Source organism: Nycticebus coucang, chromosome 4, assembly GCF_027406575.1.
Source record: "Nycticebus coucang isolate mNycCou1 chromosome 4, mNycCou1.pri, whole genome shotgun sequence".
NCBI classification, from domain to species: Eukaryota; Metazoa; Chordata; class Mammalia; order Primates; family Lorisidae; genus Nycticebus; species Nycticebus coucang.
Window position 1 is genome coordinate 105316108 of NC_069783.1, and position 142749 is coordinate 105458856.

Sequence of the window (142749 nt, forward strand, 5' to 3'; positions counted from 1 at the left end):
CTACTCATTGAGCCACAGGCGCCGCCCGGGGCTGAGATTCTGAATGTGCAGAGAAAACGAAAAGGTTCCCTTTTACTTAAATGAAGCAAATAAAGAGGAAATGGGGCCGATGCCCACCTGCTGGCATAGTTTACACAAACAAGGCTCATGGACTGCCAGCTTCCATAGTGCTCTGGTATGGGGCTCCCACCTGCTCTGCCCGTCACCCAGTCCCACCTCTGGCATGTGAGGAAGGAGGGACTCTCTCCCTTCCTGACAGGTGTGGGGTCACCTGCCTTTGCTCACGGGCCTGAGGAGCTGGTCCCCAAAAAAGCACACACCATTTGGGGTTATGTTCAGCTGTATCTAATAGAAACCCCATTACAGCAATCTAAACAACAGGGGCACATGAGCAGTGTGGGGCTGCACAACTGCTTGCAAATGTCCATGGGGATTTAGACTTGACTCCAGCTTCATCACAGGCAGCATGTACCTTTAGACCTCATAGCTGCAAAGTGGCTGCTGCACTTCCAAACATCTCATCCACATTCAAAACAGGGAGAAGGAAGAAGGGGTAACATCTAAATTAGACAACAAAGTTGTTGGAGAAATCCTCAGGGGACTTCTCCTTTTGCCTCTTTGGCCAAGACACTGACATGTGGTCATGCCTTGCTGCAAAGCCATATGGGAAAGGTAGTTTTCCAAAGCTGTCCTGTTGCTACCCCAAACCAAATCAAGGTTCTGTAAGGAAGCAAGGGGAGAACTGCCACCACATAGCCATGGGGAGAAACCAAATTGAAGTGGGAAGGCCAGGAATCAGGCTATTCGTGGAGAGGACCAGGTAGGGAGGGGCAAGAGGTGAGACCAGAGGAACAGTGTGTGAATGGTGGCATTTTGGGTTCATCTTAAAAATTAATAAACTTTGTTTTTTAGAGGGGCTCTAAGGGAATCTTGAGGAGAAAGAATGGGGCCTCCTTATATGCCCACCAGTGCCCCTATTGTGGACTGTTAGATTTGTGGTACATTTGTTACAGCTGAGGGGCCAATTTACATGGGGTCTCCCATGCTGCATGTTCTGTGGGTTTGACTGATGGGTGCATGATGGCTGCATTGACCACCATCCTTGTCCAAGTACCAGCTCTGGGTTTCTTTAATTCCCACCTCTCCCCAAGAAGAAAGCTGTAATCTCACACCCACTTTATAAAGGAAACAAGGCCCTGAGATGTTCACTGCATTACCCCAGGGCTGTGCAGATGTCACAGGGTAAAGCCAGAATTGGATCTCATGCTGGACCATTCGAGAGCCTGAACCCCAGGGGGAGCGGGGTTGGGAGGGTTGGTGGGGTGGGTGTGCGGTGGAGGCAGCAGATTGCCAGACCTAGTGTTGGAGGGTGGGGTCCTGACACGTCCTGGCAGCATGTCCCTTGCAGGCAGGCCTGTCACTGCCTGTCATCTCTCCGCAGAGGCAGGCACAGAGGAATATTTTGGATTCAATTTTATTCTTGTTTTTTGCTGTTCTGACATGCCTATTCATTCTTAGAGGCAGGGCAGAGTTTGCTGAGTAAACATCGACCCAATGATTGCATCAACAGTGCTTTGTCTGTAATTATTACACTTAGTCCAGGTGTAATTACCTCTAATTTGAGGAAGAAAGTAATCATGTATTTACCTTGTAATTTGCAGTAGCATCTTAGACTAATGTGCTGCAGCTTGTTGCAGAAAACTCTAGAGCCCTGGAAGAATCTGCCAAATGCAGACTGGCTGGCAGTCAGTGAGCATGTGTGTGAAGGCAGGGGCAGCACTAGGGAGTCCAGCTGTCTGCGGGCAGCCAGACCCTCCAAGACACCACTCTCTCCTCTGTCTCAGGGATGTCCAAGGTCCACACTTTCTGTCCAGCCCTGATTGGAACCCATCTCCAGGGCTATCTGGACAAGCTCCCAGCAGGATCCTGGGCCATGGCTTTCCCCACCTGCACATGGAATAGCAGAAGGTCCCTTGCAGTGAGTGAAGCATGTAGGTCTTCCTGGGGAGATGCACAGAGCAGGCCTCTGTGGGGTCCCCCATCTCTGTGAGGGAAGGCTCTCGGGGAGCCTATGGCTATGGAGGTGCCAAGCCCCAGGAGAAGGTCTGGTGGCACCACCTTTGGCAGTGTGGTCTTTCAGAGGCCCTTGTGGCAAGGTGACATGTGTATCAAGCCTGGGACCCTGGAGGTAGTGGTAAGGCTGGTTGGGGGAGAGGTGGGGCCGGGAGGTCATCTCGGGCCCCTTCCTCAGACTATCTGATATTTCAGCAGACTTGCAAAGGCTGTCTTGGAAACGTGAATGAAAGGCCGTGGGGAATGCAGCATCTAACCAACAGTGGCTTGTGCAGCCTGGACCCCCCGGGCCAGACCTGGCATGGCCTTCGGACCTTCATCCCCCCACCCCATCCCACCTGCCCGGACTCAGGGCTGACGCCAGGGCTGAGTGGTCCCTTTTGACATATTTGTTCCTCCTGCTCTGTCCCACCCCTCCGTGGTGAGGCCCAGTGTCACTGGACAGCTGGTGGCAGAGTACATTTCCCACAGGTGGCTGTAACAGGATCTGCCTGTGTTAATCTCAGCAGACGCCATAACAAATGACCACAGATAGGAAGCTGAAGCTGACCTTTGTTTTTTTACACTTCTGGTATCTGGAAGTCCAAGATTAAGGTGTCTGCATGACTGGTTCCCTCTGAAGTCTGTTCCAGGCTTCTTCCTCTTCATGTGGCTGCTCCCTGTAGGTGTGTCTGTGTCCAAAATCCCCCCTTATATAAAGACAACAGTCACCCTGGCTCAGGCCCAATGACCACATCTGCAAAGACCTCCCCAAATCAGGTCACATGTGAGGCCCTGGTATGGGCTCCAGCACTCCTTTTGGGGACATGATCCTGCCTGGAAAACACAAGTTCCATGTGCTCCTCTTGCCATGCGACATTGGTACACCCCTACACCCCAAGAGGGGGGCCTCTCTTTCCTTGCTGCAACATGACAGGTTTCTGATGATGTGGAAGTGATGCAGTGTGACCTCTGCAGCTGGGTCAGGGTTGATGCAACCTGGAGCCACCACACTGTGAGGAAGCTCAAGCAACTATGGACAGGCTGCAGCTGCACGAGTGCTATGGACAGAATGGGTCCCTGTGTGTGGGATTAGGGCCCTTACAAAAGGGCTTGAAGGAGAGGGTGTCCCCTTCCACCCCACCACCATGTGAGGACTCAGTGTCCTCCTCTCCGAGGATTCAGCAATGCAGCCCTATTTTGGAAGCACAGCAGCCCTTACCAAACACCGAATTTGCTGGTGCCTTGACCTTTCCAGCCTCTAGAACAGTGAGAAGCAAATTCCTATTGTGTATAAATTACCTGGTCTTGGGATTTTGTTACAGTAGGACTAAGGGACAAAGACAATGAACTTTAGTCAACAGCTGGCACCTTTCACAGTGCAGCCCTGGCTGATGGGAGCAGAGCAGACACCCTCCTTAGTGTCCGTGCCCAAATTGCAGCATAAACAAAATCGACTATTGTTGACTTTTCAGCCATTCAGAGGTTTGTTATGTAGCGCAGATACCTGACACAGCCTTGAACAAACCTGCCGACCCCCGAGAGGACTCAGCTGGAGGGTGTTTGGGGGAGACCTGGCATGTGGATCTCAGGGCAGGGGCCTTCCCAGCCATCAGGAATCTCTATCCTCCCTCCAAGCTAGCAGAATGCCATGGTTGGGGGCCAGCTGGCCAGGTGTGAGGACATATGGAAAGAGCAGGATGAGAGTCCCAGGTCACAGCCACTGTCACAGCCACTTAAGGGCCTTCGATCAGTGTGGACTAGTGTCCTTGGGATAATGCAGTGTCAGTGTTCAGTCACCATGGTGTGACACTGAAGAAGCCATGGGGCCAGGAGGGAAAACACCTCCTCATCTCTGCCTACCCAGCAGGTTTGGTTGAGGGAAGATGTCCTGGGGCAGATGAGCTGGACTCACCATGGCCATAGTGAATCCTATTTCAACTTCGCTGACAGAAATTCAGTTCAAATTTGGTCTGGCCAAAAAGAACCCCTGTGACTGAAAATTCAGCGACAGGCAGGGCTTCCGGTGTAGCTTTATCCGAGTGCTGCGGTCACACTGTTAGAGATCTTCCTTCTCTCAGCCCCACTCTCAGGCTCTCTGTGAGGTGGCCCCTGGGCATCTCTCTCAATAGTTGCATCAAAAATCCTGGGATAGAGTCTGGTCTTGCTTGGTTGTGGGTCCCACCCTAGAAGCCACGTGCACCTACCCTGGATGCTGAGAGCTGGGATGGCCCCCCAGGAAAGCCCAGAGTGGGCCACAGCAGCAGGTGTCTCCACACTGCGAGTGAGTCCAGGTGGGAGCCTGCATCCCAGAGCCAGAGAGGATGTTTGGAAACAGAGGGTCTTCCCACCTCCTCTAACCTGGTGCTGGGGTGCAGAAGGCTGTTCCTAGGTATCTCTACCATCTCCTGCTGGCACCGCTGGTGATGCCCTGAGGCCCCTCCACGCCCAGCCTTGTCTTTCCTGCCACCGGGGCACAGAAAGGGTCAAGAGGTGGGGACAGCATTTCTCCTCCCTGGCAGCTGTGCCTGACAACACTTTCATTAAGACCAGCCAGTGTAGCTTGTAGGTTAATTATGGGCTTCATTAAAAGGGAAGCTCCATGTCCAGGATAACAAAGGCCCAAAGATAACAGAAGTGATTAAACTGCTCTGTCCTGCTGACGTTAAGATGTCCCATTTGATGAATTCTTTCTGGAGGCTGTTTCCGGGCTCCATCTGAGTGACTGGGCTGAATTAAAAGCAGCTGTCTCCATCCCCCCTCCATGCCCCACTCTGCGTCAGGCTCCCCAGAAGGGATGTCTCCACTCGGATGGTTCCCTGATCTGGGTGCGGCTTCCTGATTCTGGGTTGGTGTTTGTAGAGGCCACGGGAGCCAATGTCCCTTCCGTGCCTGAGCCGGGCCATGTCTGCACCTTCCCCCTTCATCTACTCGCTCAGCAAACATCTGCATCCAGGGCACTAGCGAGGGGGGTGTCCTTTGGTCCTTGGGGGGCTTCCAGTCTAGCAGGAAAGGCAGATATGAATCAAATGATCCTACCATTTCCTTTCTATCAAGTTGGGTCAGCGTGATGAAAGGATATTGGACCACAGAGAGAAAAACAGGAGACCCTGGGAGGGGTCTGGGAGGTAGGAGGCCCAGGCAGGGACACAGACTGGAGCAAAGGACACCAGGCCCAGGCAACGGCATGTGCAAAAGCCTCAGGTGGGACAGGCTGGCACCATGAGGCATCAGGGGAGCACCCAGTGGTCAGAACTCAGTGGGGAGGAGCAGAAAAGGAAGGCCCAGGGCCATGGAGGAGGCAGGGCTGGGCCCCTTGTGTTTCTGTGGATCCCCCAGCGTCTGTCTTTGTTGTAAGAGCAGTTGGTGACATTGACAGGTCCCCTGGGGATGGAGCAGGTGTCTCAGGGTGAGGTAGCAAGTGTGGGACATGCTGAAAGGTCCCTCTGTCCACAGTGGACCACCTCAGGGTGCTCCTGAGAGTGTTGGGCCCACAGAGGAGCTGCTGCCCCCAGATTTGCAGCGCCAATGCTACTGAGGTTGTGTGGGCAGAACCTCCAATGGGGGCAAGTCTGCTGCTGAAGAGGGGACAGACCGAGACCACAGGCTCAGGGGACACAGTGGGGCTCAGGACGATGCCTCCCTCCATGGCCTCTCTTGGCCGACCACCCACAGGAGACTCCCAAAGACCCAGTGGTTCTGGTTACAGAAGGGTGAGACCAGCCTGGTGGGTTGACCTGGGCCCAAAGTGTCATCTGTGGAGGGCAGGGCCTTGAGTGAGAGTGATCCAGAGGGGACATGGGGCCACAGATGGGGGGAAGGTGGGGTTCATCCATAGGTCTTGGAGTTGGCCGAGCTCTCCCAGCTGTCCTGGACCTGGAGGGTGGATGGATGCTGAGATGGTGGTTGTCTTTGGCTTCTCTCTCTTTTTCCTGTTTATATTTGCTACTTCTTTCTTTTCTTTTTTTTTGAGACAGAGCCTCAAGCTGTCGCCCTGGGTAGAGTGCTGTGGCATCACAGCTCACAGCAACCTCCAACTCCTGGGCTCAAGTGATTCTCCTGCCTCCGCCTCCCAAGTAGCTGGGACTACAGGCGCCCACCACAATGCCTAGATATTTCTTTTTTGGTTGCAGCCGTCATTGTTGTGTGGTGGGCCCGGGCTGGATTCAAACCCGCCAGCTCAGGTGTATGTGGCTGGCGCCTTAGCTGCTTGAGCCACAGGCGCCGAGCCTATGTTTGCTACTTCTTAAAGACTGGCCCCTTTCTTTTTTTTCTTCCTTTTTTTTTTTGAGACAAAGTCTTACTATGTGCCCTCGGTAGAGTGCTGTGACGTCACAGCTCACAGCAACCTCAAACTCTTGGGCTTAAGTGATTCTCTTGCCTCAGCCTCCCAAGTAGCTGGGACCACAGACACCTGCCACAACACCCGGCTATTTTTTTGTTGCAGTTGTCATTGTTGGTTAGCTGGCCCCGGCCGGGTTCGAACCCACCACCTTTGGTGTATATGTCTGGTGTTGTAACCACTGTGCTATGGGCGCCGAGCCGAGAAACATTCTTGATGCTCTATGGGACTTGGTATGTCCACACATGACCTTGGATTCCTGACCATAGCTAGGGCCCTGACTGAGTGAGACCAGTCTTCTGGGGCCCCTCTGTGGACTGCATGGTGGCTCTGCCAGTGGGCCTAGTCCCTGTGTCCACCTTTCTGGGACACCACTTGAGGACACATACTGGATGGCTGTCCAGCTTCCCCTCACCTTCACGTCTGAACAACCTGCCAATGTGGTCACATGGCCACACCCTGCTGGGAGGAAGCTGGGAGTGAGGTCTTCACCCTGTGAGCCCCAAACCCAGGGCTTTGCCACTGTCTGCTGTCCAGAGACGGGGAGAGCAACCTTGGGGTCCATGATGTGGCTGGGGGCTTTTTAAAGTTTCCAGGAGGCAGTTGGGGGGAGGGGGAGGAAGGGAAAGGGGCTGGAGGAGGGAGGGAGAGAAGCAGGTGCGAGATGGAGGGGAAAACTTGGCGGGACTTGCACCGCTGGTTCCTCTGCCATGTCCCTGAGTTTATGCCACTTTTAATCAAGCACGTTCAAGTGGATTCCCAGACTCAATGGCACAGGGGCCCAGAGGGTGCAGTGACCAGAGGTTATTTCCTCTGTGTGGGGCTGAAGACCCCAAATGCCAGTCCACTCATGTTAACTTCCCAGGACTGCATGGCTCTGCAATCTGCAAAAATACACAATTCTCCCCACACGTGCTGCCGGCTATATCCCATCCAGGGAGATGTGGGCTCCTGGCATGCTGAACAGCTAGCCCCTCTGTGGGGTCCGAAGTGTCCCTCATAGGGCCCTGCCCAGTTACCTTGTTCTGCACCAACCTGGCCTCTGCAGAGCCCCACCTTCCTCAGGCCCCTCTGGCACTTTCTGTTCTTCCAGAATCTCTGGGTTTTTCAACTTTGTGGGGAGAGGGCTTGGCAGAAGCGTTTTCTTCTTCTTCTGATTTGTGTTTTTTAGAGAACTAACAGCAAGCTGTTCTGTGTCACCAGAACATACGACAGGAAGCGCTATTTTCTACACATAGTCGCCCCGCCTCTCCAGGTCCCAGGAATGAAGTTTTGGAAAGTAAACACCAGCAGATACAAGTCAGAAGGCACCAGATGGCAGGGCTGAAATGGTGGTGCCGACTCCCTCAGTAGCTGGAACGTTTTTCCCCAAACAGAAGCCTTGGCGAGTCTTCCCGCCAGGCAGGGAAGCCCCTGCTTCCTTCTCCTTTTCCCCACACAGGGGAGGGAGGATCCAAGTCCCTGCCCCTTGCTGGGTGTTAGGCAGTCTGTCCTCCCTGCAGAGAAGAGGTGGAAGGAGGCTGTCCTTCAGGGCCATGGAGAGGTTCCCTACAGGCCCATCCCAGGGCAGAAAATCTCTGAAATAACTTCAGGTAAATATGAAATGTTATCTATCACAACAGAAAAGGAAGACACAGTCCAGAGAACAACTTCGCATTTTTCAGGTTTGTTTTGTTCCAACTGACAAAAAATTGAATCGCACTACTTCTAGAGAAGGGGGCATTTCATGGGAAGGGCCTTGTGCTCTTCAGGGCAGGAAGGAGCAGCCAGCCTCCAGCCTCAGGAGGCCGCAGGGCTCACTACGCCTGTGCCTCACAGGCCAGCTTCCAGGCGGACTGTGCCCAGCTCCAGCAGTCACGGTGGTGATGGAATGTGGTGGCTGCCCTGGACCATGCGGTTGAATGGTGGCAGGAGTTTCCCAAAGCTGGGGTCCCTGGAGAAGAGGATGTATGTGCTGAGCTAATGTCCTAACATCCTAAAAATTGGGCTGCCCACCAGTGTCGACCTCCCTGACTCTGGCACTCTGTGTTCAGGAACTACCAGGGACCCCTGCATCATTTTCTAAAGAGAGACACCCCTGGCCCCCCTGCTTGGCGACCCTCCCCTCTACCCTGTGTGGTTCAGCCTGAACATGCAGCCCCTGCCAAAGGCTCTGAGAACCCTGGTGGAGGGGTGGGATGGGCCCATTGGCTTGGCCAGGTGATCCTTCCAGGGCCTCTCTGGTGGGTGTGGTCACAAGGGGTCCAGCTAGAGGGGTCCATGTGAAGGAGGAAGAGACCAGGCCTCAGCCTTGCTGCCTGTGCTTCCTGGCTGCAGGGCTGCTAAACTAGAGCCACCAGATGCTGAATCAGAGGTCGATGTCAGCACATGTAAGATACATCAATTGGGGCAGACGTGCAACTTGATCTTGGTAGCTCAGTTTCCCAAGTGCCCACTGCTGTCAATGGCTATTGGGTTTGGCAGGCTGGACCCTGGGAGGCCACATGGTCCTTGAGGAGTCCAGGCTCCTCCTCCCATCTGAGGTCTGTCCTCCTCTGACCCTCTGTGAACAGAGACAGGTGGGAAAATTCCAGGGTCCACGCCTGCAGAGAATGCCCACCTCTGCTCATACCCTTGGCAAAGCTTTGCCATGAGGGGCATCATCCAGCTACGTGTCCAGGCGGTGCCAAGACAGGAGCCTCCCCAGGCCTGTGCCATGACTCTCCCTCATAGCTTTGCTATTCCAGCTTCCCCTTCGCAGGATCACTGCCCCTGTTAGTCTCTGCCAGGGCTGCCCCAAACCCTCAGCCCTAGCTGTTGTGCCTCATGTTGGACCCTGGTGCTTACAGCCCTCGCCAGACCGATAGGTGATGGTGGGTGCCAAGCAAACCCTGTCACGTTTTCCATAGGACATTTGAGACAAGCATCAAGGGAAGCTACTCAACTGATGGTGTCCCTGGATGGGGTCAGAGGCACCTGAGTTTCATCAGGGACATGCCTGCTGTGTGGAGTGGAAACAGAGAGCCACTCCCTGACTCCAACGAGAGATCCCTGTGTTCATCATGATGTGTCAGGCAGGGCCCTGGGCATAACCACCCCTCTGGAGTGGGCTGGGTTGAACAGCCAATCCTCAGCAATCCTTCCTCTTTCTCTGGAAAATAGGGAAGGAGAACAGTCAGAATAACGCACGGGAATCCAAGTGAGCCCCAAACCTGGCCCTGACCCTTCACTCCTTTACATGATGTTTATTAGTTTATTAATTCTATTTCTGTCCTCAATTTCCTCTTCCTTCCCCATTTCTACATCAGGGAGAAGGCAGGGAGGAGCATTTGGACCTGCAGCATCGGAAGAGCTGGTGTTGGAACATTGGCAGGAAGGGGGATTTGAATTCATCCACTTGGGAAATGGTTTCCTGGGGAAGGAACATATGGTCCTTGTTCAATCCATAAATTCCAATCTCTCCCTGCATCCCTCCTGCCAGAAACCCAAACAGAGTCTAGTGCTTGGGCCTTGTGAGGAGGAGGAAGGAGAAGGAGAGGGTAGTGGTGGAGGTGACACAGGAAAGTGCCTCCCAGCCACCACTTGACATCCAAGTAGGTCCTTGGCTTCATGCAAGAAGGAATTCAGGAGCCAGAATGAAGTGAGATTCATTCAGAGACTATAGAAAGTTGGAAAGTTGCCTCCATGGACAGAGCAGAGGCAAGTTCTCCCTACAGGGAACCAGCCCCCTGGGTCCTGTTGTTATTCTGTTGAAGCAACCGGCTAAGCAAGGGGAGGAATGTTCATGGCAGGGCGGTGTTCTTCCACCATCCTGGCTCTAATGGGTTAGAACTTGACTGCCCTTCATCCTATTTGATCTGGGCAGTCAGAAACTTGGTTTTGAGACTTCCTGACTCAGCCAATGCTGCAGCAATGCCCATCTCAGAGGGAGGCCCAGTGCTGCAGGGCTGGTTGGCGAGGGCAGGGCATGGGGGGGAGTGCCTGGCTCTGGGCTGGGTGCCTCCTGTGAGAGTTCTGGGGGCTCTGGCCCTGAGGTAGCAGGAAGCTCATTTGGGTTCTTTCAGTTCCAAGTCTAATTATTTGTAGTGTTTATGGGACTATTAGTCTCTTGGTGTCAGCTTTACCTATCAATTACTATAATTTCTGCCTTACTTGTCTGCTGGGGGAATTTAGGCTGAGGTGGGTCTGGGATCCCACTTCAAGTTTCCTGGAGCCAGCAGGAGAGGTTAAGAGGGTCTGACTTCCCATTACATGCAGGTTGTACATTCGGCAGAGATGTACAGGGCTGGTCAGAGTGGCCCTCAGTACGTATTTATTTAATGAGTGGAAGGCGGAAGCATGGTGGGAATGCAAGTGAGGTGAACACATGGATTCACGGGAAGAATCCAGCCCTGAGATCAATTCCAACAACCCAGAAAAGCCACCAAGAAACCACTTCTCCCTTTTGGCCCAGAGTTGCAAAAACACAGCACAGCTTTTGGTTATGGCCCACTTCAACACCAACATGGCCAGAAAACGGGGCTATTATTCCATGAAGATAAAGACCCAAGCCTGACTGTGCGTGTGTGTGTGCATATGAAGGACACTTGTCTCCTTTCTCCCTGCTTGCCTCTGTGTCCCACAGTAACCAAGGAAACACAAAGGTAATTAAGGGGGCTGAGGGTTGATGCCAACAGACTGGGGGAGGGATGTTCAGGCAGAGGGAGTAACAGCTGCAAAAGGGCAGAGAACAGAGGGAACAGGATGGGCCGAGAATGAAAGGAGAGACATCCCATGTCCTCATCTTATCACCTTCAGACTTCTATGTCCATTTCACAGATGCCAAAACCTGACCCCTGTAAAGGTTGCATAGCTAGTGAGGGGTGGATGCCATTGTGGGAGGCCAAGACCCTCTTGAGTTGGTCAAGCTGAGTTGAGGGGAATGTCTGGCAGGGCTCCCTGTGGAGAAGCAGGAAGTGGGAGGGGCCTGAAGACTTACTTGGCCAGGTCAGAGATCCAGGAGCCTTCTGGCCTTTGAGGGAGGTTCTCAGGGGGCCAGGATGGCTCCTAGGTGCCTCCCTTCTGGAGAGGCCACCAAGCTCTGCCAGCCTCAGTTTCCAAGGAACCAGTGCTTGTTCCCAGTCTGTCTCCAGAGGGGCACAGCCATGCATAGCTCGGAATTTGAAAGGATAGATGGCCTGGCAATATGGGCACCTGGACAGGAGATTCTCAACCAGAGGGAACAGCCAGGACAACCCAGATTCTGCACGGCCATTTCTTGCTGGCTCCAAGAAGGTGACTTGACTGACAAGCAGCCTGTGCCTTCTTCTCTAGCTGAAGTGGGTGCACTCATTCTGCTTCTTGGAGAAGACACTAAAGCTGAAGGATTTAGTGACAAGTGAATCCCGCAGGAGCTAGGCAGCTGGACATTTCCAGAAAGGTCATTAGGGAAGGAAATGAATATACCGAAGCTATTTTGCTTATAAGTGATAGAACCCAGCTGAAAGTGACACAGTAGAAAGAGCAAATTGACTGGTTTTGCAGCTGGACACAGGCCCAGGTGGGCACAGGGCTGGTGCTGCCTCCAGCTCTCTGCCATCCTTCCCTGTCTGAGCTCTGCATTCTCAGCCAGGCTCTGAGTTGCTGGCAAAGATGATCTCAAGAGCTACTCATCATATCCCTGCAAACATGCAAATGCGATGGAAAGAGAGCACCATTGACAGTTGTCTATAAAAATGTCCTATGACTGAGTCAGTCCCATTGGCCTGGTTTGGGCCCTGTGTCCACCCCTGAACCAACCCGTGGGCAGAAGGCTTGGAATTTGCTAACATTTCTGCATCTGGGAGTTGGGTCTGTCTCATTTCAACTGATAGATTTAGAGTAAGTGCCTCCTGAAAGGAATTTTGGAGAACAGTTACAAGAGGAGAGAAATGAATGCTGGACAGCCAAATAGCAGAGTTATTATAAAAACCATGGCATGAACACCCTTCCCCAGCTAGACCCAGAGCTAGCTGTTTGGCATGAGCAAGTTTCACCAATGTAGCTTCAGGATTGTGCAAGATGGACATTCTTTTTAGACAAAGCCTCAAGCTTTTGCCCTGGGTAGAATGCTGTGGTATCACAGCTCACAGCAACCTTCAACTCCTGGGCTCAAGCGATTCTCTCGTCTCAGCCTCCCAAGTAGCTGGGACTACAGGCGCCCGCCACAACGCCTGGCTATTTTTCTTTTTTGGTTGTAGTTGTTGTTTGGCGGGCCTGGGCTGGATTCGAACCTGCCAGCTCTGATGTATGTGGCTGGTGCCTTAGCGGCCTAAGCTACAGGAGCCGAGCCAAGGTGGACATTCTTAACAGAGGGTTCCAAAGCCCCACCCCACTCATGCTGGCACCCCACCCCCAACTCTGACTCAATTGTATCAACTTATATTTGTGTAGACTGGCAACACCTGGGTGCATCATAAGTGCCTCACAGGAGTCAGAAGCACAAAAATGAACCTAATGAGACAGAGAGTCTGTGTGTGTGTGTGTGTGTGTGTGTGTAGTGCAGTGATGGCAGCAATGGAGGTGGTCACGGTGATAATGATGGTGAAAGTGATGACGATGACAATGGTGGTGATTGTGATGACGATGACAATGGGGGTGACAATAATGGTAATGGTGGTGGTGAGGATTATGTTGGGGATGATGGTGATAATGATGATAGTGATGGTAATGATGGTGATGATAATGGTGATGGTGATGATGATGAAGGTGATAGTGATGACGATGTCGTGATGGTGAAGACAGCGATGATGATGTTGGTGGTGATGATGGTGATAATGGTGCTGATGGAGTGTGGGGGGCACTTCACAAGCAAAGTGGCAGCACTCTGTTTCTGGGATAGGAAATCTGAAGAGAGGTCAAGTCACAAAAGTGATCTCAAACTTCAAAGTCCATAGACCGGGAAGGTAAATAAATGGCTGGAATGAGTTGAATGGGAATCACAGCAGACTAGGTTTTGCACATTCTTCTAGAACCAACAGTACCTGCTGAAATCCTCCATTTTTTGGCATGAAGAAATACAAGCTCTGGACAGTCACATTTCCCATTACTTCTAGGGACACCAGAAATCCTTCTACATGTAAAATATTCTGAGTAACAAATATTAGCAAATGACTCAAAAAGTTGAAGTGTTGCTGGGCCAAAAAAGACATATCCACTGGGAATACTTCACGTGAAGGAGGGGCAGAATGAAATCAGGGGGCTTCGGGAGCAAGACTTGTGACTGCCCTGCCTGAGCTTCAGAGGTGGACCAAGGTTCCTTCCTGGACCCCAGCCTCTAAGTTCCTCCATTTCTAAGGCCTGGGGAGTTCTGGGCCTCAGAGGAGGCTCTTTAGAGAAGGTGGATGGGAGCTAACTATCGGGGAGGAGGATCCAAGGGCTCCAGAGGACTACCTGGCTCTCTCAGCTTGCTAAGGACCCCAGAAGCCCTGCTGTGTATAGTGCTCGATAGTCAAATTAAAATGGTGCTTGTTTGGGAAAACTCACTTCCATAGAGCCTATAATTGGAGCCTGTGGGAACATTTACATTTATGGAGAATTAACAAAAGCTTTGTTGCTGTGTTTAAAAATAAATCTTGAGAATTTACCCAGAAGGAGCCCTGGGTGCCCCTGCCATCCCCTCAAGGGGATATCCCAGAAGTCAGCAGGGACCAGGAGCCTCTGCTGGCCTGGTCAAGGGGAGATGCACTTTCTCTGGGCCTTGACAGTAACTGAAAGAATTTGGGGGCAGGGGCTGAAGCCAAGAGGGGAAATGGGGGAGGTGACAGGAAAGAGGTAGAAGCTGGAACCCTGGCTTAGTGTGAGGAGCCTGAGTTCTAATTCTGATCAGTAATGATAATGGCTAACCTGCACTGAGATCCTCCCTGCAAGGTATTATTCACCTTTTTACACGTGCTCATTCTCAAACCCAACCTTATGGGTGACAGCAAGCCCATTGTTCAACAAGGAAGGGGTGCCCAGGGAGCTTAAGCAATTTGCCCAAAGTTATGCAAGCTCTTCATTGGTTATTATGGGCTCAATTATATTCCCCTAAAATTTATAGATGGAAGTCCCAACCTCATGGTATCAGTTAATGCGACCTTGTTTGGAAACAGGGTTATTGCAGATGTCATTATTTAAGACAAGGACACACTGGGGCGGGTGGGCCTCTAATTCCATATGACTGTGTCCTTATAATAAAGGGAGATTTGGACACTACTCTCTATGCAGGGAGAGACCGCCATGTGGAGACAAAGGCTGAGATTGGGGTGATATGTTTATTGATTTATTTCTATTTATTTTTTGGGGGGACAAAGTCTCACTTTATTGCCCTCGGTAGAGGGCCATGGCATCATAGCTCATAGCAACTTCCATCTCCTGGGTTTAGGCGATTCTCTTGCCTTAGCCTCCTGAGTAGCTGGGACTACAATCACCCGCCATAATGCTTTTTTTGTTGTTGTTGCAGTTTGGCCGGGGCTGGGTTTGAACCTGCCACCCTCAGTATATGGGGCCGGCGCCCTACCCACTGAGCCATAGGTGCCACCTGGGTGATGTGTTTATGAGCCAAGAAATGCCACAGATCCCTCCAGCAACTGCCAGCAGCTGGAGGGAGCACCACACACAGTGGGGCTGGAACATTGGAAATTCATTCTCTCAGATCCTGGGGACTGGAGACCCAGGATCCAGGTGCCAGCAGGGCTGTTCCTCCGTGGCCTTCCCCTTGGCTTGCAGAGGGCTTCTCCTCTCTGTGTCCTGACGTGGTCATCCCTGTGTGCAGGTCTGCGTCCAAACTTCCTCTTCTTGTGAGGTCATCAGTCATACCACATTAGGGCCCCTTCACTCCAGTGTGGCCTTCTCCTAACTCGTTACCTCTACGATGACCCCATTTCCAGATGGGGCCAAATTCTGAGGTGCTGGGAGTTAGGACTTCAGCATGAACTTTGGGGTCACACAGTTCAACCCACAATACCTGTCAAATGAGAGTGGAGAATGACAATGGAGAGGTGGCAGCCGGAGTGAGCTGTGGCCAGCTGGAGCGCCCACTTGGCCACTGACATCCTCAGAGCCTAAGCTCTGGGGCTTGGTGGTGGGCAAGACCCCCCCAGGGTGCAGCTGCCTCCCATAGGGTGAGGCAGCAGGCCTCATGGTGCACCATGCTGGGAGGAGTTTCTGCATGAGCAGCCATGGTGCAGGGTCCTGTTGGTGCTGAGGGGCCCCGTGAGAGTAAGGATGCAGCACACACCCCCGCTTGGCGAAGTACTCTCTTTCCCCTCAGGCTTCTCCATAGTATGAGTTCCTGGGAGACCTGGGGACACGATGTCCTGGGCCCACTCAGCTAAAGGCTGGCCCTGATTGCTTTGCCCAGCACTCACATTTCCTTAACACTCACTTTTTTCAAGTGTGGTCCTTTGCTTCTCCTTTCATGTAGCTTGTGACCTCCCAGGACATCCTGCCCATTTGACTCTGGATCAGGTTCTGCTGCCGGAAACCCCAGAGCTTTGGGTAAATGATTGCAATTGTGACCCAGTGAACAGCCGTCTGCCGGGCACATTATGGATTCCTTCCACTCTGAGGCAGTGGCTTCCGCTGCTCAAGGGACCGTGGCAGCCTGGATGCACACAGGGACCTAAAGCAGTACTTGTTATTTTCATGTCCTATCTTGCCCAGGATCACTGTAAAAACATGCCCGGCCATCCTGCTGAGGAGAGCAGAGTCACCCCACTGAGGCCCAGACACACAAAGAGCCCAGGCAGGACCAGCAGAGCTGAGGACCAACCCACAGTCAGCCAAGGACCCATGGAAGAGCCCAGCCAAGTCCAGAAGGATCCACCAGCCAAGTCACAGATTCATGAGCAAAAACCAATGTTTATTGCTTGCTTCTGAGGTTGCTTGTTACACAGCATAACCGTGACAATAGATTACTAATACATAATCCGATAGAGTCAAGCTGTTATTTCACACCTTTACCAGATGAGATAAAAAGAACCACAGTATCCCCAAGAACAGAGGGTGGACCTCTCTGTACACTCAGTATTGAGAGGTGGTTCTGGCAGACAAGAGCTGCCTCCCTCTGTCATGAGTCCTGGTCTCCACTAGGCCTTGAGCTCTGAGGACAGGGGCTGTGTCTGTCTGGAACCTCTGAAGGTTATAGTTTCCAAAATGCAGATGACAAATCCCAGTGAGCAATTTCCTTTGATAAAGTTGTTAAGAAAATTATATGTAGCACTGAAATTATATATGTGCTATTACAGCTTCCTTTAAAATTATTTGGATTTAATTGATCAATTAGGTTAAATTATACAGGAGTAGTTGGCAAAGGCCCAGGCCAGAGCAGGCAGGCTCTGAAAAGCCCACAGTCCCAGCCCAGCAGCTTTGAAGTCAGCAGGGAGTGTTTTAAAACGAAGTTGTTACAGGTTATTTTAAACGGGGTTTTGGATATTTTTTTTTTGAAACAGCAAGCCAGGTGAGGTCCTCTGCCTGGTGGCCTTGGGGGCAGCCTTAGGAGCCACCGGTCTCTTTGCTACCTGATCTTCTCCCCACCCTTCCTTCTGTGTCAGCTCTACTGGTGTTGGAGATTTTGGTCAAGCCAAGCTGGCCTTTGTGAGGACCCAGACAGCCCTTCTCCCTTCATGTGGGCTCTGTTTTAGGCCTGGGTTTGCAGTCAGCCGCAGGCCCTTCCAGCAGCCATCCGGGGAGCCTCCCAACCGCTCTCTGAGCCACCCAGTCCTCTGAGGAATCACTGGGTCCTGTTTGGCCTTGAGAAAAGAGGGGTGAGGGTTGCTGTCTCTCTACCCTCCTCCGCCCTGGTCTTGGGACAGGAAGATAAATGTGCTGTGGAATTCACTCCCACACGCAAGTACCCATCATGGTTTCCCTGGTGCCTAGAGCTGAATAAGACAAGGAGGGCCCTGAGTCAGGAGGCTCCAGCCTAACTCTGGGGAGAAACCAAACTAGTCTCATCAGCACACGTATACGGAGATACTTGAGTCCCATAAAGGGTACTGGGACACAGGGACCGTGTGTGCATGTGTGCATATGTGTGCATGTGTATTGTGTATGCATATGTGCACATGCATGTGTGTGCATATACACTCGCATGTGTACATGTGCATATATATGTGTTGGCATGTGCACACGTGTTGTCACATGCACATCTGTGTTTGCACATGTGCACATGCATGTGTGTATATGTGCATGCATATGTGTTGGCATATGCACGTGTGTGCAGTGCCTGCCTTAAACAGACATCAGGGACCTATCCACCCCAGGGAGGTCACGTTGGGTGGGAATGTGAGCAGCTAAAATAAGTGAGTCATGGAAACACTAGGTGAAGATGCCAGCAGGTCAAGGGACTCTGAGGGGCCAAGACTCTGGCTGGACAGTCAGGGAAGCAACTTCAGACTTACAGCTACCACTAACCACTCCTTCTTCCAGACCAGACCCTCCCTTGCACACCTCAGGGATAGCAGGACTGCCTGGCAGGGTGCTGGTGCCCACTGGTCCCACTGGGAAAAAGTGAAGCCAAGGACCTGGTGGTGAGGCCGGAGCCGGGTCCTCTGGAAGATGCCAGCACATGTGACTTATGAGGGATGTGTGCTGTGATTTGGAACAGCTTGCTCCTTCACACTAAATAAAATAGAAAGGTGGCGCAGGAGTGTGCTGTCGGTGAGCACCTCATGTATACAAATGACTGCCATAAATCTTTGCATGAGGGCTTTGCTCTATGGCATATCTTTGGGGAGTTCAGCTGAAAAATCCTAGCTGGAGTGTGTGCCAGGAGGGGAGGGGAAACATTCTGAGAGTCCTCATGCAGAGAGAGGGCGTGTGCTGGAGAAAGGCTCTGCCTCTGTTCCCTCCTGACTCCTGCTGTTGGCAGGGCCCAGCCTCTAGGTGCTGAGCCTTGCCGATCTGCAGAGGAGCTGGCTTGACAAAGCTCCCGTGGAATCCAGTGAAAGTCCTTTTGTGATTCATGGAGAGGCCACATCTTGGAACGAAGAAATCACCCCCCATTGTCCTGGCCAGACTGGATTTTGTGTTAGTTAATAAAGTAGATCTTGTTAGTAAGCAACTGAGGCACAGCTTAATGAAAACAGAAAATATATTGATTTATATTATAACCAGGAATTGTTTAATAAATCAAGGGCTTCAGGCATAGCTGGATCCAGGAGTTTAAACAATGTCATCATATTTCATACCCCTCTGTGTGTGTGCGGGGGGAGGGGGGTCCAACTCCTTCAGCAGAGTGCTCTACAGAGCTGTACCATGCCGGTAGATGCTGAACCATTGCTCCCAGGGAAATAGCATTCAGCCCTATGAGTCTGGTCACATTTTCACTGACACTTCAATGCATAATCTGGGTTTATGTGAGTGTCTGTTTAATGAGACCTTGCTTCATAGATATTGTTGATTCATTCACATTGAGCTCACAGCCAACAGTTCTGCACCTCACAGCTGGGGGAAGCTCCCCTAACACACATCATAGCCTCTTGGCCTTGGGAACACTAGACAGCACATCCGTTCTGTTTTCTATCCTTAGTAGAGATGGGGTCTCGCTCTTGCCAGGCTTCTCTTGACCTTCTGGCCTCCAGCGATTCTCCTGCCTGGGCCTCCCAGAGTGCTGGGGTCATGGGCCTGAGCTGCCATGCCTGGCCTGGCATGGCCCTGAGCCCTTCCCGTATCTGCCTCGTGTGACCTGCTGGCCCTTCCCCGGGTGATAATTCACAGCCTTGATGAGGAGTTAGGGTCTGTACCACTGGCTTCCTCAGGCTTGGGGTCACCCTGTTTCTGAGCTGAATGGGTCCCTTTCCCCCTCCAGGGAGGAGCCTGGAGCTGCCAGACAAGCCCTCATAGGCTCCTGCTTCTGCCACATTCATTCTTCCTGCTCTAGAGCGAGGACCCTTCCTGCAGTGCTTCACCCTACACCTCCCAGGAGTCCCCACCTGCCAGTGTGTGGGCATCAGATTTATCTGCTTCACTGATCCGCATGCTGGGATCACGGTTGCCCATGGGACAGAAAACCAGGCAGGTGTTTCCTTTACCTTATAACACAGCTACAGTGTCTGGAGGGACAAAACTTAGTCTCACTTAGTCCTCGTGGTGCAGTAACCTTTAGAGCTCCAGGACGCCCATCTGGCCTATGCAGTGGCCCTTGGTACACCTAGGTGGGGGCCAGGGGTGCTCAGCAATAAGAGACACATCTGTACATGCTCAGCCTGGAGAGAGGTGAGCTGGCTTTCTGGGGGACTGCCCTGGACGCATCTGCGGCTCAACTATGTCAGGGACTTGTGCTGCAGCCTGGACCCCTGGGAGTCCACTCCTCCCCTGTGGCTGCCCCATGGCTTCTTCTTCCCAGGCCATTGTCTGAGGCCCCATCCTTACCTCCATGATCCCCCATCTTGCTTCCTCCCTCCTCATCCTCCACTTGGAACATCAGTGCTGTCCTGGCCTTCTCTAACCCCGCAAGGGCCCTGACACCATGAGAGCCACATCTGCACATAGAGTGGGGTAAGGGACTATTTCAGATCCAGCATGTCCAAAGGGCCACGAAGCTGGGCAGGAGTGGAGTTAGGGTGTGGGGTGCTGGTGGAGGGAAGATGTGGGCTTGCGGGCAGGCTCTGCATCCAGTGCTACAGCCTATGAGTCAGGAAGGGCTAGAGCATTCTGCCCTGTGGCTGGACCAGGGGCCTAGGAGTGGGAAGCCCAACCCTGCTCAGCTTATTCAAGAAAGGGAGCTTGGAAGGTCAGTATAAATTTGCTCACTCACCTTGGGAGGGTCCCAAGGACATAGCTGTCACTGCAACTGTGAGAAATACACCTGTGAGGAGAGCATAGGCATCTGGGAAGAGCTCTGAGATCATTCTCCGCAGGGCAGACCTTACAGACAGAAGCACTGTCACTGACATGGGAAACCCAAATGCAACAGGACTGACGGGATCCAGAGAGATAGTGGCCTCCAAGGACAAGGGCACAATGGGTGGAACAGCCATGCAGGACCAGGGCAGCATTAGAGAAGACTGACTGCAAGCCGTGGGCACCCTTGGCCACACTGGGGAGACACCCAGTGAATGTCTGGAACCATGGTGGTACTGAGCCCTGGGCACATGGAACTTCTCCTGTGCAGTCATGGAGCCTGAGGCTGGTGGCTTAGGCAGTGTGGGCATGCTGGACATGGAGGTGACTCACTTCCTGGCCAAAGAAGACTGGGGCTTTGGGAGATCTCCTTACACTACTCAGGAGGATATACAATTTATGACTTATGAATCGTTTATTTCTGGAATTTCTCATTTAATATTTTTGGACTGAAGTTGATGGTGGGTAATGGAAACCACAGAAAGTGAAATCAGAATGAGGGGACCTCTGCAGGCCACAGTGCAGGCCAGTGGATCATGGTGGTCGCAGGAGAGAAGTTAGTAAGAAGCTGACCAAATTCTTACTTGGTCTGAATAAACAAAAAGTTCAGGGTTAACAAAATCTAACCCGAACCATAAAAACAGTCAGTCCCCAGATGAGCTTGTGGGCAGCCCCCAGAATGAAGGGGGCCAGCCCTAGGAGGGACCCAGGGTCACTATGTAGCTGCTCTTCAACCTCCCCCAAAAGACCTGCAGCTGTTCCCGGGGTGAGTGTGCATGGGAAGAAGGAAGTGGGAAGGCTTTTTGGGGACTACAGGATCTCAACCAACATTGATTCTGGGAGACCAGGAATATCACTGTGGCCTTGGAGAAGGGTGTTTGGGATGAGACCTGATGTACATTGGGTTCAAGTTTCCTTGGGCTGAGCCATGGTCCCCTCAGTTCCAGGAAGCATCCTGGGCTAGGCCCTTGTTGCAGATGCTGGGATCACTTTCACTCCTTGGCCTGTGGGGTAAGGGCCGTTGTGGCAGGAGAGGCCAGTGGAGCCCTGGAACTGCTCCTCCTGCAAATGCGTAAACCAGAGGCAATGCTGCAGAGGGCCACTGCCAAGGACTTGGGGAAGCTGGATGGCTCTGCTTCTTGGGAGAACCCCATATGGGCCTGAAGCCTGTGGGTGGGGATATGCACGTCCTCTCCAATGCCCCTCACTCCCTCCAGAATGGGAACGACCTGTCCTGGAGATGATGCAGCTCTCTGGGCTGGGTGGGGTGCAGCCCGAGCCCCAGGAGCTGCCTGGAGAACCTGGCTGGTGTGCAGATCTGGCTGGTGTGGAGATCTGGTGAGGGCACTACTCTGCATTTAATGAGGCAGGGGGTCAGCAAACTCAGCTTTTGAGGGAAGGAACTTCCACTCAGCACCTGTCCACACACAGGTTTGCTTTGGCCTGTGGTCAAGTCCAGCCTAACAGGGAAGTGGGTACCATGGTCTCCTGACTGTTAGACTTGTCCCATGCAGTCAGGATCTGCCAGGTGAGGTCCCACTTAGGCAGGTAGTGACTTCGCATGCACAGGTGGGAGGGATGACAGATGGGCCTGGAGCTTGGCTGGCCTGGGGTTGGGGGTAGAGGGGAGGGCAAGCTCAAGATGGTGGCATTGGCAGGAAGCTGACGCATCCACTGAAGGGCCTGACTTCAGCTGTGTGTGGACAGGTGCTGAGTGGAAGCCCGGACAGAGAGAAGCAGGCAGGGCTCAGCTAGGTCCTCAGCTGAGCAGATATGGGTCTGACAGGGAGGGGCTTGAGGCCTTGAGCCTATCTGGGGTACATGCGCCCCTTCTCACCATACAGAGCACTGCTGCTGATGGTGATTGTCTCTGCAAGCAAGGCTGGCCAGTGGCCAAGGACAATCCCTCCTGCCCCCACCATCCTGAGGGGACAAAGCCCTTGTCTTCTCCACAGGAGACCTGCACAAAGTGACAGCTGCCAGCCATGTGGGCTGTGGAGAGAGGCCAGTGCATTCCCACCAGTGCATCCATGTGTAAGTGCCGGACTGGGTGTCAGGGCAGCAAACAGTTTTGCCAGTGACAGTCACTAAAAGCCCTTGCTCAGAAGGCATGAGCAGGAAGATACATCATCCTTGATCTCTGGCTGAGATGACAAAAGCTCACAGGAGCCCAATGACTCAGAGAGCCACAGATGCCGGCTTCTGTGGGTGACTGAGTGGCTCAGACGGCCCTTCTCTGTGGGCAGCTTGTTAGGCTCATTGATTAGGAATGCAGGGCAGACACCTCAGGAGGAGTGGCTCAGGACAGGGGCAGTTCATTTGTCACCCATAACACGATACAGAGGCAGCAGCTGTCAGGGACTCTCCTCCCTCGTTCTGTTCTGCTGTCCTTGCTGGTCAACTTTCATCCACATGCCTGTGGCTTCACAGTCAACAAATGGCTGCTGCCCTTCTGGGCATCACATCTGAACTCCAGAGAGGACAAAGGGAAAGGGCATGGGGGAAACTGGCCAGACTGGGGGAACCAGCCCCTTTTAATCAAGGAGGGAAATTGGTCCTACAAGCCTCACTGTGCAGACCCTTCCCTACGCCCCGTTCCCATCCATGGAACTGCCATAGGCTGAGTTAGACTGATCCAGACTTATTTCTCTATCTGGAGTAGGTGTCTGTGGTCAAGAGGAATTAGTTGTTATTTGAACAAATCGAGGCTGTCATGTCATGGAAGGAAAGGATGTTGTGTAAGCAAGTGGCAGCGTCTGCCCCAAGGGACTCCCATCCAGAGTTTGAGAGGTCAGACTCCTCTGCTCAGGGACACAGTAGTTTAAATGTAAATACAATCAAGATGCCCATAGAAGCAAGAGTCTGGCGCCAGCAGAGGCTAGTCCCCCACACAGCCAGCCTTAAATGATAGTGTCCATGTGCTCTTGATAGCCGAGGGGGTAGAAGGACATTTCTTCTGACTGCCCAGGGAAGATGTCCCCTGGTGGAGGGATTTTAAAACATGTCCAAATTCTTTACACTCTTCCCTTGAAGGGGTGGATTCTGTGTTCCCTCCTTTTGAATGTGAGTGATGGTAGCAACACCACATGCCTTCTGAGGCTTGGTTACAAAAGGTGGTGCAGCTTCCAGCAGCCGTCTCTCTCCAGATGCTTGTGCTGGGAACCTGGCAGCCATGTTGTGAGGAAGCACAGATCACTTGGAGGGAGGAGCTAGTGTCGCACTCTGACTGCACTCTGACATGTGCTCCTGCTTCCTGCTGAGCCCTCCACCAGCCATTAGCAGCAACCTTCAGACATGGGAGTAAGTCACCCTTAGGATGATCAGCACCTACTGCCAATGGGAGCTCCCGACACCCCCACCCCCACATCACAGAATGGAGCTCTCCCCCAGTGGGGCTGTGTAACTGTAGGTCCATGTGTCACATGACTGTTGTTGTTTTAAGCCACTGTTTGGACATAGTCCGAATACTCTAACAGGTTAATGAGATTAACGATTCACCAGCCTTAGCATTTGTGACTAAGGGTCAAATTATTAGCATCATACCGGTAGAAAACAGGAAAAATTAATCATGACTATAGTAAAAGAAAAAAATGTGTTAGGATAGTTCATTGGCAGCAGAGACAGCTCAGAGTTGAGCTTTAAAGCTGAGCTCTGGCCGGGCACAGTGGCTCACGCCTATAATTCTAGCAGTCTGGGAGGCTGAGATGGGTGGACTGCTTGAGCTCAGGAGTTTGAGACCAGCCTGAGCAGGAGCCAGACCCCTGTCTCTAAAAATAATCAGGCATTGTGGCAGGTGCCTGTAGTACCAGCTACTTGGGAGGCTGAGGCAAGGGAGGCACTTGAGCCCAAGAGTTTGAGGTTTCTGTGAGCTGTGATCCCACGACACTCTAACCAGGGCAGCAAAATGAGACCCTGTCTCAAAAACAAAACAAAAACAAAAACAAGAAAGCTGAGCTCTGGAGCCTAACTGGCTAGGTCTAATCCTGCCCCACCTGCTTGACTGTGTGACTGCCAGCATGTTAACAAACTTCTCTGTGCCCCATTTCTTGGTCTATCCAACTGGCACAGTAAGGATGCTCTTGCCTCACAGGTTACCAGGAGGGTTAGGCCAATGCACTTTTGTATTTTAGAGCATACAAAAGGTATTGAGAAATAAATTAAGTCAAAAACTGAAGCCCTACAAGGTGAAGTTTTTGTTCTGCAGAAGAGACCAGTGAGGAAGAGGCCTGTTGATGGTTATGGCCTTGGGACTAGCATTGTGCTGACCCTGAGACTGGGTCAGCTTCAGGACCCATGGGACACATGCAATTTCAGCAGTGAGGAAATCCTTGAATTCTAGAACCCTCTTAGACTGTTTTGAGGAGAAATAATAGTAGAAAATGATACCTAAAGTTTTCCATTTTGATTATAACTCCCTTCTCCTCCCCCAATTGCCTCTTCCTCTGTCTCTCTCTCTCTCCCATCTCTCCCTCCCTGTCTTTCTCCTTCGTCTCTCTCTCCCCCACCTCTCTCTTTCTCTCTACCCTTTGTCTTTCTCCCTCTCCCATCTCTCCCTTCCTGTCTCTGTCTCTTTCCCCATCTCTGTCTCCATCTGTCTCTCCCCCTCTGTGTCTCTCCCTTCCTGTCTCTCCCCATCTCTCTCTGTCTCTTTCCCTCCCCGTCTCTCTTCCTCTCTCTGTTTTTCTCCCCTTCTCTCTCTCCCCCCTCTCTCATCTCTCCCTCCCGGTGTCTCTCCCTGTCTCTGTCTCTCTCTCTCCCTTTTTTTGTCCCTTTCCCTCTCCCATCTCTAGCTCCCTTTCTCCCTCTCTCTCTCGCCTCCTGTCTCTCTCTCCTTCTCTTTCTGTCTCTCTGTGTGTGTCTTTCTCTCTCTCCCTCCCTCTCTCCCCATCTCTGTCCCCCCCCCACACACACACTTTCTGTCTCTGTCTCTCTCACATTTTCACCCCAGCACCATCTCTCCCTTCTTTCTCATAGAGACTTGCCTTTCCTGCCCAGAGAGAGCAGGTGGTGGCCTGGCCTGTCCACGTTGAGTCTCCCTGGGTCTCTAGGGCACTGCAGTGGCCTCACCTGTCTGAGGATGGATGTGCCCGTGTGCAGAGGCAGTGGGCTACGGGGATGCCAGCTGTCACTCAGGTGTCCAACAGTGGAGCTGGTGGCTGGTGAATAAACAGCCACAAATATCTCAGTTGTCTCTTTAAAGCCACGCACAATCAGGCCTGAGGCCTGAGTTCGAGTTGGGTTTTGGGGGTGTAATCTGCCCTTTACTTTGTCTCTCAGCCTGAACGGGACCATCAGTGGGTTTCTGGGGCTCAGCGCCTGAAGGCCAGTTACTGGGTGAGAACAAGGCCTGCACGGCCCCTGCTCATACTCAGTGTCCTGGAGGCCCTGCCTCCCTCCCCACCCAGATCCTGGGAAGGTGGAACAGACACCCAAGATCCAGCCTCATCAATGATTTTGGTTAAAACCAGAATTCATCACTTTTTGCTTTATTCTTTTTTTCTGTAAAGACGTTGCATTAAATTCTAATTTACCAAAACACCAGCATTGCTACTCCAGGGGAGCATGGCATTTGGGGGTGTGGGTGAGTTTGAAATAAAACCCCAATTTGCTGTGCTGGTCAAGAGTGCTGCTCTCCAAAACATCTTAGTTCTTCCTCTTCCAGCACATGGTAGATCCCATCTCCCACCCCACCGTTGTGCTGGGGGCATCCACATGGTATTCTCTGTCCAGTGCACTTTGAGTGGAAACAGTACTTCTGGGCTGGACATCTAATGGCAAGGGGAGACCCCCAGTTCTCTTTTCTCTTTGGCACAGCTGTCGGCCACATTCACTCTGGCTGTGCTCTGAGTGACCGCCGCAGCAGAACACCCCTGTTGACCCACAGCAGACATGTAGCATGTGTGAGAAATAGCTCTGTACTGTTCAGGCCATCAAGATTTGAGTGAGCATCACTTGTTTCTCAGTATAACCCAACCTGTCTGACTGGCCCATGAAGATGTTAGAATACGGCATGCTGTGTGCCCAGGTGGAGCTATGGAAGAGAAAGGCCCTTGTTTCTATGGTACAGAAAAGAAGCACATTAGTGATGTTTGAATTTCAATCTGTGGTTCAAGGAGAGAGCAAGGTCCTACTAGGAGTGAATTCTCCTCAGATTTGTGCAAAATAATCAAGTCTCAGCTCCCAGGAGAGTTGGACTTCATTCACAGTAAAAAATTTAGCACTTCCTTTCACTGAACTCATTTTATATTTCCACAGCTTGGTCTTCCTGTGGCCTCTGTCCACACAAGTGCCTGCCCTTCCAAGGGTGTTACAGTGAATAGGCACTGACTCCCCCAGCTGTCAACTCTCCCCAGGGGATGTCTGCAGTACTAGGAGGGTTCTCCCTGGAGGCCTAGGCTCAACAAGGATGGTGTGTGTGTATGTGGGGGCACCATGGGTCTGTACAACTTCCAGAACACCAGTGCCCAAAACAAGATGTGGCTCTCCCCGTGGGTATGCCTCTCACCTCACAAATCACAGCTGAGCATTCACGACATTAAAAAAAAATCAAACAAATATTAACTTGATGGAATATCAGATGTTTTACTCCCCACATGCAACCCCCCCCCCAATTTTCCCATGTCCCATGTACTTGTTTTTCCAGTGGAATCCACCCAAATCTTGATGTGTGGTTAGGATGCACCATTTCCTAGTAGATTTCAGCATGCAGATAAAATGTATTTACATGAACAAAATAATGTTTTCTCTTGCAATACCACTTTAACATCACTTTCAATAAACATATAATGAAAAGTGCTTGATTTTTTTTTTTTTTTGAGCAACAGTGGCTAATAAATTTGATTCTGGAGCTGAATCATCTGGGCCTGAATCCCAGATTCATGCTTTACCATCAGTGCATCCTTGGGGGATTTGCCATTTTGTGCCTCAGCTTCCTCATATGGGAAATTCAATAATGCCCAGTTTGGACCTTAATATGGTTGCTGTTAGGATTACTCAGCTAATACCCATTGGAGGCCTAGAAGAATGCCTGGAAGTAGCTTAGCACTGCATACATGTGAGATGTCCAAAAACCGTCCTTATAAAACTGGGAGACACCTTACAGCCTGGCATTTTATAAACAGAAAAATAAGTTTTTCTTAAAAAGGGACATGGGAATGGTTATTCATCAAAAACAGACTAGAGTTTATGGAACTTGCTGCATTGTAAGATTCTCCTGGAGTAACAACTAAAATCAGTATTCCCAGGCTCCATCTCAGAACATAATTTATATGGTAAACAGTCTGTGGACAGCTAGCCTCTGTCCCAATGACCGGGTTCTTCCTTGTGGTGGTCCTCTGAATTTCTCAAGACAAATGTCCTGAGAAAGAAAAGAATAGCTTGACGAAGAAAGGAAAAAGGGCCTGCTAGCACTTGCCAGCATCTGCCAAGAGGTAGAAACCCTCCAAGCTGGATATCTGGCATGCCTGAGGTCAGGAAATGTGTTTGGAGAAGAGAGTACTGAACTGCGCACACATATACACACGGACATGTGTACCCACAGACACATCCACATGCATGCACACACAAACACACACCCACAGACTCACACACAGACACGTGCACACACTCATGCACACACAGATACATGTACACAAACATGCACACACCCATGTACACGTGCACACACACGAACAGATACATGTTCACACACAGACACATGGACCCAGACTTACACACAGACACATGCACATGCTTGCACAGACATACACACACTCTTGCACATACAGACACATGTACACACAGACATGCACAGACATTCAGGTACATATGCACACATACACATATGCACAGATATATGTTCACACACAGACAGATGTATCAATTCTATACAGACACAAGCACATGCATGCACAGACACACATACACACACTCATGCACAAGTGCACAGATACATGTTCACACACATGGACACACAAACAGAACTAAGAGCCATGAAGCCCCAGAGAACTTGTCCTACTCATCTCTTGTATACTGAGGACTCGGCACAAAGTTAAGCTCCTAATAAATGTTCTGTCATTTATTCATTTGACAAATATTTATGGCATACCAGCCTTGTGTTTGAACTTGTTTCAGGCACTGGAGATACAGCAGTGAACCAGACAGAAACTGCTGCCTTTTAGTCCTTCATTCTTTGAATCCAAGTTCAGCATCAGCTCTGTGACTTTGCTGGTGTCTGTGTCCACTCTAGACTCAGCTGTCTCTTCTACAAAATGTCACTTTGGGACTAGGTTAGAGAGTGAGGAGGGAGTGAGGCCACCTGTCTTACCTGGCGGGGAGTAGGCCTTGCACAGCCTGGTCCAGGCGGCCTCTGCCTCTTCTGGAGGGTTCCAGGTTGGACCTGGTGGTGCAGCCATGGGCTCGGGGAGTGGGCAGGGCCGGTGGAATCTCAAGCCTGCTCCACTGGCCTTAGACTCAGCTGTTCCCAAATCCTCAGCCCAGAGAGGGGGGGAAAAAGGGAGGCGGGGTTAGGGAGACTTAATGAGGGGTGGGCAGGTGCTCATCTAGGCGGCTCTGACTGGGTCCCCCCCACAAAGACACCCACCCCGCCCATCCATTCAGACACCACAGTCCTGAGAGGGACTCCAGAGGACCCAAGTTGGGGTCTGTTCCGACCGCGCTGGCTGCTGGGAGCCGCGAGCGCCCAGGGGGTCGTGGGGAGCAAGAATCTGAGTGCTCCGCCAAGCCCCGCCCGAAAGCCCTAGGGCTTGGCTCCACAGCTCGCCCGCCACGCCCCCGGCCCTGCCTGGCGGGGACCCCTGGGCGAGCGGACCCGCGGGCGGGGACCGGCAGGGGGGACAGGCGCTGGGCGGTCCCGGCCGGCGGGCGGGGCGGGCGCGGGGCGCCGCGTGCATGCTGATGAGCTGCGAGGCGCGTCACTCCGCACTGGCGCCGTGGCTGCGGGGCGGGCAGCAGCGGGCAGAGCAGCGAGCTCCCGCCGGCCCGCGCCTCCCCGCCGCCGTCTGCGCTCCGGGCCCCTCTTGCCGCTCCCCGGGCGGGCCTCGCCCCTCTGCGGAGGATGCCGGCTGCCCCCCGCGCCCGCGACCCGGGGCAGCCCCTGCGCGCAGGGACTCCGGGCGGCGGCGGCCGGGCGCGCTGAGCGCGGCGCTGGTGCTGAAGGGACAGCTCCCGGCGCGCCCCCGGCCCGCAGCCGCTCCCACCAGTCCCCGCCCGCCCGCGGCCGGCCCGGGGCGGCTCATGGTGCCCGGAGAGGCGGGCCGGGCCGAGGCTCCTGCGGCCGCTGGGCCCACGGGGATGCCCCGCGGGTGAGGCAGCCCCCAGCTTGCAGCCGCGTTCATGGCGGTGGCCAGGAAGATCAAAACTTTGCTGACGGTCAACATTCTGGTTTTCGTGGGCATCGTCGTCTTCTCCGTGTACTGCCGCCTTCGGGGCCGCTCCGAAGAGCTGGTGCAGGTCCTGCGCAGCGCTGACCGCCGGGTGCGCAGCAGACACGCCAAGGTGGGCGCTCTGGCGGACCGCGAGGCCATCCTGCAGCGCCTGGACCACCTGGAGGAGGTGGTCTACAACCAGCTCAATGGTGAGTCGGCAGCATTCTGCCTGGGACCAAGGGGTTAGATAGAGGAACAGCAGCTGGGGCGAGTCCCGGGGCTGGCGATATCCCACTCTGTTCCGGCCACTGGAACCCAAGCCTCCCAGATGGCCTGCTCTGCCTGGTGGAAGGTCGTCTGCACCACCTTGGGAGGGATCAGTCTGGGCAGAGGCATCTTTTCAGCAGAGGGCATTGCCCTGGATTCCCATTCATTCATTCACTCACCCAGTGGACCCTTGAGAACTCCCCCCTACAGCCCATCAATGACTCTGGACTTGTTTCCATGGGGATGTAAGGTTCTCTGCACCTGCTTTAAGGCAGGCAGTGCCCAAGTCCGAAAGTTGTGGGGCATCAGGGCTTAAACAGATTCATTTCCCTTCCCTCCTGGGAGATGGGCAAAGACCGGTTGGGGTGCTGCCCTTAGGAGTAGCTGCTGTGTGTCCTCTGCCTCTGCGGCTCGGAGGGTATTCACTACACTATGTATGACCACTAGCCCTGACAGCCTCCCAATCTGGGGATGCTCATGGCCATGCTGGAAAGTTTTCTTGTGGGAAAAGCTCTGTACCATGACCTTGTGGACAGTGGGGGCTTGGTCACCCAGATGTACCTAGGTCGTAGTGCCCAGGAGCTCCAGGATCCTCGGAAGCTTTGACAGAAAGCCCAGCTCTGGTGGCCTCTTTGTTTCACCATAAGCAGGTGTAGGTCAGCCTGAGAGTCAGCCCTGGGGTCAGGCAGGACAGGACAGGCAGCCGTAGCTGGTGAGAACAAGTACTTTTCCACTTGGGATGCAGCAGAAGAGAACACAGCTGCTGCTCTCGGGCTTGCGATGTGCCAAGTGCCAGGAAGGAGAAAGTTTGTGTGTCTGCATCATTAGCGGGTGTTCTCTGTTCTGTGCTGACGATTCTGGTTTCTGCCTTGGCAGCCCCAGCAAACCTCCTCCAGAAAGTGTCGTAACAGGCACAAGTGGGAGGTGTTCGAGATCTGGGACTACGCAGGTGGCAGCTGCAGCCCTGCCCGCTGCAGGGCTGGCTGTGTGTGGGAATGTGGGGTCATCTATGGTTTCCTTCAGGAGCACACCCTCCCACGCAGAGAGGGTGCAGGCAGACCCTGGGGCAGCAGCTCTCGCCAGGAAGCTGGTGCCAGTCCAGATGAGGAAGTGCTCTGCTGAGGGGCTGCCTGAGCCCTTGCTTGGTCTGCAGCTTGCAGAGCATCCTCCAGCCTCCCCAGTACCTTCTCATCACCCACAGCTTCCTGATACTCCTCTGGGGGTCTTGATGAGCTCTGTAGCTTTTCTGATCTTTGCTATTCAGCTGAAGCTATGAGGGGAGAAAAGTTTAGTCCAAGCCAGCCACTTGGCCACTCCGGCAGTGTGATTCATCTCCTGGCAGGCGGGTGTCCCGACTATAGCACGCAGCTTTACTGAACTGTGTTTGCCAGGGTGTTATGGTCTGTTTTATGGGGAGGACTGGAGGGTTATGTAAAAACATTGGCAGCACACAGAGGTGGTGTGACATCATGAGGGCAGCTTGGCCCTGGGAGTGCTTTTCCTCATCTCACTCTCAAGGTGATAAGAAGCCAGGATTCTCCAAGACAGAAACAAACAGAACCTTTAACTAACTTTCCTGACATTGATGTGAGATAATGACATGTTCCTGGAAGGTGGCATGTGTCCCCCACCCCACCAGACCCGCCCATGGTGCTCTTTTCTTCCATCACCTCCCTCTCTCTGTCCCCCCATCCCCTTCTAAGATGAGGCCATGCCACATCTCTCTCTCTGTGACCCATGTGCTTAGCACAGTGTCTGAACCCAATTGTCAGTCAATATTTCTTCCAGGAAATGATAAGAGATGCTAAAATCTAACACTCATCCCAGGTGGGGCCCTGAGGAGACGATAGTGCAGTTGTGGGGCTGGTGTTTTTTCCCGTGGAACCAGTTGAAAACCCTACTTACCTCCCTTTGAGTTTGAACCAGACTCTCTGGTTGAAAAGTGTGCATGGGGAGCTTCCTGGAGGAGGCAGCTTGCTGTTCCCACCATGGCCTGTTTAAATTTAGATTCCAGAAATGTGGAATTGATTCCTGTGTGCTCCTTCCTGATACCAATTCGGCTGAGTTTAGAAAGGAGAGAAGGAAATCCAAAATGAAATCAATTTATCCTTGTATTTTCTTTGCCTTGGCTGCTTCCTGGAAATCTCTACCCTGGCTTGAAGGAGCTTGTGGGGAGGAAAGTGTGTCCTGAAGATGGTGTGGGTGGGGGTCATCTTCACCTGAGCTGTGGGGCGTAGGGGTGGCTGAGAAGCAGGATGTCCCCCCACCTTTCCTTAGATGCTGGTGACCTTTATTTGGGATGTACTATTGACCTTGGCAGAGAACTCCCACATGGTGTGCGCAGATTCAGAGGACCCAGAAGAAAATATTCATTTAGTGCCCGAGGCCAGAAAAAAAATGTTTACAGACAAAAACCATCCTTCTGAATATCTTAAAAAATTGCACATAAAATACAGCGTCCATGGTTTTGTGCTTGCAACTGAACACTAAATTTGAGAACCTTTAAGCTCTATGAAAAGGAGAAGGGAAGGAAACATCTCCATTCAGTTGTCTGGATTTCAGACCATTGTGCATTTAAGAAAACTTCCAAATCCCCCAGTGAGGAGATGTGGGGACAAGGGGTCCTCCTTGCTGCAGGTGCCTCAGGGCTGCCCCTCCCTGGGGCAATATGCAGCCTCCACAGTTAGTGCACGTTCATCTGTTTTTGTTGTAGGGACTGAAGAGGTGAGGGTACAACCTTGTAACAAAGCCTCACATGGCAGCGGCTGGAGCTCACCCTACAGAGAGGAGCTGCACCCACCGCATGGTGTGGCCCTCACTCTCCTGCCTCAGATATACTCCCAGGGCCCCTCAGGAAGAAAGACACTGAAACCCAAGATGGAGCTGGGATGGGAGGAGAAGTTTTCATTTTAGTTGTTTTTGAGGGAGGTAGTTTCCAAAATTCAGAGCACATATGTGCTGACTCCTTCTAACGTGACCTCTCCCAGCCCTCATCCTATAGCTCTTGTTAGGGTCAGAGAAGGTTGAGGCTGTGGGTGCCTCATTGTGCAGCAGCAAACAGAGAGCCCTAGCAGCAGGGCATGGCCCAGGGTACTGGGAAAGGCATCAGCAGCGGCTGATGGTAGGGGCTTTCACTTCAGGAGGACCTATGTTTCTGCAGTTATTAAAAGTTTAAGTTAAGGGAGGCACCTGTGGCTCAGTGGGTAAGGCGCCGGCCCCATATACTGAGGGCAGCGGGTTCAAACCGGGCCCCAGGCAAACTGCAACCAAAAAATAGCCGGGCGTTGTGGCAGGCGCCTGTAGTCCCAGCTACTCAGGAGGCTGAGGCAGGAGAATTGCCTAAGCCCAGTAGTTAGACATTGCTGTGAGCTGTGTAATGCCACGGCACTCTACCGAGGGCAATAAAGTGAGACTCTGTCTCTATTAAAAAAAAAAAAAAAAGTTTAAGTTAGAAAAATAGAAGATTCCATTGTGGCTGGACAGGCGCTGGTCAGGGACAGTCCTAGGTGGGCAGCTTCCATGAGCTCGGCTGTCATGGTTCAGCCCTTCCCATGCCCCCTGCTCTGGGGACACTGACCCTGCTGTCTCCCAGGCCGCAGGAATTCTCAGACATCACACCTGTGACAGCACCTGGCCTGCTGCTCACTCTCAGGGGTAATTTGTGTCTGTTTGGTTCCGGCTGCAGCGCCCGAGGCCTGTGGCAGTACCACGAATGTTGTTAGTACTCCATGAACATCTGTCAAATGAGCAAGTGAGATTTTTCTCCAAACAATTCAATGTTTTTGTTTAAATAAGTTTATAAGAGACGATTGTGGGCAGCGCCTATGGCTCAAAGGAGTAGGGCGCCGGCCCCATATGCTGGAGGTGGGGGTGGGTGGGTTTGAAACCCAGCTCCAGCCAAAAACTGCAAAAAAAAAAAAAAAAAAGAGAGAGACGATTGTATAGTACCACCACACCTATGAATAAAAAGAAAGATGTGGAAAAAAGATCATGCTCACCATGAGATTTCAGCAAGGTGTAGCCACTAGAAGCCTGTTCTTTCTTTGTTAAAAAGGAAGATTCCTGAGTGAGAGAGACATGCAGTGAATATATTAACATGGAACCAGGAAGAAATCAGGAGGGTGAAACAGGCTTGAGAAGGGGAACCTGTCTCATGGCATCATGGCCTGGTGCCATGTCTTGGTGTTAACTAAATGCAGTGCCCATTTTCTGTCAAAAATCATGTCTGGAAGGCTGGGCCCACCATGTCAGCCGTGGCCCGACAGGAAGCTACTACTGGGTGGAGAGCCTGGGGAAGGGGTTGCCTCCACTAAAATGCCACTGCAGTCTCAGCATGGGGAGTTACTCACAGTGAGCACCTAGTCGGGCCTGGAGCACAGAGGATGAAGGGTGGAGAGAAGGGGGAAGACACGAGATCGTCGCTCACGGTTCACCTTGGATAACCCAGCTGCAGAGTGGCGAGAATCTAGACATAAAGGTGCTCTTGGCCGCCAGCCTCAGTGATGAGGTCTCTGTCAGTGGCAGACAGACACCACAGCTGAGAGGGTGAACTTGGGGAGGTCCATGCAGAGACTCCTCCAAACCTCTGCCATGAATGGCAGGCAGCTGGCCATGCTCCCTCCATCAGTAAGCAACCACTGACTTGGGGTTCAGATGCCATGGCTGGATTGCCACACCCTGCAGGAGGACAGGAAACCTGCCCCTTCTGTCCCCTGCAGGGTGGGTGTCCCTCAGCATTGCCTCAGGGAACGAAGGACAGGGACAGAGACACCCTGCAGAAGCTGCAGCCCAAGGGGCAGAAAGGCTCCGGAAAGCCCTAGCTGCTCCCTGCATCTGCCATGGAACGCCTGCCAGCCCCCCTCTCCTGTTCCTGCACACACCTCCCTCGAGAACCTCCCGGGTGTGGATAAGGTGTTGGTTTCTAAAAAGAGATTTCCAAGCTTCTGCTGTGCATAAGCAATTCCATTTTGGAAATGCTTTAAGATATTCTGCTTGGTAGGGAATGCGATCTCCTATTCATTTGTGAGTTTTAATTCCAAAAATGGCTGGTTCCAGACGGCCTTTCCAGCTTGAGTTCATCAATTTTCATCCTTCCCCAAGTTTGTGTTGTGAGTTACAACATTCTGATGTGGCTAATCCAAACAGTCAATGTTGCCGTGGCTGGAAAAACAGTCATTGTCTGTTCAGGCTGGTCTTGCCTTGAAATGGCAGCAGCATATAATTGGTTGGCCATTTTCCTCTCTGCTAATTAATTGGCTGTCTCCCTGCCCCCCCCACCCGTCTTGCTGAACTACTACAAAAGTGAAAAAATAGTGAACACCCCTGATCAGAGCACCGCGTCTGACTCTGATGACCAAGGCTCAGTCCAGGCCTTTTGTTCTCCAGTGTCCTCTGATTTGCCCAGCACTTGATGAAGCCTGACATTTCTCTCAATCTGAGAACTTTAAGGACATTTCAGTCCTCGGTTTTCTTCTCTTCTTTGTGTGTGTTGCTCAACCTGCAGTGCTGCCCCTGTCTCTGCATGAAGATTCTGGCCCATCCAACCACAGACATGTAGGAACAACTAAGCCCACTTCTCAGGCACCAAGGAGAATCTCTGTGCAGACCATACCTTCAAGTCCTGGGATAGACAAGTTGGATAAACACTTCTCACCTTGTTTCCCCTGGTGGGGGGAGCAGCCCTTAGCAGAGCTGACAGTGTCCGCAGACTGGTGTCTGCAAGCCCAGTGGGCCCTGAGCTTCTAGGAAAAATTCATGCCAGCAGTGATCCCCGACTTTGAAGTATGCTGGGGCTAACTGATTGCATTTACAATTCAGCTCAGCAATCTGCATATTTCATAATCTTGGAACTATTTTCCGAAAGGACAGTTTATCCTTCATTGGCTGGAAACTTGACAAAAATAAGTCTCCATAAATTTACATATCAGATCTTGCTCTGAATACATGCAGTCAGGGTGGGACCTAAGTCTTGGGACCCACTTGGTCAGCATCTTCATTTAGTAGAAGGAGAAGCCGGGCACAAGGGTTGGGGGCCAAGAAGGAACCTCCCTGACTTGGATCTTCCCTTGTGGGGCCTCCATTTAGGATGGCAGCAATTGAGCTGCCTCCCAACCACTCAGCGCAGCGATTGTCTGGTGTCAGTGTGAGTCTGACAATTTCCCCTCTAATTGCCATTCACAGAAAGGAGAAACTCATTTTTCAGGTTGTTTAAAAGGTAGTGAAGAGCTGCATTATCTCACAGCACGGAGGAAAGATCACATGTCTGATGGTAGCTTGGCAAACTCAGCCTCGCTTCCCAGCCTTGGCTGCGGCTTCCTCCGGGAGCACCACCCCTGCAGACCACACCCACATCCCCACTGCCGCTCACATTTGGAAATAGGAGGGGACACCATGTGGAGAAAGGATGACAGGAACTGGAGACCAGGGTGCCCCTTCCTTTTTTTTGAGACAGAGTCTCACTTTGTCACCCTCAGTAGAGTGTTGTGACATCACAGCTCACAGCAACCTCAAACTCTTGGGCTTAAGCGAGATTCTCTTGCCTCAGACTCCCAAGTAGCTGGGACTATAGGCACCCACCACAACGCCCGGCTATTTTTCAATTTTTTTTTTTAATTTGTCATTGTTGTTTGGCAACATGTATGCTGTGTGCTGTGTGCTAGTGCCAGCTCCTGGGCCAGCTGGGATACCAGAAATGTCCCTGGAGTGGGGTCCTGCCCCTCGGACAACCCTGCTGTCTTTGGGTGTAGCCATTCATCAACTCATTCAAGTCTGTCCCCTCCTGTCAGTGACAGAAGGACTGCAGGCAGGCTGTGCCCCTCAGAGCCTCAGTTTCCTCTTCTGTCAAGGTGGACGCTAACAGAACCTTCAGAGGGGTTTTGTGGGTACTGAGGTGTCAGCACTGTGGGGGGCCCTCCCAGGCCAGGGAGCGCCCCACCCTGTCCTCTCCTCCACTGAAATGGTGTCAACCAGACATACTCCCTACACGCTCATGGTGTTGGGCAGGGAGGGGCCTTTGGGTGGCCCAGAGATGAGCTTTGGGAGAATCACATCACATTGCAGGACCCCTCCCCTTTCTGAGTCTCTCTGGCCCCCGAGCATGAAGCACAGGGTCCCTGGCTGGCCAACGTCTAGCTAGACCACAGTTGCTGCATTTTGTTTTCATTCTCTATTTACTAACATTCTGGACAAATGATACATGTTTTCTATTTTTGCTAACAAAGTATCACTTATTTAAGAAACAAATTAATCTAAAAGATGAGTCCATTTAAAAACAATTCAAGTCATATGACCTTGAACATTTGCAAAGACAACAGATTCCCCAGGAAGGGTGGACAGAAGACCCCAGTTTGGGGGCTCTGGGCTGTCTGGTCTCACCAGGATCTCCAATGTGGAATCAGAAGTGACAAGAGTGAAAAACTCCTCTGGTTGCTGATCTAGCACACTCTCCAAGGCTTTGTGTAGCTCTCAATCTGATAAAAGATAAAAACAAAACAAGCCACATGTTTGGAGTACCATGGGGAGACCCTGGGTTTGGGGCAGGTCCTGTCACATTTTAGATATGTAGACTTGTGGATGTTGATGTTTGTCCTCTGTTTCCTCAAGCATGGTGCAAGGTTTACCACTGTTTACAGTTGAGATCTGATTTTCAAGTTACAGAAAACTCAAATCTGACTGAGTTAAAGCTAATGGGATTTGTTGTGCTCATGGGACTGAGCAATCTGATAGTTTTGTTTGTTTGTTTGTTTGTTTGTTTTTGTTTTTTTCTTTTGAGACAGAATCTCAAACTGTCACCCTGGATTGAGTGCCATGGCGTCACAGCTCACAGCAACCTCCAACTCTTGGGCTTAAGCAATTCTTTTGCCTCAGCCTCCCAAGTAGCTGGGACTATAGGCACCCACCACGATGCCCGGCTATTTTGGTGTTGCAGTTGTCATTATTGCTTTAGCTGGCCCAGGTCAGATTTTAACCCACCAGCTTTGGTGTATGTGGCTGGTATCCTGCCGACTGAGCTACAGGCACCGCCAGCAATCCAATAGTTGTCTGGTGTCAGGTGAGGCCTGATCCAATTGTTGGGGTCTCTAGATCTCCCCCTCTTTTTTAGGAGCATCAGTTTTATTTTTGCTCCAAGAGCTTGGGTGGGTTCAACCCATCTGAACTCTGGGATACTGAGAATGGAGAAGAGATAATTTCCATAAGAAATTATGGAGGGTTGGCACCTGTGGCTCAAGCAGTTAAGGCACCAGCCACATACACCTGAGCTGGCAGGTCCGAATCCAGTCTGGACCCACCAAACAACAATGATGGCCACAACCAAAAAATAGCCAGGCGGGTACCTAGGGTCCCAGCTACTTGGGAGGTGGAGGCAGGAGAATTGCTTGAGCCCCGGAGTTGGAGGTTGCTGTGAGCTGTGATGCCACAGCACTCTACCCAAGGAGACAGCTTGAGGCACTCTGTCTCAAAAAAAAAGGAAGAAAGAAAGAAAGAAATTATGGAAGGATACATGGAATCGGAGGAGTCACACACCCCTAGGGTCCACCCAGGAGCCCTGAATCTGCATGAATCTTCATGTTGCCAGCCATGCCATGTCACCGCAGGCTACTTCTTTCACGCCCACCTTGCCTCTCTTTCTGAGTCAGGCCTGCCTGGTGCCTGGCCAATGCCTGCCCAATGCCCATGTAGGAGCCCTCACTGGCACTGCCAGAGGCAGCTGCACTTAGGGTCTGCCCAAGGGGCCTCACCCACCCAGATGCTTCCTGTTTATGTTTAAAGTACAACTGTTCTGTAAATGCTGTCTCAGGTTTCTGCACTGCTCCAAAGAAACATGAGACCCACAAGGTGCCAGGACAGCCACACCCTGGTCCCTGAGCTCCAGCCACACTGTGAAGCCTTGTGGATGCCACCTTCCTGGCATATTTCCCCTGGTTGGGCTGGGGAAGGCTTAGCTGCAGGGCTGAGGTGCCTGCAGGGTGTCTTGCTGAGTGGATCCACCTGCAGGGTTCTTGGAGGCCCAGAGGGCCTCAGGCCACAGAGGCTTTTGGGCTTCCAGGAACATTTAAAAAAGAAATAAATCTCAACACAAGTTTACCAAAATTGTGGTATATTTTAGATGTTTATAGATAATAAATTATTGCTTTTAACAGACACACCATAGTACAAAATAATGGTGCTGTTTACAAGATGATCACGCAATTCACAAATGTTAATTCTTGGAGACAAGGTTGCCCAGGGATGCCTGGCAGGTTCAGGGCAAGATAAGCTCCTTCTTCCAGGCTGGCCAGCATCTGTCTGTCCCTGTGCATGTAGCCATTTCAGGCATAGCTTAATGCCTCTGAGGATGTGGGGCAGGTGCCTCCACTAGCCCTGGGTAAGCACCCTGGGGTCCCCTGGACATGGCAGGTAGCGGTGGCCCCTGAGCCAGCACAGCACTGGGACTGCCCTGGACTTGTGTGGGCATTTTCATCACAGTAGTGCGGGAGCCACAGGGGTCAGCAGTCAGCAGGCTTGTGCCACACACCCAAAATGTGCAGGATGGCCACTCTGTAGTGACTGGCCCAGCACCTGTTCAACTCTCAAAAGGGACGTTCACGAGGTAGAAAGTCTGTGCATAACAATCTGGGCCTGAAACCATGTTCTGTTTTTTATATAAACAAAAATCATCTTTTTTGTGGTGTTAAACTCGAATACCCACTAATACATCCTCAGTGTAAATCCTGGGAATACCACATGTTTTATTCAAAATGTATCAAAAAGCCAGTTCCAGTATGTGTCCCTTAGCCCCCTGTGACAACGCAGTGGTGTCACCTTCACATGGGTGATTCACAGGCCCACACCCCTAGTGTGGTCTTCACTGAAGCGCCCAGCACCTTGCATTTCATTCTCTCGGTGGGAACTCATGGAGCACCTGCTGTGCCCCAGCATTGCCAGAGGCCCTGAGGACTTGGCTCTGCAGAAACTAGGAGCCATGTGTGCACCTGCCATCCCTCCATCTGGAGGACAGACGTCTGGCTGGTCTCTCTGCAGTGAGGACACACAGGCCTGGTCCAAAAGGGTACTGTCCCAGCCTATTCTAGCCTCCCCTGTTCTCCCAGTCCCCTACCTCATACCTCTCCTGGGGGCGGCCCCCATTCGCCTCTCCTGCCCCCCCACCTCCCTCTGTCCTCTGTGACCACACTGGACACTGGACCAACCAGGGCAAAGCTGACTGGCAACCTTGACTCTTGCTGCCTTATGGGCTGTATGGGCATTGCCTTGGACCTAATGCACCCCCTGGTCCTGAACAGGACGCAGCATCTGGGGGAGGCATTGTTGTGCCCAACACAGGGAACAGGAGAAAATAACGTAGTGGTATAGAACATGTGGTGCAGGACGTGTCGCAAGTGGGGGGGGTATCAGCATTTTTCTCTGGGAGAGAGGGAAGTGGCTGGCAGTGCCCAAGGGATAGGCTCAGGCCTACCGAGTGCAAAGGCCCTGAGGCAGGCAGGGCTTGGGGAGTGGATCTGGGGCCACGTGGGACTTTCCACCGTATAACTCAGACTGTCTTCTGAACACGGTGGGAACTGAGCTAGAGGAGTCACTAGAAGGACTGGCATTCTCACAGTCCCTCTGGCTCCTCTGGTGAAAACAGACCAGGGCTCTGCACCAGGCAGGAGGGCAGGGCCACAGTGTGGGCTGAGGCAGAAGGACATGTGAGCCCCATGTGCATGTCTGCGTGTACTTTTAATGCCTTTCTTTCTGGAACATTAAAATAGATGAAAACATATGAAAGCCCGAAAAGTAAAATGATGAAATACTCAGGGGATAATGTACTTAAAATTAAAATAATGTTTTAGGTTTTAATATAACCGCTTTTCAATTTTTCAGTGTTTTCAACTACTTCAGTGTTCTAGAACAATACATAAAGTATGTGAGAGCATGTGCAGAGGGGAGCCGGTTTTCACTTTTGCCAAAGGCTGGCCCCCTCCCCTCTTTATTGAAAATGTTGATCGGCTCAGCACCTGTGGCTCAAGCGGCTAAGGCTCCAGCCACATACACCTGAGCTGGCGAGTTCGAATCCAGCCCGGGCCCGCCAAACAACAATGATGGCTGCAACCAAAAAATAGCTGGGCGTTCTGGCGGGCACCTATAGTCCCAGCTACTTGGGAGGTGGAGACAGGAGACTCACTTGAGCCCAGGAGTTTGAGGTTGCTGTGAGCTATGATGTGATAGCACTCTAACCAGGGTGACAGCTTGAGGCTCTGTCTCAAAAAAAAAAAAAAAAGAAAGAAAATGTTGATCTGTTCATCACAGAATTTTTTGTCTTAATTGAATGTTTTGACATTACATCAAGACATTGTTTCTATTGGTTACTGAGGGTTTAGGCACCCCCTGAAATTTCACCCCAGGCCCCACTGGATGGGAAGGCAGCTGCAACAACAGGTAAGGGGATGGGGCTGACCGAGATGAGCACTGGGGTGGCCTGCTAGTATGGGCTGGGGGAGACGAGGGCATGCTTGGGCCCAGGGAGGACAGCAAGTCTGCAGGACCTGAGGGCACCTGAGATCCAGGGGTGCTGGCCCTGGGCTATGCCATCAGTGTCATGGAGAGCACATCTGGGTGTTGTTGGCCTCTCATGCCCTCAGGTGCCATGAGCCTAGACAAAGGGCCAGTGTAATCTGAGAAGAGACAAGTCCCAGGCCTGAGCCAGGGCACTTGGCAGTGAGGACTCAAGTGGAAGGATCCAGAGCAGGACACACATTGAGAGGGAGCAGCTTGAGGGCAGGCGATGTTGTGTCCTGGAAGTGGTGGAGACTAAACCAGCCTGATGCTCGTGACAGGCCCAGGAGGATGTGGGCAGAGGGCGGACATTGGCTCAGTGTGGAGGTGACCTTGATAAAGTGGGTTGAGGAGAGGGCTGAGAGATGAGAAATTAGAGACAGCTAAAGCGGGCAGCCCTTTGGAGCTGCAGCTGGATGAGTCTTTGCTGGGAGCATCCTGCGCAGCCCCCCTGGCCACCCCCATGGAGTGCTGGTGGCACCCCAACCCTGTGTGATAATGAAAAATGTCCCCATGTCTTGCCAGGTATTGTGTGTGTGGCAGAACAGGTTGAGTGAGCCCATGAGGCTGAGCAGCTGAGGGTAGGCCCAGAGGCGGGTCTTCAGACAGGAGCCACCTGCGAGGTGGAAGGAAGGGGGAGGAGAAAAGGAGCTGTGTCCTGCAGGGGTGGGACAGCTGTGCCCTGGACAGGTCCTGGCCAGCACCTCAGACAGCACCCCTGGGGCAGATGGTACTGGGCAGGGCAGGGACGGGATGCTGAGGGTGGTGTGCGCAGGAGGCTGGGTTCTTTCCTTCTCCCAGGGAGGGAGGAAACAAGGTCATCTGAGGCTGAGAACTGCAAAGTACCTTCCTTTTCTTTTTCTTTTTTTAGTATAGCAATGGCACTAAATAGATTTTTCAAAAGAAAGTAGTTTGGCTATGTATTATCTGTACGTTTCCCTTTAGTACAGGGACACACGACATGCCTCTTATGGAATGGGTCTGTCTGGTGGGAGCCCCATAGGCAAGGTGGGGAGGCAGGGCCAGGTGCTGCCCAGCATGACTTCTCCTTTGCAGGGTCTAGAACCTGAGAGAGGCACTGAGGGTGAGAGCCCACCTCGTTCCTGGCTGAGAGGGGAATGGGCTGGCACCATGTTACACTGGATCCTTCTGTCACCTCCCAGCCCCGTGGAGCCAATCTCCAGCTTCTGCCAGGGTCTTTTCCCAGGTGGTGGCAGGGAGACAGGTGGAACTGAAGTCCAGCAGGTATGAAGGTACTGCCTGGCCCCCTGCACCCTCCCCCACACCTTCACCTTGGATGATGCATAACCACCATCCTGCTCCATCCAGCATTTTGGAGGATGTTCTCAGAGGTTCTTCCTCCTTCCCACACTCTAAATCCCCCCATCACACCTCTGACTGAGATTGAGGACAAAGGGCACCTGTGGGCCTGGTATAAAGGTAGCTTTCTCCTAGAGCCATTTCATGCAGGCTTGAATGGTAAAGGTCATATTCTGAGCACCCAGCTTTGAGCTCACTGGGCCCTCTCTACCACTCACAGAGGCAATCGGCTCTATGCTCATCCCCCCACAAGGAGGCTGGGACCCCGTGGGGGCAGGTCAGGCGAGTTCGAGGTGGGTTTCAAGGGCAGGCACTGCCCAGACTGCCTCCCAGAGACTGGTAGGGAGGATGCACCTGGATGGCCGGGGCTGGGGAGTTGGATCTCCTACCTCTCATGGCAGAGGGGGCTATTTTTATTGTTAACAGACTAGTTCAGTCACGTCACCTGTGTGTATAGTCCCAATCTGAAACCCAGCAAGCTCTGATTTTGTTTCCAAGTCAGAAAATAATAGTGTTGGGATTCTTCAAGGGACTATTTTCACAAAACTGTTGTAAATGCCTGTTAATATTCTGAGTGCTTAAGCACTTAGCAGTGGACAGGGGAAACAGACAAAATTTTCTTTCTTTTTTTTCTTTTTTGAGACAGGAGTCTCACTTTGTCACCCTCGGTAGAGTGCCATGGTATCACAGCTCACAGCAACCTCAAACTCTTGGGCTTAAGCGATTCTCTTGCCTCAGCTTCCCAAGTAGCTGGAACTACAGGCACCTGCCACAATGCCCAGCTATTTTTTGTTGCAATTGTCATTGTTGTTTTAGCTGGCCTGGCTGGGTTCACACCCGCCACCCTTGGTGTATGTGGCTGGCACCGTAACCACTGTGCTACGGGCATCAAGCTACAACGAGATTTTCTTAATTGGTGAGAGCCAAGTGCTGCGGTTAAGACATGGGCCGTACCACCTGGCATCGGGTCCTGGCCCCACTGCCTGCCCCTGGACAGCCTCAAGCAGGTTGTTTAACACCCCTGCTCCTCAGTCTCTCCACCTGTAAGGCAGGACGATATTAGTAGTTATCTCTGGGGCTGTTCTGAGACTGTCAAATGAGGGAAAGCTGGAGATTTTGGAGCAGTGTCTGACATGGCTTGTGCTCTATAGATGATGGGGCTGACCTGGTAAGCTTTGGCTGCTGTTTCTTATTCCCACTATCCACTGTGCACCTGACCTTCCCAGCCCAACTCTGCTGAATCAGCTCTGCAGTTCCTTTTCTGTTTTTTTTTTTTGCAGTTTTTGGCCGGGGCCAGGTTTGAACCCGCCACCTCCAGTATATGGGGCTGGCACCCTACACCTTGAGCCACAGGCAACGCCCCTTTGTTTGTTTGTTTGTTTGTTTGTTTTGAGACAGAGTCTCACTTTGTCACCCTCAGCAGAGTGCCATGATGTCATAGCTCACAGCAACCTCAGACTCTTGGGCTCAAGCGATTCTCTTGCCTCAGCCTCCCGAGTAGATGGACTACAGGCGCCAGGCCACAATGCCCGGCTACTTTTAGAGACGAGGTCTTGCTCTGGCTTAGGCTAGTCTCGAACTTGTGAGCTCAGGCAATCCACCCGCCTCGGCCTCCCAGAATGCTAGGATTATAGGGGCGAGCCACCATACCCGGCCTGCAGTTCCTTTTCTGATACAGCCCTATCCCTGCCAAAAATGAATGAACTCCAGGCTTCCACAGGAAATTAGGGAGGGGAAGTCAGGGTGATGGTTCGATCTGATTCACACCTTTTTAATAGAACGAGTTCTGTGTTGTATAGAGCTCAACAGTGGGACATTTAGAGTGTGTGTCCTCTGGGAGGTTACAGCCAGGTAGAGGGAGGCATAGCCCCTGTTACCTGTTCTCTGCTGTTAGTGATGCAGGAATTCACAGGAGTATGAGAAAGCCTTGCTTTGAAGGGCAAAGTCAAGACAGTTTCATGCAAGAAGCAGTGTTTGAGCCCCATATTTGTAGTTGGACAGATCTGGGTCCAAATCCCAAGTTGGTGACCTTGAGTTAGTCATTACCCCTGTCTGAGCGTTAAGTTCCACATCTGTCAAAAGTAAAAAATGATTTTTGCCTTTGTGATAGGACTGGTGAGATTAAACAAGAGGATACATGCCACTGAGTTCTAGGCCCTCCCTTTCTTTCTCTGGGGGCCCTGCCCACTGCAGGAGTGGCTGGTGTCCCCCCGCCCCAACTTTGTACCCTGGGTGCTGGGCCCTGTGCAGTCAGGACCCAGCCTTGAGTCAGGCGAGTGCCCCTCTGTGTTATCCAGGTCTTTCACCCCACCCCATCCCACTCCTGGAATGGCAGCTCCTCTTGGCTTTCCCAGCTGAGTGCTTTGCTGGGTATGGGATGGGCCCAAGTGGCAAAGAAGTGTGAGCAGTGCCAAGTGCAGAGAAATTCCACTGTGTGGGTTGCTGAGAGGGCAAAGAACCATGGGGCTTGGCCACCTGACTTCCAGGGCTGTGCTGGACACCACCTTTCCTCACAATAGCCCATGAGGGAGGCATGTTGCCATCACTTACCAGGAAAGGAAACCGAGTCACACAGCATTTTGCCTAAAGTCAGGACAGGGGTGAAGGTGAGTTGGGATTTGGTGGCTCCAGCATCCAAGCACTTAAAAAGCCAGGTGGGCGACACTGACTCAAACACTTTCCAGCTTTATTTGCAGGTGGGAGAGACATGTACAGGGCTGGACCCAGAAAGTGAAATAAAAGATTTGATTCTGCCCTTCTCACCTGGCTCTGCCCAGAAGAGGCCCAGCTGCTCCAGGGGAGGGAGTTTGTGGATAGTACCCATGGGGTACTGTCTCCTGGCCAGAGTTCTGGGGGCAGCACCCTGGCCTTGCTTTTGTCCCCTCCCCCTCCCCCTCCCCCTTCCCCTTCCCCTCCCCCTCCTCCTCCTTCTTTTTCTTCTTCTTCTTCTTGTTTGTTTGTTTTTTGAGACAGAGTCTCACTATGTTGCCCTGGGGAGAGTGCTATGGTGTCACAGCTCACAGCAACCTCCAACTCTTAGGCTCAAGCGATTCTCTCGCCTCAGCCTCCCAAGTAGCTGGGACTACAGGTGCCTACCACAACGCCCGGCTATTTAATGGTTATAGTTGTCGTTGTTTGGTAGGCCCATCTGGATTTGAACCCGCTGAGCTACAGGTGCCGAGCCTATCTTCCTTTGTTAATTCAATCATCTGACAAGTGCCTATAGAGCACCTGCTGTGTGCTAGGGATTGGGACCTCAGGGCTCCAGGTGAGCCACCTCTGCTGTCCAGGGGTCAGGTCCCCTGGGCTCTGCTCCATGGGGCTCCCTGTGGGCAGGGCCAGTCTCCACTTCTGTCCACAGGTGTGAGCTCCTGAGATCTCTTGTCTGTGACCCCCAAGTATGGGCTTGGCCCATGGGGACTCTAGAGTCAGAGTTTGAGCAGAGAATGGAGCCTGAGGGAGCAGGAATATGTTTCTAACTGAGAATGAGTGGGCATGGGGAGGGGGCAGATGGGCCTGGACACTCTGGCTCCCTTGGGCTGCTCCACTCTGAGGTCAGCAGCTGGATGACAGGACACACAAATATCCCCTCTGTGCCCCAGCAATCACTACCCCCAGCCCTGGGTGGGCTGGCATTTACCTGTGTGTGGAGCAGCTGTGGGGTGTTTCTGCCTCTCATGTGCCTTACAAAGCTCAGGGAAGGGCCAGGGAATCCACCCTGTTGGATACTTCCCATCACTTCTTATCTCCCTTGCTTTGGCCCCATAAATATTCATATCAGTTGAACATGAGTATTATGTATGAAGATTTATCAAACACTGTATTAGTCTCAGTGAGAATATATTTTATAGGTATTGCCATGTCCTGCAAAATATTCATGACTCCCTAGTTTCAGAAGGGTAGTCAGTCTTCCCACTATTGACACTATGTTATTAGTTTGGGTCCCTGGGGAATCTTAAAAGACCTGTCTGTAATGAAATTAGCTGTTGTATTTGGAAAGAGTGGATAAAATTGAAGCTGGGAGAGAGAGAGAGAGACATTATCTACAAAGGCAAGGCAGGGTCTCTTTTTTTAATCTCCACTTTGTAATCATCAAAATTAACAGCTAGGCATGTTAAATTGGTTTACATTTTTATAGGTGGAATTGAGAAAGCGGGTGAGGGAGCTGAACGGATGTTCTGCCTGCTGCTGTCCCACCCTCTTCACCCACATGCTCACGGCTATCAACAGGCACACCAAGGACATGGGCCTAGAGTCCTGTAGGTGACAGCAGTGATTTCCACCACCATGCTAGGGTGAGGTGCTGGCTGCAGAACTAGGCCAGCGCTGGGAGGGCCCCTGGTGTCCTGGGGCCTGAGGGGAAGACCTGCTCATTGCCCCACGGAAGCTGCCTGGTCTGAGCCACCTCTGTGCTTTCTGTTCTGGTGTTTCTTTTCCTTACGTCCCTGGTTACGCTGGACTGTGTGATGTTCATTGTCATTGAGCATTATTATTTTGTAGCCATAATTTGAGGCTTAGGAGGGGGCACTGTCTTCTGGAGAGGATTTCGTCCACTTCTCGGGAGCTTATCTGTGTAGCCCTCTCAACCTGAGTTCAAGGCTGGAGGGGCACTGGGGCTATGGTGCAGCAGCATGTCCACTGTGGAGGTTGCCCTCCTGTTTCTCTTTGCTTCTGTCTGGGGAGGGAATGTTTTCTATTTGACTCCTCTGATTTCGCCCGTTCTCCCTCTTTGAAATTTCAAGGTTGCAGTATTCAGAGATCCCCCTTGGGAAAAAAAGCAAATTAAAGGCTCATTCTTCTCTCCAGATTCCCATTTCCCCCTCACTTTTGGCCTAGTAATTTCTTGCCATCTAGGGAGATATTTATTGCTCTTTAGAAGCTGATGCTATTGTTCCAATCTAAAATTCACAGTGGTTTTCTGGTTTTCTGTGGGGGGAGGCTGGCCTGACTGACCAAGCCTCTACTGTGGGAAGGTCACTGCCACTGAGCCCCTTCCCTGGGCAGCCAGCACCTTGCATCCCAGGGAGGGTGAAGCCTGAAAGACTGAAGCCTGGGCCAGGCCAAAATTCCGGAATGGGGGCTGCATCCAGTTTTGTTTGGTGGTTGAACAACTTGGGTCACTTTGCTTGGGGGACAGTGTCCCTTGCTTCTTCCCAAAGGTGTCTTTACTTTGCTACCTCCTCTCAGATTGTCTTGTGACCGACAGCCTCTCCATTTGGGCTGTTTCCTCCCAGAATATTGGCTTAAGTCACTGTGACAGATGGAAATCAGTGACTCAAAGAGAAGCTGGGAGCTTGAAAGCTGCACTTCCTTCCAAGTTGAGAAATCAGAGCCACCCACATAGCTCAGGTATTGTGTGCAGGAAGAGGTGGGTTGGCCAAGTGTGAAATGATCTTCTGGGGGCAGGAGAAGCTGGAAAGGACTCAGCAGGTGCTGGCAGCCACGTCTGCCACCCTGCGGAGCTCCTAGCCCAGGGGATAGCCAGTCATGTCCTTCTGGGGAGGGCAGCCTGGCTGTCCTCGTGTGCTATCCTCTCAGTCCTTATGTGCACTCCTTGGCTTTTCTGGGAGAAAGAATCCAGGGTCCCTAAAACCAGGGCCTCTACTGTGACTTGGCTGCCCTTGTCAAATGCCACCCTCCCAGGGGTGATCCCTTTGTTAAACCTGAAGGGCAGTGAAGGAGTCAGGGATGTGTGGCCACCCCCAGGGCTGATGGAGGAGGAAGAACATTCTGGCAACAAAGATCTGCCAGTCCCTTCAGGCTAACCTGAAGGGCAGGTGGGGATCTCATCCTCTGGACTCAGGTCCTTCTCAGCCCCCAAGGCTAGGCCCCACCAAGGGGCACAAGTTTATTCTTTCACCATTCTGAAGACCAGGCACCCAAATGGACTTCACTGCACTGCAGTCAAGGTGTGGGCAGGGTCCAAGACAGGGTCTTTCCTGGTCTCTCCAGTGCTGGGGCTCAGGGCCTCCTTGGCTCGTAACTGCATTGCTCTAGTCCAGTGGTTCCTAACCTTCCTAATGCCGCGACCCTTTAATACAGTTCTTCATGTTGTAGTGACCCCCAATCCACAAAATTATTTTCGTTGCTACTTCATAACTGTAGTTTTGCTACTATTATGAATCGTAATGTAAATATCTGATATGCAGGATGTATTTTCACTGTTCGCAACCCACAGGTTGAGAACCTCTGCTCTAGTCTCTACCCCACCTTCTCACAGCTGTCTCCTTTCCATTCCAACCCCTCTCCTTCTTGCGTGGAGGGGTATTGTCACTGCATTCAGGGTCCACCTTGACCATCCAGGACAGCCTCTCCATTTTAAGGTCCTTAAATGAATCATGTAAAGTGACAAACTCACAGGCCCTAGTATTAGAACCTGAACTCTTTGGGGCCATTATTTATATACCATACCTGTCCTGGCTAGTTAACAGATACAGACCAAGCATATAATCAACTTCAGTCATTTCTTCCAAAATACCAATTCATTGCAGGTACTTAGAGATATAAATCTACATATTGCCACCTTCTCTTGGAGTTTGAGAAGATCTGGCATCCTTGGACCTAATCCCCAGTTGGCAGTAACCTGCTGGGTCCTGATAGCAGTGGACCCACGTGTCCACAATTCTCTATCACCCCAATGCAGACGCCCAGTAACAATCTGTTTATTCTTGGATGTCTGTTTTCACTGTCCTCAGGGTAGACCAAGAGGAAGAGTCTGAGAATTAGGATCTGAATCACTCATTGCTCCCGGCTGGGTCGCCCTTGCCTGACATTCTGCCCCCAAACCCTGAGTCAGGCCTGCCAGAATGTCTCTCACACCCACTCTTGGTGAGGTGTTTCCTCCCTACCAGAGTCTTCCCAATTATCTCTTGTAATTAGAAAAGTACGTTCCCTCAGGTAAGGGAAAGGGACTTCAAATGACTATTCCCCCAAAGCGGAATTACTGTGGGCATTAGTTGGCCACCCACATGAGTGAGCCATCCCTTCCAATCAGAGCAGTGCTGAAGAGTGTTCCAAGGGGCAGGGGCCTAGGGCTCAAGCCTGGGTCTCACAAGTCAGATCACTGCCTCTGAAACCATTATTTCCTCTGCTCTGAGCAAGAGCATCAGAGTGGGTAATGTAGCGCCTGGGTGGGTGCTCCACGCCATTCTTTCCACCCTGACCTGGCAGCTGTTTCCTACAGCCAGGGACCCAATTCTGCTCACACAACAGGCCCAGATGTCCAAACATCTACCTTGGGCAACTTGGCTCATGCCTACTTGTGCTGTGACTTGCCACACCTAAGTGGGTCTCCCTAGCCAAGGCTTAGGAGCAAGGTCACCTCCATGTCAGCCCAGGGCAACAGCTCACAGCAGAGACACCTGACCATCATCCACAAATTATAGTGTCCAGACAACACCCCAGCCCCAGACCAATTAAATTAAACTCACTGGAGGTGAGATCCAGGCATCCGTGGTTTTCAAACTCCTCAGGTGATTCCAAAGTGCAGATAATTAGAACCACTGACCTGAGGTAGCTGTTTTCACCTTCACCAGAGCCCTTGGTTAAACTGCCCAATGTTTCCAATCTGGTTTGGGGAGAGGGTCAAGAACTTGCATCCTAGCACCCCTGGATGCTGCTGACCCAGTGATCTTACTTTTAGAACCACTGTCCCAAGGGATGGACTTCTGCTGGCCCTAACTCAGCTCTTTTAGATCCAGACTCCATCCCATGGCTCCCTGGTCCCCCAGCAACCTGATAGTGTGAGGAACCAGGAGGGGGAAATGCCAAGTCTCAGACATACTTCAGCAATCCAGGTCATTTGTTCTCCACCTGGATGGCCTTTCACTGGCCTCCCCCCTCAGGAGTCCTGCCCAGGTGAGATATGCTATTCCCTTCACCTGTCATTTTCACACATGAGTGTATGCAACACTTAAAATACTGTCCCTCCAACTTTAAGGACAAAGCTCCAGATTTTTCATGATCCCTAAAGAGAAATGTAATTTTAAACTTATTTCCAATTATTCTGTCCTGCAAGATGTGGGCTAGCCCTTCTGAAAGACCTGTGATGAGCTGCTCCTCAATAGAAAGGTGACCGCAAACAACAGAAAAGCTTATCTCTGCCCAGAAAAAAAAGCACCTCCAAGAAACCAAGCAGTCCTAATTTGCATTACAGGCATGGTAATTTCCCTGAGATAATAAATCACCACATAGTTGATGGAGCCTCTGGCAGAAACAAACACAGAACTACACAGGAGAGTTTCCTCTGCAACTTTGGCCATGTGCTACTCTCTCAGATGAAACGATCTCTACTGAGGATGATTTCACAACAAAAATTGCAAAACATGCGCTGATGACCCACCACGAGTGAACAGATAAACTAGAATAAGAATAGCTCCTACAAGGATTAGATGTATAAGCACATTCTGAAAGAGACTACAAACTATTATCTTTAAAATTATTTTAAAATGAAAGACTAGAAATTACAGAAAATAAGATATAGCCAGGTGTAGTGCCTCATTTCTGTAATCCTAGCATCCTAGGAGGTCAAGGCAGGTAGATTGCTTAAGCTCAGGAGTTCAGGAACAAGACTCCTTCTCTACCAAAAATAGAAAAAAAGTAGCCAGGTATTGTGGTGGACACCTGTAGTTCCATCTACTCAGGAATCCAGGGAAAGAGGATCATTTGAACCCAGGAGTTTGAGGTTGCTATGAACTATGACATCATAGCACTCTAGCTTGGGACAACAGAGTGAGACTCTGTCTCAAAAAAAAAAAGAAGGTGGCACCTGTGGCTCAGTAAGTATGGTTATGGCACTGGCCTCATATACCGAGGGTGGTGGGTTCAAACCTGGCCTCAGCTGAACTGCAACAAAAAAATAGCCGGGCGTTGTGGTGGGTGCCTGTAGTCCCAGCTATTCGAGAGGATGAGGCAAGAGAATCGCCAAAGCCCAGGAGTTGGAGATTGCTGTGAGCTGTGTGATGCCACAGCACTCTACCGAGGGCAATAAAGTGAGAGCCTATCTCTACAAAAAAAAAAAAGAAAGAAAGAAAAAGAAAAATGAGAACATAGATTAGAAAAAATATAGAACCTCCAGAGATGAAATGGCTCAAAGGGGTAGGGCACTGGCCCCATATGCCAGAGGTGGCAGTTCAAATCCAGGCCCCACCAAAAACCACACGGACACACACACACACACACACAAATATGAAACCCAACAAATGGGTTAAACAGTGGAGTAGACACAGTTAAAGACAGAATTCGTGACATGGAAGATATACTTGTGGAAATAACTTAGACTACAGTACAGAGAGGAAAAAAAAAGAAGAGTTATGAAAGAGAGGTTAAAGTACATGGAGAATAGAGACACATGTTTCATAGATGCTCCAAAAGCAGAAATACAGAGAACAAGTAGACAACATTCAAAGAGATAGTAGCTAGTAATATCCAAACTAAATGAAAGACATGAAACTGAATGTGCCCACATTAAAATAAATCCATAAACCAAAAAAAGATAGGGTGAAAAAAAAAATCTCAAAATCAATGAAAGAAAACAGAGTGTTTGCAAAGGAGATTATGCAATAATGTTATAAGTCCAGAAAAGACCAAAACCAATATGTTTGAACTGAAAGGGGAATAATGGTCAATCTAGAATTTTAAATTCAGTTAAATCATAATTTAAACGTGGTGGGAAAATAGGAGAGAGAGAGAAGGATGAGAGGTTCTTGTTCACAGGTGTGGCTGACAAAGTCCCTACTCTATAGGATGAAAAAAATACTGAATTCAGAAAAATGTGTGAGCAAAGAGACTCCATGTAAATCCAGACAGACCTTGGCTGCATAAAGCAACATTAATGCATTAATGATAATGACAGGGAAGCACAAAGAAAAGACAGAACTAAAATATGACACAATATACCAATTAACTGTCATAGAGGTAAAGTGCTCTAAGTTTCTTTCATTGTTTTGAAGGAGTGTAGAGATATCAATTGGTTTTAAACTATGCTAAGTCAAACATGCATACTTAAAAAATTTAAGAGTAATGTTCAAAAACCAGAAATGGAATATATGTCTTACAAATTGGCAGTGGGGAGGAGTGGGAAGAAGAAAACTCAGTGAAGTAGAAAGCAGGAAGGCAGAACAGAGCAAAGGACTAAAAAGCATGGGAAAGATGAGGCATAAATTTCTACATAGCAATGATACATGTGAAGGGGCAAAGCCTACAAGATAGGAGAGATTTTCAGATTAACTTTTTTCTTTTTTTTTTTGTAGAGACAGAGTCTCACCCTGTCTCGGTAGAGTGCCGTGGCCTCACACAGCTCACAGCAACCTCCAGCTCCTGGGCTTTGGCAATTCTCTTGCCTCAGCCTCCCGAGTAGCTGGGACTACAGGCGCCCACCACAATGCCCGGCTATTTTTTTTTCTTGGTTGCAGTTTTGGCCGGGGCTGGGCCCGAACCCGCCACCCTCGGTATATGGGGCCGGTGCCCTACAGACTGAGCCACAGGCGCCGCCCAGATTAACTTTTTTCAAGTCCTTGGAGCAGGAGTGTGCCTCTGGGTCTTTTGACCCAGGATTTGGGAGAAACACACCTAAAACAATGATATAAAAGGTTGAAAGCAGAGGCAGAAAAAGACATATGAGGTACACATTAACCCAAAGAACCCAAAGAAATCCGAGCAGCTTTATTAGCATCGGAAGCAAGAGATTTTGAGCCAAAGACATTTTTAACAATAAAAGTGATTATGATAAAAGTAGTGATTCATCAGGAAATATTATAATCCTGAAACAATGTACACTTACCATCATATACTCAAAATGTAAAAAGCAAAGATTGAAAAACTGAAAAGAAGAAACTAAATCCATATTCCTCTCTCTGAAATTGACCAGACAAAAGAAATTAAAGTGATGATAGATTTTACCAAGATTGTTCTAATAATCCATGTAGAACCTTTCATTTAGCAATGAAAGATTCTATAGTCTTCTCTAAAGCATATAGATTATTTTTAAAAATTCAGCATTTGCACGGCAACCCACTCAAAATGCCAAAGAAACAATATAATGTAGTCTATGTTGTCTGACCATATGCAATAAAATAGAAATTGTTAACAGAAAATAGACACAAGTAATTTATATATTTTCAAATAAAATTATAACTTTAAATCTTCCATGGACTAAAAAAGATGTGCTATTGAAAATTAGAAAGTACTTAGAACCTAATAACAATAAAAAAATTACATACAAAAATTGCCGGGGTGACCTAGATTGTATTTAGAGGAAAAAAAATCTATGGTTTAAATTGATATATTGAGGAAAAAAGTAAACTCCACAGAAATTACACACTCTGTACCCTGTGATTCTTTCAGTCACAAATGCATCCCAGTTAAAATTCTCTTATATTCTGAAGAGAGTCCATCTGCTTACATGGTTGAGAAGTCCTGGGCCTGGGTCTCCTGGCTTCGGGAATGGCTGGATCCAGGGACAGAACTGATGTTACTATCAAGACCCTGCTTCTCCTCAGCCCTCCTCTGCTTCCCTTGGTGTTCGCTGGACTCTTGCAAGGCCTCCCTGTGTGCAAGATAAAGATAACCTACAGCAAATCCCTATTCCAGGTGATCAAGACATCAGAGGCAGGAGCACTAATGGTTATTAATCCACTTGGGGTACAAGTTCACCCTTGGCCCCTCACTGTGTCCAGGGGGATGAGGTATCTGATGGGGATCACGGGGAGGGAAGGCAGGCCAGGTGGGTGAGGGTGACACCACATGTGGGAGTGGGCCGGTCCTGGAAGGGAGGAGGAGGTTCTATTCAGAGGGGAGAGAGACAGAGAGAGGGAGAGAGAAGGAGTAAGGAAGAGAGACGGGGGAGGAAGAGAGAAAGAGATGTGGGAGAACTGAGTCTCCAATGTCCTCATAGCAACCTGCCCTAAGTGCCCGTCCAGATGCCTCCATCAGACCACCAGACTCCTCAGACAGGGGTTCCATTCTCATGCCCCTGCCTCCCCCGTCAGTCAATCACATTCAGTGTGTTTATCTGCATGTGGAACCTGACAAATGTGACCTCACCTCCCTGCCCCCTTTAGCAGCCCCCACCTCCTGCAGAAGCCCCATCCCCATTGCTGCTCCCATAGCCCCCCCAGCCCACAAGGTTCCCCTCCACATCACCCACCCATTCACCCACACGTGTGAGCATCTCCCAAACACTGGGAGGGTGAGTGAATACACGGCGCAGCTACAAATCAACATTTTATGTTTGCAGCCATCAAAAGTTATGACTATGAAGAATTTTTAGTGACATAGGAAAATGCTTCAGATACAGTGATAAGAACAGAATGCAGACTTGTACGTACACCATCTATATTGATTGAATGGAGCTGAAGCCATTATATATAATCTTATAAAAATAATATGGAGCACTAAAGTACTGATATTAGTTTTCCCCCTAGAGTGAAACCCCGTGAGATCCTGCATGTGTGTGTTTGCACGCACCCGCGCAGAATTTTCTACACAAGCATTTATGACATTTTCAATCAGATGAAATGTACTTTCTAATTAAAGAAGTGAAAGGATATATTGCTGGCAGCAAATAAAACGAATCCGAACCTTCTGGAAAGTAATTTGGCTCCAATATCCATAAAAATATCAGTATCTTTCACCTAGCGGTTCAATTTCTAAATAAGTAAACAATCCTAAATAACAAGTGAATGGTAAACAAACGCACAAGCACACAAGGACCGTTAAACAAAGGCTTACGGACCTGTCACTTGATGGAATATTACATGGTGGCTTAAGATCTCTGTTGAGGCCACAGCAGACCCTTCCCGAAGTGATTCTAAATGCGGGAAAAAGCAAACCACTCACAGGCTTTCTCGCCCTGAGAGCGGAGCTCAGTCTGCGATGCTCCTCTGGGCCCGCTCGGCCTCAGGGCATCAATGAGCAGCTGGGCTCCGCCTGGGATCGGCCTGGACGCACTGCACCGCGTGCCTTCCGCACTCCCTGTGTCCCTGCGCGTGTCCCTGGGTGACCCGAACTGGACGGGCAGTGGCTGGCGTTGGGGACAACCAGGCGGCGGCGCCCCTGCCCTGTCCCAGAGGAGGTGTCCGCTGAGGCGCTGGTGGGAGCTCCGGCCTTGAGCTGGTCGTGCGCTTCCCAGAGTGTGGGCTCCGGGTGGGGAGGGGCCACTCGACCCTGCCCCTTCCCCTCTTCTCCCCCACCAGCTCCTCCCCTTCCCTTCACCGCCCTTGTCCTTTCTCTTCCCTTCCCCGAGTCCCTCCCCTTCCCTTTCCTTCCTCAAGTCCTTTACTTACCCTTCCCTTCCTCCCAAGTTCCTTCCCTTCCTCTTCCTCACTCCCAGGCCCTCCCCTTCCCTTCCCTTCCTCTTCCCCACCTTGCCCCTCCTTTCCTGCCCAGCTCCGCCCTCCTGGGCCCCTCTCCTCTCTCCTGGCCACATCCCATATCTCTGTCCCTCCCTCTATGCCCTACCCCACCTCCCCAGTGTTCTCTGAACCCTCCCACCTAAACCTTTGCTTTCTAAGACCACCTCAGGACACACCCCCTCCACCTGGTACTCCTAGCCTCTAGGAGTGTTAAATAAACACTGTTTCATTCTGCATGTTTGAAGACTACCCAGTTTCCCCAGCACCAGTTATTGAATAGGGCTTCTTCCCCACAGTGTGCATTGCTGTCTGCTTGGCAGAAAGTTGTTTGTAGGTAAATGGCTTTATATCTGGGTTCTTTGCTATGATCCAATTCATCTATGTCTCTTTTTGGTGCCAGTACCATGCTGTTTTGGTTACTGGAGCTTTGTAGTATAGTTTGAGGTCAGGTAATGTGATGTCTCCAGCCTTGTTCTTTTGGCTTAGGATTGCTTTCACTCTTTGTGCTCTTTTCTGGTTCTAAACGAAGTGTAGAACTATTTTTACTAGATCTGTAAAATATGCCATTGGTGTTTTGATGTGGATTGCTTTGAGTCTGTAAATCACTCTGGATAGTATGGACATTTTAACAAAGTTGATCCTATTGTTTCATGAGCACAGTACATTTCTCCATTTGTGCCATCCACAATTTCTTTCCTCAGTGTTTCATAGTTCTTATAGAGATCTTTCACCTCTAAGACCCCTGTTGGTCACCACTCACAAAAATTAATTCAAGATGGATAAAAGATGTAAATGTAAAGCATGAAAACATAAGAATTCTAGAAGAAGGCAGTGTCTGTAGCTCAGTGGGTAGGGCACCAGCCACATACACTGAGGCTGGTGGGTTCAAATCCAGCCCGGGGCCAGCTAAAACAACAACAACTGCAACAACAACAACAACAACAACAACAGGAACAAAAAATAGCCAGGTGTTGTGGCAGGTGCCTATAGTCCCAGCTATTTGGGAGGCTGAGGCAAGAGAATTGCTTAAGCCCAAGAATTGGAGGTTGCTGTGAGCTGTGACACCATGGCACTCTATTCAGGGCAACCACTTGAGACTCTGTCTCAAAAAAAGAAAAAAATTCTAGAGAAAATGCAGAAAAACTTTTTTAGACATTAATCTAAGCAAAGAATTTATGAGTAAGATCCCAATGGCAGTTATAGCAGCAACAAAAATAAATACCGAGTGGCCATAAAGTTTGAATTGCACGTGAACTTTATGGCTACCCTGTAAATGGGACTTGATTAACTTAAAAAGATTCCACACAGTTAAGGAAATAATCAACAGAGCAAATAGACCACCCAAAGAATAGGAGAAAATATTTGCAATCTACCCATCTGGTAAAGAACTAATAGCTAGAGTCTGCAAAGAACTCAAATAAGCAAGAAAAAAAATTAATGACCCCATTAAAAAGTGGGCAAAAGACATGAACAGAAGTTTTTCAGAAGAAGATGCATAAGGGGGTGGAGCAAGATGGCGGCCGAGTAACAGCTTCCCTGCAACTGGGCATGGTGAGTCTGGGTAGATAAGATTCCAGGCATCTCTGGCTGGTGGGATCTGCCTATAATCATCCCTTTGAGGCTACAGGGAGTCAACAAGGGACTTCTGGACCCCAAGAGGAGGACAAAAGCAGTGGAAAACTGGCAAGTTGCGTGTGTTCGATCCACCTAATCCCACCGGCAACCATAAGTACAAGCAGCAGTGAGACTGCAAACTGGAAAGGCCTTACCTGTGAACTGTTTTGGTGTTTTTGGACTTGGCACTCAGTTGAATTGCCTTGGGGAGAGCTTGAGCAGGAGTGCGGAGAACTTTGGGCATTGTCTAGGGCCCCAGACTGAGCCACTGAGCTGGGCCACAGGGAGTCATTGTGAGAGAACTGCCCCAGCAAGCTCTGCCCTCAGGGTCCCAGAGCAAGGATTGGGTGGGAGCTAGTAACCTAGTGGCTGAGCAGCCTAAAGGCAGGGACTGAGCTGCCTTACAGCCTTAACCCTTAGGGGCAGAGTGAGATAGTTTTGGCACACTGAAGACTCGGGCTGTTGCCCTGGGTAGAGTGCCATGGCGTCACAGCTCATAGCAACCTCAAACTCCTGGGCTTGGCACCACCCAGACATCCATAAGAGCTGCGCCGTGACCCCCGACCCGCAACCCACACCCGCTGGGCCTTCGCATGCCCTGACAAGGAATTGCGGGAGCAGCACAACCCCACGTCCTCCCTCTTGTATCCTCCCTGCCTCCACACTGGCCTGCTCGTCTGGCCAGGGACTCCGGTAGTCGTGTGCCCTCCAGAGCCCTCCCTGCCTCTGCATGGAGCCCTTCTTCTGGCCAGAGACTGCTGGAGCCTTGGGTTCTCTGTGCCACAGTCACTGGGTGCCAGGCACTCCCAGAACCGTGCACACTACCTCCCGCCCTGTTGCTGGATCTGGGTGTGTCACACGCTGGAGCTGCTTCCACAACCAGAACTCCTTAGCTGGGGCAGCCCCAGAGGAACTACACAGGGTCACTCCCTACAAAGATCCAGCAATAATAGGGTGATCCCTCTGGGGTCTAATCTTGGAGAGACACCTCCCCAACTCTGAGGACAGCCAGAGGCAATGGTGAAAAATAATCATGAGGCGAAATCAACAGAAAAACTGTGGCAATATAAATAATCAGAGTAGATCAACTTACCCAAGGATCAATGGGGCAGACACAGTATAAGATCCCATGCACAAACAAATAGCTGAGATGTCAGAAATCGAATTCAGAATCTGGATAGCAAATAAGATTGAATTAGAATTCCAAGCAGTAACCCAAAAGATATCTCAAGAATTCAACAAATTCAAAGACCAAATGACCAAAGATTTTGATACATTGAGACAAGAAGTTGCAGCCCTCAAAGATCTCAGAAACACAGTAGAATCCCTCAGTAACAGAATGGAGCAAGCAGAAGAAAGGATTTCTGACATTGAAGACAAAGCTTTCGAATGCTCCCAAACTCTCGAAGAGGAAGAGAAATGGAGGGCAAAAACAGATCACTCTCTCAGAGAGCTCTGGGATAATTCAAGGAAAACTAATATTTGTCTTACAGGGATCCCCGAAAGCGATGAAGTGGCTTCACAAGGCACAGAGTCTCTTCTCCATGAGATTATGAAGGAGAACTTTCCAGACATGCCAAGAGATTCTGAAATTCAGATAGCAGACAGTTTCAGAACTCCAGCACGACTCAACCCAAATAAGACATCCCCCAGACACATCATAATCAATTTCACTAAAGTTAATATGAAGGAGAAAATTCTGAAAGCTGCCAAATGAAAGAAAACCATTACCTACAAGGGGAAGAATATTAGAATAACTGCAGATCTCTCTGCTGAAATCTTTCAAGCTAGAAGAGGATGGTCATCAACTTTTAATCTCCTAAAACAAAATAACTTTCAACCCAGGATCCTATACCCAGCTAAACTGAGTTTCATTTATGATGGAGAAATTAAATACTTCAATGACATTCACGTGTTGAAGAAATTTGCCATAACTAAACCAGCTCTCCAGGATATTCTCAGACCTATCCTCCATAAAGACCAGCATAATCGTCCACCACAAAAGTAAACCCACCCAGAAAATTTTGATCAAATTCCAACTTCCACAGTCACAAAAGGATTAAAAATGTCCACTGGACTCTCGAAAGGCTTATCAATATTCTCAATTAATGTGAATGGTTTACACTGTCCTCTAAAGAGGCACAGATTGGCTGATTGGATACAAAAACTCAAGCCAGATATCTGCTGCATACAAGAATCGCATCTTACATTAAAGGACAAATATAGATTCAAGGTGAAGGGATGGTCATCTATATTCCAGGCAAATGGAAAGCAGAAAAAAGCAGGCATTGCAATCCTGTTTGCAGATGCAATAGGCTTTAAACCAACCAAAATAAGGAAGGATAAGGCTAGACACTTCATATTTGTTAAAGGTAAAACTCAATATGATGAGATCTCAATTATTAATATTTATGACCCAACCAGAATGCACCTCAATTTATAAGACAAATCCTAACAGACATGAGCGACTTGATTTCCTCCAGTTCCATAGTAGTTGGAGATTTTAACACCCCTTTAGCAGTGCTGGATAGATCCTCCAAAAAGAAGCTAAGCAAAGAAATTTTAGATTTAAACTCAACCGTTCAACATCTGGACTTAACAGACATCTACAGAACATTTCATCCCAACAAAACTGAATACACATTCTTCTCATCAGCACACGGAACATACTCCAAAATCAACCACATCATAGGCCACAAATCTAACCTCAGCAAATTTAAAAAAATAGAAATTATTCCTTGCATCTTCTCAGACCATCATGGAATAAAAGTTGAACTAAATAACAACAGGAATCTGCATACCCATACAAAAACATGGAAGCTAAACAACCTTATGCTGAAGGATTGATGGGTTATAGATGAGATTAAGAAGGAAATCACCAAATTTTTGGAACAAAACAACAATCAAGACATAAATTACCAGAACCTCTGCGATACTGCAAAGGCAGTCCTAAGAGGGAAATTTATAGCACTGCAAGCCTTCCTCCAGAAAAGGGAAAGAGAAGAAGTCAATAACTTAATGGAACATCTCAAGCAACTGGAGAAGGAAGAACACTCCAACCCCAAACCCAGCAGAAAAATAACCAAAATCAGAGCAGAACTAAATGAAACTGAAAACAAAAGAATTATACAACAGATCAATAAATCCAAAAGTTGGTTTTTTGAAAAGATCAATAAAATAGATAAATCTTTGGCCAACCTAACCAGGAAAAAAAGAGTAAAATCTCTAATTTCATCAATCAGAAATGGTAACGATGAAATATAACAGACCCCTCAGAAATTCAAAAAATCCTTAACAAATACTACAAGAAACTCTACTCTCAGAAATATGAAAATCTGAAAGAAATCGACCAATACCTGGAAGTACGACACCTACCAAGACTTAGCCAGAATGAAGTGGAAATGTTGAACAGGGCTATATCAAGTTCTGAAATAGCATCAACTATACAAAATCTCCCTAAAAATAAAAGCCCAGGACCAGATGGCTTTACATCAGAATTCTACCATCCTTTAAAGAAGAACTAGTACCTATATTACTAAACCTCTTCCAAAATATAGAAAAAGAAGGAATATTACCCAACACATTCTACGAAGCAAACATCACCTTGATCCCCAAACCAGGGAAAGATCCAACAAGAAAAGAAAATTATAGACTAATATCACTAATGAATATTGAAGCTAAAATACTGAATAAGATCCTAACAAACAGAATCCAACAACACATCAAAAAAATTGTACACCATGATCAAGTGGGATTTATCCCAGGGTCTCAAGGCTGGTTCAATATACATAAATCTATACATGTAATTCAGCACATAAACAAACTAAAAAATAAGGACCATAGGATTCTTTCAATTGATGCAGAAAAAGCTTTTGATAATATCTAGCATCCCTTCTTGATCAGAACACTTAAGAAAATTAGTATAGAAGGGATATTTCTTAAACTAATAGAGGCCATCTACAGCAAACCCACAGCCAATATCATATTAAATGGAGTTAAATTGAAATCATTTCTACTTAGATCAGGAACCAGGCAAGGTTGCCCATTGTCTCCATTGCTCTTTAACATTGTAATGGAAGTTTTAGCCATTGCAATTAGGGAAAAAAAGGCGATCAAGGGTATCCACATAGGGTCAGAAGAGATCAAACTTTCACTTTTTGCAGATGATATGATCGTATATCTGGAAAACACTAAGGATTCTACTACAAAACTTTTAGAAGTGATCAAGGAATACAGCAATGTCTCAGGCTACAAAATCAACATCCATAAATCTGTAGCCTTTATATATACCAACAATAACCAAGCTGAAAAAACAGTCAAGGACTCCATTCCTTTCACAGTAGTGCCAAAGAAGATGAAATATTTGGGAGTATACCTAACAAAGGACGTGAAAGATCTCTACAAAGAGAACTATGAAACTTTAAGAAAAGAAATAGCTGAAGATGTCAACAAATGGAAAAACATACCATGCTCATGGATGGGAAGAATCAACATTGTTAAAATGTCTATACTACCCAAAGAAATATATAATTTTTTTTTTTTTTTTGTAGTGACAGATTCTCAGTGTACCATCCTCAGGTAGGAGGTGGCCTCACACGGCTCACAGCAACTTCTAACTCTTGGGCTTACACGATTCTCTTGCCTCAGCCTCCCAAGCAGCTGGGACTACAGGCGCCCGCCACAACACCCGGCTATTTTTTGGTTGCAGTTTGGCTGGGGCTGGGTTTGAACCCACCACCCTCAGCATATGGGGCCAGCACCCTACTCACTGAGCCACAGGCACCGCCCAGCAATATATAATTTTAATGCAATTCCTATTAAAGCTCCACTGTCATATTTTAAAGATCTTGAGAAAATAATACTTCGTTTTATATGGAATCAAAAAAACCCTCGAATAGCCAAAACATTACTCAGAAATAAAAACAAAGCAGGAGGAATCACACTACCAGACCTGAGACTGTACTATAAATCGATAGTGATCAAAACAGCATGGTACTAGCACAAAAACAGAGAAGTAGATGTCTGGAACAGAATAGAGAACTAAGAGATGAATCCAGCTACTTACCGTTATTTGATCTTTGACAAGCCAATTAAAAACATTCAGTGGGGAAAGAGTCCCTATTTAACAAATGGTGCTGGGTAAACTGGCTGGCAACCTGTAGAAGATTAAAACTGGACCCACACCTTTCACCATTAACTAAGATAGACTTTCACTGGATAAAAGATTTAAACTTAAGACATGAAACTATTAAAATACTTGAAGAAAGTACAGGGAAAACTCTTGAAGGAATCGGCCTGGGTGAGTATTTTATGAGGAGGACTCCCCAGGCAATTGAACCAGTATCAAAAATACACTACTGGGACCTGATCAAACTAAAAAGCTTCTGCACAGCCAAGAACATAGTAGTAAAGCAAGCAGACAGCCCTCAGAATGGGAGAAAATATTTGCAGGTTATACCTCCGATAAAGGTCTAATAACCAGAATCCACAGAGAACTCAAACGTATTAACAAGAAAAGAACACGTGACCCTATCTCAGGGTGGGCAAGGGACTTGAAGAGAAACTTCTCTAAAGAAGACAGACACACGATCTACAAACACATGAAAAAAAGCTCATCATCCTTATTCATCAGAGAAATGCAAATCAAAACTACTCTGAGATATCACTAACCTCAGTAAGAGTAGCCCACATAACAAAATCCCCAAACCAGAGATGCTGGCATGGATGTGGAGAAAAGGGCACATTTCTACACTGCTGGTGGGAATGCACACCAATATGTTCCTTCTGGACAGATGTTTGGAGAATACTTAGAGACCTAAAAATAGACCTGCTATTCGATCCTATAATTCCTTTACTAGGTTTATAGCCAGAAGACCAAAAATCACAATATCACAAAGACATCTGTACCAGAATGTTTATTGCAGCCCAATTCATAATTGCTAAGTCATGGAAGAAGCCCAAGAGCCCATTGACCCACGAATGGACTAGCAAATTGTGATACATGTATACCATGGAATATTATACAGCCTTAAAGAAAGATGGAGACTTTACCTCTTTCATGTTTACATGGATGGAGCTGGAACATATTCTTCTTAGCAAAGTATCTCAGGAATGGAAGAAAAAGTATCCAATGTACTCAGCTCTACTATGAAGCTAAATTATAGCTTTCACATGAAGGCTATAACCCAACTATAGACAAGACTATGGGGAAAGGGCCAAGGAAGGGGAAGGGAGGGGGGAGGTTAGAATGGAGGGAGGGTAATGGGTGGGGCCACACCTATGGTGCATCTTAGAATGGGTACAGGCGAAACTTACTAAATGCAGAATACAAATGCCTACATACAGTGACTAAGAAAATGCCATGAAGGCTACGTTGAACAGTTTGATGAGAATATTTCAGATTGCATATGAAACCAGCACATTGTACCCCTTGATTGCACTAATGTACACAGCTATGATTTAACAATAAAAATAAATTAATTGATTAAAAAAAGAAGATAGATAAATTTACAACAAAAATATGAAAAAGTGATCAAAATCACTAGTCATCAGGGAAATGCAAATTAAAATTACAATAAGATATTACCTTATTCCTGTAAGAATAGCTTTTATTGAAAAGTCCAAAAACAGGAAGGTGCCTGTGGCTCAGTGGGTGGGACGCTGGCCCCATATACCGAGGGTGGTGGATTCAAACCCAGCCCCAGCCAAACTGCAACAAAAAAATAGCTGGGCATTGTGGTGGGCGCCTGTAGTCCCAGCTACTCAGGGGGCTGAGGCAAGAGAATTGGTTAAGCCCGGGAGTTGGAGGTTGCTATGAGCTGTGTGAGGCCACGGTGCTCTACCTAGGGCAGTAAAGTGAGACTCTGTCTCTACAAAAAAAAAAAAAGAAAGAAAGAAAGAAAAGTCCAAAAACATTAGATGTTGCTGCAGATGCATAGAAAAAGGGACACTTATACACTGCTGGTGGGACTGCAAATTAGTACAACCTCTCTGGAAAACAGTGTGGCGATTTCTCAAAGAACTAACAGTAGACCTACCTTTTGATCCAGCAATCCCACTACTCAGTATCTGCTCATAGGAAAAGAAGTCATGTTATCAAAAAGAAACCTGAATTCAAATGTTTATTGCAGCACAATTCACAATTTCAAAGATGTGGCCAGTTGTCCTTCCATTTCACATGCTCTGGGCACAGCTTTGGTGCAGAAAGATAACATCCCAAAAGGCCCATGCCCCACTGGCCTCACCAAGGTATCCACTGCAGTTGCTAAAACCTCAAAGTACAGCTCATTTTCATTATTCATGGTTTCTGTATTTTCACATTTTCCTACTGACTAAAATTTACCTGTCACCCCACCAAATCAATACTTGTGGCTCTTTCATGGTCATTCATGGACATGCTCAGAGATGTGAAATATTTGGTCAAACAAAGCCACATCTGCCTTCTTGTTTCAGCTCTCAGGCTGTAAGTAATTGTCCTTTTCACTGTCTATTGAGTTCCACATTTCCCACATTTTTGTGCTTTTGGTTGGTGATTTTCCTGTTTACAGTGTCCCCCTGGAGCAGAGCAGAAGTGTCGTCTGGTGTACTAAGCATAAGAGGCTGCCATGTGTGTTATGGGAAAAGATACATGTCAGGGAAGCTTCGCCCAGACACAAGTTATGGAGCAGTTGACTCTGAGATCAGTGTGAACAAATCATCGATACCTATCTCTAAACAGAAATGCACTTATAGCAAAATTATGCACTGATGGATTGGTGAGCATGTGTGACCAGAAAGCTCTGCAGAGCTGACCCTGCATTTCTCCAGGATGAGGGGTCAGTGTTTGCTAGATCAGTGTTTAAGTGACTCCATAGAACTCCCTCGAATAATAAGAGTCAGCCACATTTCCAAGAACTGAGATGGGAGTGCCGCTTTGATGACACCCTCAGCCATTCCCCAGCTACCCAAGCACCCCCAGGGGTGCCCCTCAATTCCCCACAAACCAGCATCCAAGGAGTTAAGGCAGGTGATCACAGCCCACCCCTCACGCCTCCCTTACAGCCTATACCCCCTAACCCCACCGATGTCCAGAATTCCTAGGAGCACATTCTGAGCTCTTCCTACCCATGTCGGTCAGGACTTTCCCCCTGGGTGGGACAATCGGCCTTTTCAGCACTTTCCATGAAAGCACAACACAAACAGGGAAACATCCTCCACAGAGTGCTCACAAAGTGCTCGTGAGCATTTAGTAGATGCCCTGCCTGGGCAGGTCTCCCAGGAAGTGACTAGAGCTGAGGCCTGAGTGAGGGGAGGCTCGGGCACCAGGGAATGGACCCATGCCATTTTTTTTTTTTTTTGAGACTAAGTCTTACTGTGTTGCCCTTGGTAGAGTGCTGTGGTGTCACAGCTCACAGCAACCTCAAACTCTTGGGCTTAAGCAATTCTCTTGCCTCAACCTCCCAAGCAGCTGGGACCACAGGCAACCACCACAATGCCCAGCTATTTTCTGTTGCAATTGTCATGTTAGGTGGCCCGGGGTGTGCTCGATCCCGCCACCCTTTATGTATGTGGCTGGTGCCATAACCACTGTGCTACGGGTGCCAAGCCCCAGTGGAATGTTTTAAGCCCAGAAATATCATAATGTAATCTCATGAAAACTTACTTTGGCTGTGGAGTGGAGAATTGCCTATGGGGAGTAAAAGGAAATGGGAAGCTAAGTAGGGAGGGAGCATGCAGGTCTGGGTCTCTGGGGCTACCAATGTGGGGAGGCTGCATGGGGAGGTGACATGGCCAACAGAAGGAGATTCAGGCCAACCTAGGGACATCTGCAGAGTCCTGTTCCCCATGTGACTTTGCATACTCACAGATCCCAGGGTGTAGGACTCGGATGGCTTTGAGGCCAGGCTGCCACACGTGTAAAATAAAACCAGTTTGCTATTAGTGCAAGACAGTGTGATGAGAGAGCAAGAAGCATCTTTTGGGATTAAAAATGTGATTACAAAACCAGTTCAAAGGATGGGCTAATTAACAACATGGATGACAAAGATCAAGCTGATCATACACAAGCGGAGAGAATGGAAACGGAGAACGGAGCAGCAGGAGGCAGGAGATAAAGCAGGAGGAAACCAACCTTCATTTCACACAGGCGGCAGACGAGAAAGAAGGATGGCAGGTGGGAATAGAGCCACATAATTAGTGGGACCAATTTCTGAGTGCTGGGTGAAGCCATGAGCACGCAGTTTGCCGAGCATGATCGATCCACTCCAAGGTGTGCCCTGACCACATTCAGGATGCCAAAGAAAAGGAAAATTCCAATGGTTCTAGAGAGAGGAAAAAGGAAAGAAAAAACCACTCAGCAGAAGAAAGCGGGTCCCACTGACCTTGGGACTCTCCCTGGCAGCACCAGGTGCTGGGGAAAGGAAAAGGATGTTGAGTCTGGACCTCTATGCCCAGCAGAATCATCAACCAAATATGAGGAGAGGTGAAAGATATTTCCAGACATTCTAGGGCTTAGAAAGTTTACTTTCCGGGTGGTGCCTGTGTCTCAAAGGAGTAGGGTGCCAGCCCCATATACTGGTGGTAGCAGGTTCAAACCCAGCCCAAGCCAAAAACTGCAAAAAAAAAGAAAAGAAAGAAAGTTTACTGTCCTTACAACCCTTCTGAAATATTCTTTGAGAATATATTTCAGTGTAATAAAAAGGAGGCCCAAGGCTCACGAAGATGTGAAATTCACAAAACGACAAAGCCAGTCCAGGTTGGATGGAGAAGGAACCCAAGGACAGCATCTGGGTGAATGCTAGATGCCAACAAGGCAGTGAGAAGGCAGGAGGAATAGGGCGCTGCGAGCTGGCCCCTCGCTTCCTGGCTCGAGCCTTCACCCTTTACCTGCGTGGAGGAGTGTCTCTGAGTAGACTGGACTCTGCCCACAGTCACAGCATTGGGAGCCTGGGCTCCACAGTGGCAGGACAGGGCAGTGGGTGCACATGGTCTGTACCATGTTGCCTGGGCACCTGCCTGATCTGGTGCCCACAGACCATGAGACCTGGAGCTGGTTGACTTCTCTGTGCCTCAGTTTCCTTATCTGCAAAATGGAGTGAATTATGCTGCCTGCTTTGCAAGGGATTATGGGGTGATGAGTTCACATGTCCAAAGGGCACAAGCTCCCTTTGGACATGTGAAATACTATTGTTACTATCTTTATGTCTTCCTTCTAAAAAGCTGCACAGAAAGCCAATACCCAAATCTAAAGCAAACCAAAATACGCACAACTCTGAGAAATTAATGGAGTGTCAGGAAAACCAATAAATGTCATCTGGACATTTGGAAATTCCTCAGTAAATGACATAGGTTTGGTGAGTTGAGTGATGGAATTAGATTTGGATCCCTTGGCCTGCTCAGGGGTGGGCTCCACAGTGAATGATATTTATGTAACCACTATGATTTGTTCCTCATTTTGTAATCACCCTGTGGATCAATCCTGTGGGCAGCTCAGTGTCACAGATAGAGGGAGATGTGGATGTCATGAATCACTTTGAGGATGGGAGAGGAAGACCCAGGTGAGCAGGAGGGAGGCATGCGTGGCTTCCCTTGACAACGTGGCGGGGAGTCTGGAGACACTGGCTACAGCTGAAACATTCAGAAATAGAGCCTTAAATATTCCTTTTGGGTCACACAGGTAACCACTAGAATAACCAAAAATAACAACAGCTCAGGAAAATCCAGTGGAGGAGGAGCAGGGGAGGGGAAGTACGGGTGATGAGAACTGGCTTAACTGCTCATTTTTCACCTCCAGAAGTCACAGGAGATTGTCTCAGGCTGACAAAGCAGGCACTAGATCTGTGAGCTTATTATGTACGTGTGTAGTGGACAAAATGAAAAAAAAAATAAAACCAGAAAAAAATATAATATCCTTTGGGGAGCAGGGCTTGCAGAGAAGAGAGAACACACAGATATTAACCTTCACTTTGTAGTTTTCCAGATGGTTTGACTGTTTCAAAATGTGCATATTTTATTTTTCCAAGTGAAAAATTCCTTTTTTTTTTTTTTTGAGACAGAGTCTCACTATGTTGCCCTCAGTAGAGTGCTGTGACATCACAGCTCACAGCAACCTCGAACTCTTGGGCTTAAGAGATTCTCTTGCCTCAGCCTCCCCAGTAGCTGGGTCTACGGCACCTGCCACAAGGACCTGCTATTTTTTTGTTGTTGTTGCAGTTGTCATTGTTGTTTAGCAGGCTCAGGCCAGGTTCAAACCCACCAGCCTCAACATATGAGGCTGGCACCCTGAGCACTGAGTTACGGGCCCCGAGCCTCCTTCACATTTTTTAAGTCAATTTTTAAACTCATTTGCAATTTCTAAGTTAATATTTTTTAACATTAGTATGACATAACTTTTTAGAGCCATTTCAGGTTTACAGAAAAATTGAGCAGAGAGTTCCCACACACAGCATTCCCTGGGCTGAGCACCTTACACCTGTGCATCCCACAGTCCATGAGTCAACATTGGTAGACACTGGTACATTGTTGTCAAAGTCCTGACTCTGTTGGGGGCCTGATAATGATACACTGTCATTAAAGTTTGTGCCTGAAAGAAAAGGGCAGTTAGGAGGAGAGGCAGGGAGGTCGTTTGCGGGAGGCACAGGTCTGTCCTGGGGCTGCCTGACCCCCCTCTCCTATTCTCCCTGCAGGCCTTGCCAAGCCCATCGGTCTGGTGGAGGGGCCAGGGGGCCTGGGCCAGGGAGGCTTGGCCACCACGCTGCAGGATGACAGCCAGGAGGCAGAAGGCAAGTTCGAGGAATACGGGTACAACGCACAACTCAGCGACCGCATCTCCCTGGATAGGACCATCCCCGACTACAGGCCCAAAAAGTGAGTGTGCAGCCCCTGTTCTCCCCCAGAGTCCAGGGGGCAGCACCTAGCACACGAGAGCTCCTGGGGAAGGTTCACAAATGTCTGGCTGTGGAGAAAAATGGGAAGGACAGAGCCCTAGACCTGAAGGCCTCCAAGCTGTGATCACTTCCACTCTCTGGCTCCCCTGTCTATCTCTCTGCCTGTCCCTGTCTCTCCCTCTCTGTCTCTCCTCTCTGTCTCTGTCTCTCCCTGTCTTTGTCTCTGTCTTTCTCTGTCTCTGTCCCCATCTCTCCCTGTCCCTCTCTGTCTCTTTATCTGACTCTGGCTCTCTCCAGCTTCTCCACTCTTGGCCATGGGCATCCTCCTTAGGTGTCTAGCTGTAGGACCAGGCCCCCTCCTTGTTTGATACAGACAAAGTTGGGCTGTGCTTCCACCCAGTTCTCTGTGCTGCCACCAACACAAACAGCACGAGCTCCAAGCGCCAGGCTCTGCTGAGCATGTTTGTCTAACTTGCTTTTGGTCTGATACTGCAATGGTGGCTTAGGCTTTGTTTGAAACGAGTCTCACCCATGTCTAAGGCTGATTCTACCAGCAGCTATACACCTGATAGTGGAAACCACGTGGTTAATCAGGAAGGCCAGGGCCCCGACTGTTGTGGCTTTGCTGTCACTCAGGACTGGATCCAAGCTCTGGCTGTTCTGTCCACTTTGGATGCTGATGAAGGGCCTCAAGGTGACAGGCCTGAGCAAATACCCGATTGTGTGGATGCCATTGTGCTAATAAAGCCCAGCCAAGCTTGGATTCTGGGCCCTTGGAATCAGTGACCAGCTTCATTGGGCTCCCTCTGTGCTGTGTCTGCAGAGACCCAGTACGTGGCAGGAGCCTGGTGGCCAGTGTTGGGTGGTGGGGCCTGCGTTGTCCCGTGGTGAGTTGGTGACACATGGTTGCTGGTGCTTGCCCTTGTCCTGGAGCCACCTTGAAGGGTAGGAGAAGAGGGCACATCTGTTTCTAGCTCCTGTGTTGATTTGCCCATCCCCTGTGCCCTGTGGACACTGGGACAAGGGCTGTATGCTGGAGCTGGATTGAGGAGGGGTAGGCAGGTCAGCAGGGCAGAGCACAAAGCAAGGGAAGACACCCAAGGCTGGGGCTCCAGCCCTCCCTGTCCAGCAAGGAAGTGTGTACTCGTGTGTTCCTCCTACCCCGACCAGCCCTCAGGGGTGTTAACTCATCTGCCCTCTGGTTCACCTGTACTGGACCCAAGAAGGGGAGATGGCTAAAGAAGCCCATGGGGCCTGAGGTAGCAGCAAGCAACAGCCACGTGCAGGTGGATGCTGGGACTAGGAGCTCCCTGTCCCAGCCTAGACTTTCCATTACCCTGTTTCCATAGGTGTGTCCTGGGAACTGATTTTAGGTGCAGTGACGCCATTTTGGGTGGTGCCTGTGGCTCAAGGAGTAGGACACCGGTCCCATGTGCCGGAGGTGGCGGGTTCAAACCCACTCCTGGCCAAAAAACCACACACACAAAAAAAAAAAAAAAAGAAAGAAAAGGAAAAGAATCTTCATTTCATCACTGCAAATGGGAAGCATTGCTTGTGCTAAATCATGGTAACCCTGAAAATTAATGCAATGGAGAGAAAATAACATTATAAGCTGGATATGGCCACAGGGGTGGGAGCCTTTGTGCCCCAGGCCTCTGCTCCCTTCATCTAAAGGACCCAAGGAGAATTTCTCTAAGATGGGATCAGGAGAATAGCAAAAGAACCCAGGTATATTTAGTTTTTGAGTAAAAAACACATTTAGTTTTGGCTTGGCACCTGTAGCTCAGTGGCTAGGGCACCAGCCACATACACCAGAGCTGGGGGGTTCGAATCCAGCCCGGGCCTGCCAAACAACAACGACAACTACAACAGCAAAAAAAAAACCCCAAAATAAAAATAAAATGGCCAGGTGTTGTGGCAGGCACCTGTAGTCCCAGCTACTTGTGAGGCTGAGGTACAAGAATTGCTTAAGCCCAAGAGTTGGAGGTTGCTGTGAGCTGTGATGCCATGGCACTCTACCCAGGGTGACATAGTGAGACTCTTTATCAAAACAAACAAAAAAAATAGTTTTAAAATAGGTCAACTTAAAGAAAAATATTAAGTAAATAGGAATGCAGCTGTATCTTGATATGACAACTGTCACAGACGCGGACTCAGATGACTCAGGCTTAGGAATCATGTGAATCATGTGGTCTGAGCACTGAGGGGTATGTGCGTGTGCGTGCACAGACTTTTGAGCGCACCTCCTGTCCCATGTGTGCTGAGTTTGGGGGGATGAAATAACTGAACTGTCAGGGCTAGCACGACTGCTGGGTTTAAGCATGTTCTTGGCTGTGAGCTACCAGGCAGCTGTACAGTTGAGAGATCCCCCAAGACCACCCTGAAGTAGAGTAACTTGCTAGAAGGACTCACAGGACTTAGAAAAGACACTTTGCTCTGGCACAGTGGATTATAGTAAAAGGACACAGATGGAGACCAGTAGAGGGGAACAGCATATGGGGCAGGCCCAGAGACCAAGTGGGAGCTTCCACGTGTCTCCTATTGGGGGGATTGTGTGGACTCAATTTCCCCAGCACCAATGGGTGATGGCCCAGGCCAGGTGATGCTAGCCAAGGAAGGCCCCCTGGGCCTCGGTGTGCAGGGCTTTTTTTGGTGTGAGCGTGTGGGCATGTGGAGTGGCTAACCACCATGCAGGACTCTGCATGGTAAGAGATTCTCTTGTTTTCCCTTTGAGGAGTCACTTCCCTGTTCCTTCTCTTGTGACCCCCACTTTGAAAAAACCTCAATCTGGCAGAAGTGGTCAACCTCGGCTGTCATTCTTATGTCACTAAAGAAGACATCAGGGCAGCAAACGTGGAAGGAGCTGGCCTTTATGGTGTGCCTTCACTGGCCGAAACCTGACCACGGACACTCGGATTTGAAGGGGCACAGCTCTGTGCCTCCCCAAATCAGAGAAGATGGATTTTATTTAGTGGTTTATATGTTTATTTATATAGCATTTCTTTAAAAAAAAAAAATGAGGCTTTGACACTGGTGATATGCACGGATGCCCCACCCCAGAGGGGTGCAGAGGGCTGAGGGCTGAGGGCTGGGGGCTTCCCCAGTACTGCATGGGGTCTCTTCCCATGCTGAGCCCAGCTCCTACCCTGCTCCTTCCTCTGCACAGAAGCCCTTTCCTTCCTATAGCTGCCACATCCCACACAGCTGCCCCAGGCCCTGTGGAGGGCGCCACCTGCTTCCCTCTTCAGCCCTGCATGAGGATGCAGACCTCTGTGTGTCTCTGACATCTTTCCACAACCCTTTCCCAGTGTTTCACTTCACAGAAACACATGGGGTATGAGCAGATCTTACAGATGTTGTTGAGAGAGTTCTATTTTCATCAAAAGGCTCCACATTGCCAGGCCACAGGGGTGCTAAGAATACCTGTGGGGGGCACTTCCACTCTTGGGGTCTTCCTGGGGGGCCTCCCTTGCCCCTCAGGCATCAGTCTTCTCTCCTGGGAGATGATGCCCTTGATTTAGTCCCCCAGCAAGACACCTCCTTACCATCCTGATAGTTGAGTCCAAAAGATATAAAATTCACCTAAAAATGGGACAACCAAAAAAGGGAATTTGTTGACTCAAGCAACTTAAATGTAGGATTTCAGACATGGGTTGCTCTAGGGCAGTGGTTCTCAACCTTCCTAATGCCGCGGCCCTTTAATACAGTTCCTGTGGGTCGAGACCCACAGGTTGAGAAATGCTGCTCTAAGGGATGATGCTGTTGGTCATTGATTTAATTCAAGCAGAAGTCTTGGTCTTGGCTTTCATTGGTATATGTTTAGTCATGTGCCTGTCCGGGAGCTAGTCACAGCCAGTAGCCTGGGAATAGAGTTCACTGATTGGTCAAGCTGCGGTCACATGCTCCCCATGGGAAACAGGGTTGAGGTGGACATCATGGGGACAGAGGGGCCTAGAGGAGAAGAGCTGGCAGAAGCCCCAGTCACTGGAAACCATAGAGCACCTCACTGGCTCCAACATCCTGTGCATGAACCTTGCTGCTATCCTGTGCCACAGTCTAGACAGTGTTGCTCAACATTTTTTAACTCATGGCACACTTGAACCTGTTGTTAAACTTCGTGGCACACGTAAATTATGTTGATCAAAACAAAGTAAAAAAAGGAATATAGATACTATGCTTTGAAGTTCAAAAAAAATTTAATTAATGAACTTTAAACATTTTTGAGGCACACCTAAAATCCTCTCATGCCACACCAAAGGGCTGCTGCACATGGGTTGAAAATCACTGGTGTACATGCTGTGGGTTCTAAGAGTGGCGACGGAGGGTGGGCTAGGTGGAGAGGCTGAGGCTGCCCTGGGGTCCCTGGTGCCATACCAGGAAGCAGTGATGTCTTCTGAGATGAGTTAGCACCTTAGGGGGCACCGAGCTGCTCTGTAGAAGGAATGACCCTGGCTTAGGTTTGCAACTCCCTGACTTTACTTGGCGGTTCAGCTGCAGGATGGGGGCTCCAGACTTCATGGATGGGCCTTGGTGTCCCTTCCCTGCCTGAGCCTGAGCTGTGTGTGCTGTGGACAGCTGTTTGGAGGTACTGATGCAGTAGAGGCTTCCACCCCCTGATGAGGGCAGGAAGGAGCTCTCCTGACTCAACTCCCCAAAGCCTCAGGTAGCGATGGCCTCATACCTGGGGTTGGAGCAATTGAGCCTCTTTTCTTCCTGGGTTTCCAAATAGTCTTGAGTTTCTGGCCAGAGGTGTTGGGGCCAGAGAGGGGTCCTAGGTCTAGAGTGGCTTCTTTTTTTTTGGCCGGGGCTGGGTTTGAACACGCCACCTCCAGCATATGGGACCGGCGCCCTACTCCTTGAGCCACAGGCGCCGCCCTAGAGTGGCTTCTTGAGGGCTATGGGCCACCAGAGAGATGAGCCCAGCAGGTTTATATCCTAATATTCTATCTGCTGTACTATTTTTAAGTCCCAAAACGACTTACATTTTTAATACCTAATTCTTTAATTTTGGGTTTTCTTTAAAACTCAGAAATCTGAATTATTTATATGCTGAGATATACCCAAAGAGTTAGATGCTACATTAAAATTTTGGCTAGAACAAAGATTTGAAAGTATCTTGACTACACCCTCCTCTGGGGAAACCCTGCTGCTTGCATTCTCACTTGAGGCCCCCCGGGGAGCCCTGAGGGGAACCTGTAGCTTGTTCTATTGTGTCCCCAAAGCGTGTGTGTGTGTGTGTGTGTGTGTGTGTGTGTGTGTGTGTGTGTGTGAGTTAAAACCAAAGGGGGTGTCGAGGGTGAGGGAAGGAGGGCAGGGATGAAGGGTCTCAGAGCTGCTATAACAAAACTTCACAGACTGTGTGGAGTCTAACACAGATATAACATCAACAGATATTTTTTCTCAGTTCTCAAGGCTGAACATCAAGGCCAGGGTCCAGTGCGTGAGCTGGGGCCTGCTTCTGGGATGTGTCCTCACATGGTGCCAGGCAAGTGCTCTCTGGGTTCCCTCTGATAAAGGCCAGCGTCCCTGGCTCTGTTGCCCTGGGGGTCACAGCATCCATATGCAGACCAGGGCGCTGGACCCCTGCAAACATCTGGGTGAAATGAAGCCTGATGTGTAAGGCAGCAAGGTGGGAAAGATGCCCCTCAGGCCATGCCCCCGAGTCCCTGGACCTGGCAGGGCTACAGTTTCTCCCCAGACCCTGCAGTGGGGGATGCTGACAAAGGGAAGAAGAGCCCCTCAGAAGGAGCCATTGAGGGAAGCGTGCCCCCTAGCTGGGGTCTGGCTGCAGCTTTAGTCCCACCTGCCTGCTGCTGCTGGCCCGGTTGGGGTGTGGCTCCTTCTTCTTTGACACTTGGAGAATGGGGTGGAAAGCCACCAGTGACACTTACTTGTGCCCAAGGCTCTAGGCAGGTCAGCAGCCTTTTCTGAAAATGGCTATGGGTGGTCATTTTGGGCTTCCAGCCACCCAGTCTCTGCGAAACTCCTCAGTTCTGTCACTGCTATAGAAGCAGCCAAAGGTACGTGAGAGGGTATGACCACGGGCCAATAAACCTTCACAAAACGGTGGTGGGCTATCTAGATGGGCTAATGGACTCCGGCCTGGAAACAGGACTAACATGGGGACTTTGGCATTTCTTGGTCCTGGCTGTGCCCGGGCATAGTTTGCTGACTCCTGTTCTAGAACACACATTTTTCTCCAGAACTTTACCTTCTTCACATAACCTGGTGTAGTGGATTGTATTTTCCAAACATGGATGCAAAAACATCTCTTCTGGAGTCTTGCACCTCCCATCCCCCAGCACCTGGGTGGGCTTTGTGGCTGGGCACCCGAGAGAGAAAGATGTGGTGATGCTGTGAGACCCAACCGTCAGCCCACAATGGCGCTGGCAGAGCCATGAGGGAGTTGGGCAGGCTCCCACAGGGTGTGAGCAGGACAGGCCCTGGATGACTCTGAGGGAGGCCTCTGGACAGTTCCAGCTATTCCAGCCCTGTCTGACCATGACCCAATGACAGTCCCTGACCCTGACTAGTGGATCCTTAGGCATCCTGGAAGGCAACACAGAGGTGGTGTAATTAAGCTCCCATGCTGGAGGCCAGTTAAGCCAGAGGTGCCTGGAATACCCGGTGAGGAGCCTGAGACTGTATGTGGCAAAATGTTGACATTCAGGTGTGTGATGCTAGCTGTGTTTGTGAGAGTTTCCTGCAAATAGCAGCTGCTGTATGTTGTCACTCTTGGCAGGCTGTACCTGGTGCTTAGTAGGCCCTCCGAAAATGTTTACGGGTGATTAGATGAATGAAAAAAATCAGTGCAGGCGCAGTCTGTCCCCACTTGCAACTTTCAGACTTTGATTCCCTAAATGGCTTTACCCCCCACAGAGGCTGCCCTACTGATTGGGCTGACAGTCCTGGTCACCAGAAACGCACATAGGATGTGGGAGTGTGTGTTCCTGTGTATGTATTCTAGCACCAACAGGCAATTCCATCCACTCACAAACCAAAGTCCTCACTATGTTTTCCCCATTAGATACATTATTGATTTCCTTTTGTCTAGAGGTAGATAGTTTTTCTAATTACTCGGCGGCTTTAATTATGCCACAAAGCACATAACATAGATCTTGATTATTAAGACTGGCCCGTGGGATAATGAGAAGAATACTGGCAAATCCAAATTAAACAGGATCATAAAAATGAATGACCTTATCCAAGAAACCAAACTACATTCCGGCTCAGAGATATCCCTCGTTACATGTTTGCAAAGTCTTCATGCATATCAATTGTATAAGCTCAAACAGTTTGGCTGTCAACTCTAATAAGGGCAGATTTAGAGGATAATGAATTTGAGGACCTGAGAACAGGCACCTTGTGCCCAATTCAGGTCCCCAACATAGCTTCTCCATCTAACACCTCCTATGCTTTGGGTGGTCTGCACGAAGGCAGGTGATGAGGATGGAAGTTCTGTGGGGAAAGTTGTGGGAGCTGCAGCCAGCACAGCTGAATCCTGACTAGTGGTCATTCCTCACCACGGCCACCTTCCTTTCCCAGGGGGGCTCTTTCTGAGCTCCGGTGTCTGGCTTGGGAAGGAGATGTTTTCACAGGAGGGGATCCTCTGGGTGAGCTGCTCTGCAGATCTCACCAGGCAAGATTCCTAACATCTCTTTCCTCCCTGCAGCCAAGTTAAACTCAGGGGAAGATGGGCTCCCTGTACTCTGACTTCCCTCTCAGAAGGAATATGCTGGGATATGTGAGGGCAGAGTGGGCCCTGGGCTGTCTCAGCATGAAAAGCTGGACACATAGACTCTGAATTAGATGCAAAAAACCCCACTCTCTCCACAGGCTGAATCCAGCTTGCCCTTCTCCTGCTGTCTGGCTACCGAAGGGCCCTGGAGCTGAGGCCCTTTGATTAGGGGTGGGATCGGGGGCTCAGCAAAGCTGCTCAAGGACATAGGTGCCCAGCATGTGATGTTGTGTGTACATATATGTGTGTATGTGTGTGCTTTGCGCCCAGCTATCTAGATGGGCTAATGGACTCTGGCCTGGAAACAGGACTGACATGGGGATTTTGGCATTGCTCGGTCCTCTGGTGCTCCCTATCAGCCTCTCACAGGCTGGTTTTCCCTGGGGTCACAGGCTGTGGCCCACCACGGGACTCTCTGCTGACATCAGTGTCTCTGCATGGTCAGGAGGGTGTGGTAACAGCAGCACATGCTGCTGCCACAAAGACACTGAGACTCAGGCCAGCGCAGCACTCCCTGGTGACCTGTCTTCCGAGAACCCTCCTTGGAGCTATTCCCAGAAACATCCGTCACGGGTGACTTCCTGGGTCTGTACTGAAGCTGGCTGCTCCTGTGTTCAGCAGGCGGGGCCGTGGCCCTGGGAGTGGTGCTGCCACTTCATGCCCCTCAGCTAGCACTTCTCTCTCAGGGGCACAAGGGGTATCCCATAAATCTCCATTAGTGTCACTCACTGGCTCTGTTTTCTGTGGCCAGGATCTTGGACGTGGGCTTCCCCGCTCCTCTGTGGCCTTATAAATCCTCTCAGGAAAGCCTTTGGGGCCGAGGTTCTCCAGCCTCTGGTTGTGAGCCAAAGACTCGGCACCATATCCCCACAGTGCACCCTGGCCCCTCTGGCCCTAGCTGCCTTCACCCAGCTGCTGTGTGGGTGAAGTGGGGACACTGAGTGTCCACGGAAAAGCCAGCAGAGGCCTGGCTTTGGGAAATGTGGTGGCCCACTGCCAGTGCAGCTGAGAGATGCCCCATGTTTGATGCATGTGATGTGGCGGGGCCAGAATCTCCTATGGGTGTTGTCATGCACTCGTCTGTAGGGGACGTCCACTGCCATGGGGGCTCAGCCGGGCTGCCCTACAGGCCATCTTCATGGTCCCCTCGTGTGGCCTTCTTGCAGCATAGAGAGCGGGTTTCTTACATGAAGGGCTACAAATACAAATGTCCCAGTGACTCAGCTTGGAAGTCACCTGGCACAGCTTCCACTGTGCTCTTTTGATGGAAAGTGCCAGAAGTTCACCCAGACCCTTGTGGAGGAATGTGGGAGGGGCCATTGCAGCCTGTTTGGTAAGTGGGATTGGCTGCAGCACCTGTCCCAACTTCTGTGCGGTCACACTCAGGACAGGAAGGCCCAAGAGCATAGGGGAGAAGCAGGATTCCCCATCTGACCTTCACACCCCACCCCCATGGGATTATTGTCTCAGACTACAGGAAGCCCAGCAGCAGGGACCCAGGCCCCCAGCCCTGCCCACCACCCTGTGCACTTACATGCCTCCTGACAGCCCCAGCGTCGAGGCCAAGTCCAGATGCCCATGTATCTTCGAGAGTAGAGAAAACTTCCTGGAAGCCCTTACTCCTCTGGGGCCAGAACGTGTCACATGCTTGTCCCTAAACCAAATTTCTGCCAAGGAAATGGATGTGCAGGACTGGCTTAGACCAGCTAAGATCCACCTGCTGGGGAGCTGAGCCTCTGAGGCCCCAAAACTAAATAAAACTGGATCTGTTGGAAGGAAGAAGCAAGCAGGGAGACTGCTGCAGGGCGGTGGGGCGTGAGTGGCTGCTGCTACCAACAGAATATCCAGAACTAGTGGTGTTAGGTGACACCGCTGTGCTTTTAATCTCTCCTGCCCTGGAGGTGGCAGATGCAGACCAGCCATGGCTCCGCAGGTGTTTCTGCCCCTGTGGCCTTTGCTCCTGCCCCTCCAGCAGGTGCCTTCAAGGGAGCTTATTTCTGAGATCTGAATTTGGGCCTCCAAACAGAGGCCAGGCCTAGACAGCCAGGAGCTGCCCGTTGTCCACACCCTGGGTGGACTTAACCTACCCAGGTGGTCACAGAGTTATCTCCCCCAGGGTGTCCCCCTGGGTCCCTGTCAAAGCTCAAGGCTTGTCCCACCTGCCAGGAAGATCTGGATCTTGGTGAGTGGGGAGAAGCTGCCCCTGCTGTTTGGCCTGACGGGGCTCTGCTCTGTGTTTGGGGTCTGACAACACGGGGTCAGGTTGGTCCTCAATCTAACAATGAAATAAGCACCTGAGTCCTGGGTGGGACCCTGGGATAGAGAAAGGAATCCGTGGAAAGTGAAGGAATGAGGATCGGTGTGGGCGGTCGCTGAGAAGGTGGTGCTGGCGTCGGTTCACAGACATGACCAATGCATCCGCTGATGCCAGATGCTGACCACAGGAGCGTCAGTGGGCCCTGCTGCACATGGCCTCTGTCCCTGCAGCTTCTCGGGAATCCTAAAACTATTTTAAAAAACTTAAAATTTGTTTCTAAAAAATGTTAAGGAACATGCTGTCTCCCAAGGAGATTCCAGTCATGATGGTGAGTCATTGAGGCAGGTGGGGGCAGGGGAGGTGTGGGCTGCGCGGTGTGGGTGCAGAGGCCCTGGGCATGCATGAGTCCTCCAGGGCCTGAGCTGCCTGGACGCTTGCAGCATAGCCAGTAGCTGCAGGGCTCAGTGGGATGAGCTGGGGTGGGGTGGGATTAAAAGCAGGGGGTGGGAGAGGGAGCCAGGCCATTGCATGATCCTGAGGACCGAGGTTGTTCTGGGAGTGATGGAGGCTCATTAGGGTCCACGCAGAGGCCATGCTGGGCAGGTGGAGCAGGGCTCCAGCTATGCTGGGAAGGTAAAGGGGCCCCATCACCTGTTGTTTGTTAAGACAGAAGTAGAGAAGGGCAGGTGCTTAGGGGGAAGTGCGGTCATGCTCTATGTCCTGTGATGCTCTCATGAGGAATGTAAACGTGGTGCTGCATTTTTGAATGCTGACACATCCCCTTCCATGTTCGCCAGGTCGGTCCTTCAGCTGTTATGTGACCCAAGGGGCTCAGCACACAGGCATAGGCCCGGGGCTCCTCCCAGCCCTCAGCCCATCGTCCCCAGCCCATGTCCCCTCCAAGGATGGCGGGGCCTCTGAGTGGCCCTCACACGGCTTGGGAGGGGTGGTCTTGCTGAACTCTGACTCTTTCCAAACACCATAAACTTGGTTTATTTTCTGTCTGACAGAAATGGTGCTATTTATGTCCAGAGAAGAACCCTTTTGTTCCGCTTCAGCTGAATTATTCCAGGGACACTGCTTAATGGTTTGTTTTTGTTTCTCTGTGACATTGGGGCAGGGAGGACACCCTCTCAGCACAAGGACAGGGGACCGGGCAGTGAGTCCCTGCTCCCCCAATCCAGGGAGGGGCCGCACAGCTGCTGAAACAAGGGAGGTCGCCCTAGGCACGGAAGAAAACCTGGAAACCACCGAGAGAGCCCTGCTGGCATAAGGGAGGCATGAAGTCTCCTACGACAGACACAGCAGTGAACCCGACCAGAGCGCATGTGACAACATGAGCAGACTCTCAGGGACTTGATATTAGGTGGGAAAAGCAGGATGCTGGGGACCAAGAGCACAGGAGAACACACACTCATGTTAAGTCCAAAGGCGTGGCATGGCACATGGGAATGCCACAGTCCGTAGTGGGGCCTTGAAGGTCACAGCTAGGGTGCACCCGATGTCCAGCAAGACTTGTGTCCTTGGAGGCTGACAGTAGAGGGGATGATGCACTTTCTCTAAACTACATGCAAGGCACAGGCTTTTTATTGCTTCATTAATTGTCAGATCTGACATATGTCTGCTAAATATACCTTTCTGTCTGTTCAATATTTAATAAAACAATTTCTTAAATCGAGAAGGGCATTGTATTAAAAGTAAAAGAGACAATTCGATGCAAAGTAGTGCTGGGCAAAGAATGGGTCATTTATATTGCAGTATTTCTGATTCAAAGAGCAATTAGTCAACTATAAACATCTATAATAAATATTTTGTGTTAAGTGCACATTAATAGATAAAGTGAGACAGGGCATTATCCTCTGGAAAGCAAAGAAAGAAAAGTCCAGATCTAGAAGGAATGTGTTCTGTACGCAGTGGAAACTCATAACTGATTGCAGTGGCAGTGGCACTGTGATATTTTATTCTGCACACAGTTTGCAGCAATAACTGTGTGAAACCACCATCCTGAAAACCGAAACTATCTGCCCATGCCCTCCCCCTCACCACTGCACATTCGGCTCCACCCAAGGGATACTCTTCCCTCAATCCTGATGAGATCTGGATCACAGTGTTCCGCTCACTCAGACAATGAAGTCTCAGTCCAGTAATGAGCATGTCCAGCCCATGTAAGAGTCCCCACCATGTCTTAATAATAATCCCTGCGGGCGGCGCCTGTGGCTCAGTGAGCAGGGCGCCGGCCCCATATACCAAGGGTGGCGGGTTCAAACCCGGCCCCGGCCAAACTGCAACCAAAAAATAGCTGGGCGTTGTGGCGGGCGCCTGTAGTCCCAGCTACTTGGGAGGCTGAGGCAGGAGAATCGCCTAAGCCCAGGAGTTGGAGGTTGCTGTGAGCTGTGTGACGCCACGGCACTCTACCGAGGGCCATAAAGTGAGACTCTGTCTCTACAAAAAAAATACATAAATAAAAATAAATAAATAAATAAATAAATACAAAGTGTAAAACTATAAAACTTTTTAAAAATAATAATAATAATAATCCCTGCCTGTGTAGTTTGCTTCGGGGCTGTTTGAGGGGGCTGTGGCAGCGGGCAGGGCTTGGTTGCGTCTGCCCTCTGCTGGCCTGCCCCCCAGACTCTGAGCCTTGCAGCATCAAGCCAGGGGAGGAAGTGTGCTGGAAAGGTCTTATCAGCAGCCAGTGGTGTCCCCAAGGCTCAGAAGATAAATACAATGGGCTTTTCACGCAGGACTGCTCTTTAGAGAACACTGAATAGCATTATGTTGTTGTTGTTGTTACAATAACTCACGCATATGGTACAAGAAGGGCTTACAAGGAGAGGGGCCCCTCCGTGTGCCTGATATTTCTGATTTGGGAGCCTCATTTTGAGTTCTGCGTGGCAGTAAGTGGCACCTGTTGACTCTAGGTCTCGACCGAGCCGGAACCTGAAATGGTCCTCATGTGGTCATCCTTTTCCTGATGTGTTGCCAGGGCATCACGCTGAGTCAAAGCAGCAAGTCATAAAGCCACAACTAGTGGAGATACCGCTCCTGTCTGAAAAGGGAAAGGCACCTCCACACCAGCATTTTGTGGGGAGAGATCAGCAGGGACACTTGTCAAACTCCTATCAGTGTCAGCCTAGGGAACAGGAGTAGGGATAGATGGTGGAGTCAAAGGGAGACTTCGTGTATTTGTCAGGTCTTGATTTTACTGTTGATAAGATTAATACAAAAATGAAATAAAGACACTCAGGATAAACAAACAATAAAAACGCAGATGAGTGTACAGGAAATGAAGTAGAAGGTGTAGCATGAGATGAAAGCAAGGTAGAGAATTGTCTCTGAAAAAAAGAATCATCTCTGTCTCTCTGTCTCTCCTCCTTCCCCTCTCCCCTGCCCCTACCCCCTGTGTGTCTATGTGTGACAAAGATTGAATATTACCTCCCTCTATCTTTCCTTGCTTTCTTTCTCCCTAGTAGAATTCTGAAATTTAGCTGCGCTCGAGCTGAATGCAGACTGTGTCCCAGCATCCCTTGTAGGGAGCTGTGGCCTCGTGGTCACCTCTGGCCACTGGAATGCAGGTGGACATGGCATGTGCTGGGGGTGACCTTCTCCTTCCTTGTCTATCTTCTGCTGGCTGGACCTGAAGCTGCCGTCTTGGACCCAGGAGTAGACTCCACAGGACCTGGGTCTGAGCACTGGGTGGCAGAATCACTTCCCCAAATGTCCCCAGGAGACAGAAGAAACACCTGCCCGGCCCAGGTCACCACAGGCAGGTTTCTGTGAGCACCAGTGTGAAACAACCCCAAGTGGCACAGCATGGAAGACACCTGGGAAGGACCCGTCTCACTGCCCATGCTCTTGTGTCTGTTATCATAATAATAATAACAATAACAACAATAATATAATGCAATTCAATGTGACCAGAAACGTTTTGACATAGACGGTTAAATAGTGAGACTCATCTAAATTAAAGGAATTTCTGAAGCTGAAATTTCTTGGGACTATAAAAGTCTCCCTCTGCAGCTTTGTTTAAAGAAATGATTCTTGAGAGATCCTAAGGAAATATTTCTCAAAAGAGAGATTTTGCTCTTCAGAAAATTTCAACAGTATTTCCTAAGTACCTTGGCTGAAGAAAACATGCTCTGACTTTGAGAGAAGCCCACCTCTCACAGCAGATCATCCCCTTTTCCCTTTGGCTCTCAGACGTCCAGGACATCCTTCCTCCCTGAGGACCCCAGCCTCCTGTTGTGAGCTGTCTGGGAGGGAGAATAACTCCTAGTAGTCTTGCCCAGGACCAGCTCCCACCACAGAGGCCTGGGCAGCCATGTGCTGTTGCAGGGGTTAAACTTGGGATTAGCCAACCCCTGCTAGGTACCAGAGCAGTTGCATCTTCCTAGGGGCACATCTCTTGGAGCTGACCACTTCGACAGCTAGTGTTGGGTACTCAGGCAGCCTGGCCTTGGAGAAGCCTTAATTCTTGTGCATTTGGGGGACGCTGGGACCTGCAGCTCACAGAGGCCTTAAAGAATTTGGTGTCCTGATTAATAAAGAATTTAGGCAAAGCAGAGGCAAGGTGGCCTTGGAAGTGGCCAGAGAGAACTAACATCTAACATAGAGATGACAGACGATCTTTCCCCCAAATTCTGCTTTCTGGCAGGGCTCAGTGAAGGCCCCTCAGGCAGAGGTGGTCCTGGGAGCTGTGCCCAGCTCCACCTGGCCCCTAAGCTGGTACAATGGAGCCCAGGACTGCTGGTTCCTGAACTAGGCTTCCCTTTGAAGATGTCTCTCCACCTCAGTCACCCTGCTGGCATTTAGGTCCTATATTCCTGGGCGTTATTCTACCTGGATGTAACTTTAGGTGACAGGATTTGGCTGGGTATGGGATCTCTATGGTTGATGCAACCTGTCCAGAGTTAAGACCAGATCCCAGAGCCTGGGGTACAGCTGGGGCTGGGTGGGAGGTGGAGGGAGTGGTGAGCTCAGGCCTGCACAGGACCATGAGGCCCCTTCCTCTCCCTTCCAAGTCTTCCCAATGCATGGAGAGGGAGGGGGCTTGCAAGCTGGCACTTCTGCAGCCAGGACTTGGAGGGCTCAGGCTTAAAGCATAAGAAGTATGACTACTGAAGTGACTGCTGTTTTCTCTTGGGATATTAGGCCATCCACAGTGTGGCTCTCCTCTTGTGTTGCTTATGGGACTGAGGCCCATGCACACGGCCTCCTGCAGGGGCTGCCCAGCCCTGAGCTCCCCACAACCCTGTGTCCTTCAGGTGCAGACAGATGATCTACTCCCCAGACCTGCCCCAGGTCTCTGTGGTCTTCATCTTTGTCAATGAGGCCCTATCTGTCATCCTGCGCTCGGTGCACAGTGTGATCAACCACACGCCCTCCCAGCTCCTCAAGGAGGTCATCCTGGTAGACGACAACAGTGACAATGGTGAGTGGCATGGTGCGGTGCCCAGTCACGCATCCCCCGCCTGTGGCCATACAGCGCCTGTCTCTGCCTGTGTCGTCACACGGCTTCTCCCTGTGTCTACATCCTTGCCTTCGTTATGAGAATATTCATCATTGCAGTTAGGGCCCCCCCAATATCCAGGATGATTTCATCTCAAGATCCCTAACTAGTTGCATCTACAAAGACCCCATTTCCAAATAGGTCAAGTTCTCAGGTTCTGGGTGGAGAGAACCATTCAACCCACTGCAAAAGTCTCCAGAAAGGCTGTCAGTGCTGGGTCCTCTGTGCGTTTCTCTGGAAAGGGAGAATGTGGGGAGGGCCTGCTCCCTGGCTGCAATGGATAGGGGGCAGGCCACCTCTGCCATCCCATACTTGGCCATGGGGTCAGCCCTAAGGAAGCCTCCACTTTTATTTTTTAATTTTTTTTGAAGCCTCCACTTTTAAAGGGCCCCATCTGTTTTCTAACATGACTCCTCAAGTTAAAATTCTTGTAAGGTGAAATAAGCTGTTTCAAAGTGAGTGATTCAATGCATCCAGTACATTCACAGCCATGCAGCCCCCAGTCCCAAAGTGGCTCCATTGCCCCAGAAGGAGGCTGTGTTCCCTTATGAGGCTGCTCCCTCCTTCCCAGCCCTGTGGACTCACCAGCTTTGGACAGTCCATGCAGGTGGGCTCACACAGCCTGTGGCCTTTCATGTCTGGCATCTGTTCCTCAGCAGTGGACTTTGGAGGGTCACCCACATTGCACTGCGCATTAGTGCTCCATTTCTTTTTTTAAAAATTGTGATAAAATATACATTATGAAATCTACAATTTTAACCACTTTTAAGTATATATTCAGCAACATTAGGTGCACTCACATGGTTGTGCAACCTTCACCACTATCCACCTCCATAACACCGCCCCCCTCCCCCCGCATCCTCCATCACTTTCTCTATGAGTTGACAGCTTTAGGGACTGCACACAAATGGAATCACATAGTACTTGTCCTGTGACTGGCTTATCTCCCTTAGCACAGCGTCCTCCAGGTCCATCTGTGTGGTTACAAGTGCCAGCATCTCCTTCCTTCCTAAACCTGAATGGATTCCACTGTGTGAGGGACCACGTTTTGTTATCCATTTCTTATCAATGGACATCCTTCCCTTTTATAGCTGAATGATTCAGTCCCGCCATCTCCCGTCTCTGTAGCACTCACTCTCTTGTTTGTTTGTTTCCTGTTCACTGGGTCTCTCCTGCCAGAGCCTCTGTGGCTCCCCAGTGCTTTGAGCCATGTCCAGCCGCAGTGGGTCTTCTGTAAGCATCTATGAAGCTTTGTTCCCGGTGGGGCACACAGTGTGTCAACCCTGGTTTTCTGCGACATGCTCAGGCCCATGTCTCTGTCCCTGCAGTGGAACTAAAGCTCAACCTGGACCAGTATGTGAACAAGAGGTACCCAGGCCTCGTGAAGATTGTGCGCAACAGCCGGCGGGAAGGCCTGATTCGGGCACGGCTTCAGGGGTGGAAGGTGGCCACCGCCCCAGTTGTTGGCTTCTTTGATGCCCACGTTGAGTTCAACACAGGCTGGTAAGGGCTGGGGCAGGCTGGACGGCTGGTCTTGGTCAGATTGGTCTCCTGCCCCCAGGAGCTGGGGGCCACGAGCCCCGAGTCCCACCATGGGGCTCCCCACATGCAGCTCCTGAATACAGAAACCATGAGGAGGGGAGGCCCTGGCGTGTGCCCAGACACGTCCTTTAGACCTGTATGTGTGAGACTGGCTCCACACCCTTCATCCTGTGGCTGGGACTGAAGAGCAGGGACTGCATGTAGCTGGGACAAGCCTGGGGCTCGAGGTCTGCCAGGTCCTGTCGGGCCAGAGCCTGGCTCTGAGCAGGCGAGAGGTTTGAGCCACTTGGCCAGGGGGAGGCAGTTTCCCATCCTTGTTGAAAACTCCAAATCAAAGTGTCTGCCCTTCTTATGTGGGGGATGAAGTGTGGGTGGGGGTCCCACAGTCACTGACAAGTAGGTGTGAAGGTGACTTAGGGGTGCGCCCATTCCTCCATGAAACCTCGGGCTCCAGTCCCGGGCTTATGCCCACCTTGCAGGCAGTGACCTGCCCCTTCATTCTCCAGACCAGCAGAGTCAGCTCTCCTGAGAGACGGTGGGAAATGCAGGGTCTGTGTGATCTGGAGTTTCCTTAAACCCCCTCTCTGGGGTGCCTTGATGCTGGGAGAAGCTTCAATGCTCAGAGGTTGTGGATTGTGCCTAAGAATAGTGTCATTTGTCCAGCAAATGACCCACAGCCGACGGGGAGGCAGAGTGCCTTATGGGTGTTGCCCTAGGTATTGAAGAGGACTTCCTTGCAGCTGGTGCTGGGGGGGGGGGCACGAAGGAGGCCATGCAGGCAGAACTTAGCATGCGCCCCAGAGATCTGCAAAGAGGCTGGTGGCTCCTGGGGTCTTCTGTAATGTCTCTGGCGAGTGGCTGCTGGGAGTCACGTTCAGCACTTTCTCATACCAGGTTCCGTGAGGGGATGTGCGTGTACAAGGAGGGCACACTGGCCCCGCCATGTGGCTGGGCAGGGGGTCACCCCAGGAACCTTAATGCTCTTCTGCAGGGGCATCAGAAAGTGCACGTGTGGGGCACCTCGCAGGTTCAACACGGTCATGTGGTGGAGCCTTGTGGGCATGCCTGACAACAAGTATATGTGTCAAATAAGTACCAGGCCCTGAGGGCCTGAGCTCTGGGCGCATGGGCATGAGCATGGGCTTCAGCCATGAGGCAGGGCATGGAGAGCAGCTCATGGTCAGACATCCTAACAAGCCCTGCATTATGGGAGTGGGAGAGCTCAAAACAACAGAAACTTGCCCTTCATGGCATTGGAGGCCCGGTCTGAAATCCAGGTGTCTGCCGGGCTGAGAATCCTCCAGAGGCTCTAGGGGAAGGTCTTCCTGCCCTCCCAGTCCCTGGGGCTGAGGGTCACTTGGTCTCTGGCCTCCCTCTGTGTCTCAAACCTCCCCCCACCTTTCTCCTTTAAGGTCACCCTAACGCCTAGGTGATCTCACCTTAAGAGCTTTAGTTCAATTACGTGTGCACCTATTTCCAGGCCAAGCTGTACTCACAGCTCCAGATGGACCTCTCCTTTGGGGAGGGCCCCCCTTCATCTCTATCCCAGCTGCTGGGGCTCCAGGGTCCCTCGGCCTCTGGCTGCATAGCTCTAGCCTCTGCCTTGGTCCCCACTCTTTACATTTCTGTTTTTTACCCTTCCTGTCTATCACAAGAACCCCATTGTGGGTAACCAGGGACTACCCCTTCTCAATCCCCAGAACCAATACACTGTGGAGGTGTATCCTCAGGGACCTACAGCTCGGGCTGGGCCCCAGCACTGTCAGCTGAGCCATAGGGAAGACCCTTGTGACCATTGTGACCATTTTGCCCCCATTTTCTAGAGAAACTAAAACTCAAGATCTTTATATCATCTCTGCTGGTTCATTTTTTTACACTCCAAAGCTAAACCACGATGTTGGCTGTGACGCTTTCCTGGAGGGAAACAACAGGGCTGTGGCTGTTGCACAGAGGGGGTTCATGGCTGAGTAAAATGGGCCAGTGGTGCAGAGTCCAGGGAGCTGGGGCGGTTGGTTCAGGCCACCTGGACCATCCCACTGTGTGTGGTCCTGGGGTCTCCTGCCGGGTTGAGTGGTGATCTGGCATTTTGGGGATCTCTCAGGAACCATGGTTTGATATCTTCGGGCAGGTGCTGCTGTGAGAGGGAGCCTCTGCCCCAGTGCATGCACCTCCCAGGCGTCTCAGCCAGCCAGGCCCACGAGTTGTTCTCACTGAGACTGCTTCTTTCTGCTTTGGCTCCGCCTTGTCACCCATCTCTCTCTTCTCTGCCAGCCTATGAGGCAACTCTTTTTTCCCATGATATCTATCATCTTCCAACATGTGATGTCATTAGCTATATGACATCATACATCCCATCTGACCCTGCCAGAGTCACTCCAGACTCTTGTATAGGTTGTGCACTGCACAACAGTACCTGGTGACCTTTCATTCCCTCTGATGTAGCATACGATCCTGGAAGCAGGGAGGGTGTTTGGGAAAGCCATGAATCCATCACGCCAAAATGCAATTTTAAAGGGCTGCAACTTTAATTTTTCACAAGTGAAAACCCAGTTATCCATCTGCAAATAGCCGTGCCCTCCCAGAATCGCCTCCGCAGAAGATCCTGCCTTGTTAGCAGATGTGGAATTTGCAAAGAGCTTTTCATCTTTAAAGCACTTTCTAACAGTAATTAATTAATCCTACTCACAAAGCAGAAAGGCAGGTAAATGCCAGGGCTCTTGCTCAGAAGGAGGGACAAAGGGATGAGAGCAGCCATGTGGTCTCTCTGGCAGGGTCCAGGCCTCTCCCCTCCCCAAGCTGGACCCAAATCTGCTCTGAGCACCCTATCCCTCACTGTCGCATTAGGGCACCAGTGCGTCAATTGGGCTGAGTTCCAGCCTGGATGGCAGGTGCTCCATAGGCCTCTTGCCCTTGCAGGAGAAGCAATGTTCCTAAGGGCAAGGACCACACAGAGGTCCCTGTGGAACATTCCTGTCCCTCTGGCCATATTCTGTCTTCATCACTGACCACTTCTGGCTTCATCACTGCTCAGTCTGTCTGCTCCAGCCACATCACCAGGGCCCCAAATCTCATGCCAGGGTTGCGGTGCAGATCCTCTCTCTGTGTGGGGTGCATTCTCCCAACACTTGCTGGCCCCCTCCACATCCTTCCCATCCCTGCCGGGACAGCCCAAACTGGATGCTCTGTTTAATCTGAAGCTCTTGATCACCCCACTTGCCGGCTTTCTTCCTCATGATGCCTACCCCCTTCTGACATGTCCCATTGTTGTCTTTTCCCCCTCCCCCGTCAGGACTGCTGCACTCTTTGGGGTAGGTTCCTCACTGCCCAACAATACGTGGTAGCTGTTCTTTGCAGCCTGTTGTAGACTGGGCGTGGATTGCTTTTCTTTTTTAGTCTGAGAATCTATTCCAATTTGTTAGAGCAGAATGTGGCACATAATAGATCCTCATTTAGTACTTGCAAATGAACGTTCCTTCCATAGGTACAGGCAAGGAGGGGAGGGAGGTGGAGAGGGGCTGAAAGAGAGGCTGAGCTGTGAGCTCAGGGGCAGATGTGGCTGAACCTGTGGGGACCCTTTAGGTGGATGTCTGACCCACTGTGAGCCCTGCACTTCCCTCCCTTGGGAGAGCTGGTCCCTCGCAGGGAGTGGGGGTGGCCCCAGGCCCCTTGCCTGTTTCCATAGGCCCATGTGTCTTCCTGCAGGGCTGAGCCTGCCCTCATGCGGATCCAGGAGGACCACCGTCGGATTGTCCTGCCAGCCATCGACAACATCAAGTACAGCACATTTGAGGTGCAGCAGTACGCCAACGCCGCCCACGGCTACACCTGGGGCCTCTGGTGCATGTACATCATCCCGCCACAGGACTGGCTGGACCACGGTGATGAGTCTGCGCCCATCAGGTGAGCCCACGCTGGGCCACAATTGCTGGGTCTGCCAGGACAGGCAGCGCAAGTGGGGTTGTGGCCGCTGTGGTGGAAGCAAATGTCAGAGCAGAGGCCCAAGGCTGCTGGGGGTCCAGTGCAGCACAGAGATGGGTGACACGGGCCGGTGGGCAGGGCTGGTTCAGATCTGTGACCAGACAGAATGACCAGGCCAGACAGAGAGATAGAAAGAGACAGACAGAGATGAGGGGCTGGAGGGAAAGGCAACAGCACCGAGCAGAGAGAAGTGCGCAGGAAAGTGGACAGACGAGAGACTCACAGCCTTTACTCTGACCCCCACAGGGTGTCCTACAAAGCATTTATTTTCATTTTGAATTAGCGCCTTAAACATACAAAAGGAGAGATTTTTAGCATTTCAGAGATACCCAATGGAATATATCTTAAAACATGGGAGCCCTGGCAACACGAGGCTCCCCAGCTGGAGTCCAGAAGAGCCGTGTCCTCCATGTCCAACCAGGCAGCATCTTCCTGATGCCACAGTTCACACCACCCCAGTGTCTCCCTGGCACTGACCATTACTTGCACAGTCAGTTCTCCCGTGTGGTGCTCACTTTATCCACTCCTGTCACCAATGAGCCTCACAGTTGTGCCTCTCCCTGACTCCGTAGTTGATGTCCCAGGAAGTCTACCTTCCAAGGGCTCCCAGAACATTCTACATTCCTGGAGCCCGGCCTGGGTGGAGGTATTTTCCTAGGATGAATGTGCATCTCCTCACTCAGCCTTTTCCAGATCTCCCCACAGAGGTTTAGGTCTCAGCAGCTCAGGCTGGGACCCCTCCCTGTCTCATTTGCTCAGACAGTTGTGTCCCCGCTGAAGCAGTCCCACTTTGCCAAGGAGTGACCAATACATCCATCATTGTGCCTTTGACAGTTCTCTCTCTCTCAGTAGGAGGGTCTCATGGGGCTCTGGATAGGTGGGCAGCTCATCAGGGAGCTGGTGCCAGGCTTGGGCACTGCCCGGTACCTGTGTGTACACCTGCCCTCTATTGGCAAAACACCATCAGTGATAAGCACAGTCTCAGAGGAGTCTGGCCATTCCGCAGTAAAGTCAGGGACTGTACAAGACAAAGCAGCAGGGTCCCTGCCCCACACCATGCACCCATCACAGAGGAAACTGCTCAAACTGTGAGACTAAAGAGGTTCCAGAGGTGTCAGGCAGCTTCCCAGGTCCCATGAGGTCATATCCTGAGGGACAAGCTCCAGGTGCCCATGGGAGCTGGCAGTGCTGACCACAGAGTGGTGGGGCAGGTGCCAGGGCTCTCAGGCTTTGCCGTAAAAACTCTGCACAAAGGTCCCTCGGGCTGCAGAGGGCTAAGAGTCATGGTTTGAAGGTTGCTTCTCTTTGTGAAAAATTTGCTGGATAATCCCCAATTAGTAACAAAGCTGCCTTCTGTTTGACATTGTGGGAGCCAGGGAAATTCAGAAAATCCAACAGGAGGGCACAACTGACCCTGACACCAATACCCAACTGAAGACCATGGAACAATTTGCAGAGATATTGCACAAAAGAAGATAGAGCCCACAAGATGCCCAACGCAGGAATTCAAATTAAAACCACAATGAGATTCCACTATGTACTCAATAGAATGGCTGAAACAAGCAATGGCAATACTAACTGGTGAGGACATGGAACACATGTCCATGTGCCTGGTGAGAGTAGAAATTGGTGCAAAAACTTTGGAAAAGTTGTGGTTTCTTAGAAAGGTTGAAAATGTTCCCTGTATGGCTCAGCTACTTCTAGGTATTTCCCCAAAATAGATAAAAACAGGTTGGGCACAGTGGCTCAGACCTGGAATCCAGTACTTTGGGAGGCTGAGGCGGGAGGATCTCTTAAAGCCAGAAGTTCAAGACCAGCCTGGGCAACATAGTGAGACCCCCATCTCCATAAAAAATGTTAGGGCCAGACGAGGTGGCACATGCCTATAATCCTAGAACTCTGGGAGGCCAAGGCAGGAGGATCCCTTGAGCTCAGGAGTTTGAGACCAGCTTGAGCAACTTGCAAGCAGAGCAGCAAGCAGACCAGCTTGAGCAATCTCATCCCTACTAAAAATAGAAAAAATTTAGCCCAATGTGGTGGCTCGCATCTGTAGTCCCTGCTACTTGGGAGGCTGAGGCAGGAGGATCGCTTGAGCCCAGGCAGCATTCAAGGTTGCAGTGAGCTGTGACAATGCCACTGCACTCTAGCCTGAGTGACAAAGTGAAATTCTGTCTCCAAATAAATAAAACCAAAACAAATGAAACATGTCCACTCAAAGGCTTATACGTGGATGTTCATAATGGCATTATTCAAAATAGTCCCAAACTGGAAACAACCCAAATGTCCATCAGCAGGGGAAGAGATACACAGAGGCTGCCTAAGCATACAATGGATACGTCTCATAAACCAAGAGGAAAAAACTATTACTGTTACTCATGTAACAATGTGGTGTCCCCCCAAATGATGGGCTGAGAGAAGCCAGATGAAAACCAGCATATACTGTAAGATTTGCAGCACATAGAATTCCGCAGCAGGGGCTCTGCACCCATAGCTCAGTGGTTAGGGCATTGGCCACTTACACAAAGGCCAGCGGGTTTGAAACTGGCCTGGGCCTGCTAAACAACAATGACAACTACAATAAAAAAATAGCCGGGCATTGTGGCTGGCACCTGTAGTCCCAGCTACTTGGGAGGCTGAGGCAAGAGAATTGCTTAAGCCCAAGAGTTAGAGATTGCTGTGAGCTGTGATGCCATGGCACTCTACCACGGGCAACATACTGAGACTCTGTCTCAAAAAAAGAAAGAAAGAATTCCCCAGAAGGCAAATCAGCCCATGTGACTGAAAGATGAATGATTGGACGAGGTGGTGGGAGGGGGTCCTTCCTGGAGAGGGCACAGATGATTCTGGGGCAGAAGTGTCTCCCCTGGGCTGGCGTGGAGTAACACAGATGTATCCATCTGTTGAAACGGATCAAACTACATACTTTAAGTCCATCATTTCATTTTGTGTGAGTTTTACCCCCCAAAGTTGATATTTAATGAATACATAAAGTATTAAAAATGTAATAATTCTAATGACCAAGCTGATTAAATTACCATGTCAGTTAAATCCAGAATCTTCAAGAAGGGTTTCTGGATGATTTCAACGTGCAGCGCAGGTGAGAACCAGCATCAGGCCAGCATCTGGCCTTTGGGAGCCAGAAGGGGCTCTGGGGAGAGATGAAGTGCTCCCGGGTTGCAATGTGCACCAGTATGGGGCCAGGGTCAGCTGTGGTCTCTACAAGGTGGCCACCTTCCCAGCAGGCACAGTCCCTCCTCGGGCCCTGTGAACTCACTGTTCCCCTACCAGTCACACAGCTTGCTTCCTCTGCCCCCCACCCCCAACAAATGGCACCACCTTGGTGAGTCTGGGGCAGCCAGGGAGAATCACAGGGTTGACTCCGTGCCTCTGAGGATCCAGGGCCTCTGAGCTCCCAGGCAGGAACTTAGTGCCTTGTGACTACAATGGCATGGTCCCCACTTGCCCCCTGCCAGGGTCCCTATCTCAGTGGAGGCCCCGCTCTTCCAGCTGCTCTGACCAGTACTGCGGAGCCATCTCTGACCCCTCACACCCTTCTCAGTCTGCAGTAAACCTACCATGTGGGGCTGGGAAGAGGCCAGTGGCTTCTCCCTGACCCAGCTAGGGTCACGCTTGCCTCCACCTTGTATTCCCAGGACAGAGGCCACAGGGCCCAAGTGTGATCAGCCCTTTATCTTTTCTAGAAGCAGATGGGAGAAGGGATTCTTCAAGGACCATGACCATAGAGAAGGCCAGTTTCCTGGGTCTAGCAGGTGAAGTGGGAGGGCAAGAGAGAGATCAGGGCACCTGCCAGAAGGAGCGAGGGGGATGGGGCACCCATGGGATGCCCACGTCCTCTCCCCAGAAACTGTGGATGTGACCTTAGTTAGAGAAAGGGTCCTTGCAGACAGTGTGCAGTTTAGATGGGGGGGATGGTCCTGGGGCATTGAATGAGCACAATAGCCCCAAGGTGAGGATTGTCTTCAGAATGACCAGTCCCCCACCCTTGCACGTGGTATCGCTCAGCCAAGACCAGGCGTCCTCAAACTGAGGCCCGCGGGCCACATGAAGCAGTGTGAATTGTATTTGTTCTCGTTTTACTTCAAAATAAGATATGTGCAGTGTGTATAGGAATTTGTTCATAGTGTTTTTTTTTTTTTTAAACTATAGTCCGGCCCTCCAACGGTCTGAGGGATAGTGAAATTGGCTGGCCCCCTGCTGAAAAGTTTGAGGATGCCTGGCCTAGACTGTTTTCTGTAAACACAGCAAGAATTTCTCATGTAAATCATGAGAAATGATCATGTTGCCAATTGATCTTGCTACCATTGCCTTGTGAGTTTGAGTTTATTTTGGAAGTCTGAGAAGTAATAAAAAAGTTATTACCAGCCATAATAGGCTTGGTGGGGAGTTCAGCACTTCAATTCATCAGAGATCACCCTGAGATTATTGTTGTTGTTAAAAAAACGAGAGAAATACCTGTTATATGCTGATGAACTATTTAACCGAACAAACATTGCTATTAAAAATCAAAGAAGGTATTAAAATTTCATTACTGTTAGTGAGTGGCCAAAATCTAACAACAGAACAAATTGGATCTTTGCACAAATAAAAAGATAATCGCTGTTTAATGCCCCTGTTATTCTCGGGCAATTGATGGGAGTTCACATCTGACTTCGTGGTCATTGGGGCACAAGTGCCCCCTTTAAATTATGACCAAGATCAATCTTTTGCTGCTATTTTTACTGAAGAGAGATTTAATACCTACACGACCCCAGGCCTGCCTGCTCTGGTGCTTGTGAGTGACACAAGGTTTTGCTGGTTCCTCCTAGAGCTCCTAAGGGCTTGGAAGAAACTGAGCCCTCAGTGTGTGAGGGGATTGTCTCTGTTTGAGACAAAGTCTTTCTTCAGAGGCTTGGGAGTTCCTTCTCCCTCATAACATGGGAGCTCACTGCCACATTCTCATACCCTCCCCCACCTAGTAGATGCTCACTGTAAACTCGTGGGGCAGTGAGTGCGCAGTGCTGTTCATGGTGCCACCACCCACATAGTCTCTCTTGCTGTCTCGTGTTCTGCTTTCGCCATTGCTGAATTTTTAATGCATATCAGGAAAAATACAACAATCACATCAACTCATGATTTCACAGATATGGAGCAGGGCTCGATCTGCTGACATTTTGGAATTTTTACAGAAATAATAGCACAGCTGGCAGTCTGTGGCACATAACCACACAGGTTGTGCTCTCTGCAGCTCCAGAGAGACTGATCCTGCTCGATGAGGTTCTATAGAGATAAGCAGTGTACCACCTATACCACTGCCCATAGCAGCCCTGACTACTGATATTCAGATAGGACAAAACAATGCTGGAGATAGGCAAGGCACTCCAGTATGGAAAGTGACATTCAGGGAACCACATGGGGCGGCACCTGTGGTTCAAAAGAGTGGGGAGCCGGCCCCATATACTGGAGGTGGCGGGTTCAAACCTGGCCCCGGCCAAAAACGACAGCAACAACAACAACAAAAAACTGCAATGAACCACACGGGTCGTTGTATAACTTGGTTTTCTTTTAAGTTCCCTATATGAAGTGCGTGAATTGAATTCTGGTTATTGTGATCAGTTGCTGTTGTGCAGTCAGTGAGTAGACTGGATGTTGGTCAGGCTCTGAGGGACAAGGGCCTGTGGCTGGAGAAATGCTGTCCCGAACTCTGGGCTCAGGGACTCAGGTGGTGACAAGATGGGCAGAGTATGAGGTGGGGCCTCCTGTGGGCACCCCACTCTTCCTGGCCCTTGCTTGCACCAGCGGTGTCCTCATGCCGCTGTCTCTGCCCCAGGACTCCGGCCATGATTGGCTGCTCATTCGTGGTGGACCGGGAGTACTTTGGGGACATCGGCCTGCTGGACCCGGGCATGGAGGTGTACGGCGGTGAGAACATCGAGCTGGGCATGAGGGTGAGTGTGGTCATGGGAGGGAGGGGAAATGCTCTTGGTCTGGGTGGAAAAGCAGCAGGTTAGGGGTTTGGCCTATGCAGTGCAAGGACCCCACACAGGCCCATGGGCTGTGCATGGGAGGTCGGCGCTCAGTGATGGGGCCACATACTGACAGTCAGGGCTAGAACGTATACCTTAACGTGACCAAGAAGTTCTAGATAATAACAAAAGGACATCTGGGATATTGACTTTAATTTTCAAGCACTTCAACATTATGCATGTTACAAAGTGTCACTTGCAATGACAGGCCTAGAACTTTGAAAAAGTGGTCCTTCAGCACAGAGCCCACATGGCTGTATGAGGAGACCTGACCTCTGGTTGTCTCAAGCGCTTTGGGTGCCTGCTGTTTGTCCTGGCTGTGGGGGGGAGGTGGGGTGCAGGAGAGGCAGATGCAAAGGCCACTGTGAGGCATCATGAAAAGCATGGCAGACAGCAGATGCCGTGAAGCCCTGGCAGACAGGCAGGAAGGGCAGGCCTCAGCTCTGATCACTCCACAGCATGAGTCAGTTCTAGTGTCCAGATGAGGCTCTAGTCCCCAGAAGGAATGAGAATCTTCAACTCCCCACCTTTGCCCCTGACTTCAATGGCTCCTGCTTCAAACCTCCCCATGCAGCTTCTTGGAGAACTACAGGAAAGTTCTGGGAAAATCTTAGTTACTAATCAGGACATCCTGGTATCAGGGCTTGATCTCCTGGGTGCCCTAAGCTCAGCATAACCCTAAAACCTGCTAGGAAGGCAGTTTCATCACCCTGTGTTTTGTGGTTGTGGCGGCTGATTCCCTCCAGCATCATCAGGGAGCCAGAGGCAGTGGGAACGTGTACCAAAGGCAGCGTGGCAAGTTTGCTACACACTGAGAAGGGTGTGAGGGGTCAGAGATGGCTCCGCGGTACTGGTCAGAGCAGCTGGAAGAGCAGGGCCTCCACTGAGATAGGGACCCTGGCAGGTGGGGACCATGCTGCTGTGGTCACCAGGCACCAAGTTCCTGCCTGGGAGCTCAGAGGAGGCCCTGGATCCTCAGAGGCATGGAGTCAACCCTGTGAGTCCCCCTGGCTGCCCCAGGCTCACCGAGGTGGTGCTGTGTGGGTGGGAGGGAGCAGAGGAAGCAAGCTGTGTGGCTGGTCGGGGAACAGTGAGTTCATAGGGCCTGAGGAGGGACTGTGCCTGGTGGGAAGGTGGCCACCTTACAGAAACCAGGGGTGACCCTGCCCACATACTGGTGCACATGCTCTACCTCCCCACCATGCAGACACCACTGTCTGACCCACAGCACGGGGGCCCACGTAGCCTTTCGGATTGATTCAGCTCAATTAGAGGAGTAATTCTGCGGTCTTGAGGCCAATTTACATGCCTGTGATTGCAGAAATGCCAGTTACTCGTCCTCTAATGAGGACAGTCCTAGAGCCCATTAGAGGAAAATGAATCTGCCACGTCCATTAGGTTTAATAAAGGGTAAGACAAGATCAGGTGGTGAGGTCTGGCCAGGAGAGCCACCTGCAGACCACAAGCCCCGCACTGTTTGTGTCTGTCTTGTTGCTTTTGCACGTGCTGCTCCTTAGGACGTCACGAGAAAGCCTCTCTCCTGCACCAAAAGCAAGTTCTGAACCCTCAAGGCCCTGCCCCAGCGCAGGGCTGTGTCAGCATCAGTGTATTGGGGTGGCAGCTTCTCCTGTTCTCCGTCCCAAGGGCAGACTGCATGAGACACTGATGTCTCACAGAGGCAGAAGAGCGTCACTCTTAGTCCGGGAGGAGCGAGGGTGTTTCCATGTCCTCCCCTGCCCATACTCAGGGCAAAGGGAGTCCTGACATCAAATATCAGAGGGGCATGGTAGGGTTTTCCTTCTCCATAAGCAGTGGGCAGAAGGCAGAGGATGGGTTGGAGGGACTGGACTGTTCTCAGGAGCTGCTTTCAGGAAGAGCTTGCTCTAGTCACAGGTGGGATGGCACCTGCCCCTCCTCAGGCCATATGTGGCGGCCTGATAACATAGGGCGTCCCCACTGCCCAGCAGCCCAGGATCAAGGCTGTAGCCAAAGATGAACTCTTCACCCGCCAGCCCATTCTGCTCAGCAGCAGATTAGTGGGGACTGCAGGTGCCACACGGAGAAGGGGCAGGGCCATGTGGGGGAGGGGCAGATACAGAAAGGAGGAAGGGAGGTGTCCTTTCTGCTTTGCAACAAGGCCTCACTGAATACTCTGGGTCTTCAGAAGACCCCTCAAGACTTGCACTTTGGACCTGCTTCTGCCTACCCAGTTGAACCACCTTCTCTCTCCGAGCCTCAGTTTCCCCATCTGCCACTGAGGATGACAACAGGACTGAACTCCCAGGCTGTTTAAGGATTAACTGCAGTGGGATCTCTCTGTGCCCAGAATACAGCAAGGATGCAATAAATGCCAATTATTGGTATATGCAGACATTCCTAAATACCACTTTTCTTACTGTTATAAAAACTATGTTTAATGTAAAACCACTGGAAATACACTAGCTGGAACAAAATAAAAATCACCCACAATTCTCCCTGCCAGGGCCTCCTTTTTGTGTGTGTCCAGCACTACCGACCTGTGCACGTGTGCATGGCGTGCACTGCAGACCATTGTTTTGCCGTGGTCAGGCTTCCTCTGGAGCTCCCTCTGAATCCTTGTCTGACCAGCTGAGGCAGCTGGCCGTCAGGGGCATCTATCCATACCTGCACATCCTCCTGCTTGCACATCCAGTGACAGTGCAGCTCAGCAGTGCAGTGGTACCAGTTTTCTCACGACACACTTGGGGGCATTCCTGCATTTCTCTGGTTTATGCAACATTGAAATGATTGTTCTTGTATCGGAATCTATCATGACATCTCAGTTATTTCTTTAAGATAATTTCTAGACATGATATTTAGATATCTAGACATAATCAGATGAAAAAAACATATTTTATGATATTTGATAAAGTTCGCCAAATCCTCCTCCCTACCCTCCAAAAGACTTCATGTGATCTGTATGCGTCATGTATTTGTGTATGTATTATATGTGTTGTGTGTGTTGTGTGTGTGTTTGTGTATGAAGGGGGTATGTGTGTGCTGTGTGGGTATGTATGTGTATTGTGTGTATATTTGTGTGGTGTGTGGTATATGTGTATGGTATATATTGTGTGCATGTGTGTATACGTATGTTTGTATATTTTTTTCCTCCGTACTGGTACACAAGGGAGGCTGTTTCCCATGCCTTGTAGCACGTGGGGTCTGATCAAATATAATTGTTACTTTCTGCAAATATGACGACACAAAGGAAATGTCTGTGTGGGCTTAATTTGCATTTCTTCAGTTGCTAATGAGCCTGAACATATTTCACATGTTTGTTGACCATATGTTTCCAAATCTTTGCCAGTCTTTTCTCTCCGCTCCTTGATTCTGTTGACGTTAAGAGCTCTTCTCCCTTGGGGTATTAACTCTTTGCTGTGTGCTGCCTGATCATCATGGCTCTATTTTACAAGGCTGAGTTTTTCTTCTACTTGAGCTGTATCTTCTAATGGCCGGGCCTTTGCTGTCCCTCTTACAGAGGCCTATTGGAAAGCCTAGTTGGCCATTTGAATATCTTTTCTTCTGATGCTTTTGTAGTTCTTTTTTCACATTAATATTCTATTGGAGCACATATATTTTCATGTAAGTTATAATGTTATAATCTTTCTTTATAATGTTTTAAAATAGTGGACTAATTCTTCCTACACCATCGATTAACTCTCCATTCTCAACCACTGAAGGGAAAAGCCCCTTCATCCCCTGCTGAGTGCTTATCTGTATTCACTTGTGTCTGTTTTCAGCTCTCTATTAGCCACTACCTCATTGCTTTGTCAGATATTTTAATGTCTTGCAATTGAGTACATCCCCATTGTTACTTTAGCATTTTCTTGGCTGTTCTTTTGCTTTTACTTTCTCATGCAAACTTTAGAAACATTTTACCAAAAATTCCCTCCCATTTCTATAGGTTGCAATGTCACTTGGCAGCGTGATTCCAGGAATGGGCTGTGAAAGAGGCTTCTGTGCCCTCAAATTCCTCTGATTACACCTTGAATTTTGTGGATTTTCTTCTCTTTATTCTTCTTGGGTCCTAGTATATGTTGTTAAGCTTAGGCTTCGTGTCTTTTTATAAACCAAGAAAAGTCCTCAGTTTCTTGGTATGTCACCTCCCCTGAACTAGAAATCCTACTGGATATCTGTGGGGCTTTCCAATCTGTCCTCCAGGTTTCCTGATAGCTCTTTCCTATTCCCTTCTCTTTACCATTCTGTGGTGTGTTCTTCTTTTTTTTAGACAGAGTCTCACTTTATCACCCTCGGTAGAGTGCCATGACGTCACAGCTCACAGCAACCTCCAACTCCTGGGCTTAAGTGATTCTCTTGCCTCAGCCTCCCGAGTAGCTGGGACTACAAGTGCCCGCCACAACACCCAGCTATTTTTTTGTTGCAGTTTGGCTGGGGCCAGGTTCAAACCCGCCACCTTCGGTATATGGGGCCGGCACCTTACCCATGGAGCCACAGGCTCCGCCCCTGTGGTGTGTTCTGGGTAATTTCCCCAGTTCTATATTCCAGTGAACAAATGCTCTCTCCAGCCATGTCCAGACTTACTTAGCTTTGGTTTTCATTTTAATACTACATTTCATATTTGTGAGATCTTCTTCCTTTGGCATTTTTATATCTGGTTGCTTTTTTTTTTTTTGTAGAGACAGAGTCTCACTTTGCCGCCCTTGGTAGAGTGCCATGACGTCACACGGCTCACAGCAACCTCCAGCTTTTGGGCTTATGTGATTCTCTTGCCTCAGCCTCCCAAGCAGCTGGGACTACAGGCGCCCGCCACAACACCCAGCTATTTTTTGGTTGCAGTTTGGCCGAGGCCGGGTTTGAACCCACTACCCTTGGTATATGGGGCCAGCGCCCTACTCAGTGAGCCACAGGCGCCACCCTCTGGTTGCTTTTTTAAATAACTGTTTTTGTTGTTGTTACAGTTATTTTGAGACAGAGTCTTACTTTTTTGCCCTTGGTAGAGTGCTGTGGTATCATAGCTCATAGCAACCTCAAACTCTTGGGCTCAAGCAAACCTCTTGCCTGAGTTTTTCATTTTTAGTAGGGATGGGTTCTCATTCTTGCTCAGGTTGGTCTCAAACTCATGAGCTGAAACAATCTACCCGCCTCTGCCTCCCAGCGTGCTAGGAGTATAGGCATGAGCCACTGCGATTGGCTAAATAACTATTTTGATTCATGAATTAATGTCCCTTTAATGAATACTTTTCCTCATTCCTTTATGTCTTTAATATTCTGACAGTTGTCTTAAGTCCTTTTTTTTTGAGACAGAATTTCAAGCTGTTACCCTGGGTAGAGTGTTGTGGCATCACAGCTCACAGCAACCTCAAACTCCTGGGCTTAAGTGATTATCTTGCCTCAGCCTCCCAAGTAGCTGGGAGTACAGGTGCCCGCCACAGTGCTTGGCTATTTTTTGGTTGTAGTTGTCAGCATTGTTTGGCAGGTCCGGGCTGGATTCGACCTGCCAGCTCTGGTGTATGTGGCTGGCGCCTTAGCTGCTTGAGCTACAGGGGCCGAGCCTGTCTTACGTCCTTTTCAATTTGCTCTTTTTTTCTGTTTCCTTGGGTTTAAACTTGCCCGTTTTTTTGGCTATATTGGGACTCTCTTGGGGTTGGATTTCCTTGGGTGCTTTGTCATTGTTTTAAGAGCTCATCTTTCATGGGTGTTGTGTCTTTACTCCATGACCGCTCATTCCTGAAAGGAAGTTTCAGATTATCTCATCCTAACACCTCTGGATCTGTGACTCAGAATTCAGTGGCTTAGTTTTCACACTAAGGAGATATCCTGGCTCAATTTTCAAGCCCTTGTTGTCCTGATGCCAGGTACTGTTGCCTCTCTCCTTGGGCTATTTCTGGATGCATCCTCAGAGATCAAGCAGAGCTGATTTCAGCTCCTCACCACACTCAAGGAGCCTCATCCCAGCCCTGGGACTCATGCAAGATCCTGGCTGCAGACTCAGCCCTGCCCCTATGACAGCCACAGGCCAGGGCCGCCCAGCTTCAGCCCACCCACTGCCAGCAGCATCTTCTACTTTTTTGCTGTGGAGAGTTTCATTTGATTTTTTGGTATGTACTTTTGACTCTAAAAACAACCCATCCATCATGTCTCCATGTTTGAAACAAAAGGGGAGATTTCCATAACCACGGTGTTGACAGGATGCGGTGGGCCTGGATCCACAGAAACCCTGACCTAAACTGTAGCCATGTCTCCATCTGGGGTCAGAAGCACATCAGTGAAACTGGATCCTGCTCTGCTGTTCAAGGGACAAAGCAGAAGATTATGCTGAGTGGGCGGGAAAGTAGAAAGCTGCAGCCTCTGACCACTGCTGTCCTCACATAGCTGCCTCCATCAGGGTTCCTAGGAGGACTGGTCAGACACGGGCTGCAGGACCCAACCCCAGAGACTCCACTCAGTGGGTCTGAGATGGGGCCTGAAGATCTGTGTTTCTCAGGGGCTTCAAGTGACGCTGGTGCTGCTGGTTCCAGGACCACACTTTGAGAACCACTTATCCAGAAGGAAGAGACGATTTTTCTCTTTTCATTTGTTTGAGAATTTCAAAAGTGTTCAACTGAAACAAATGGGAGGGATTTGGAACGAAGGCCCTGCTGGGACATTTCTGTGGGCCGGCGTGAGAAAGGACACACAGAAACAGCTGTTTTCACAGCCTGCGTGTGGAGGCTCAGCTCATCCAGGAAGAGATGGTTACTGTCGAAAATTGATGGATTGAGCCTGCTGAGCCCTGGGAGATGGGATTTGCCTTTCCAACACTAAATCCAGTCAAACTCTGCCCCTAGAGATGGATGTTCCTGCGGAGCATTGAGCCTGTGTTGGGGAGCCATCACTTGCGGCTGTGCCAGAGGAATTATTGTTTCCTGAAACTGGGCCTGGGCGTGGGGGCGGGGGACATCAAGCACATTGTAAATCTTTCTTAAAAATAAAGTTCAGTGTGAAATCTCTAAAATTGATGCACACAGTTTCTCCGGAGAGAATATGAAGCCCTGGTTGTCATCCAAGGGGAAATTCTGTACTGCCAAAGGAAAGTGCTGATTGGGCCCCTCTTGCATTTGTGCCAGGTGAGATGACCTTGGGTCAGGACTCCTGGGCTCCCACCAAGCCTCAGCATGGGCCTTGGGCACAGCCAGCCTTTAGTTTGGAGGCCTGGGCCAGAAACGCCCAACTTGCTTGGCCTCTCAATTTGATTTCCTCATCTTGACAATATAGCTTTGCATAGTTCTAGAGCAGTGGTTCTCAATCTTCCTAATGCCGCAGCCCTTTAATACAGTTTCTGTGGGTCGAGACCCACGGGTTGAGAACTGCTGTTCTAGAGAGAGTCCTGCCAGTTGTATGGACTAATGCAGATGGTTGGGTGGATGTCTGGATGTGGGTGGAAGGGTGGATGAGTGGGAGATGGGTGAATGGATGGATGTGTGGGTGGGTAGGTGGATGCTTGCATGTGTGAGTGTGTGGGTGGGTGGGTAGACGCATGGATGTTGGGTGGAATAAATGGTGAATCGTTTGATGGTTACTGAGTCCATGGGTTACTACAAAGACAAAAGGGGAAAGTGTATGTTTGAGTAGATGTTATCCATAACTTGAGAGGTGAAGTCCTATCCTCATTATTTTCAAGGTGAAAACCAGCTTTTATCACCATTTAGTGGATCACAGCACCCAAAAAGAACCTCATGGTTCATCACCCCCCTAAGCCTACCAAAGAGCTGAATCATCCCCACAGTCCTCCCTATTCGCAGGGGCAGCCACCCTCAGGATGAAGAGCCCCAGGACCTCAGAAGCGCCTCCTGCTGTGCCCACGCCTTTCTTCACTCAAGAGTCCAGAGCTGGGCTCTAGTCACAGGGACCTCGCCCGAGGGCGCCCTGTCCACAGCCCAGAGAGAAAATGGCACCTCCCCCAGACTTTGGAGCCCTTCCTGGAGCAGTGACAATTTGTGGACCTCAGGAGGGAAGACGCCTGATCTACCAGGGAAGCCAGCAAGGGCACTGAGGGCCTGCAAACCACCAGCCTGCCTCAGAGAGTGTGCTGCCTCCATGCTGATGAGTCACCAGCTGCGGTGTGTGCAGTCTCCACGTGGCCCTCCGGCTGGATAGCTCCTCTTGAGGAAGCCTCCAGAATGCTGATCCCACCCCCACTCCTGGGGAGGAAGAGGTGGACCCAAGCCAGCGGGTCTCACCCTCCCTGTTTCCAGGCAGGCAGGCTTCTTGTCTTCTCCCTCTCTCTTTTCTCTCTCTCTGTCTCTCTCCCTCTGTCTCTGTCTCTCTGTCTCTCTCTCTCCCTGTATCTCTCTCTGCCCCCTCCTTCCCCTGCACACATGCAGCCACTATCTCGTTAGCTGAAGGGGCCTTTTGGCCTCCCGGACGGTGGGGCCAGGGAGGGGCACATGTGCCCCCAGGCTCGGCTGTGAGCGCCCACCATCCACACCCTCATGCTCTCTCCACTGCAGGCAGAACATCCAAGAGGCCACGAGGGACTCCACCCTGTGGGTCCTGTGCTGTGGCTGGTCGTTCTGAGCTGGTACCCGGCAGCAGTGAGGCTGTGCTGTGCTCATTCTAAGGCCCGGGCTCAGGGCCAACCAACAAGGAGGTCAGGAGTTATCAAGTGAGAGCCGTGCTCCTCAGACATCTACCCCTTATAGGAAGAACCCAAGGCTATGGCCAAACCCTCCCTGACTGAACTCACACCAAAGGCGAAAGGGGCTCCATTTGGATCTGCTTAGAACGGGAAGGGTCTCTATGCACAGGACCTGTGGCAAGGAGGTGGCCATTGAGACTCAGCTTGAAGCTGGCTGAGCACCTCTGCTCTGTCACCAACAAAATCCTCTAGGAAGTGCTGGGGCTCCTGGGTGGTCACTGATGAAACCTAATTACTGGGGTTCGGCAAAACGATTGAGAAGCCACCCAACCAACACAGTGGGGCATCTGACATGTGGCTGGAAATCCGAATTTGCATATTGTTTCCTCCCAAATGCCTTTTTCACGGCTGGACTACCCAGAAGCAAAGAGGCACTGACAAGCCATCGGCACCAGCAGAAGGGCTCTTGGGGTGGCTGATTTCTGCATGCTGACAGTGTCACACTCTGACTTTGCCCATCACTTGGTCACTTGGAATCTTCTTCCAACTCAAGAGTAAAGAGAGTAACACTATTCTGCAAGTCAGGCGCTGAGCAGGCTGGGCCAGGCAGCTGTTCAGAAGTGTGGCTCTTGTTTGTCGGTGGGGGAGTCACACCATTAACAAGATGGTTTGTGACTCCCAGTAGAGGGGACCACAGGTAGACTCCAGGTGTGTCAGGAGGCCTTGGCACCCAAAGGACATGTGGGCAGGGCTTTTGTTGAGTTTCTACAAGAAGGGAGAGGCAGAGCAGGGTGACCAGGCATGAAGCTGGCTTCCAGAACCACAGCAGATGGAGGCCTGGCAGGGTACACTCAGGAGAGAACGAATTCCCTATCCCTGCAGGTTTCCACCGGGATGCTGAGCTGAAGCGACCTGGGATGTGAGGGCATCACAGAAGTGAGACCAGGAGACCCCAGTAGGCAGAGGCCAGACACCCTCAACTCCCGAGAAAGCCTCCTCACTGTAGAGGCTGCCATGGCCCATGCTCACCACCCTGTATACAGGGGTGGCTGTCCCATCCATGGCCTTGCTGCCATGCTGACCTGGTCAGTCAGAGCTACTAGAGCAGCAGAACTACTTACTGTGTGTGTGTGCGTGAGGGTGTGTGTGTCTGTATTCAGCCATACCTTTATGTAAAGTTTGATTCATTCTGAGAAATGGTTCACACGACTGTGGGGCTGGGTGGCCAGCAGGGGAGACCCCAGTGGGATTTCTGCACTGCAGTCTGGAGGCAGAGTTCCCCCTTTTCTGCAAGGACTATCTCTACTCTTGCAAGGCCTTCCGCTGGTTAGAAGAGGCCCCTGTGCCACAAAGGGCATCTGGCTGTGCAGAAAGTCCACTGACCACAGGTGTGGTTCACGTTCACAGATGCCACCCAGCCACCTTGGTGTTGAGGAAATAACAGGGCACCATCGCCCAGCCAAACTGACACAAACAGCAATGTTTTCCTCACCTGTATGGACAGTGTCAATGAGACCTGCTGCAGGGGACTGTGGCTATGAGGTGATAGTTGCCACCAGGACCCTGGGCACAGCACCTTCCTCAATGGCTGAGGTAGATGATGGTGTGGTCTTTAGGATAGAGAGGAGGCTGCATGTGGCTGAGTAGGGTGGGGCAGCTGAGAGGACTGTTGCTGCCTCAGCTTTATTCTCAGGCTACAAAAGCAATACCTTCTCAGCACTAACATGCAAATATCACAGATGTGAGCAAGGAAATAAAAGATCAGCTGACCATATGACCACTTGTAACAGTCTCCGTATAGTATTGCAGATTTGTGTGCATGATTTTTTTAATTCTTATTTTTACAAAAATAAGCACATTTGTCTAAAATAGAAGCATGGGCAGCACCTGTGGCTCAGTGAGTAGGGCGCCGACCCTATAAACCAAGGGTGGTGAGTTCGAACCCAGCCCCGGCCGAACTGCAACAAAAAACAGCCAGGCGTTGTGGCAGGGGCCTGTGGTCCCAGCTACTCGGGAGGCTGAGGCAAGAGAAGCACCTAAGCCCAAGAGCTGGAGGTTGCTGTGAGCTGTGTGTGACGCCAGGATACTCTACCGAGGGCAACAAAGTGAAACTGTCTCTAAAAAAAAAAAAAAAAAATAGAAGCATGCTATTTTTGTGAAGTGACATGCCCAATTTGTATTCCTAATCGCTGGAGATAGAGATGAGCAGGCAGCGGGCTATCTCCTTATGGTAGGGGGCCCTCCTTGGTGCATCCTGACTAGCTGGGAGGGGATGAAGGATGGTAACTCAGAGGGCCTGGCCTGGTGAAGGTTGAGGAGGGTGGTGGGGTCACCCGTGAGGGATGCTGAGAAGCCAAGAGCTCCAGGCACTGATGCCGCTGCTCTGCTGGAGGCCTAGCCCCCAGAAGGGCCTTGGGAAGAGCTGGGGCAGCCAATGTGGGGTCAGAGAGCTCTGAACTTCCTCCCTCCTGGATGGCCAGCACGGACAATGGGACAAGCTGGTTCTCACCCCAAATGTAATTTGGAGTTGGTAGGGCAGCTCTGAGGTACATTAGGCCTAGGTTCCTGGGAAGGACTAGAACCCCTTACTGGGTGACTAGGGTCAGGGAAGTTTGAGAGCTGCACCCCAGCCAGCTGTGGCAGGCCCTGGCTCTGCCAGACAGAAGGTGACAGCATCTCCAATGAGGGGGCCCCCACGTGCCTCGTGGCAGGGAGGTCGTGCAGCAAAATGCAATGAACTCAAGAGTCCAGGAAGCTGCCCCATAAAAATGATGGAGAGACACGTTCATCGTCGCCCTGCAGAGGAGAGGCAAAGCCACGTGCCCGGTAATTGTTTTCCGCTCTCCACACATTCCGAGGGACATGCTGGCTTTTTAATAGCAGGGGCACGCCAGGAAAATGTCACTTTGATCACTGTGGTGGCAGGAAAAATGGGGCAAGTGAAAAAGAGAGATGACAGCTTCCCTCTGAGGAAAAGCCCAGCTCTGCACAGACACAGGGCCCTCCCTGCACTCAAGAGGGCAAAGGCCTGATCCCAGCACACAGGTGCTCACAAGCACTTGTAACGGTTCACAGTCTGGGGGCGGCTGCAGCAAGGAGCAGCCTTTCCAAATCTCACCCTGTTTCCAGTGCAAGAGCCACTCATGGGCACTGTCCTGACAAGTGATTAATTCAGAAATCTGGGGAGGGCCAGATCTTGCTCGTAGGACAGAAGACACTGCCACTGTGGAATCCACCTTTCAGAAGTCTGAAAGGATGTGAGAGAAGTTGGGGAGCGGTGTGCAGGGTCTGCCCTGCTCCCCGAGCTCCTTCCCTCTGAGCCCCACACCTGAGCCGTGCCTGCAGCTTGCTGTTTCTGTTTGGGTGACAATTTACCAAACCGATTGAGGTAATTATAGTTAAGAGACAGTGTGGGTGTGACTACATGTGTGACTCCTCTCAGTGACACCTCCACGGCTCCCAGTGAGGAGCAGCTTCAGGGACTCAGTGCTTGGTTAGTGCTCCCTGCCCAACTCAAACCAGCTGTGTGATCTTGGGAAGTCAGTTGACCTCTCTGTGCCTCAGTTATATTTTCATCTGTATTGGGGTTAATCCCATGCCCTGAGACAGGACTGTTGGGGCTTCTTCCCATCCAGCCACCACCCTCCTGGTCCAGCTCTGTTGGCTGCAGGGCTGCATGGGGGAGGGCCTTGGTGGACCAGGACCACAAGGAAGGAGCAACTCCCTACACTAGGGCATGACCTGCTAAACACATGGTTTGTGTTCTCTGGTGATGGTGTCAGGAGGAGACCCCCCACAGCAGTCCTCCTTAGCTGTGACCTGGCTCTCTGAAAGCAGAGACTGGGTACAGGGAGGAAGCCCCATTCTTTCCAAAACAAGGGACTTGGCCTCTGCAGTGGGTCCACCCAGAACTTGTGAGCGTGACCTTCTCTGGGAAAAAGGGTTTTGGCAAGTATAACTGAGGCTGGATCCTGAGATGACAGCCCCCTGGATTAGGGTGCTCAAAATCCAATGATGAGTGTCCTTATGAAAGATTGGCAGAGGCAGACACTGGGGTTCTGGTCCCTGCTCTGCCCTGTGCAGTGGGTGTAGCCTCTCAGACCCTCGGTACCCTTTTCCGTAAAGCAGAGGGAACAGTGCTGGCAGTTCCTGTTCTTTCCTGAGTTGTGGTGGGGGATGCATGAGATGAGGTTGGTACGGGGCCTGCCCTGTGCCTTGCACACTCATGGCTCCCCACGATGTTTAAATTGGTGGCTTAGGGGTGACAGTCTATCAAAGGCAGAGCTTGAGCCAAGCTGCCTGGACACTTCCTTCACAGTGAAACCAACCTGGTGGTCAAGTGAAGCCTTTTCCCAATGGGACATGAGGGTGCAACAGAGTGTTAGTTGGCGCTCTGCAGAAAAAGCCCAACAGACTGCAGATAGCTGTGGATGACAGGACTCGGCTCATGTAGGCTGAGGACCCCCAGATCCACAGAGCTGTGGGTTCCTGGCAGGAGAGGATCCATGACCCGGCTCAGAGGCCACAGGGCAGAGACACAGACACTCCTTACTCAGCCTTTCTGTCCTAGTCAAGCGAGGCCCACCCACACTGCAGGGGAGCCTTTGCTCAGCCCACAGAGTCGAGTCCAACGTCAGCCTTACCTCATAGACACACCCGGGACAGTGATCAAACAGTCCGCAGCCCGAGCCCAGGCCAGCTGGCACATAAGATAAGCCATGACAGTGAGGGCAGCATAGGGTGAGACAGGAGGGAATGGAATGGGATAATCTTAAACTTCAGGCCTAGAGGCGGAGTATTGTCTGGTGATGCCACAGAAATAAGCATTATTAAAGGGATCACAGTGTAAAACATATTCACTATGAGTGGAGGTTTAAACAGTTAGGGACCTTGGGGGTTTGGCCTCTGCAGGGCCGAAGCCTGGAGCTAGGTTTTCTGTTTAGCACGGGAGCATGGGTCTATTTGGGGTGCTGGAAGCTGGCTTTGCAAGCTGCTGGCTGGGGGCTGGGGAAGTGGCCCGAGGGGACTCTTCTGCTCAGAACAAGCTCTGGCAAGGTGGGGACCACAGACAGGAGAAATAATTAAGTGATGGATGAGTGTAATAAAAAAATCCCACAATCATGTAACATGCAAAAGAAATCAAATTTGGTTTAGAAAATCCCAAAGAGGAAGCAGCATGTGTCCAGGCTTTTTTTGACACACCCACCTTCCCTGAAAACAAGCCAAGGGAGGTGGCCAAGCCCCAGGGCCCTCCTGGCCACTGGCAGGGCAGGTGCCTGGGGACTCAGATGGGGCCTTCACTGGGGTATCACTCAGGGCCCCTCTGTCGGGAAGATCTGGGGAGTGGGGCCACTGACTGGGCCCCTGGTGCCTGGCCACAGCCCTGCACTCTCTCCTGCAGGTGTGGCAGTGTGGAGGCAGCATGGAGGTGCTGCCCTGCTCTCGTGTGGCACACATCGAGCGCACCAAGAAGCCCTATAACAATGACATTGACTACTATGCGAAGCGCAATGCACTGCGGGCGGCTGAGGTGTGGATGGATGACTTCAAGTCCCACGTGTACATGGCCTGGAACATTCCTATGACCGTAAGCCAGGTGCTGGGGGAGGGAGGTGAGGAGTGGATGGGCAGCACAGGGGCCCATTTGGGAAAGGGCTGTACTCACACCCAGCCCTTCTGCGTGGATATTTCTTCTGAGCCTAGAGTGGTGTCCCATGATTAGAAGGCAGGGAGGGTGAGCCCTGGCCCCCACCTTGGGACACCATCATGCATGTAGCCACCTCAGGCACGGGCTGGCTCATAAACTGTCATCAGATATCTAGCCGGCAGCACATGGCCCTCTGCCAGGCCTCAGCTCTGCTCTCCCCGAATAAGGCCTGGGTAGCTGCCACAGTCCAGAGGACTGATTCTCAAAGTGGGAACCCTGGCCAACAACATCGGAGACAGTCAGCATCACCCAAGAGCTGGTGGGAATGTAGATCCCAGGCCCAGCCCAGCTGGGAGTTGGGAACTCCAGGTAGGTCCGGCCACCTGTGTGGTCCTTGACCTCCGGACTCACTAGCATTTGAGAACCACCATCCTGCACAGATTCTGTTAACTTTAGTCAGTATCTGGGGAAAGAATCTGCCAATTGGACTTGGGACGTCCAGGGATCCAGCTGCAGCAGGGCCACGGGAGGCTCACATACCTGCAGTGTCCATATTGTCCGCAGCCAGGGCCCACCCTGGTCTTCTGGAGGGAGGAAGCCTCCGGTCTTATGACCAAGCAGAAGGGGTCACAGGACTCAGCAGTGTTATCACACTCATGGTCACAGTTTACTTCAGTGAAAGGTCACAGATGGAGACCAGCAGAGGGAGCCAGGGCAGATGGGCAGGACCAGAGAGACCAGGTGTGAGCTCCCGGCTGCTCCCTCCCAGGGGTCATGGGGTGTGATGACACAGGCCAGGTATTGCCAACCAGGGACAACACACTGGGCTTTGCTGTGTAGGGTTTGTGTTGGACATGGTCTTGTGGACATGGCTGACCTCAGGCTCCAATCCTGTAGAGGCCAAGCCCCCCATAAATCTCACTACAGCATAACTCTGGCTATGGCCAGGGCCAGGCAAACAGGAGGTTCCAGGGGCTGGAGGGAGCCAGATCTTTATGTGCAGGGAGTGGATGGGCCAGGTCTGCATGCACCACCAGGACCTTCTATGCAGGCTGGGGCTGATCCCCAGCTGCCTTGGGCCTCCTATGAGTTCTGAGCAGACAGCAGGCCACATGGAGATGAGGCCCCAGTAGCACCTCAAGCCCCTGCAGGGGGGATGTCTTGGGTGGAGGGAGGGGAGTACATTCCTCACGGCAGGGACCTAAGTCATGGGGCAGGGGGCACTTACATGCCCTCCTGCCTGCTCTGGCCCTGCAGAACCCAGGAGTGGACTTTGGGGATGTGTCTGAGAGGCTGGCCCTGCGCCAGAGGCTGAAGTGCCGCAGCTTCAGGTGGTACCTGGAGAACGTGTACCCCGAGATGAGGATCTACAACAACACCCTCACGTACGGAGAGGTACTGCCTCTGCCCACCCGGGCTTTCACCCTGCACCCGATGCCCCACTCCTCACCTGTGCACACATGCAGGTTCACAGACCCCCAGACCCCCATGTTCCCAGTGAATGAGCCCATGTGAACACACATACTTGCATACAAGTAGATACAGAGATAGATGTGTACACACGCCAACATGTTCACACAGACGTGCCTATGCCCTGTACATACAGCTGCCCGTGGCCTCCCCTTAGGCCACAGGACCACCCTTAGATGATCGGGGTTTCTCCTGTCACTTGGGGTTGCAGGTGAGAAACAGCAAAGCCAGTGGCTACTGCTTGGACCAGGGAGCAGAAGACGATGACCGAGCCATCCTCTACCCCTGCCATGGGATGTCCTCACAGGTAGGAGTGATGGCTGCCACATAGCAGGCAGGAAGTGACACAGAGGCAGGGCATGTGGTAGGCCTGTGAGGTCTAATGATACTGCAGCTGAGCTCAGGGGTTTAGAGCAGCTGGAGGCCTTCCCTGCACCCCCACAGCAGCATAACAGGGTGAACTAAGAGCAAGGCCTTGGGGGTCAGAAGGGCCACGGGAAAACCACTTAGTATCCTGCACCTCATTACCCATAATCCACTGGGATGATGATGGTTCTCAAGGCTGTTATGTGGATTCAAGTGGAAAATGTGGGTAAAGCACTGCCACCGTCTAGACATAATGTAGGAAGTATTCTATTGTTGCTGTTACAATAGTGTCCCATTAACTGGGAACCCACCAAGTGGTTTTCAGGCCTGGCTCTACCTCAGAACCTCCTGGCAAGCTGAGCTCAGACCCTTGGCCCCTGGTGGCTGAGGTGGTTCTGAGGCACTGACCCCATAAAGAGACTGATGGCTTTAACCACAGTCTGCTGGTCTGAATTCTCATCCACTGGTACCGACCGTGCTTCTCTTCAATGTATCAGACGTCATTTAAATTAAGCCCAGACCTCTGCCTTCCCCTCTCTGCAGTTGAACCTCGAGGGTGCCGCCTCCAGCATCTGGGTGGAAAAGGTGTCCACACGGCTAATTGTAGACTGCAGGGGCCGGCCTTGTGGCCTTGTAACAGCAAAGCTGAGGATGCAGCTGCCCTCCCCTGCTGCCTGCATTTGCAGTCTTGTTAGCAGACCCTGGACTGATGCTCAGATAGTTTTTCAGTTTTTCATCATAACGGCCTCTGATTAAGAGAGCAAAATGGAATCACCTGTCAGTTTTTCATCATAATGGCCTCTGATTAAAAGAGCAAAATGGAATCACCTGTCAAGATGCAAATGGCTTCCTTGAAAAAATCTCATTTGCTGGACCTGTCAACATGCATGAGGATGCCTCTCTGTGTGCCACCATTTTCTTATAGACCCAGGGCAAGGGGCCCTGTGCAAGACAAGATGGCCAGGGTACACCACATGGGAGAAAAGCCCAGTCTTTCTGCATGTCAGCTGGCCCACAGCAGAGCTGGGCTGGCCTGGGGGATCTGAGCAGCTGAGTGGGGTGAGGGTTTTCCAATGACCCTGCATCCATGCCCATGGTGAGCCCTCTGCCTCAAGAGGATACTGGGTAGCCAGCAGGAAGAGGCCTTTCCTGCTGCTGGAAACAGGGTGATAGATGGGTGGCAGCTGGGGGAAGGAGGACAGGGGACAGCTGGTGTGACTGAGCCACCCCAGAGAGGTCAGATACACCAATGTCCTCATCTGAGCAGGACATAGCCCATCAGTGGCTTCCTCTTTGCACACTGACTTGAGTCTTCCTGGTCATTGACAACTCCAAGGTTCCCTCTGGGGTTTTCAAAACACCAGAGGCTAGAGAAGATATGTCCCAATATAGGACAGAGGGCCACTCCCTGGGTCCTGTCTTAAACAGTAGGAGCTTACTGTCTCGCAGTTCTGAAGGTTGAGTCTGAGTTGGTCTGGCTCTCCAGGTAAGAGCTCAAGCCTTGGTACCAAGCGCCAAGTCCTACAAATAGCACGACCACCTGCCCCCAGGCTGAACAGCCCCAACCTACAGCAGCCTTATTTTTCTCACCAATTTGCAATTTGGGTAGGGCTGGCCCAGCAGGACCAACTGTCTCTGCTCCTCTCAGCAACAGCTGGGCCACCTGACTGGGGCTTGAGGGTCCATTTCTCAGCGTCTGTCAAGATGTGTGTTGTCAACTGGAGCTTGGGGCAGGCAAGCTGTGTGCTGTCACCTCCCAGCATGGTGGCTGCATTCCCAGAGCACAGGAGCACTGTGGCCATTTATGGCCCAGCCTCAGAGGTCCTTTGCCTCCATGTTCATGCACTCCCTGAAACATTTGAGGATGGAGAAGCTAGGGTCACCCCTTGATGGGGGGTATCCGGAGTTGCATTGATGCAGGGACTCATAGAGTGGGAGAACCTTGTAGGTTCCTTTCCAGGAGGACTGTGTGGGGAAAACAGTCTTCCATGATGTATTCAGGCTTTGTGTGTACACATGGGGAAAGAGAGGCTGAGAGCAAGGCCTTTTATGCCCAAGAAGACAATGTGTGTTACTGTCATAAGCTCCCACTTAGAGATGAGGGGAGCGAGGCTCAGTGGGGTGAAGTGACTTGACCACGGTCTGCCAGCTAGGAAGTAGCAGGAAGGTCAGTTTTGCTTTCCATGTTGAAAGTACAGTCACCACTGTGCTGGGACACATGGATACCAATGTGATATGGTGTCTTGCTATGAAAACCAACACGAGCCAGGACCCTGGGGCTGCCTTCATCTGGAAATAGATGTTTTCTTGTGGTTTGAGGCCAACTGAGGCTGACCTGGGGCCCATGTAACATTCTTCTTCTGGGTTCACACCTGAGGCTGCCGTGTCCTCCACCTGCACAGGGCAGGCTCTGAGTAAGGTCCCAGGAAATAAGAGTCCAAGGCAGAGACATTTGAGAGATGTCCCTCAAGGTGGAAGACTCCAATACAGCCACTCAAGAGGCCGCTGTTTACAGTGGGTCTGAGGCAGCTGCATGGCCTGTCTGTGCCCCTTAGTGCTCACCAGAGCCACTGGGGAGACCTGGCAGGTGCATGGGCCGAGGCCTCTCATGGCTCTTGCTGTCCTGTCCTCAGCTGGTGCGGTACAGTGCTGATGGCCTTCTGCAGCTGGGCCCCCTGGGCTCCACAGCCTTCCTGCCTGACTCCAAGTGTCTGGTGGACGATGGCAGGGGCCGTACACCCACCCTGAAGAAGTGTGAGGATGTGGCCCGACCAACACAGCGGCTGTGGAACTTCACCCAGGTCAGCAGGATACTGAGGGCCCCAGGGCCAGCCTGACAACATGGGGGGGGAGGGGACTTAGGGCAGGGGGCAGAGCCCTGGGTTAGTTGCCCCTTCATGAACCCCGATGCTCAGAGAGATTAGGTGACTGTCCTGGGGTCACACAGCTAAAGATAGGCCAACCTAGTCAGTTGGTCACAGCCCTGCAGACCCCTCCGCCAGCCTTGACCACCAAGGCTCCCAGACCCCAGGTGAGAGGGAGGAAGATGGAAGCTGTTGGTGGGACACGCCTTGAAACTTACTTCCAGCCAAGTGAGAGAGCTGGAAACCCTCAGAGCCCTGCTGAAAAGAGCCCCCAACTCCCTGTGGCGCCCAGACCCAGCCACCAAATCTCTGTGACCCCAGACCCAGTCCCACAACTCCCCGTGCCCCCAGACCCAGTCTCCCAACTCCCTATGCCTCCCAGACCCAGTCCCAACTCCCTGTGTCCCCCCCAGACCCAGTCCCCCAACTCCTTGTGCTCCCAATCATAGCCCCCGACTCCCTGTGCCCCCCAGACCCACCTCTCTGACTCTCTGTGCCCCTCTGGACCCAGACCCCTGACTCCCTGAGGACTCATAGACCCAGGCCACCTGACTCCCTGAGGGCCTCCGCCCCAAGCTGAAGCTCCCAGAGTGGACAGCCCCACCTGACCCGTGTCCACCTTGGCTGAGCTTCTGGGCTTTGAGCCCTCCATCCCCACATGCGGGGCAGCGCCCATACTCAGTGGGTAGGGTGCCGGCCATATACACCCGGGCCGATGGGTTCGAACCCCAGCCTAAGTCGGCTAAAACAACAATGACAACTGCAACAACACCACCAAAAAAAATAGTTGGGCATTGTGGCAGGCACCTGTAGTTCCAGCTACTTGGGAGGCTGAGGGAAGAGAATTGCTTAAGTCCAAGAGTTTGGAGGTTACTGTGAGCTATGATGCCATAACACTCTACCCAGGACAACAGCTTGAGACTCTGTCTCAAAAAAAAAAAAAAATCCCCACATGCCCTCTGGAGTCAGTGGGTCTGGCCCCCATCCAGTTGAGGCCACAGTGCCTCTCATCCCTTCAGCTGGGCGTCTACCTTCACGTGTGTCTCCTGAGCTTACCTGCCTCATCCAGCCCCTGCCTGAGTCCTTCACACTGGACAGGGGTGGGGTGCTCCTAAAGCCCTGCAAGTGACCGCACAGGCAGGGTCCTTACGACAACAGGGACTTGCCCTCTCAAGGCCTGGAGTCAGCAGGGCCAGGCCCCTCTGATGCTCTGGGAGGTGCCTCCTGCCTCTTCTGGCCTCTGAAGTCCCCTGGCCTCTGGCCACATCTCCCACCCATCATCCTTGAGTCCATCTCCAAATCTCCATCATCTTATAAAGATGCGAGTGTTGGGCCAGGGCCAGCTGATGCCAGCCTGGCTTCATCTTCACTGATCACATTTGGAAAGATCCTATTTCCAAATAAGACCATGGTGACCAGTTCTGGGGCTATGGTCTTGAGGCTTGATGGATTTTTGGGAAACCTTTCTGCTAAGGGGACCCCGCTATGTAAAGCTCTTTGATGGTCTGCCCCACATGAAGAACCAAATCCCACCACTGACCAGTTTCACCAACTCACCCACCTGGGGTGTCTTCCAGGAGTCAGCTCCTGCCCTCTCCACCCCCGCCCAAGCTCATGCCTCTCTCAGACCTGGGGACCCGCACAGATCTGGATCATTGTCCACTGTGGACAGAGCCCGTGACAAATCAATGTAGGATAGTCAGGGCTGTGCCTGCCCTCAGAAGTGGGTTCCAGGGCTTCAGTTGCAGGAGCAGCTGCTTGGAGACAGTGGGGATCAAAGGACCTCCAGGTCTGGCTGGGGCAGAGCCAGTGAGAGACCCGGCAGGGTGGAGACCAGGGGAGGATGGGAGACTTGGGTGGGTCCCAAGCCTTTCAGGGGGCAGGGACACACCACAACCAACTTGGGGCCTGGGATTGCCCCACATCTGGGGGTTACCTCTACGGGAAGGGGTTGCCTGGGCTCTCAACATGACTCAGTTTCCCATGCTCCTCAGAGTGGCCCCATTGTGAGCCGAGACACGGGCCGGTGCCTCGAGGTGGAAATGTCCAAAGACGCCAACTTCGGGCTGCGGCTGGTGGTGCAGAGATGCTCGGGACAGAAGTGGATGATCAGAAACTGGATCAAACACGGGCGGCACTGACTGCTCCCATCCCCATCCTTGGCCCTCACTCAAAGCAGATCCTTGTGGACCGAGCCCACTGGGCTGGGGGCCGGGCTGGCACCCTTTATTCCCCCACCCCAGAACCCAGAGCACCTGGGCGGTGCCCTGTGTGTCTCGAGATGGGGCTCTGTGGCCCAGGACAGCAGAGGCCCGGTGGTCAGGGCACCAGCCACCTTCCTGCACAGGTGGCTCTGCCAGAAGGAGGATGTCTGAGGACAACAGACACCGACTCTGAAATACGTGCCTTTTCTCCAGTATGTCCTGTCCAGGCTTCTGGATGGCCACGTCTTCTGCATGTGCTACAGCCCCCGTACACACCCCCACGTGGGGCCCACCCTGTCCATGAGGCCAAGCCCAGTACCTCCTGTCAGCAGAGCCCCCATCCTCCCAGCAGAGCCTTGGCCTCCCCTAACCTGGCCTCCCTGCTGGCCACTCAGCCTCTCTGATCATAACCTAAGTCAGACGTACAAAGGCAGCCTTCGTGGGCTGGTGTGGGGGATGAGGACACACCATAGGCATGTTGGTAAGACAGACTCCGGCCACATCAATAGACACCAAATAAAGAGCAGATCCAACAACAGAGACACTCGTGTTTGTCTTCCGAGGTGCTAAGCCAGCAGATGTGGGGCCAGGCCCTGATCTGCTGTCTGGCCCAGGGTTCCAGGCACTTTCTCTATTATTGCTCTGCTGTCCTCCATGGCAGGAGTCAGCAACCCGTGACCCTGGCCCCTCACCTATTTCTATAAATAAAGTTTTATTGGCACACAGCCAAGCCCACTTGCCTGTATTGTGTAAAGCTGCTGTTCTGGGGCTGCAGGTGCAGGGCTCGAATGTGCTGTGTGGCTTCCAGAACTGCAGATATTTACTCTCTGGCATTTTAAGAAATTGTGTGCCAACCCCTGCCTGGGAGGTGTCCTGTTCCCCTGGTCCAGGAGGGTGACCTTACCATGTCCTGGCCACCAGGTTGGGGGCAGTGGCCCAGGTGCTGTCCACATCACTCCTGCTTTTGCCTGCTGGGTCAGAATATAATGTCATGGCCACTGAGTTGCAAAGGAGGCTGAGAATCATGGTTTTTCACTGGGCAGCTGTGTGTCCAACTAAAATCCAGAGTTTCTGTTAAAAGGAAGGAGAGTAGAAGGCATTGGTCAAAACTGACCCTCTGTGCCTCTGCAGGACATTGTTCTTTAGAGGTTCTGTTCTTGGTCACTGATACTTACGGCTACTAACCACCCGCCATGGCCCCAACCTGAGTTTCCTGAGAGACCCTGGGCATCCTAACTCAGCCTGGGTTGGGGAGGCTGCTGGCCTTGGCCCCCTGTGGAGACCTTGCCAAAAACCAAGGTCCAGGTATGACCATACTTTGTGATGGCTGCATGGTCCAGGGAGAGCAGCACAGGGAGAGTGGCTGACAGGGGTCTCTTCCTGTCCCTTTGCACCCTGTAGGTCAGCATGCAGTGGGCCAGGCACCAGCTGCTGTGGTCAGCCCTACTTCCTGCCTTCTGTCTGAGGTGGGCAGCTTCAGCTGTCCAGATGGTATGGGACCCAAGCTGCTGTAGCACAAGCTTCCAAAAGCTAACCCACCCAGCTCTTTCCATGTGAGGAGGTCCACCAGCCCTCCTTCCTGGTGTGCGGGGCAGAGATCATGGGCCCAAGGTGACTCCCAAGTTTCTCCCGGTTCTCATGGAGTGACCTGGAAGGAAAGAAATTTGGCAGGATTTTCAGACAAAAGTCAACCATCAGGGGCTTGTGGACCTTTCCTGAGTTCCCTTGCTGTGGCTATCAGCTGATAGTCACAGTCCTCAGCCCATCAGGCCCTCTTTCTAGGAGAGGAAACATCATTACCTAGTATTTCAGGGATCCTGGGTCCTAAGAGAGGTTTCCCGAGATCAGCAAGACCCATTACTCTGATCTCTCCTAGCCTTGTCAAAAGAATTCAAGCAAGGAGGTGCTGAGGTTGCAGCAATGACCCTGCATTCCTGGGGATGGGGGACAGTGGCTGTACCACCATATAGCCCCTCGTCCTCCTCCCTCAGGGACACCCCGTACCTCGTGCTGCTATAGGCAGCTCTGAAGGGTCCCAGTTTCCCCTTCTCAGCAGAGAATTCCACCAGCCCCAAACCAAATCTCAAAAAAGCCCTCTTTCGGGCGGCGCCTGTGGCTCAGTCGGTGAGGCGCCGGCCCCATGTACCGAGGGTGGTGGGTTCAGACCCGGCCCCGGCCAAACTGCAACCAAAAAATAGCCGGGCGTTGTGGCGGGCGCCTGTAGTCCCAGCTGCTCGGGAGGCTGAGGCAAGAGAATCTCTTAAGCCCAGGAGTTGGAGGTTGCTGTGAGCTGTGTGTGGCCACGGCACTCTACGGAGGGCCATAGGGTGAGACTCTGTCTCTACAAAAAAAAAAAAGAAAAGAAAAAAAAAAGCCCTCTTTCTCTTGCTAAAATTTTAAGAGGATGATGGAGACTAGATGTGGTAGTGAGTGAGGCCCCAAGTCATTCTTCAGCTGAGGACCAGCCCTATGGGTGCACAACATCAGCAAGTTTCCTAAATGAAGTTAGGGTGTGTGGCATCCATTAGCACTCAAAGTACATTGCCCAGAGTTTAGAATAGAAAATATCACAGGCTCAAACTTATAAAACTTGCTGGTGCTACAATTCATTAGGCAGACTGACAGTCAAGTCAAATTCAGGTGGTCTGTAGCCCACATGGGATCTCACAGAAAATCTGACACCTAGAAAATCACTTCTCAAAACCTCATGTGCCTGGTTGGGCACCCGTAGCTTGGTGGTTAGGGCACCGGCCACATGTACCAGGGCTTGTGGGTTTGAACCTAGCCTGGGCCTGCTAAACAAACAAACAAACATAGCTGGGGGTTGTGGTGGGTGCCTGTAGTCCCAGCTACTTGGGAGGCTGAGACAAGAGAATCGCTTGAGCCCAAGAGTTTGAGGTTGCTGTGAGCTGTGAAACCATTGCGCTCTATAGAGGAAGACAAAATGAGACTCTGCCTCAATTAAAAACAAAAATACCTCATGTGCCTCCTGCCATTTGGGGAGACGGTGCTGTCTGAAAGTAGACCCAAGCCTACTCTTTGTAACCACCAGCATCCTCCTGCACCCCAGCACCAGGATGCTGAGGAGGGGAGAGGGTCACTAGGCAGGTGGTACAGAGCCATGGATCCATGGTAAGACTAGCCTGAGGCCAAGGTGCTGTCTACACTCTTCTGATGTGAAGCTATTCACCTGTAGCAGCCAAGAGGTAACAAAACCTCCATTTCATAAGATATGCTCATGGAGCTTTCTTGGTTGTCCAAGTATTCCCTTCAGTCTTTACCTGTCTCATAAGTGGGTTTACACTTTTGAGACTTGCTCCTGTTCCAAATGAAGTGCCCAAGGATCTGGGAGGTAATTTGACCCAAATTGCTGCCCACGCAAACCTCAAGTGGAAAGAGAATCAAAGCTTCATTGTACTGTCCCCTGCAACTGCTGCATCTCACTGCCACATGGTGGTGCTGTTGAAGAGGTCCCTGTACAGCCTTGTGGTCAGCCATGGGCTGTGGCTGGCAGGGTGTCACTGCTGGTCTAGACCCTGCCTGCACCACAGGGAGGCCCTAGGCAGGGCACCAATCATTCACATCTTCTTAACGCATACTGACATGCTGGTATCATTCAGCTATCTGTCTCTTCCAGATCTTATGTAAAAATCTGAGCCCCATTGTTACAGGAGGGCCATGGTGGACCCTCACGAATGGCCAGTGCCCTCCTCTCAATGATGAGTGAGCTCTTGTTCTGTGAGTTCCCATGTGAAGCGGAGCCTGGCACCACCCCGCTCAGTCCCTCTTCTGCCATGGGATCTGCACATGCTTGCTGCCTTTGTCTTCAGCCATTAGTGGAAACAGCCCAAGTCCCTCACCAGAAGCAGATACTGGCACCACAAGCCAAATAGACCTCTTTTCCTTGTAAATTACTCAGCCTCAGGGATCCCTTTATAGCAGCCCTAAAAGGACTAAGAAATATGCACTTCTGTTGAACCCACTGCCATTACAGTAACCTGGGCTCAGAAAAACTTCTAACATCATCCATGGGCTGTCCTAATGCCACCGTGACCCTAAGCCCTCTGCTCTGTATCCATAGGCTGTCCTAAGACCACCCTGGCCCCCTACGCATTCTGCCCCTTCCATGGGCTTTTATGAGACTGCCCTGACCCCCTAATCACTCTGCCCTGTGTCCATGGGCCATGCCAAGACCACCCTGATCCCAAGCTCTCTGCCCTGTGTGGACACTGCCCTTACCTGAGGTATGATGGCTTTTCCTCACGGCCTCCACTGTCCTTTTAATGCTGTCCCTGGGTTAGATCTGTCCCAGCTATGTTGGGTAGAATCCAGTTAGTCAAACATAGGGACTTTGCAGAAGGTAGATTACACATGAGTAGAACTGAGGCTTTGAGCTCAGGATGTTGAGCTGCTGACACTTGTAGGCTGATGGGCACCAGGCAAAGGTGGAATTTGTAGAGAAAGCAGGTGGGCCTCCATGGTGCTGAACCAGTGAGGGGGCTGGTAGTGCTGCAGCAGTGGAGGGAAAGCCCAGAAATGCTTCTGAAGCAGAGATGGGACCATCCTGGCTCCTTTTCACTCCCACCCTACAATTCTGCACCATCGTCTCCTCCTGACTGAACCCACCTGGAAGCTAATGGGCAAGAAGTCATGGGCAATGCAGTTCTGTGCTGCAGAAGAGGGAAGCAGACAGGAAGTAGGCCTGAGAGTAGACCCAAGGATGGCAGCACAGCAGACAGCACAGGCCACAGGACGGCTTGGGGATTGGAGCACCCCATCCCGGGCAGAGGACCACGTCTCTTGGAGTGGCAACCTTCTTCATGCATGTTTGGCCATGACAGTATGGGCTGTGCAGAGCCTAACCTCACACCAGCTTGCAAGTGCTGATTCTCAAATTTTCAGAAATTTTGTGAGCCAGTTGTTAAACATAGTCATTATTAAAATTAAATTGCTTGAAACATAATTTAAATAAGTTACATTAGAAACAAAGATAACTCAAAACTCATCACTTCACAGTGATTAACAATATTTTATTATTATCTGTGCTTCACATTGGCTACTGGACATGTAGCTACTTCTCCTAGCTCTGTGCTCCGAAGATTGCAGGTTGAGAGGTTGAAATTGCCCTTCGTGGAAACACAGATATGACAGTAACCTGCACCAGCCACGGCTATGCAACACAGAGAACCAGTTGTTAGTGCTGGCCAGGACAGCACTGCTAGGATCTCCCAGAAACGCCCCAGACAATGTGCGTCTGCCCAGGCTCCTAGACACAACTAAGACTCAACATTCTTCTCCACTGCCAGCGCCGGCCCCACTGGCCCAGCACCACGGGGGCCCACCTGCCCTCCCTACAAATACCACCTTTGCCTGGTGCCCATCAGCCTACAAGTGTCAGCAGCTCAACATCCTGAGCTCAAAGCCTCAGTTCTACTCACATGTAGTCTACCTCTCCCTCCTCCAGTTAGTCCCTGTGTTTGACTAACTGGATCCTACCCAACACAGCTGGGACAGATCTAACCCAGGGGCAGCATTAAAAGAAGAACAGGGGCGGTGCCTGTGGCTCAGTTGGTGAGGCGCCGGCCCCATATACTGAGGGTGGCGGGTTCAGACCCGGCCCTGGCTGAACTGCAACCAAAAAATAGCTGGGCGTTGTGGCGGGAGCCTGTAGTTCAAGCTACTCGGGAGGCTGAGGCAAGAGAATCGCTGAAGCCCAGGAGTTGGAGGTTGCTGTGAGCTGTGTGATGCCATGGCACTCTACCGAGGGCCATAAAGTGAGACTCTGTCTCTACAAAAAAAAAAAAAGAACAGAGAAGATGGTCTACTGGGTGACTCCCAGTCCCCACCTATTTGGTAATAGTGCTGACAATCTTCTCATTAAAGGAGGGGATGAGGGAGGAGGAAAAGGAAGGAAGATGTTTACCTAAAGGTGAAATTTTAATACCATTCAATTTTTTTTTTTTGAGACAGAGTCTCACTATGTCACCCTCAGTAGAGTGCTGTGGCAGCACAGCTCACAGCAACCTCAAACTCTTGGGCTTAACCTCTCAAGTAGCTGGTACTACAGGTGCCTGCCACAACGCCTGGCTATTTTTTTGTTGCAGTTGTCATTGTTGTTTAGCTGGCCCAAGCCAGTTTGAACCCGCCAGCCTCAGTGTATGTGGCTGGCGCCATAACCATTAAGCAAACCATTTAATTTTTTAAATAACCTCAAGTAGAGCTGAGAACTTCTGCACACATTTTAAGGATGAGAAACAGGCTCACAGGCAAAATAACTTGGCACAGACAAGCCCTTGCTCAGGGCAGATCCACCTGACTCCATCCTGGGTTCCCTCCACCCTACCTGTCCCCTCAGTGGTTTTCTTTCAAACTACAGTTGTTTTAAATGACAAAGAGAATTTAACAAAATTTAATAACAGGCCCATTCATTAATTCAGTTATAAATTGGCTCTAGCAAATTCAGAAAAATCTGCATCATTTGTTTCAAATGGTTCGTTTGTAACCAAGCATAATAACCAGGGCTCTGGGAGGGGCTTTTTACCAGAGCAGGTACTCTGGGTGAAGGCAGTGAATGTGCAGGCTGGTTTTTTTCTTCCCTCTGCTTTTGATAGAGATAATGTGCATCAGAATTTAATTTTGCCTGATAAAAATGTTCATCCCTCCAGTGAATCTTCACTTATGGCTCAAACTGTCTCAGGGTGAGGATCCTGTGAGAAGAGGTATGCAGCAGTCTATTCTAGGAGGGGGGCAGGGGCCACACAGGGCTGCCCCAAAGGACCAGTGAGTGGTTGGTGCTGACTAGAACCCAATGGCACAGAGGATAGGGACTCTGAGCATCAGGGAAGAATCTTGTATATACCAGGATCAGAATCAGCTTAGATTGAAGCCAGGGCAAAAAAAACCCCACAGTGAGTGGGGATACCACATTAGGGGCAGCTGGAGGCTGTGGGACATCTGAGAAGCAGCTGCTGTCCCAGGTAGATGAGCCTGGATGCCTCCCTGCCTGCCGTGAGGTCCCCGTAGGAATCATTCTCTCATTCAAAACAGCGAGAGAGAACACCTGCTCCAACATTGACTCCAAGGACCGGGGAGGAAAAAACATGTTATAGCTGTCATATTCCTGGGTATTTTTGGTTCTTTTTTGAATTTGCTGCTTCTTGTTGTCTTATTTTCTAAATTTTCTCCACAGAAATTTGTCTACAATGCATAATAATTTTCTCTTTCATTTGTAAATATTCATTTGGCACCCACTATGTGCTGGATGCTGTCCCAGAGATGACAGGGACACACCACAACCCCTGCCCCAGGGGGCTGGGCTCACCCCCCGGAGCACAGGCAAGATGGCAACAGCAGGATGGATACAGATGGCAGCAAGTGTTGAGGGGACAATGAAGCTTGACAGTAGAGGAGGCGATGGGTATAGTGCTCAGGGGCATTGGTGGAAACCTCATGAGGACCTAAAGTTAGAGCGAAGTCCAGGGGCAGCTGGTGCACAGGCTCCGAAGGAGGGTGCTTAGTGGCAACCAGGAGGCCAGTGCTGGGGGACAGGCCTGTGCATGGGGCTGCAGGGGTTCAGCCAGGCTTGGTGGGGAGCAGAGGGACTGTTAAAGCTATCACGATCAAGGCAGTGGCAGCTCAGACTCATGTCGTGGGGGCTGTGGGAAGGGCTTTTACCAGAGCAGGTAAAATCAGTAGGAGTGACTGTGTGTGTGGGTGAGAGTCGAGAGGGAGGAAGGGGTAGTCCTATCAAGGTGTCAGAGCTCAGGAAGGATGGAGTTACTGGGAACTCCCCCATACCTCGGCCTCAGACTTCTAGCCTCTAGGACTATGCAAGTCCCTGTGGTATGGGGCCATCTTGTCCACCCAGACCTGGCGCCATCTTGGCCAGTGACCAGAACTGGTCACTTTCTGAGCACAGCCCTGAGACCCTCACACATCTCATTTCAGATGCCTGAGTCCCTGGACACCCCACGGCTCTGACTCCAGCTGTGTACAGTACATGGGGCACCATAGGACGGTGAGAAGAAGGGTCCCTTAACTGGTTGCCATGTGTTTCGGACACAGAAGTTAAGAGGAGTTTGGAGCACACAAGTTACATTTCTTATGTGCCTGGGTGCACAGATGCCTTCCTGGGGTGGGGCTCAGACACTCTAATGTGCACAGGGTGGGGTGGGGTGGGGGGAGTTCAGAAAAGCAGGAGGTGGTTCTGTCGCAGCTCAGGGACCTAAGAACACAGGAGGAGAGAAGAAAGAGTGACCAGAGATCCCCTAACACCCCCCGGAAAGCTGCACCTACATGAACCAGAGGCCTGGGACAGGGCTTTGCACAGCCGAGCGCTCTCTCATATCGATAAGAGCTGCGTCCCCAGACAGCCAGAGTTAATTAAACTGACAATCTTGATAAGTCATACGGGTAACTGCTTGAGGATAAATAAGATGAGAAGCCTTGTTTGTTATTTCTTCTTGCTCTTTTAAGCACACCATAGTCACTTTAAAATTAAATTAAATGGCTTATCGGTGCTAATACAAAGCGACAAAGGCACTATTTCTCCAGTGACTGGGAAGGCCCACCCCCTGCCTGCTCCTCATTCCAGCATGATCTGGCCTCGCCACAGTTGTAGGGCTTTGAAGACGAATTTCACTACTAGGTTCATTCTGCCCCCCCACCCCACCCAAGCAGGCACAGTTCAGTGGGATCCAACTGCTTCCCTTTCTAACTGCAGAACTTGGTCTTCACAGGGTGCCAGGGGTTGGCCTTGAACCTGTGGTGCAGCTGGACTGATCCTCCTGGGTTGGACATAAACTGTTTCTCTGCAGGGTGGTGCAGCTCAGAGGAAGACAAACAGGTCACAAGTAAGGTGGGGAAGGAAACTGGATGAATTTGCTCACGCTGTGTCCAACCAAGTAAAGCCTTGTGTCTTGCTGCATGCCCCAAAGCAGGTGTGCTTTAGTGAAGACAGGGAAGGAGGGAGGGAAGAGAGAAGAAGAAAAAGTACGGAAGGCAGGATAAGTGACAGAGGAAAGATAACCCTTCTGGAAGAAACATAACCCAGAGAATAGAAGAAAATTTCCTGTAAGCACTTCTCACTGTAGAGGAATTGAAGTAGATAAAACTTTTAAAAGACGAGGTTACAGTTTAAATGTAATCTAAATTCTTACAGTAAAGAACGAAATGAAAATGACTGAATGCAGTGTTGAAGAAATGAAACGAGGCTTAAAACAACATCAATATAAAATGAAAAAGCAAATCTAAAAGAGCAGAAGATGGAATAAGGAAAACTAATAACCAAATTGCCGACGTAAAAGAAAAGCTGAAGAAGGGCTGGCTCAGCTCCTATATAGCTCAGCGGCTAGGGCACCAGCCACATGCCCTGGAGTTGGCAGGTTTGAACCTAGCCCAGACCTGCCAAACAACAATGACAACTACAACCAAAAAAGAAAAAGAAAGAAAGAAAGAAAAGCTGAAGGATTAGAGATTTTTAAAAATACATAGAGAAAAGCAACAGAGAAGCTTCCTGGTGCCAGGCCCTTCCTGAGCCCGCTGATTGAATCTCCTGTCACTCCTCAGACAATAAGCCCCATAATTGCTTTGGGAAATGTCCTTACTATAGCAAGAGCATTGGTCAACACGCCAGTCACTGGATTCAGGGTCCACCTGAAATCCAGGGTGACTGATCTCCAGATCCCCAACTGAGGGCTGTGGGAGGATCAGCCCTCCTTGAGGATCCTTGAGAAGGATGTTGAGAAGGGATCTCAACATCTGGCTCGACGTGTGAGTCCTCTCCCAGGTCCCAGGAGAAGGCAACTTACTGTGAGCTGTTTCTTCTCAGGGAGCTGGAGGGCATCGCAGTGCACACTGTGTTGCAGCACTGCGTCTGAGGAGAAAGAAAGACACCTTGAGGTTGAACACACACTCGACTCCTGCCCTGTCCTGTCCTATCCATCCCTGTCTCTCTCTGGGTGTCTGATTTTGCCCTCAGTAGGCATGGGTCCTTGTAAAATCTGTTGTGTTGCCACCTGTGTCTCTCTGTGACACCCTTTGTTTCTGGGGTGTCCAGGATATTGTTGGAAGCCCGGCCTGACTCCAGCCCTGCAGGGCACTCCTACCAAGCAGTCCTGTGCCTCTCACAATATCCCCATCCCACTACCCATCACTCAAGCCAGAGGCTGTGGGGGGTCTTTGATTCCTCCCTCCCCTCATCCAGTGTCTCCAGTAGCCTCCAAATGCCCACATCACCTGGTCAAGTGCTCCCAAAGTTGGGGAAAGGCTCAGGTCACAGCCCTCAGCAGAAAACGCCACCTGCCCCTGTAGTCAGAAAGGCTTACCCCAAAGGACTCCTCACAATGAGGACACACCTAAACCCTGGAGCCCAAAGGGCTCCAGGGCCAGTCCTTGTGTCCTCTCTCCTGCTTCCCCTCCCCTCCCCCACTGTCAGCTCTTAGATTTGCATCCACTGCCCCGGCCTTTATCATGAACCCCAGACTTGTAGCTCCAGCTGTCACATTGACATTCCCACATGGATGTCTAGTGGAGACCTCAATCCAGGCTCTGCAATCCCAACTCTTCATGTCCCTCAGACCTGCCTGACACTCCGACCTCCCCCATCCGTGTTCCCATGGCACCTTCCCAGTTGGTCTCTGGCCACCATCCTCACCCCACCGGACTCTTTTTGAGTCATCAGTGAGAGTGAACCAAGTAAGCCTGAGGCAGCCCCGCCAGATGGAACCAGGGCTTCTCGAGAAATGGCAGAATCTAGGCTCCTGGAGAAGTCCCTGAGAAGCCTGGACTCCCTTATGGTGCTGAGGACACTCTCAGAAAGGGAAGGGCAGCAGGTACACAGGGGCCAGATTTGGTGCACTGAGCACTAGAAGGGACAGTCCAGATGTTTGCTGACAGCAGAATCCTTGAGCCCAGCAACGGGGATGTGGAAGGAAGCTCTTCCTAGAACAGCAGATTACAAATGTGTTAAGGATGGGAGAACTTCAAGACTACTGAGTTAATGATAGCTGCAAGTCAGGCTCCCAGTGGGTGCTAACTGGGCTGGGTGGAGGGTGAGACTGTCTCAAAGTGTCACCCACAGGTCACTTCTGTGCACAGGGGCAGGTATAAAGGAGAACTCTGATGGGTTGCTTTAGCTAAGTGCCTGGTCTTAGCAATACTAAGAGTCAGACAAAGAGCCTGTTGTTGCCTGGGGCACAAAACTCCTCTTGGATTCTTTACAAGGTAGTCCTCCAGACTCTGGCCAAGAAATGGACAGCCAAAGCAAATCCTGGAGCAGGACAACCAGCCTCTAGGAGGAGGCCCAAAGATCACTAGCAGGTGGATGCCCAGGGGGAGCAGCCTGAGATCTCCCCTGACCCCTCCTGCTGTGTGGAAGTGAACAGGCTGCTCAACCCTCAACCCTCTCTGGGCCTCAGCTTCCTCCTCTCTCATGTTTATACATGACTCCTACCTCATAGAGGGTTCAGTGAAGTACATGTCAAGCATTTTGAAGTCTCCAGCACTGCACATGCACACAACTGAGGTGAGTAGCCAACCTCTGTTCATTTTCCTTCAAAAACCCGCACCAAGCACCTACTGAGTGCCTGCCATCCCAGGGCTCAGCACTGAGCAGGGTGGCTCCAGGCCCTGCTGTGCTAGGGAGAGGCCATTGGGAGAGCATAGCTTTGGGCTCGAGGCAACAGCAGAGAAAAGCCTGGACCCTCACCGTGATGCCTTGCTCTGCCCTGGTCTGGGATTAGCAAACCCAGTCTTAAGAGTGAGAGGAACTGAGGTCAGAACGCAGTCTGGGTGGTTCTAAGTTTTCTGTCTCCAGAAGGTTGCACAAGGAATGATGTGTGGGCAAGACAGAGGGAATCTCCTGGCAATAGGCCCAGAGTGACTTCCAGATGCCTGAGGTCAATGGAATACTCCCATTGACCCAGGCCCCTGCACAACGTGCCAGGTCTTCCTGACCCCTCCCAGCTGGCAGCTGCCATGGTCCCAGGTCTGAAGAGGCCCCAGGTGTGCAGAACACACCCAGGCACGAACCTATCACATATGCATGACATCGTCACTGGGTGGCTGGGCCTGTCCCAACCTCCCACTGGACCCGGGACTGCCCTTGACTCCTTTGGGGTGCAGAATTCCTGGCATTCTCTTGCCCCACTTTGTATAGCCAAATTGTCTCCCCAACTCACTACTTGACCAATGACAAGTGTGTTCTCTTCCAGAACAGAGGGACTGATGCCTATAGGTCTGTGAGGCTGAGAGGGTCAGGGTGGGGACAGTGCATGCACTTCTGGGGCGGTGACATGCCCACTAGGCAACATGAAAGGGGAGTGTTGAGTGGCTGGGGCAATGGCTTGACCACAGCGTGTGGGTGAATTGTGGCTGGGAGAGAGGCCTGGCCCGGACAGTGAGGCCTTCCCACCCCAGCTCCACTTCTCAGAAGCAGCCACATGTGGTGCAGGACCTGCAGTTGATGGCCTTGCCTGGCAGCAGCAGCTGCCAACTCTTCAGGGCTGTGAAGTAAATTGTGTCCCTTGAGATTTGGCCATGATGGTTGACCACCCTGTACTCTGTGGCCTGACTGGGGAGGGTTCACCCAGAGCAAAGAAACCCAAGGCAATGAGCTTGTAACTAAGGATTCCTGCAACTGTCAAAAAGGCTAATCAATGGCACTTTTCCATAGTGCAGGGAGAGGGTACAAATCATGGTGTTCCTTAAACACTGACCAAGGATGTGGGCTCAGCTGGGACGTGAGTCCCGACCATTCTGCTGGTTAGAGCTTGTTCTGAGAATCAACCTGGATGAAGGAAACAGCAGTTAATCTGAAATCAGTTCCTCGGCAGGGCTTCCTGTACAATCGACTGTGGCTGCCTGCACTCAGGGTTCAGGCCCCCTGCAGACTTCCCACCAATAGCATCCAAAAGAGTATTTTGGAGAGAGATGAGGGGGGGACCCGGAGGCCTTCAACCCCATGGCCCAGAAGCAGTCCCAGGGACCCCGCAGGATAGACAGGCAGTCACACCAGGTGGTACCCATGCCCTGGCTTTGGGGCTCCTTGGCTCAGCTTCCACGTCTGCAGTTGCTAATGCTGGTTGGTACCGCCAGATAGGGACAGGCTGGCAACAGAAAGGGAAGCTTCCCTGGAGGGGCAAGACACCTTACATGCCCCACTTGCTCCTACAAAGGGTGGCTGCAGGTGGGTCCACAGAGGACACGGCCTGCCCCTCTCCCTCTGCTTTGGAACCCATGTAACAAATGACCATGGGCTCTCACAGCTCTGGGGACAGAAATCTGAAATCAAGATGCCTGCCAGGGAGCTTCCCTCTGAGGCCCCAGGGGAGGACTCTCCTGCCTCTCCACTCTCCAGAAGGGCAGAGGGGTCAGCGTGTGGCCGGGGCATGCTGTCCCCTCTGACCAAAGCTGCATGCTGGGATCTCCGTGGCCAATCTCCAAGGTGGATTCCCCACAGGGCCTTGTCCTCTGAAGCCAGCAGTGTGGGGTAAAGACATAGCAATTGGATTTGCCTCCTGCAGCCACTAAGCTGCTGTTACTGCTGCTGCTGGGGCAGGCAGCTGATGTTTGTGAATTTGACATGAAACCCAAATTGATTGCAGTGGCTGGGGAACGTGTTTCATCACACAGTAATTCCTCCTCAGAGTGCAATTGCTACATTTAATAAAACTAAACAGCTCTGGGGGCATCCAAAGCCCACAGGAGATGCATTCCCCTGCTCCCAGCCTGCGGCCTCCTGAGCCTCCTCACAACATTGCAGCAGTGATCTGATGGCAGCCAGGCCTCAGCACAGAGTGCTGGCCATGCCAAGCCACTGTGCCACTGCCTCCCTCCTCGGCTGGGTGAAGCACTCATGAACCCCCAGGCCCAAGCAGAGGGCAGAGACCCCACCTCTCAAAGGGGAATAGTCTAGGCCTGCTTCTGTGTTCTCAAACTGCCACAGGTGTGAAATTCAGCAAATGCTCACAGAGGAAGGAGGAGGTGAAAAGAGAAGGGTGGTTCACAATTGTAGCCCTAGCACTCTTAGGGGCTAAGGCAGGTGGATTGTCTGAGCTCAGGAGTTGGAGATCAGCCTGAATAAGAGCAAGACCTTGTCTCTATTAAAAGAAACTAGCCAGGTGTTGTGGCAGATGCCTACGGTGTCAGCTACTTGGGAGGCTGAGGCAAAAGAATCTTGAGCCCAGGACTTTGAGGTTGCTGTGAGCTATGATGATGCAACAGCACTTAACCCCAGGTGACGGAGTGAGACTCTGTCTCAAAAAAAAAAAAAAAAAAAAGACAAAGAGAGCTGGGGGGGGGGAGTAAGATGGCGACCGAGTAACAGTGTCCTTGCAACTGGGCACAGTGACACTGGGGAGAGAAGACTCCAGACGTCTCTGGCTGGTGGGATCTGCCCAGAAACATCCCTTTGAGGACACAGGGAGTCAGCAGGAGACTTCGAGACCCCACGAGGATGACAAAAGCAGTGGAGAACTGGCAAGTGGTTGCGTGTGTTCATTTGGTCTAATCCCGTGGGCAGCTGTTAAATACAGCAGCAATGAGATTGCAAACTGGAAAGGCCTTACCTGTGAGCTGTTTTGTTTTTTTTTGGATGTGGCACTCAGTTGAACTACCTTGGCAGAATTTGGGAGAGAGTGCGGAGGACTTAAGCATTGTCTAGGGTCCCAGACTGCACAGCTGAGCTGGACAGAGCTAATAGTGTTTGGCTGTGGGCCGCATAGAGTCATTGTGGGAGAACTGCCCCAGCAAGCTCTGCCCTCAGGGTTGCAGAGCAAGGATCCAGTGGGAGACCTTGGGTGAGTAATCTAGTGACTAAGCAGCCTAAAGGTGGGGACTGAGATGCCTTATAGCCTCAGCTCTCAGAGGCATAGAGTGACACTGGTTTGGCACACTGGGTAAGTGGGTAGCCACTTCAGGAGTGATCCCAGAGACAAGTGCTTTCCTGGGAAAGCTTCTGCTTAGCCAAGGTTAACAGTTTAAAGTGCCTTTTAAATGGGCAGAGGCAAGATTTAGGTTCTCCACCCTGAGGGGTTTGAGCAATCAGCAGAGGCCTCCAGTTTCCATCTAATAGAGATGTACCCTGTTTCCCCCAAAATAAGACATCCTCCGAAAATAAGACCTACTTGCAGGAAAGATAAGATGTCCCCTGAAAATAAGACCTAGCGCATCTTTGCGAGCACACCTTAAAATAAGACACTGTCTTATTTTCAGGGAAACAGGGTATCAGCATTGTGATTAACATCTTATACCCAAGAAGATCACCTATTGCCCAATGTTCAGCAAGATATATATACTGCTTTGATTTTGGCTTGGGTTTTTTTTTTTTTTTAATTTCAACATTTTCCCCCTAGACATTTCTTTTTTCTTTCTTCATTTTTCTAGTTTAAATATAATTTTCCATTATTGCCTTCTTTAACAATTAGAACTTCATTTTTGCTAGTGTTTCCACCCCTATTATTTGGTTTCCCCCCCAATTTTATCCCATAAAGTTTTCTGTTTGCTTGTTTGGGTTTGATTTAAAACATTTTTGTCTTTCCTTTCTACTTGGTGGAGTGTTTCTACCCCTATTATTTGGATCCCCCCCGCCCAATTTTATCCCATAAAGTTTTCTGTTTGCTTGTTTGGGTTTGATTTAAAGCATTTTTGTCTTTCCTCTCTACTTGGTGGAGGTGGGGTACTATGTCTGAACAGGCTGGCAAAGAGCTGCTGACCTCAAGAGAACCACCCAACCTGGCCCCAGAGGTTGGGGATTTTTAAGGTTGGGTCGAAGTACCCTACTGTACTTCGCTATATTATATTCACTATACTGTATTTCCCTATATTGTTCCTGTCTCCCTCTTTCTGTGCCTCTCTTCTTTTTATCAATATTCCCTTTTACCCCTTCTCCTTTCTCTCTCTTTTTTTTTTCTTTCTTTTTTTAAAATCTTTTTTCCCTTCTTGCTCTTTAATCTTCTCATCCTTCTGGTCCTGTACCAAAAGGACTCATTGCAACCTTAGGCCAGAGGCATGGTAACTTAAAGAGCAAGAGGAAGTGAAAGAAAAATTAAGACAAGGAAACAGGTAAAAGAAAACACTCATGAGGAAGAATCAGCAGAAAACTCCAGGCAACATGAAAAACCAGTCCAGAGCAACCCCCCCAAGGGACCATGAGCTAGATACTGCGGAAGATTCCACCTATAAAGAAATGTTAGAAATGACGGAAAGGGGGGCGGTGCCTGTGGCTCAGTGAGTAAGGCGCCGGCCCCATATGCCGAGGGTGGCAGGTTCAAACCCAGCCCCGGCCAAACTGCAACAAAAAAATAGCCGGGCGTCGTGGTGGGCGCCTGTAGTCCCAGCTGCTCGGGAGGCTGAGGCAAGAGAATAATCACTTACGCCCAAGAGTTAGAGGTTGCTGTGAGCCGTGTGACGCCACGGCACTCTACCCGAGAGCAATATAGCGAGACTCTGTCTCTACAAAAAAAAAAAAAGAAATGACGGAAAGGGAATTTAGAATACAGATGATGAAAACAACGAAGGAAATGATAGAAACAATTAAGAAAACTGCTGATAAAGTAGAAAATAACCAAAAGGAAATCCAAAAACAGAATCCAATAAGAGATGAACAATATGAAGAATATGGAAAGGATATAGCAGAACTGAAGGAACCAAAGCAATTAGGGAACTTAAAGATACAATAGAAAGTATCAACAACAGGTTAGACCATGCAGAAGAAAGAATCTCACAGGTAGGGGACAAAGCTCTTGAGATAATTCAGATAGTTACAGAGGCAGAAAAGAAGAGAGAGAAAGCAGAACGTCCTCTGACAGAATTATGGGATTTTATGGAGCATTCAAACATACAAGTTATAGGTATCCCAGGAAGGGAAGAAGAATGCCCCGGGGGAATGGAAGCCATACTAGAGAATTTTATAAATGAAAATCTCCCAACTATCACCAAAGATTCTGACATACTCCTTTCAGAGGGATATCGGACCCCAGGTCACCTCAACTCTAACAGAGCTTCTCCAAGACACGTTGTGATGAACCTGTCCAAAGTCAAGACAAAAAAAAAAAAGATTCTTCAAGCTGCCAGGAGTAAGTGCCAATTGACCTACATGGGCAAATCCATAAGGATGACTGCAAACTTCTCTAATGAAACTTTTCAAGCAAGAAGAAAATGGTCATTTACCTTTAATCTACTTAAACAGAATAATTTCCAGCCCAGAATTCTATATCCTGCTAAGCTAAGCTTTAAAATTGATAGAGAAATCAAATCATTTACTGATATGCAAACACTGAGGAAATTCGCCACAACAAGACCAACTCTACAGGAAATACTTCAACCTGTTCTACGCACTGACCATCACAATGGATCAATAGCAAAGTAAGAACTCAGAAATTAAGGGACAGCACCTAACTTCCACAATGATGCAAAAGATAAAACTAAGCAATGGAATCTCACAAAATAAGATGAATAGAATACTACCACACTTATCAATTATCTTAATAAATGTTAATGGCTTGAATTCCCCACTGAAGAGACATAGATTGGCTGACTGGATTAAAAAACACAAGCCATCCATTTTCTGTCTATAGGAAACACACCTAGCTTCAAAAGACAAATTAAAACCCCAAGTTAAGGGTTGGAAGACAATTTTTCAGGCAAACAGAATTCAAAAGAAAAGAGGGGTTGCAATCTTATTTTCAGATACATGTGGATTTAAAGTAAAAAAAGACAAAAACCGTCACTTTATATTGGTCAAGGGAAAAATACAACAAGAAGACGTTTCAATTCTAAATATTTATGCACCCAACTTAAGTGCTCCCAGATTTTTGAAACAAACCTTACTCAACCTGAGCAATATGATATCCTATAACACCATAACAGGGGACTTTAACACTCCTCTTGCAGAGCTGGACCGATCCTCTAAACAGAAATTAAATAAAGATATAAAAGACTTAAATGAGACACTAGAACAACTGTGCTTGATAGATGCATATAGAACACTCCATCCCAAAGATAAAGAATATACATTCTTCTCATTGCCCCATGGAACATTCTCCAAAATTGATCATATCCTAGGACACAAAACAAACCTCAATAGAATCAAAAGAATTGAAGTTTTGCCTTGTATCTTCTCAGACCACAAGGCACTAAAGGTGGAACTCAACTCTAACAAAAACATTCAACCCCACATAAAGGCATGGAAATTAAACAACCTTCTGTTGAGCGATAGCTGGGTGCAGGAAGAAATAAAAGAGGAAATCATTAACTTCCTTGAGCATAACAACAATGAAGACACAAGCGACCAAAACCTGTGGGATACTGTGAACACAGTTCTGAGAAGAAAATTTATCGCTTTAGATGCCTACATTCGAAAAACAGAAAGAGAGTGCATCAACAAACTCACAAGCCATCTTATGGAATTGGAAAAAGAAGAACAATCTAGGGGTGGCGCCTGTGGCTCAAGGGGTAGGGCGCCGGTCCCATATGCCAGAGGTGGCGGGTTCAAACCCAGCCCCGGCCCAAAACCAAAAAAAAAAAACAAAAAAGAAGAACAATCTAAGCCTAAACCCAAGCAGAAGAAAAGAAATATCCAAAATTAAACCAGAGATCAATGAAATTGAAAACAAAAGAATCATTCAGAAAATTAATGAAACACGGAGTTGGTTTTTTGAAAAAATAAATAAAATAGATAAACCATTGGTCAGACTAACTAGAAATAGAAAAGTAAAATCTCTAGTAACCTTAATCAGAAATGATAAAGGGGAAATAACAACCGATGCCACATACAAGAGATCATATCTGAATACTCCCAGAAACTCTATGCCTAGAAATTTGACAATGTGAAGGAAATGAATCAATATTTGGAATCATACCCTCTCCCTAGACTTAGCCAGGAAGAAAGAGAACTCCTGAACAGACTAATTTCAAACACTGAAATCAAAGAAATAATAAAAAATCTTACAGCAAAGATGGTTTCACACCAGAATTCTATCAAACCTTCAAAGAAATTATTCCAAAAAACTGAGGAGGAAGGAATCTTCCCCAACACATTCCATGAAGCAAACATCACCCTGATAACAAAACCAGGAAAATACCCAACCAAAAAGGAGAATTTCAGACCAATTTCACTAATGAATATAGATGCAAAAATTCTCAACAAAATACTTGCCAATAGATTACAGCTTATCATCAAAAAATTTATACATCATTATCAAGTGGGTTTCATCCCAGGGATGCAAGGCTGGTTTAACATACACAAGTCCATAAACATTATCCACCATATCAACAGAAGCAAAAACAAAGACCATATGATCCTCGCAATAGATGCAGAAAAAGCATTCGATAAAATCCAGCATCCTTTTCTAATTAGAACACCGAAGAGTATAGGCATAGGTGGCACATTTCTTAAACTGATCAAAGCTATCTATGACAAACCCACAACTCACATTTTTTTTTTTATTGTTGGGGATTCATTGAGGGTACAATAAGCCAGGTTACACTGATTGTAATTGTTAGGTAAAGTCCCTCTTGCAATCACAGCTCATATTTTACTGAATGGAGTAAAACTGAAAGCTTTTCCTCTTAGAACTGGAACCAGACAAGGTTGTCCTCTGTCACCATTACTGTTCAACATAGCGCTGGAAGTTCTAGCCAATACAACTAGGCAAGACAAGGAAATAAAGGGCATCCAAATGGGAGCAGAGGAGGTCAAACTCTCCCTCTTTGCTGACGACATAATCTTATACTTAGAGAATCCCAAAAATGCAACCACAAGACTCCTGGAAGTCATCAAAAAATACACTAATGTCTCAGGATATAAAATCAATGTCCACAAGACAGTGGCCTTTGTATACGCCAATAACAGTCAAGAAGAGAGACTAATTAAGGACACAACTCCCTTCACCATAGCTTCAAAGAAAATGAAATACCTAGGAATATACCTAACAAAAGAGGTGAAAGACTTCTATAAAGAAAATTATGACATCCTAAGAAAGGAAATAGCAGAGGATATTAACAAATGGAAGCACGTACCATGCTCATGGCTGGGAAAAATCAACATTGTTAAAATGTCTATACTTCCCAAAGCAATCGATTCAATGCCATCCCTATTAAAATACCAACATCATGCTTTCAAGACTTGGAGAAAATGATTCTGTGTTTTCTATGGAACTAGAAAAAAACCCATATAGCTAAGGCAGTTCTTAGTAATAAAAACAAAGCTGGAAGCATCAGCATACCAGATTTTAGGCTATACTACAAAGCCATAGTGGTCAAGACAGCGTGGTACTGACACAAAAATAGACACATAGACATTTGGAATCAAATAGAAAACCAGGAAATGAAACTAACATCTTACAACCACCTAATCTTTGATAAACCAAACAAGAACACACCTTAGGGGAAAGACTCCCTATTCAATAATGGTGTTGGGAGAACTGGATATCCATATGTTAAAGACTAAACCTGGACCCACACCTTTCTCCACCCACAAAAATTGATTCGAGATGGATAAAGGACTTAAATTTAAGGCATGAAACAATAAAAATTCTCAAAGAAAGCATAGGAAAAACACTGGAAGATACCGGCCTGGGGAAAGACTTCATGAAGACTGTGGTGGCAATTGCAACAACAAAAATAAACAAATGGGACTTAATTTTTTTTTTTTTTAGGACACATTAAAATTTGCTTTAATACTTCTTTGGGGGGAAAAAAACACACTTGAAGTGAATGAACAAGAAACATTTTTATGCTATTATTTGTATCTACCATGCCATGAATTCATAGGGGAAGAAGTTCCAGCAGCTCAGGGAGGCACCTTGCCATTTAATGTGACAAAGTGTTGATTGACTTTTGAATTCGTGGGAAATAGGTCCCAGCACCTTGTATCACTGTTACATGGGGACTATTGGTTATCTTGTGTGCCCCTGCTGTACACATATTATGCCATATTATGCTCATGGGGAATAAATAGGTTCTTGCTCCTAAAAACATGGGTTCACTAGTACTCCTGTGTGCTATGTTATATGCTTATTATGCCATGAATTCATAGGGAATGGGTTCCAGGAGCTCAGGCTCCTTTCCGTTAGTTCTCACAAAGTGGGCTTCTCTGGGTGGTGCAGGCTGGCGCTTCAGTTGAACCCAGGTACCTTTCTCTTTGGCTTCCTTCTTTTTCTGATCATTTTCCTTCACACGTTTCAGGAAGCTATCTTGGCTCCTAGAGTGCTTAATATGCTCAATACGAACATTAATCCTCTTCGCGAGGATCTTGCCCTTAACTTGTTTGTCTACAACGATGCCAACAGCATGCTGGGTAACATTGTAAACTCTTCCAGTTTTGCCATGGTAACACTTGTGTGGCATGCCTTTTTGAACAGTACCCATTCCCTTGATGTCTACAATATCACCTTTCTTGTAGATTTGCATATATGTGGCCAAAGGAACAACTCCATGTTTTCTAAAAGGCCTAGAGAACATGTATCGGGTGCCTCTCCTCTTTCCCTTTGTGTTTGTCATTTTGGTGAATTACTGGAAGATGGCGTCTCCGGCCGAAAGGAAGCCAAATGGGACTTAATTAAACTGAAAAGCTTCTGTACAGCTAAGGAGACAACAACCAAAGCAAATAGACAATCTACACAATGGGAAAGGATATCTGCATATTTTGAATCAGACAAAAGCTTCATAACTAGGATCTACAGAGAACTCAAATTAATCCACATGAAAAAAGCCAACAATCCCATATATCAATGGGCAAGAGACATGAACAGAACATTCTCTAAAGAAGATAAATGAATGGCTAACAAACACATGAAAAAATGCTCATCATCCCTAATTATTAGAGAAATACAAATCAAAACCACCCTGCGATACCATCTAACACTAACGAGAATGACCCACATCACAAAATCTCAAAACTGCAGATGCTGGTGTGGATGTGGAGAGAAGGGAACACTTTTACAGTGCTGGTGGGACTGCAAACTAATACAACGTTTTTGGAAGGAAGTATGGAGAACCCTCAAAGAATTCAAGCTAGACCTCCCAAATGATCCTGCAATCCCATTACTGGGCATCTACCCAGAAGGAAAAAAATCCTTTTATCATAAGGACACTTGTACTAGACTGTTTATTGCAGCTCAATTTACAATCGCCAAAATGTGGAAACAGGCTAAATGCCCACCAACCCAGGAATGGATCAACAAGCTGTGGTATATATACACACCATGGAATACTATTCAGCCATTAAAGAAAAGGAGACTTTACAGCCTTCGTATTAACCTGGATGGAAGTGAAACACATTATTCTTAGTAAAGTATCACAAGAATGGAGAAGCATGAATCCTATGTACTCAATTTTGATATGAGAACAATTAATGACACGGTGGGGGTGGGGGAAGGGAAGAGCAGAGAGAGAAAGGAGGAGGAAGGGTGGGGAAAGGAAGAGCAGAGAGAGGGAAGGAGGGAGGGGGGTGGGGTCTTGGTGTGTGACACACCTTTTAGGGGCAAGACATAGTTGTAAGAGGGACTTTACCTTACAAATGCAATCTGCGTAACCTGGTTTCTTGTACCCTCAATGAATCCCTAACAATAATAATAATAATAATACTAAATTTTAAAAAAGAGAGCTAGACAGAACCTACATCCAGGCCCGAAATAGGAGTTGCAGGCAATGGGGACAGCCCAGCCTGGGAGGGAGAATTCTGCCTTGAATCCATAAAGACCAGGAGAGACCAGCCCTGTTGTCACTGCTAAAAATCCAGAGATTGGATTTTTAGACCAGAGTTGGATTTTGGTTTTATAACTTTGATGGGTGGAGCAAAGAGCTGCACCATTGCCACCTGAGTAGTTTCCGTCTTCCTGGTGATAAAGGCAAGAGGTTGGTCACTTGGTTCTCTGGATCTGGGCATAAGGGTCACAAAACCACCACCCTGTCCCAGGGCCACTCTGGCCATGATGTTGGACCCCTCCCTGGCTTCTGCCCAGCATGTGTTCTACTAGCTGGGGCAGGGCTCCAGGGACAGGTTGGGGGCCAGGCTGTTCAGCACGTGCTCCTTGTGATGGTGCCCTCCAGAGGTCTGTCCTGTACCACAGGCAGGGCAACTGCCCTGGACAGGACACTCTATGCACTCAGAATACTGTCCCTCCTGGCCTGGTCCTATCCCCTAGAGCCCCTAGGCTGAGGCCAGAGCCACCCCAGGTGTGATAGGTGGCCAAGCCCTATAGGACTATGTGCAGACATGCACAAGCCCCAAGTGTAGCCCAAGAGCCTGTGGGGGCAGGCATGGACAGTATGAGCAAAGAACATGGCTCATGAATGTCAGGAAGGTACATGGGTGCTAGTGGAGTGTGAACATGTATGTGCAACTGTGCACGTGCATGACTATGAATGGGGTGTCCAGAGGCCTCCCTGAGGTCTTGTGCAAACTCTGGCCTTACTGATGGGGCAGTGCAGGGGGAAGCTGTAGAGGCAGAGGCTGTGGCCGGTGCAAAGACCCTGGAGCAAGAGCGAGCACAGCAGTCTGGATGGAAGGAAGCACCTAGCCAGGTAACAGGGCTGGCTCCTGTCCCTGAACCACTGTGGTGGTGGTGGTGGGGAGGGGGCAGAGACAACTCTATTTCTACCACCACTGGCCTCCTAAAGCCCCTGCAGGCCATGTATAGGGCCCTTTGGCCAACAGAGCAGCTCCGAGACCCAAGCAGCTACAGTATGAAGCAAGCCCAGCACTCCTGGGGGCAGACACAGATAGGAGGCTCATGGGTGGTGGGCAGCAATGCCCTGCCATCCAGAGGGGGCACAGTCCTGCCCAGTCCACGGGCCTGCGATTGTCTGGCTTTTCTGTCTTTGAACAAATGGATTTAAAAAGGAAACTCAGGGTCCCTGCTCTAGGTGGAAAAGCAGGCTTGTTTGGCATAAATGGTGTCCCATAAAATAAACACACTGGAAACAAAACAAGACTATTAACTTCCAGCTGCCTGGAGCCCACAGTTGGCAACAAGGACTAGATGTGCAGACACTTGCCCCTGGACCTCTGCTCAAGGCCACCAGTCCCTGGACCTTGGCAAGGCTCTGCCAGACTGGGTCACTGGCACTTAGCCACCACTAAACTTAGCAACCCACATTATACTCAGCTACACCACACATCACACTCATACCACACACGTCAAACATTACACATCATACACTACACATCACATACATCACACTCACATAAATGCCATTCACACCACACACACATCACAGTCAAACATTATCACGTACTCTCACTTTAAACACCTGCATACACTCATACCAAACACTTTCACCCATATATCTGCCCTCCCTGTGGCTTCCACCATGACTGACCAAGGTTGAGTCCCTGCAAGTCACCCCAGGTCTAAATACAGAGGGACTCCGCACGAGTAGGGCTGGCTGGGCTGGGCTGGGCTATCAGATCCAGGGGCTCTGCAGAGGGCTGGCCCAGGCACCTGTGACACAATCTGCCTGGAGTCCTGAAGGGCAGGGCCACATTTCAGGTCCCCCAACTGCAGAGAAGGCAGAGGACTCTATCCAGGCCAGGTCCAAGGTAGATGTGAGGATGCCACCTAGGCCCATACTCTGTCAGAGCCACTCTCCTACAAAACCATTTATTTGGGGACAAGGTGGGGTCAAAGCAGGGTCAGCTGAGCCTGAAGTGCTGGGTACAAAGGTCATCTTGCCGGCCCAGTAAACCCTGGACTGGGATGAACTCCAGAGGCACCGGCTCAGGCCCCTTCTTCTTCAGGTCTTGCTCAAAGAGCTGCAAGGACGAACAGTAGCCGTTAGGCTGGTGCTCAGTGATCCTTGGGCCCAGGCCCTGGAGCCCAGCTCCCTGTACTCCCATTCCTTACCTCATATGCAGTGAGCTCCAGGAGTGGTGCAATGCTGACTTCAGGGACAGACAAAGTCTGGTTGATGACACTGGCGGCTTTGGATACCTCAGGGTGGTAATGATGTTGAAGGGTCTAGGAGGGGTACAAGGGGGCCGTCAAGGGGGCACCAGCCCTGCGGTGGCCCTACTGAGTG

The 142749-nt window shown here is 50.3% G+C and overlaps 2 protein-coding genes across 4 annotated transcripts in view; one reads left to right on the forward strand and one right to left on the reverse strand.

Moving 5' to 3' along the window:
• Positions 1-29201: 29201 nt before the first annotated feature.
• GALNT9 (polypeptide N-acetylgalactosaminyltransferase 9) lies at positions 29202-118423 on the forward strand. Of its 2 annotated transcripts, XM_053588214.1 has the most exons (11): positions 29259-29792; positions 69332-69512; positions 84792-84958; positions 86365-86539; positions 90281-90478; positions 96384-96501; positions 110577-110762; positions 112080-112217; positions 112504-112599; positions 115292-115459; positions 117517-118423. In XM_053588214.1, exons 1-11 carry the CDS (start codon positions 29552-29554, stop codon positions 117661-117663), a joined length of 1815 nt encoding a protein of 604 aa, XP_053444189.1. In that variant the 5' UTR covers positions 29259-29551; the 3' UTR covers positions 117664-118423. The 2 variants fall into 2 exon arrangements, with proteins under 2 accessions (XP_053444190.1, XP_053444189.1); XM_053588215.1 differs by lacking the exons at positions 115292-115459; positions 117517-118423 and adding an exon at positions 113202-113481 and having other exon boundaries at positions 29202-29792.
• A 23892-nt stretch (positions 118424-142315) lies between these two features.
• Positions 142316-142749, reverse strand: part of NOC4L (nucleolar complex associated 4 homolog) — a 6506-nt gene continuing 6072 nt past the window's right edge. For both annotated transcript variants that reach the window (XR_008379404.1, XM_053587159.1), the window contains 2 exons: positions 142575-142688; positions 142316-142483 (listed from right to left, as the gene is read on the reverse strand). Coding sequence is in view for 1 of the 2 variants with exons in the window: in XM_053587159.1 (XP_053443134.1) it covers positions 142364-142483; positions 142575-142688 (234 nt within the window). In the remaining variant the exon portion in view is untranslated. The remainder of the gene's footprint in view (positions 142484-142574; positions 142689-142749) is intronic.

Coding starts and splice junctions, on each gene's coding strand:
- GALNT9 (XM_053588214.1), top strand. CDS start 29,552: ATGGCGGTGGCCAGGAAGATCAAAACTTTGCTGACGGTCAACATTCTG. Junction 29,793..69,331: donor GGTCTACAACCAGCTCAATG/GTGAGTCGGCAG, acceptor TTCTCCCTGCAG/GCCTTGCCAAGCCCATCGGT. Junction 84,959..86,364: donor AGACGACAACAGTGACAATG/GTGAGTGGCATG, acceptor CTGTCCCTGCAG/TGGAACTAAAGCTCAACCTG.